Source organism: Pseudocercospora fijiensis, assembly GCF_000340215.1.
Source record: "Pseudocercospora fijiensis CIRAD86 unplaced genomic scaffold MYCFIscaffold_6, whole genome shotgun sequence".
Taxonomy (NCBI): Eukaryota; Fungi; Ascomycota; class Dothideomycetes; order Mycosphaerellales; family Mycosphaerellaceae; genus Pseudocercospora; species Pseudocercospora fijiensis.
In genome coordinates this window covers 1,840,217-1,977,638 of record NW_006921537.1, presented here as the reverse complement: position 1 = coordinate 1,977,638, position 137,422 = coordinate 1,840,217, and the positions used below count along the sequence as shown (strand labels likewise).

Sequence of the window (137,422 nt, the reverse complement as noted above, 5' to 3'; positions counted from 1 at the left end):
ATAATAGTACGACTATCTAGCAAATAAGCCCTAGTAGTAGTATTATTATAGGCGGCACTATACTAGACCGGTCTACTGCTCCTAGTAATACTACTACTTTAGGCAGGAATACGAGTATGTCTAATAATATTCCGTAGCGGGTAGGTAGTACTCCGTAGTAGCTAGTCTTTCTAGGCGCCGATCCTCGTAAGCGGATTCTATTAGAGTAGTAGGCGCAAAACCTACGCGAGGTAGCGTATTATAGTCGAGACCCTACGCGGTAGCTATAAGATAATATCTTTTAATAAGAAGCTATAGAAAAGGCCGTATCTAAGGATAGGGCAAATGCTACCCTAGCTAGGGCGCGTATATAGAAGGAAAAGAATCGGATCGTACTACTAGGTAGTAGCGGTAGTAGTAGCGGGTAGTACGGCGGTAGCAGCGGTAGTATACGGACTCCGTAGGATTAGACTAGGACTCCGTAGCAATCTATACCGTTCTCCGGTAGGTCTAATACGTCTATTATATCGCTACCGATATCGAATATAGCACTCTCCTAACGTACGCTATCGATGCTCCCTCGATTCGAAGGCCGCCTACTACTTATAGGTCTATATAACTATAGTCGCTACTTAAAGGAGATCTGCGACGGCGCTATATAACCGAGACAAGCTAAGACTATATATAGTAAGGACGGTATAGGTACGCGATAGCAGATATATAATCGGTACTATAGCGGGCAAGCGAAGCGGACCTGCGACTAGCTACTACGGTAGTCGACTAGATAGGCTATCTAGGAGCGAATAGGTAGGAGCTTCTAATTTAATAAAGTTATCTTTAATCGTGCCTTTAATATCTTAGAAACGCTACGCAGATTAGCCGAGAAGGACCCGAAGGTATAAGAAAAGAAGTAGCGCAAGTACGTATATAAACTCCGTAGTATTATCGAGAAGTTCCGCCTCGGATCCGGCGACGTCCTTAAGGAGCTCCTTAAGGGCCTAAATAAGGAGCGCGATGCGAATAGCGGGTAGGTATAGGGTACGATATACGCTAACGGCCGCTCGGTCTACTATACTAGTTATAACGGCCTATCTAAGAGCCGCACTCTCTACCTATCGCTCCTACTAGCTAATATCGTTGTCGACGAAGAGGTTAAGGCAGAAGTATGCCGTTACTTACGTACTATTAGTCCTAAGGTAGCTCGCGAGTAGTATTATAGCAAGAATGTAAAGTAGATACAGGCGAGGGCTAGCCCGCTACGGACTTTCTTTGCTTCTATAGGTTGCTTCTTCTCTAATATTTTACCGGCTCTAGTTCTTTTAGCATCGGTACGATAGAATAGATAGTGTTTCTCAAGTAGTATTAGTATTGTTCTTATTATATAATGCGATACGAGGGCCGAGTAGAGCTATTAGATACTATAAATCTAATTATAGAAGGCATTCTACTACTACTCTCTTATCCGCGGCGGCCTAAAGTACTTCTGCAGCTCTTATTCGAATGTCCGTCCTTCTAGTTCGTTCGAGTTTTCGGATATAGGGTACGGATTCGGGAGTATAATAGTAGTATAGTAAAAAAAAACAACCGCTAAAGTCGAAGTAAATATTAGAACTTCGCGTAAAACTTCCTAAAATAGACGTTATATAATTAAACTGTTAGTAGGTCTGATATATCTAGTATTACATCTTCGACATTTTTAAACATTGTATTTTAATCTGTATCTAGTCCTGTATCGTAAGTATCTAAATCCGTATCGGGTACTACGGCTATAGATACGCCTTTACGTAGATATTTTGCATTAAAATCCTGCACTTCCTTATAGATTTTATTAATACTAGCTTAGTACGGGTTAGGTATAATAGGAGGATTATCTACGCTACGGTACCGATCGCCTATACTACGGTATATAGTAAAGAGTCGAGCGGAGAGCCCCTAAATTTCGTAAGTTATATCCTTATAGGAATAATTAGTAGTATTCCGGATCCCGAATTCGTCCTTAAAAGCATTATTTACTTGCATTATAGCGAAAGTAGTATATAAAACACGATCAAATGTTTCTACTATATTATACGTCGAATTCTTGAAATTTCGTATATTATTTTTATACCGCAAATTGATTAGTTCGAGCAATTCGTCTACCGCGATCCCTTTCCCGGGCCTACCTATTATATTTACGACGCCGCCGGCTAGAATCGCGCTACGGAGATATAGAGATACGCCCTTAAGTAGCTAAATTAGATATAGCATCTCGCGCCCGTAGTTATATTATCTAGCCCCGAAAAATACTACTACGAGCTGCGGTAAGAGACGTTTAATATAACTAATATCTATATTCCGAGTCGTATATCGGAGAGTTAACTAGAGCTCGGTTATATAGAGTCGCCGATAAAGTGTAGTCTAGGTAGGATCGCGGATTCTAGGCTATGCCTACGGGATAGGCTCTAACTATAGCGGAGTCCGGCGCATCTACTACGGTAAGAGTAGCTTTGTCCTAGGTGTACTATATACCCGTTCCTATTCTCTTTCTAGCTATACTAAAGGCCGCAAGTAGCTATTATATATAGCTACTAAGAACTAAAGATATTCATCCGTAGTAAGACCTACTATAGTAGGTATAACCGCCCTTAGCTTACTAAAATTAGGAGGTAAATCCGTAGGGAAATATTCGCTATAGTATAGCTACTTAACGAATAAGGCGATAATCCTTACGGAGTACCTATAAAGCGCAACGGGACGTAGTATCTAGTATTTTGGTTTTTTCTTAGTTAATCCTTTCGTACCAAATGCCTATTTGTCCTAGAAAAGGCTATGTTCCGACCTAGTATCCTAACTAATACTCTAGAAAAGGCGAACTAGTATATAATAGAGGTTTATAGCGGTATAGAAGAGTCCCGTAACGGGCATTATCTAATCCCGCCGCTCGAATAGCCTTATACTTTTAGCATTTTTACCTTTGTTGCTCCGTGTACGCTATACCGACTGTTAATCTCTATAGAAAAGCTACAACCGTATAAGGAAGTCTACGACTAGGTTAAGGCGTAGCTTATATAGTATAATGTCCTCTTATACCGCGGCGTTCCTATCGATAGTACTCTCGCTATAGTAAATCGTACTAAGCGGGCAGAATTCGGTTTTAGAGGCCCGTAGCGGATACAGTCCTAGCTACTACGCAATCGACTTAACCCGAGGGTCCTCGACTACGGTTACGAGCTTATTTTCGAAGATGCTTATAATCGCCGTATATATATAATATATCGACAATTTCCGAGACTATTTATCTTCTCTAAGCGTAGGGGCATTACAGATATCCGTAGCGTCTAGTCGCGTATCCGCCTTAAAATCGTTAATACGTAGGCTAGTATCGGGATAGCGAATATACGGAGTAAAGCGCACTAGCAGCGCCGTAGTAAGATTGCGTATAACCGACTAATTAGATATAGTCTAATCCCGAACCGTATCCTAGAAATTAATATTATCGTAGACTACGTACTATATAACATTATACGCTAACCGGACGAGTCTTTCCTATATAGAATAAGCACGAGTTAACTATAATGCGATTAAATAACTACCTTCTACTCGCTCCTAGAAAGCTTCTCCTTACGGTATAGTGCTATATACGTAGCGATTAAACCAATTCCCGATAGGACATCTAATACCCTCTGCTTTACGCTATTTAATAGGAGGTACCGACCGAATACTTTTACAAACTAATTAGATTTGTTCTGAGAGCGAGTATAGAGGATAAAGGTAGTAAGGGTAAATATTCGTATATCGAGATTATCCGGCTCTTTATTGCGCTGCCTAACTAATACGCTACGGGTAAATTAATGCTACGCTAGAGCAATATCCCGGATAATCTTATATGTATCCTTAAACTACTAGACGGAGAATTGATTATTAAATCTATTAACAGGTTCGAGTAGCGTAGCGGCCTAGTCGCCCGCTACGGCCTTAAATACCTCTATAGCGGATCGAAGAGTCCTCCGCTATTTCCTATATAAGCTCTTTCTAATTAGGTAATCGAGTTTACGAATAATATTACTATTCTTACTACTAGACAACTTAACCTACTTCGATTTACGTAGCTCCGCATTTAATATAATAGAGAGCTAGCCGACGCGATACGTATAGGACTTACTCCGTAGTTTACTAGTCTAGTACTATACGACCTTCCCTATAGTAAGGTTGTTTTCCCGTATCTTGCGTATTACTTCTTTATAGCGCTGTCTTTTATCGCGACAAGCGCGGGGCTAGCGAGTTGCGTAGCAGGTCGACTCGTTATCGCTACTACTAACGCTACTACCGTCTATAATGCTATCTACTTCTAGTTATAGGCGATCCGCTAGGTCCTCCTCTTCGGTAGACCTATTACCCGGATACTTATAAGATAGAATACTAGAAAGATCGGAGGAGGTAGATAGACTAGAAGGAGAGCGACTAGATATATATCTATCTATAGCGGAGGATAGAGATAGTCCTATAGAAGTAGGCTAGAAAGCCGCGGAGGGTATAGTCGTAATAGAAATATACGATAATATAGTCGTATCTGCCTAGCGTATATCGCGACGTAGGCGCTACGACGACGACGACATGTTTGTACCTAATTTCGTACCTAAGAAACTTCGGGAAAAAGATAGTAATACGGAGAGAGGTATTCCCGCTATAGAGAGAAATTTTTACTATAGGAAATAGTCGTTCTAGTATTAAAACTAGGGTTTTGCGATTCTCCTATATAAATGTTTAATATAGGAAGTCGAAATCCCGATAGAAACGGCCTAGACGAGAATAGCGATTCCTATATTCCCTGCCCTAATTAGTAGAAAAATTTGCTTAGCTCCGTATAGTTTTTATCTAAGCCCGCTACGGAGTAGTCTATATACGGGACGCGGACCGCTATATTCCGCAAAGGCAAATTGTCTAATAATAAAACGCAGGTAAGAATATAAAAATAGGAATCGCTAATATTCTCGTCTAGTCTTAAGATAGACTTAAACTATAGCTAACGCCTAGGATATTTATTACAATCCCCTATAACGCGTAGGTCTGTAAGCATTCGATAGCTAAGCATTCGTCTAAAAGGTCTTTCGGATACTTAGGCAATCTTAGTAGCAGGGCCGACGTCTGCGCTTTACTTTTTAGTACTATATTAAATACTATATATACGGTCTTTTTACTCCTACGCTCGTTATAAAGGATAACCTACTATAGAATACGGAGGAAGAAAGAAATTAGACGAGAAATTAGACGAGAAATTAGACGAGAAATTAGACGAGAAATTAGACGAGAAATTAGACGAGAAATTAGACGAGAAATTAGACGAGAATTTATTAGACAACCTTTATTCGCGACGTTTTTAAAAAAATAAAGATACTAATAGCCTCTAGCAGAAGGGATAGTATCTCGCGTAGAATAGTACCCCTACGCCTCGAGCATACCTTACGGACGGGTCCCCCCTTCCTATAGTCGTACCTCCCTATAGAGGGACCCCGCCGTCCGATAGTCTCGGCTAGCGGGGGCCCCTACTATTCTTTACCCCGAGGTAGAGTAGGATTCTAAAAAGGGGGGGGGGAGGCGACAGCGAGGTTAGATTTGCCGGAAAGGGACCCCTACGCGAAATATATATACTGCGTCTATGCGATATATATCCCCTATCCTCCTATATATTAAAATTAGCGGTAAATAGCGGGAGGGATAGAACTTATAGCGATAGCGAGGTTATTATAAGAAAGAGGAAGAACGCGATAGGAAGATATATATATATATACCGAGAAGTAAACAAACATCCTGTTTAGGACGTGGGGGCATGCGGTGTTGGATCTGGGGCCCACTTTTCGACAGGTGAATGGTCCTAGGTCGCTGTAGCAACACAGCGCCACTCTGACAAGGATGAGGGCAATCAACACTGTAAATAAGCTTCGTTCACCCTTGAATACAGTTCTGGTAACAAGCGTGGCCTTCCTTCGAGCATGCGAATGGACTTGGCTTATATAGCTTTAACGCTGATGTGCGCGCACTTCATCTTCATGATTTGCACCTATATTGCACCTAAGCCAGACATTCGCTTCAAATACCAGAGAGTACTCAAACGGCCCCTTTAGCAACCGACACCCGATTAAAGAGAGTCTGCCGTCTGTCTCGTTAAGAAAGAAGACACGACACAGCCAGCTGAACTTTTGAGACCGCTGAAGAGGTAGTAATGGATATCCCAGGCCCCGAAAGCGATGGCCTTGATCCAGATTATGACATCTTGGTTGGTATATAATGATTCCATGCTCGTTGAGAGCAGCATCTTCCGAGGTCATGTGGTTGATCCGAAGCTCATTTGATGCGGCAAATTGATGGATTTGCATGTGAACGCCATCTGTGCACCAATCAACTTCAACGACCTTGCGACTGCATTCCTTACAACTGACACGACACAATCAGAATATGACTGTGTATCGACAGGACGATTCCTCCTACCAACCACTAATCCAACCACCGACAATGTCTGGATGGCATCCTGACCTCGCTGGCTTGCGAGAGCAGATTCTATGCAAGTACCCGCTTCGCGAAACGCGCTTCTGAACAAAAGCTGACAACGCACAGCTAACGCCGTCTACCTCTTCACCAGAGTAGTTGATGAGCACCTCCGAACGTATCGGACTAACATCGTCAAGCCCAACGAGATCTTCGACATCGTCATCCAGAAAGACGGGTGGACATCGTACAAGGCGATACTCATCTGCGGCGACCCAACTAAGCGCACTCTAGCAGCATCCGGAGGGTCGCAATGGACCACGAGCGCTGCACTCGAGGCGCTTTTGAAGCTATTGAGCAAAGTGATCGCTAAGGAGGGTCGATCTTTGAGGTTCGATGAGAGACATCTGCAGCGGACTTCCGACGGCGTCGTGAATGAGAATTTGATGTGATATGGGACGGTTGCAATCAGGCTGAACGTGCGTCGCTGTGAGACGACGGTCTGGAGAACGGCTTACACTTGAGCTGGCTTGAGGAATGAAGCGACGGAGCCTGCTGGATGGGTGGCGTTGCGTCATTCGAGATTAGCTTAATGCTCACTTTCATGTGACATGTGAAAGCAGTCCGAGCTTTGAGCCCGAGACTCCAAGACTCCCTCCCATTCACTTTTCACCATCAAATTTCCAACAGCCAAAAAATTCCTCACTACGATTCCATGATGACTTCTGACACCACAAACGACATCCAAGGCCTTCGAGAGCAGATACTGGGTAAGTCGAACGAAATCAGGGTATAATCGTCACTTGCTTGACAATTCCACAGCGAACGCCGCCTTCTACTTCACCAAAGCTCGCAACGAGCACTACTACAAGAATTGCCGAGTTCCGTGCCTCCGAATACCACACCAGCCCCAGAATTTCGACATAATCATACAGAAAACCGATGGCTCCTACAGTGCAGTCCTCATTTGTGGCAACCCAGACAAACGCGCCATGGCCGCTGCTGGTGGCTGGACGCATGACGCGAGCTCGGCGCTGGAGTCACTTCTTGATGTGATGAGTAAAGCTGTTGCTAGGAAAGTCGATCTCCTGGGCGGGCGTGAGAAGGATATGAGGGTCACTGGTAATGGGATTGTGAACGAGGCTAAGAGGTATTGAGTGAGAATTTGAGAAGAGACGAGATCATGCGGATGGAGGTCATGATAACTACGAGATCGAGCTGTAGTTTTTCTTTTTTTTTTCAAATGAGTATGGAAGTGACTCACTCTCTTCTCGCATATGAAGCTGTCTGTGCGTCGTGCGCTGACTTCTTGCAATCATTACCGCGAGACTCAAAAGATCTATCCAGGAAACAACATTTTCGTCTCCAAAACTAGATATCGCTGGCCTTCGCGAGTAGAGCTTGGGGATTCAGACATATCTCATTGCCAAGGATCACCAGCTGACAGGAATCAGCGAACGCAGCCTTCGTCTTCACCAAAGTTGTTCTGCGACGCCATGCTTATTTGTGGTGATCTGAGAGAACGGATCTTGCTAGCAGAGGGAAGCGAGAAACGAACGAGACAGGACGCACTTGCATCGCTGTCTCGGGTTATCTGCAAGGCATGCGGCAAGAAGGAACAATCGCTAGTCGTTGATCGAAGGGACATGAGAGATATGGGCGCGCGAGGGAATGGTGAACGATTGATTATTTGATGCGATGATTAATTACGGCTGGGTGGCTGGGAGTGCGCCATATCCTCCACACAGCAGCCGGACTCCCTCTCATAACACTCCGATGATCACTCACGACTGTACCATGAACCGTCGTCTTTGCTTACTTCACGAAGTCTTAATCTCAGCCAACATCTCCTTCCTAGCCCTACTCTCCTCATCTCTCCTCTGCTGTCGACTGGTCGGAACATGAGGTCTACGATATCGTGAATCCGGATCCATCGCTGTCTGAAATTTTTGCGAAAACGGTAGGACGATTAATGTAGCTCCGCCGACGGAAAGTGGTAATGTGGCTTGAAGGTGATTTTCGGGTTCGAAGGCTGTGACCACCGCAAGGAGGAGGGCGAAAACCCCTACCAATGAGACAAGTTTGGCCGTAGCTTTTGGTTGTTTGGAGCGGACGTGGCAAGGCATTTTTGGTTGTCGTTGCGAGATTTTGTTGATGTGGTTCTGGTGTGGAGGCGAGTCTCGTCGTTTGTTGGAGACGGAGTTGTAGCTCTTGTATCTGATGATGATGCTCTTTGAGTCCTTGTGTAAAAGTCGTGGTGGTATGGCGTTGTGTGATACACACGAGTTGAAGCCACGTTGGCTTCGCGGTAGGAGTCACAACCCGAGGACAAGAGGATTCTGGCTGATTCGGTAGTCCTTCGCTACTACCTCGACAGATTTTGACTATGAAATTCCTCGTTAAAACCCTTGAGGACAGCGCAAGTTCAATCTGCATCTTCCAATATGTGGTTGTTGCCATCGTTTGCACATGCACGGCTTGGCTGATCTGGACCCACTTTTTTCGCGATTCACTTGTCGGGTCCCGAACTTGAGACTTGCGCGGCATTTCTAGACATGATAATCGGGCGGTAGCATCCTGGCTTTCGAGCAGGAAGTATGGGAGCGCGTGCGGTCGACGGCGCCCTCTCCGCCACCCTCTCCGTCACCTTCAGACACCTGTGCCGTCGAATTCGCAGAGAGTGGCTCCGTTTGAAGCAGTCTGTCAGAAGCGGCTGCCTGAGATTCCGTCGGTGGTTGACATGGACCGCTTGACAAGACCAATTGCACTCTCATATTTTGCCGCCGAGCGTACCCAGACGGCTGTGTGGTAAGTCTGCAAGATGCATGAAGTATTTGGACATGCGTGGTGTCATAGCTTTCCTTGGGGATAGCCGAATCTCACAAATTGTTCCTGCTCATGCACCATGATTGCTTCTCATTATAACCACGGGCACAGCACTCCTACAGGATTTGGCTATGGTTTCGTCCCTTTTTTCGCGTCGCGGCTTCGCTTTGTTTTTGTACGGCAAATCGACAGGCGTTTGCGAGCTGTAGTTTCTGATCTTGATGAAAGTAGTGCGTCCTGAGGTGTTTGCGGCGCAGGTCATATTATTACGAGATGGACGATGGACGACGGACGCACAATGAACGAGAGCACCAGATTCGGCCCCCACAACTGCCAAGGCTGAGAAACCTCCGCTGCCGCCTCCGCTCCGCTCCGCTCCGCTCCGCTCCCCGCGTACGTTGGCTGTATGATTTATTTTGGAAAATGCTCACCAACCCATGTCAGAGCTGGACCACCCACGAACGAACACCAGCGGAGGTACCTGGGAAGCAGAAGGATACAGCGATACCTCCGTCATGTACTGTAGACGTTGGTGACCACCGGTGTCAATCCGTACTGGTGTTCCGGTGGTGATGGGAACAGGTTACTACAGAATCCTGCACACTCGTCCCGGAAACTCGGGCATCGCTGGGCGCCGCGACACTTTATATACAGGACCATGACAACTTTAAAGCAATTCCGTGTAGACTTGCACCTTGGAACTGCTCTTATTTCCTCAAAACAACCTCAGCAGTTCCGGTAATCCGAAGCCGGTGCAACATGGAAGCTAGAATACCTATCCGGGCACACACCACACACCCGATGAACTTCCTGATTGATAATTCCAGACGGCATAACAATTCTTCCGCACCTGCATCGCAATCGTATACATCACGCACATGAGATGCATGTCAGCTGTCGGCGCGAACACGTGCACAGCACACGCCAGCACGAATAGCTCGTCGTATAACATGCAAACAAGGGTGTCTCGCTCCAACGATTGGTCAAATCGCTCCTTTGTGCACGCGAAGCTCTGCAAGGGACCGTGGAAGCCGCGGCCGAGGGGCAGCTTCATGTGCTAAAGAGAGGAGCTAGACACACTTGCAACCCTACTACTACGCCACCATCATCCACCATATCGAAACTCGCATATACGCGAACGACGTGGACATTGCTAGTCAGTTGAAGATCATATATCAACATGGACGAAGTCGCGTTTCGAGGCATCCACTTCTCCGTCACCGACCACTACGATCCCAAACGTCCCCCTCCCGAACCCGACGCCATGATCCTCCACATCTTGGACCGATTGGGCTGGCTCACCCTCCTCTACTCATCAATCACATACTGCACATACCAACTACGAAATCTCATCCCAGAGAAGCTATGCTACGCCTTGCTGCTGCTCCTCACAATTGTCTACCTCAAAAAAGTCATCCACCATCTCGACCAAGAGTCGCGGATCCGAAGGCTCGGAAAGCGCGCTCCCAGCGTCCGCACGCCGTATCCATTTAATTTGGGGGTCATGTTTCAAGCGCTGTATTACTTCTCTCAACATCGCAATCATGAGTTCTGGTGGAACCTTTTCAAGAAGGGAAACCCGAACCGGCCGTATACGGTTGAAGCTCTAACGCTGGGAGGGAGGTTAGTGTTTACGGCTGACGAGGAGAATATTAAGGCGATTTTGGCGACGCAGTTTAGTGATTATGGCAAGGGGCCGCAGTTTCGGAAGGAGTGGAAGGATTTCTTGGGGTTGAGTATGTGATATCAATCGTTGTCGTCGTTGAATTTGTGATACTGATGATTTGGCAGGCATTTTCACGACGGATAAAGAGTTATGGCATAACTCGCGACAGCTGCTTCGGCCGCAGTTTATCAAGGATCGGGTGTCGGATTTGCAGAAGTTTGAGCATCATGTGCAGATTCTATTGCCACTGATGGCGGGAAGCCATAACGGTGCGACAGTCAGGCTCGACGACTTCATGTATCGTTTCACACTGGATGCCGCCACGGATTTCTTGTTTGGCACCAGCGTCGGGAGCCTGCTGAACGGAGAAGCCGAGTTCGCCCAGGCGTTTGCGGAGGTGCAAGGAGTCCAGGCCATTATCGCTCGATCGGGTCCACTAGCCTCGCTTTATCCGAAGAAGAAGTTTCACGAGGCGTTGAGTGTGATGAATAAATTCACTGATCGATACATTGACCAAGCTCTGCAGCTGCCGAAAGAGGAGCTGGAGAAGAAGACCAAGTCGGATGAAGGTTACACGTTCCTGCACGCTATCGCCACGTATACGAGAGACCGTCAGGTGCTGCGAGATCAGCTCGTGGCGGTGCTTTTGGCTGGCCGTGACACCACCGCGGTGACACTTTCGTGGCTGTTCTATGAACTGTCGCTCAAACCAGAGATTGTGAAAAAGCTACGCCAAGAGATTGTCAGCCATGTCGGTTTGCATCGGGAGCCTACGTATGACGACTTGAAGTCCATGCGTTACCTGCAACACACACTGAACGAGACACTCCGCCTCTATCCGGTCGTACCATACAACGTGCGAGTTGCACTCGAGGATACGACGCTGCCGCACGGTGGAGGTCCAGATGGTATGGAGCCTGTGGGCATAGCAAAGGATACCCCGATCGGATACAGCACTTTCGTGATGCAGCGCCGAGCAGACATTTACCCTCCAGAATCGGACAAGTTCCCGCACTATTTGAAGTTTGCGCCCGAGAGATGGGACCACTGGACTCCGAAGTCGTGGACTCATATTCCATTCAATGGAGGACCAAGAATATGCATCGGCCAGCAGTTTGCCCTTACCGAATTGGCGTATACGGTGACCAGAATTCTTCAAACGTTTGAGAGAGTGGAGTGCAGAATGGACGAGTACCCAGGAACCAAGACCGATATCGTAAGTTACTCTGACAACAGAGGACCCGATTCAAGGCAGTGGCTGACATCCAGTTCTTTCTTTCCAGGTATTGCAACCTGCCAAGGGTGTGTATGTAGCGTTTGTGAAGGCAGGGAGCGTTTGAAGCAATTGCAACCTCTGCAATCTCTGTTCGAGCTGCACCAAGATCTGCGGGAGACTTGTCTCATCTTTCCTCCGGACCTCTACTCGAGGTAGCGTCTTCCAACTGCAAAGCTTGCGCTGTGAATGAAGCTGGAGATCCACCAACGTGAGCAGACACGTTGGTCACAGGCGATGGACGAGAAGCACACGCTATAAGGTATTTTTATGTTGAGTGGCACTTCCATCACATTGAAGATCTTGTCGGCTTTTAGGAAGGTGTTCATCCAGCATTCCGGGCCGGGGAGCCAAGGGATGCGGAACCTGCGAGCTGGTAGGCCGCAGATCTCGTTTGTAGCTTCCCACAGACCGGGTCTCTCAATCACATGCGAGAAGGCTCCTTGTAGGATCTTTTCTGAGAAGCAGTAGGAACAGCCGATGGGCTGCCAAATTTGCTTACCCAGTTGTTGGGCGTGTAAAACAGGTTTCATCCTGTTTTTGCCGAGTACTGGATGCTGTCAATCATCATCATGCCGTTCGCAGTTGTTATTTTGGGGTGGGCGGCGGGAGGACGCGATGAACGAAAGTGGCAAGTGGGCTGGTGGGCTTCAGGAAGAGGCCCAGCCAACGGCGAAACACGCGAGCAATAGGAGTGCAGAGAGGGCAGAGAGGCTCAGAGTAGGCTCAGACATATGATATGACGGAGCGTCGGACAGCCGACTCGACGACGCTCTGCCTTTCGTCGGCAGGCATCACAATTGTGACAATGGCAACTCTTGTTCGCACTACCTCGGTCACATGGTAGGCAGGACGGGCTGTGATGTCGTGCTGGCAAGTAGTCCCAAGGCTAGCTGTTGTAGTGTCTCGTTTGAGTGTAACGCGTTTCCTCCACCAGTAGTTTCCCGTGTCTGGCGCGTATGATCGAACGCTGTCGGGCCTGAGTCTTGTCTGTCGGATCGGGTGTACATAGAAAGCTCGCACGGACTAGGTCTAGAGGGGTCGAAGGCTAGGTAGCTGTCATTGACATTTGATTATTATTGATGGCACGCGCAATCCGGGAAGCTCGAGGCGTTCATTATCGGGCACTGTCGGCAGAAATGCCATGGATGTCAGGTTGAGAAGGATTGGCGATGCGGAGATTATTGGGGAGGTCTCCTTCTGGGTTGTTGGTGTGAAAGGTCGAGGTGTCCAGGTTGACCAGGCCCGCTGCGATTGCTGTTGTCCAGCTTTTCGGCATCGTCACTCGATGAGGCGCACTGCTGGAAGGCAAACGTGCTGCAAACTCTGCAAGCGAAGCATTCGATCGGGCTTCGTCAACGTGCAGCCGATGGGCCTACTGCAGCAGCTGCATGGCGGAAGGCCGTTCTGAGCGACGGCTTGCAGCAGGAGACGGGCAGGACGGAGGCGGGACAGGAAGCGCGGGCGCGGGCGCGAGGCGGGCGAATACGGCTGGGCTGGTCAGGGCCAGAATTCTCCAACAAGTAGCGTAGCTTCGGCCCAGCAACATGGGTATAGGCCGCGGTGCTGCATATGCCGGCGGAAGCGCGCGTTAGTCAGAAGTGAGATGGTGCATGAAGACGGTGATGGAGATGTCGCGCGGCGGCGCGGAGGCAGCGAGCGAGCTTTGCCGACGGAGGATGTGTGCATGTTGCCGGCGGGGCCCTGGCGGAGTGTTCGTCGCCATCTATCCTGCCACCATACCGCGCTGTTGGGGACGCTGAAGAATTATTCTGCCGAAACCTGGACGGTGTGGTGTGTGTGGTGTGGAGCAACGCGCTAAGCAGGCGCGGGCGGCGCGGGCGTTGGCACTGGCACTGGCACTGGCAGGCACAGGCCGTCTGGCAAGGCCAAGGCGCGTCTCGAAAGTTCACGGTTCTCCAGGGCAAACACAACACACAGCAACCCAACGTCCCAGACAGGATCTCATAGACAGAACACTCCCGCACCCCAAGCCTCGCCCTCGTCCTCGCCCTCGCCCTCGCCCTCGCCCTGACTTCTTCACCAACGCACGCGTCCTCCGGATCAGCAATCTCGCAGCCACGGATCGTCTCAGCGATTGCAGCGGCCCTGCATCACCTGCATACCCACACACCCTACCCACAGCCGCGTCGAGTGCTGACAGCGGGACGTGGGGCTCCGCGAAAAACATTGATCAATTGCCTCCTCCTGCCATCGTCAATCTTCGCAACACTGGCCTCGCCACTCTCGACGCATATTGCCCTCTGCTATTGCATGACACGTCGCCGCCGCTCGCTCGGAACTTCCATTATGCCTGCCCATCATCAACACTCTCGCTCATCCGGCTCCGTCGTCTCCTCCAACGCCTCTTCCTCCTCCTACCACATGATACTGGACCACATTCTCACCTATCCCGGCAGCTATGAAATCCCGCTACGCACCATGTACACTCTCAACTGCGGCCCTCGAAATTCGAACGCATTTGCCACTCCCACCTCGAGCAATGCCAGCTCACCACACCTACCCCAAGCTTCTTTCCAGGACACCCCTTCCCGCCAGACATTGACAGAGAACCTCATGACTCAGTTGTCACAACTTCCCAACCAACCTTCAACCCTACCACCCTCCTTCATCACCTCGTTTCTTCAGAATTGCTTTCCTCCCCATCTCACCGATGTCGACTTTCCGCAGGCCCTCACTGGATTGGACTACCTCAAGGACCTGGAAACTCGGCGCCGGAAGGAAGTTGCAGCGGCCTTCAGCCGGCTGGACATCAACCGCGACGCCCTCGACCAGGATGCCTTGGCGTTGTCGGAACGATATCCTGGCGTGCTTCAGTGGGTGAAGACGATTGAAGAAAAGGAGCGCAAGATCGATGCCCTCTACACGCAAATCTACGTGGGCCTACGACGCTGGATCCTGGTCAACGAGCTCTCCTTACTCCCCTTCCACAAGCACAACTGTGTCGCCATGCTCAACACTCTTTATCCACCAGCCGGCATCACCGAGCAAGCGCAACCGACAAGCCGACTCACGCCTACCGTGCTTAAGGAGCAACGCGATGGCTTCTTCAAATACATCCAAGCTGTTGAGAAGAATGGCCCGCGCATCCTGAACAACCTCATGCAACAGGGCAAGGCACCAACCGACGTCAATGGCTGGTCAGCAGTTGTGCGAAATCTTACCATGTACCTACAAGCCGCCAACAGCATGTTGAAGGAATGCGAGCACATCTTTGACATCGAAGACGTGTTGTCGCCTCGCAAGAACGGCAACTCTGGGTCATCGCGTCACACACGCAAAGCCGATTCGGGAATCAGCTTCAATAGTAATGCCAGTTCCGAACGACGCCCATCGACTGGTAGATCCGAGAAGGAGCCTGCATCACCCATCGAGTGGAACCGACCTAAGACACCCAGCGGTGCACGACACGGCACTGCACTGGAGAAGCTTGCGAGAGGCCTCAAGACCATCGGCCGTAGCAGAACCGACGTCACCGAGATCATTGACCATGACGATGACTTCCCTCAAAGTCTGCCTGCCGACAAGCCCAAGATCCTGCGGAAGATGCGCAGTCTGGGCTCTCTTGGTGACCGCAAGGCATCCTCATCCAGCCTCGCCAGCCGTCAAGGCTCGGATGCGCCGGCATACGATGTTAACCAGATGCGACAACTGCGGGCAGATTACGAAGCTCGCCAGAAGAATGGAAAGCGAGCGAGCAACGAAGTATAGTGTTTCGGCAACACAACCTCTACCACATGTTTCCTTTGTTTGATGACTGGCAACGATACCACGAATAGCATGGACAGAGCCGGGTTCGCTCTGGGGGTTACACTTGCATGGCATACGGAGCAACGGTAACACATTCAACTGTACAGACTGCCACTGTCGAACGAATGTTTTACTTGACGAAATGAAAGAGACACGGCGTTGTCAAAAGACTCTTAGGTCCTCACGGGCGGAATGTTAATGGCACTACGAAAAGGATTGGAGGGGGTTTGAGGATTGGGGCATATTGTGAGCTTGGCAAGGTGTTGTTGGCGCGCGAGCGACAGAAGGAAGTCAGGAAAAACGGGGTGTCATGATCAGTGACGGTGGAAGACGGAATGCAGGAAGAATGTTTTGTTTTGTGTTGTTTGTGCATTGAAAGATATGTCTTTATGGCGACACGAATTTTGTGTGCAGTCTGTTTTGTAGCTTCGACAATGAAACGAGTCAAGCTCGCTCATCACCAGAACTGTTGTTGATCATTATTCCCTTGCCGGCTCGAGTCAATGCGATAGTTCGGATGACAGGTCTGATCCGCACCAGGGTACGTACGCTCGAGGGTAATTCCATGCCAACGCGGCAACGCCTTCGTGCCACGGTGCAAGTTGACGATACTTAATATCTCAAAATGCCAAGAAACCAATCTTTGAACTCCAGTCGCCGGCTCGACCACTGCTGTGCACATGTCTCGTGGTTCAGGCCGTTAGTTATTAGCCAGCTCCAAAACGTACCGTGCAGGCATAACCTGGAGATTGGTGTGGCATTTCTGTCGATCATGCAGCGTTCTCCTGTCACCCTTGCCGGTCCTTCTTTCACAAAATTTCCCAAAAGAAAATCATACACGCTCATAAACATCTTCGCGGCAATTCCATCGTACCGGCAAAATGACTCCACCTCGACAATCTTCCTTCACGCCTCCCTCGATCCCATCATCAAATCCTTCTTCCTGCATACCGTGATTCTTTGTATCCTTTGCCGTTGTATCTCGCGTGCGGCATTGCGGAAATCTTGACTCGGCAGGTTCGCGGGCGATTCCCAAACGAGAAGGACCTGCTTTCACCCTGCATTCAGAGATGTAAAAACCTTAGTAATTGTAATAGTAATAGTAAATAGTAAATAGTAAAGTCAAATTGGCAATAGTAATAGTAATAGTAATAGTAATCCTACAGAGAATTCTATAGTAATCGTAATAGTAATAGTAATAGTAATTACTATAGTAATATTACTATTACTATAGTAATTACTATTACACTATTTAGTATAGTAAATTGTATTCTATACGAGTCCTAGTATTGATTTTTCTAGAATATATTAATATATTTACTATAGATATATCTAGTAAAACTATAGAGATATTAATTTTTAAAATTCTAATAGTAGGTTCTTATAGAAGTTAATATCTTTATAACTTTAATAGATAAACTATTAAAAAAATTATATATAGTTAAAAAAAGCGAAGCTATAGATATATATTACGCTCTTTTTATTAGTTAAGAATTATATATAATATTATAACTATACAGATAGTAGTAAAAGTATAACATTATATATTAATAATAAATATATTAATTTATAATAGTATCTTAGAGCAATATAATGATATGTTATTTTAGAATAAATATATTTATTTATTCTAGAATAAAATTATTATATTATTGTGCTATTTCTTAATAATATAATTAGTATATTATAATATACTTTCTTTCTAAAAAAGCTTAAGGCCGAATTCTTAACTTTTTAGAAGAATTTAATTATTTACTAAAGTATATTATATAATCTATAGATTAGTAGTCGAACTGTTTATTTTTATTTTGACTTTTTTTCCGTAAGGTACTCTAACTTCTTTAGAGTAGAACATATATTTTAAAAGCTAAGATAGTATACACAATATACTAGGGAACTATAGAGAAAGAAATTAAACTTAGGGAGAGCGAAGCCGTATATATATATATATTGCTCTCTCTACTTGAATTAAGGTTTATATACAATAGTATAACTATATATAGTAATAATGATATAATAGTATATTTGAATTTATTTACTTGTTTATAATAGTATCTTAGAATAATAGAATAATATATTATCTAATTTATCTTAGAATAAATACATTAATTCATAATATTATCTTAATATACTATTATAAATAAATAAATTTATTTAAATATATTATTATAATTTAGTAACTAAATATAGTTAAACTATTGTATATAAACCTTAGTAAAAAGGAGAGAGTAATATATATACTTCGTCCTTTCCTTTCTAAAGATCTTTCTTCTTTCTATACTGCTTTAGTATACGAGACTATAACTAACTACGCTACTCTCTACTATGCTATACTCTTATAAGACGTCTATTCAATAGTAGACTACTACTATAATACGAAGTAAGTCTACTAATATAAAAGAAACTTCTTACTTAGTAATATACTAATTTTATTATTATTAGAATATATACCTTCGACGATACCTTATTAACCTCTATTACTTTTATTAATGGGTTTATTAATAAGAGTTCTGTGGTAGCGTCTGGCCGCATAGACAAAACTATTAAGGCTGTTATTAATAGCTTGCTAAGTAATAGAGCTAAAGGAAATAAAGAAATCGTCCGAGTCGAATATCTAAATCGACTTCGTATTACCTACTTTATTAACCGGATTAAGCAGTACTATATTAAGGAATATAAGAGGATTAAAGGTATTATATCCTAATATATTAACCTGACGTATTATACTAATAGTTTTTAGCTTTTGTATTCTCTATCGATAATTTAGACGAGTTTAATTCTCGGCTAGATATTCGAGCTTATATCGACTCTTTAAACGATAATAATATCGTTTCTAGAATTGAATACCTTACGCTCTATATTCTAAGATACTTGCTATACTTTCAAGACTATAGTAAGTATTATATACTAGCCTTAAGATCTAGTAATATCTCTATACTAATAGATATTATAGCTTTTATTCGACTATTTCCAGATAGTAGTGTAGTATCCCCCGAGGGCTACACTACTATTAGTACTAGTATCGAGTCGGCTAGAGATACCTATCTCTATACGGATATCTACGACGATATCTACTTTCTTAGTAGGCTTAACTTCTTTAATTTAGAGTATAAAGAGGAGGAAAAGATTCTTATAGAGGCCTATTCAAGTACGGCGGCCTTAAAGGAGGAGATTAAATCTCTAAGCTATAGTACTACAGAAGAGATTCTTAGTACTAGAAATAGTATCGAGATAGATAGTAGTAAGGAAGATAATAAGGACTTAGAGGAGATAGCCGATAGAGAGATAGACTTAGACTAGACTAACTAGCCTAGTCTTAGCTATCTAGGTACAACAGTATTATATATAGTAGTAGGAGTAAAGGGTATTAAAGGGTTTTCTTTATATAAATCGCTTTGAATTCTATTATAATCTAGACTTTGATTATAGTACTAGTATAACTATATTAGAAAGAAACCTTAAGTAATTATAGTCTATTAGATACTTTCTATAAGAATACCGGTATTATATTATTTTTAACACAGCAGTTTCTTTATTTGGGTAGATACTATTAATCTTTTATACCTATATTATACTGTAAATATCTATATAGTCTAGAGTACTATATAAGTAATCCTATAGCTAGTGTAAATATAGAAAACACATATTAAGTATACGGCTATAATATAATAGAATTGTAACGATTATATAGTATAAAATAGATAACGGCTCTATCTAGCTATTAGAAAGACTGTCTATATAAGTATACCTACCCTTACTAGATAATAGCAACTATAGCGGCTAATAGTAGCGGCTACTATACTATTATATATATATTACCGACTGTAGCGACTAGTAGTAGCCGCTACTGTACTATATATATATACTATAGTAATATATGTTTCTACTATTAATATTAGACTATCCTTAATTATATTATAGCATATTATAGTATATTATAGTATACTATACTTATTAAGTAGTTCTATAGCTTAGAATAGGTAGAAAAACTACTATAATAGTAGAATAGTAATTACTATTTTACTATTACTATTACTATTACTATTTCTCGAAGGTCCCTAGTAATAGTAATAGTAATAGTAATAGTAATTACTATAGTAATTTTACTATTACTATAGTAATTACTATTTACTAGTTTACTAAGGTTTTTACATCTCTGCCTACATTCTCGAGAACGTAGCATTAGACGAGCTTGTTGCTACAAACTATACGCGTTGCCTATAATAGGACAGCTCTCGTTCGTAACACTCGACGTCTTTACCTACACGCGATACGCCGGGAATCCTCTCGCGGTCGTGCGCGTTCCTAATAGGGTAGATCTGCCTACTAAGCAAATGCTCGCTATCGCGAAGGAGTTTAATCTAGGTAAGACGGTTTTCGTGCATAATGCGAAGAACGGCGCAGATAGCATAGATAAGTAGAGGGTTAGGATTTTTGTTACGAAGGGGGAGATCCCTTTTGCTAGTAGGTTGCTTCTATAATAAACGAGGCAGGTATATGTATATAGAGCTCTGCCTACAGTGCTAATTACTATCTTCTACATCTTAGGCTATCCCACTATCGGCGTAGCGGTCTACGCCCTATCTCTACTTAGACTAGTAACAAAGGGTGTTCGTATATGTAACATAGAATTACGTGTTCCGTAGCAGACTTTTCTAAACCCGTAAGTAAACTTTCTAACCCCTACACTAATTAAATAACCTCCCGTATAGACTATATAACACCCTTTGTTACTAGTCTAATCCGTTTCTATCGGGTTTTGGTACGCGTATATAGATAATTATAGTAGTAGGTAGATACTATTAGCTATAATACTATTATATATCGGAAATCGCAAAATCCGCTACGGTAAAGCCCTACGCAGTTACGAAAACTATCTACCCCGAAAATCTAAAGAACTTAGATCTACTACTCGCCGGGGAAAATCTATATATACGCGAAAATCGAATATCGCTTGCTATATTAAAGCTAGACGCGTCTACCCTACTACGACCGCAGATCGATAAACTAACTCCGTAACGATCGAAATAATATCCGCGGCGGGTAAATACAATACCGCGAAGAAGCTCCCGTAACTCTTATCTACCCCCGATACTATCCCGTCTAGCGCTCGCAGTCCTCCCGCCTAATATTATCGGCTAGGTATCGTAGCTCCGAGTTAGTAAGAGATGCGTTTAGAATACCGTAATGCTCGAGCCGGTTTTAACGCCGCGAGTAGGGCAGGCTCTACGCGTTACGGGTTAGAGAAGGGCCGCGACTAGAGGGCAATTTATAAGAGCTAAATCGGGAAAATTAGCTCGGAGAATCTAGAATAGTTTCTAGCTAGGCAAGCTCTAGAAGTCCGCTACGCTATAGAGTATTCCTATAGAGCTTTCTACGAGGGTCGTATATACCGATCTATAGGAGATTATTCGATTTATAGTTAATCGAATCTATAACTATACTCTTGAATCTATTCGCGCGATAGTTTATACCGTCGACTATACCGATTTAGTCGACCTCTAATTCGATATTATCGAAGCTAGAATAAGGTAGATATTGAATCGATTATATAAACCATCTAAACAGCGGCCTAAGAAAAAGCCGTATCGGATCTAGGTTACTATGCTACGGGCCTTAATTTACTAGCGATAGGATGTCCTATTTATCGCAAAGACTAGTTTAGGTAAGAGCCTAATCTTCTAGGCTTTTACTATACTTACTAGATAGACTGCTATCTAGTTAGTACCTCTTACTTAGCTCGGGGCGGAGCAAGAAGCGGACTTAAAGAAGATCGTAGGGGAATACGTTAATCCCGTACTAGTTACAAGTAAGGCTAAGCGGCGGGATCTAGATTTGTTTACTAAAATCAGGGCGGGCTAGTACGATTATATTATTCTAGGCCCGGAGTAGGCTATATCCGACGACTTTAAGGATACCCTAAAGGATCCGAATCTTTCCTTACGTATCGGGCTAGTCGCATTCGATAAAATTTGTCTCCTCTCGAAATAGGCTAGCTTCCGCGAGGAATTCCTTATAGTCGCGTAGCTTAGGCAGCTTCTCCGCTAGGACTGTATATAGTTTAGCTATACTAGAACCCTAGATGCTATAACCTAAGCCTATATATTGAATTATAGCGGGTTTAGACCGGTCGGGTACGAGCTATATTATTCTATAGTACTACGGACTAGCATCGATCGCGTTAACTATACGTATATCTTTAAAGAGTTAGATAAAAATACAAAGTCGGTCTATAGCTAGTTATATTTTATAATCGAAAAGGCCGTAAGCCCCGCGGGCTCGCCTCTACCCGCTACGGGCTCGAATTTGTCTACTGCTACGCTAGCTAATACGGGCGAAGCCTAGTCCGTAGCGGAGTAACGGGCTACGCTAGCGGAGATACTAAAGACTATTATCTTTATCGATAGTCGCCCGGACGTAATCGCGCTTATAAATCGCGTTCGAGCCTAGCTAGTACTTCGGACTAAGGACCTATATCGAGAAAACTAGTATTATTAGGGAAATAGGTCTAATCTTGCACTAAACGTTCTTAGAATTGTCTAATTCTATACATCCGCTATGCCTATATACGATTAGGACCTACGGTTTTGTAAGTTTAGCGTAGCGGATAGCACTATCCGTATTATAATTGCTACTACCGCCCTTAGCGTAGGCATTAACATCCGCATAGTGCAAATCGTTATCTAGTAGGGTCTTATATTAGAGTATAACTACCTAAATCTTCGCTAGCGTCTTAGGTATACCGGTCGGAATATAGTTCCGAGTAATCTTCGTAGCGAGGTATTCGTATTCTAGCTAGCGTAGATAAGGAATACAAAAAAACGGCTTAGGGATTAGCCGGTAGAGGGTAGCAAGGTCCGTAGCGGACCTCGCGTCGCCTATAAGGGCAAGTTCTAGACGCAGCGGGAAGGATTATACTTAATACTTAACGTCGATGTCTCGCTTAATAATAATCGAGAAGATAAGAATACCAATACTAAGGACAGCAATTCCGCTGCGCCTATAGCTTTACGCGCGCCTCGTATACGCGGTGCCTACTAGTTAAATGCTAAAGCGAGCCGCCGCGTAGCAGTCCCGGGGGATCTACTTAATATATAGAATACGCCGTATATTTACAAAGTATAGGACGATAAGCTTAGCGAGGATAAGTACTTAGACCCGAAGGTATCCGTATTAAGCGAAGTCTGCTACAATCGGTATAACTATAATATACGGAGTAAACTGCCTATACCGCCGGATAGGTAGAATAGCCTTCCCCGACTAGTACCTAATTCGAGGCCCGGTTTCGCATTTGCGCGGTTAACGGAGTAGTATATTACAGTTCTCGAGGATCGCGTAGCGGGGGAATACAGATTCAGAATGCTATAGAATACACTAATAGATAAGTAGCTTATATATAGCCTTTATCGGATCTACTAGGATTATTCGAGTATAGACTAGGATGCCTTCGATAGCAATATACTTAGAAGTAAGTTAGATTAGCTAGTAGTTAGGAGAAGGACAAAACATCGGATTAGGTATATACTCGACGTATAGGAGTACCGCGATAAGACGATTACTTTCGGGAGTAGCGGAGCAGTCGATTCTAGCGGCGGAGATAGTAACGAATCTAGCGGTATCGAAACCGTTACTCTTCTCGATCTCCTCGTCTAGTTTATACGATATATTAAAGAAGATATAGTCTTAAAATAGACAGAGTATAAGGCGGCGTAGGTAGCGAAGGCCGCTACGGCTAAGGTAGCGAGCGCCGCGAAGGAAGCCGAAGATGCGTTACTTATAGAGATACTAGACGACTAGCGCCGAGCGTATCTACGGTCTACGTAGGAGAATAATATAAATGTAGCGGCGTTAGCTATCGCTAGTTAAGGACGCCGAATTTAGTAGAGGAGAGCACCGGAAACCGGTAGTATAACTAATTTGCGGAAAATGGCGCTAATAAAGAGTGCACTCGAGGTTAGAGAACAGGCTAGTAGCGGCTCTAATTAATCCTACGGCGGAGATAGTAGCGTACCTACTAGATCTATAGTAATTAATAGGTATCGATCTTTATAAGGGAGTCCTTCGAGTATATAGGATGCTACTATATATCTAGTATTAGGCCTAACGGGGCAGTAGCGACTAGAAGTAGCGAGCTTCGACTCTAGGTACGTATTAGAGTTCCTACTAGATACGGACCTAGCCCTCTCTGCTACGGAAGAGCTATTACCTACTAGGGCCGCTAGATCGAAGCGTAGGCGACCTAATATACCTAAATCTGCTTCCGATATAGGAACACTATCGAAAAAACGTCGTCGTAAGGAGCCTCCTAAGCTAAAGATACTAATCTATAAACAGTCCTATTTTAGTAGGGTATACTAATATACTACGTCGCTATCTAGTCGCCCGCTATAGAATACGAATATCCCGTAACGGGCAAGATAGTATTTTAGGGTATTAGATCTAGCTCTAGCTCTAGTTTTAGAGTAGACCTTTATTTGCTCCGGTATAGAAGACTTAGATCGCGCCTTCTTTAGTCGTCTTATTTCTAGTTATATATAGCTTTATTTCCGCTACGTATAGCCTAACTTCCGCCGCATATGCCTTATTCTACTATTATACGTATAACGTATATAACGCGTTTATTCCGAACTTTACTTTATACGCTATCCGTACGCGTAGTAGCTACATTTAAAAGGACGCTTCTTCGACTTCTTCTCCTTCTCTTTCTTCTATATATATATAGCGATTACTACCTTCTACTACTTTCGACTACTTCTAATTAAGACTTTCTAAACAAGACTATTAAGTCTTACTTGTAGCGGTGCCCTCTTTGTCCGCGTCGATAGATCCGCCTCCCTCTACTACCTCTAAATAAGACCTCTAAGCTTCCTATTAACGAATCTCTAATTATATTTAAGACCTCTAAGTCGTACGATATATTAGGTAGCAATAGCGGCGGCGGTGCTCCTCGCGGCGGTAGTACTTCTCGCGGCGGCGGTACTCCTCGCGGCGGCGGTACTTCTCGCGGTAGCAGTACTCCTCGCGGTAGTAGTACTCCCCGCGGCGGTAGTACTCCTCGCGGCGGTAGTGCTCTAAGCCGCGGCGGCAATACTCCCTATCTCCTAACTTATAGCCGCAGTAGTAGTCGCTGTCTTTAATTTCGAGGACCTACTCCTAGTAGCGATACCTTATCTAAGTTCTCGAATCTAGGAGGCTACGCGGAGTATACGCGTCGCCTTACGGCGTTATCTACTCTACTAGAGCCGAGTTAGATCTTTCTACTATAGTATAAGATTAACGATATAAAGGCAAGTATACGCTAGCTAGACGAGACGGACTAGGACCTGCGCGCGCGCGTAAACGAGAATTTCGAGGCGGGCTATATCGATCTCCGCGGCGCTCTATATAAAGAAGACAACCGGCGCGTCCCTTTCGAAACATAGAATAACTAGTATAATAGAGGCCGCCTCGTCGATCGTGCTACGCGCGATCGAATGCTAATCTTTAGCCTACGCTTAGGCCTAGCACTAACACTAGGCTTAGTACTAATATTAGGCCCGGTACTACCGCCTCGATTCGGCGTAGGTCTAACCCGCGGCGGAACCTATTAACTCCGCTACGAGGCTATTATAAGAGGGGCTCGCTATACTTCTAGCGAATCTAGTTCTAGCGCTAATGTCTTCGATAATATATAAGAATCTATAACGTAAGCAATAAGAAGCGCCTCGATCTCGCCTTCGGACAATAGTACAACTGTCTAGCAAATAAGCCCTAGTAGTAGTATTATTATAGGCGGCACTATACCGGACCGGTCTACTGCTCCTAGTAATGCTACTACTCTAGGCGGGAATACGAGTATATCTAATAACACTCCGTAGCGGGCAGGTAGCACTCCGTAGCGGCTAGTCTTTCTAGTAAAGGACGGAAACTAACACTACTACTACTACTTGTAGCAATAGTATAGGCTACCGAGGGTAATATAACCTATAGTAATACGGGCAGCTATGTTTAGCAAGATAGGATAACGAGACTGTCGTTTAGGCTAATAACTAGAGCCCTGCAATATAGGCATTATAGAAGTGTAATATAAACAATATACTATACGAGGTTGATAATCTGTCTACTCTATAGAAGGAGGCCTCTTATATAGGCTTAAAACTAGCCTATAGGTATAGGGCCGGTTACTAGCTAATATCCCTCCCTTTCTTCGTATCTAACTAGATACGCTTCACATTGCGCGCTTAAAACAAACATATATGCATCCTTAGCGTTCTTAGCTAAGGCCGTTTTTAGAACTCCGCAATAATACCCCCGGGGTAGCATTAATCCTAGATACTATAATTATACAAAAACAACTTCCTAAGCAATACTATATAGACCTACTGTTGCTTTAACGCGCCGTAATCCTTACTAGTAATAACCTCATCTGCTAGTCGGCTCTCGAAATCTCCTCCGTATACGTTAAAGCTATTAGCACCGAAGTACTATCCCTCGTAGAAAGCTTAATTAACGAGGAGGTTAGCAGCCTTTTCTATCGTAGCATTCTCTTAATTGTATAGATATTCCTTAAGTCCCTCGTTATTAAGCTAGAGGATCTGTTTAACTTCGTTCTAAACAACGTAACTTAACTAAGGAATCCTACTAACTAGAGCGTCGGAGATATAGCCGAGGCCTTCGACTAAGATCGCCGTAGGGAAAGCGAATAGCACGAAGGAGTTAGAGGCCGGGAGGGCGGTTAGATTGCGGTGCGCTTTAGTAACCTAAGAGACTATTAAGTTCTCGTAACCCTTAACCTTAGTACTATTAATAACGCGAGAGTAGCCTAGGTTAATTAATATATAGTTGCTCTCGGTCTTTAGATTACTATATAGTAGGTATAGCATCTAAATAGAGACCTCGCACTCCTTTAGAGGGTTAAGGATCTACTCCGCCTTACGCCCCTTACTATTAGGCTAACTATCGAATATATAGTCGAGGTCGTCGTCGGTAAGGTCCTTATTAGTAAGCTTACCGATCTTGCTTAGTAGGACTAGGCTACGAGCCTTAAGCTTCTTAACCTAGTTCGTAAAGACCTCGGGCTAATATATACCTTCGACAATAGTAGAGTAGCTAGTCTTATCCTTAGATATAAGGCAGACCTTAATACGTAGGTAACTAGCACCCTCGCTAGCTACGAGCTTAACTATATCTTATCCGAGACGAGTAGACTCCTTAGAAGGACAGTTTTTATAAGTACCGCTAACCTTAAAGAACTTAGTAGGCTTAGGGATAGAGATAAGCTCGTATACGTAATTAGGTCGAAGGGCGACAGCTAAGAGCTATAGGGCAGGGTGCTAGCGGACGATTTAGTTGCTTACACTATAAGTTTAAAGGGTATTACGGCCTTCTTGCTTAGACTTAGGCATCGTACGTATATACTAAAGGTACATTTTAAACTCCTCCTATATTAGGTTAATAAGGAAAGGAAGATGTACTCTACGAGGCTCTTACAACTAACTAAAGACTTAAAGGAAGATAGTATTGCTAGTCTAGCGAAAGCGGTTAAAGGAGGTGCCTTAGCTAAGGATGCCGGTAACGAACTTGCTCTAGCGATCTGTTAGCGTAAGGGCGCGAGTAATAGTACTAGTAGGGTTAAACGCGTAGAGTCCTAGAGATATCGGGGCGGCAATAGGGCGTCTAGGAAACTAGTTAGTATAGGCCTAATTAGCCTTAAGGGCAGCGAAGGCATCTTAATTAGCGATATTACGTCTAATCTTTAATAGGCGGCTAATAAGGACACTCGTCTTAGCACTAGTATAGAGACTATAGACCTTAGTAGCCTTCTTAATATAGTTAGCATATATAGTAAACCGCTCTTTACCTAGCTTACTAAGGTCGTCGAGCTATTAATAGATAGACAGGGCGGTAGGAGCTTTGCCTATATCGGCTTTAGGAACTATATCGATATTAGTAATAAGGTGCGCAATAGAGTCGCCCTTATAAGAACTATAGATGTTCTTAGTTAATAGGATCGGCGAGAGGCCTCTATCTCTACGCTCGCTAAAGGAGCCTTCGGAGGAGACATCTTCTAGTAGTATATCTAGTATATTAACATCCGAATTACTATAGTTAGTACTATAGTTAGTACTATAGTCGGTACTAGAAGGAGTGCTATACTTCTTGCTAGCCTTACGGAGGGCCTAGCGAGTATATAATGCCTTCTTACGCGCTACTTCGGCCTTAGCGCGCTCGTCTTAAACTTCTTAAGGGACCTTACGGTTACGGATCGAGCGACGATCTTTAGCCTGCATTTCTATAGCGAGCGCAAGACTAGTAGCCGTATCGGCCTCGGTCTCTAGGCAAAGAGCCTTACGTTTAAGAATATTAACGATAGGAGCCTCTTAACCTTTAATAATAAAGCCTATACTATTAATACGATAGCCCTTCTCCTTTAGTAGATCCTTAGTTATCTATACGTTAAGATCGACCTAGACAATCGTATCGTAGTGCTTCTTCTAGTAGGCTGTCGTAAAGTCGTTAAGCGTAAAGGATAAGTTAAGTAACTACTTGCCTACCTTCTTACTAGCGGCAGATATACGATAGATTATAGTGCGGGAAAGATACTCGGCGCCTTAACGACGGACCTTATACTTGTTAACGAACGAAGAGACCTACTTAGTACGCTCTTATCTACCGTAGGCGAAGTTAATAAGGCTCTTAGGAAGACTGCTTAGTCCCCCCTAATATTCGAAGGCCTAGTCGAGGGTCTTAAAGCGCAAGCGAATCTAGGTACCGGCCGTCTCGAGGCTATAGATAATAGGAAAGGCTTGTTCGATATCTATATCGTTAAGGACCTCGCGCTTAAAGATACGCTTACCGATAGACTAACGCAAGTTGTTTATATCGTACGTAACTAAGATAGTAGCCTTCTTAATATTCCTATTAATAACGCGTAGTAGGGTACGAGCGTTCTAGATCTTCTCTTAAGGGTCTTTAAGGGCGGTAACGATCTAGAAGCAGTGCTCGAGGCTGGTTGTAGTAGCTAAGGCGCTATCGGAGGGGGCTTCGATCGGGACTAGTATACCTAGGTTTAGGGCTAGTAGGTTGCTACTACTGCTAGCGCCTAGCGGATTTAGGGCGCCGGAAGATATCTTAGTCGACCGGAGCGGAAAGGAGTTAGTAACGAGCTTGCAAAAACGTTCGTAGCTTATTAATAATAATTAAAGGGTTTAGATAGAAGAAGGGGGAGGGGGTAGGCGGTAGTAAGTTAGTTAGTATTCGAGTAGAAGAAAGAGCTTAGAAAGCTCGCCTTAAATAGGGTACAAAGGTAGCGTAGTCCGTATGTTCCGGTAAAGCAAACGGATAACGACTATATATAGACCCTAAAAAGTAAAGCTATATACGAGACTCCTTTATTAGTAGGGCGGCTAAAGTTTAATAATCGATCTAGCTAATTACTAGTAGCGACTACGCGCTTTTATTAACCTCTAGCTTTCGTAGATTCCCGCGTACTCGAAATGTAACTAGTTAGTTCGAGTACCTAGTAGTAATCTATAGTAGTAAGGCTAGCGGGACTAATAACACCCCTAGGGTAGTATTAGCTTTTCTCTAGAGATACTCGGCAACTAGGAGCAAATCGCCTAGGCCTAGCGCAGCTTATATTAGCCTATAGTACTATCGTTTATAGATGTAGCATTACCTTTTATAGTAGCAGGCATATAAACGTAGCCCGTGCGTTCTTCTTTCTTCTAGATACTAAGCTTAGCGGCCTAAGGTCCCTATTCTTAGAGGCTATAGGCCTAGGTTGCTGCGTCTATCTAAGAGCTAGGAAGAGAGAGGGATCCTCCCTTTCTTAGTGTCCTACGTAACTAATACTAATTAGGGCAGGAACAATCTTCTCTAGCGGAGTATTTTGTTATCGTTGCTACCTAAGGGCGGTTGCTAGAGACTAGGAAACTAGAGGGAAGTAGTCCTAGAAGGGCGGGAGGTTAGGTTCGGCTAGCTTCCGAATGCTACCCCCGGGGTATTATTTAGAAGTCATTCCTCGTATAGTTCTTTCTAAGGAAAAACAAAAAGAGTAAAGCTATAGCAACATCTATCGAAGGCAAAAGAGTAAAACAACCGACAAAGTAAAAGTAAAAGAGGGTAACAACCGAGAGCATTAACACTAGTAGGAATAGGCAGTAAGGACTAAAGCTATAGGGCGGTACTATATTAACAGCGCGGAGAATAGTTAACAGAGGCAAGGAAAGTAACGTAGTAGAGGTAGGAAAGGATATACGATTATTTAGTCTCGGGGTCGTCTAGCTATAATTCTAGGCGGTCTTTATCGCTAGACTAGTTAGGTTCCTCGGAGTTAGAGTTAGATAGCTAGAAGTCTAGTTTACTATTAGAATCGGAATTAATATCGGAAACGCTCTATATATAGTTAATCTATATATAACCCTCCCTTTATTCTTAAGTTATTCCTAATAGCTTACTAAGACGAATCTAGGGATAGGTATAGTTCTTAGGTAGAACAGGATCTAGAATAGCGGTAGGATCCTCCTCCCGATAGGCATCTAAGGACAGTAGAGGGTCTATAGAGGCACTAACTTCCTCCTCGGTCGGCGGAGGGCGGGTAGGTTCGCGTAACTTAACGATCTTCTTTAGATTAGCCCGAGGGTAAGAGTGCTTCAAGGTAGCACTATCTAGCTCCTAAAGAAGGTATACGGAACCCGAGTAAAGGACCTCCTTTACTCTATAAGGACCCTTCTACTTAAAGGCTAGCTTATAGGAGTAACTATACTCTAGTTCGGACCGGTATAGAAGGACTATATCGCTAACCTTTAGAGGTTCCTAATTAATAGCATTATAGTTATTAAAATACTACTTAGCTTCCTCCCGAAGGCGACGTTGTCGAGCAAGACCCTCTTAAGAAGTCGTAGTTATATCCTTAAGAGCCTTAGCCCGTAGGGTAAGAAGGTCTACCCTAGTACGAATAGACCCCTAATCGTAAACGCCGTATATACGATAGGACAATTTAATAGGAAGAACGGCGTCCCTCCTAATTATAAGTTCCGCTAGTATAAGTCTAGTTATATCGACAATAGTAGTTCGGTCCGCCTAGAGAAGGGCTAGGACGCGGGTAGAAATAGGAACTAATCTGTCGCTACTATTAGTTATCTTAGACAAGGCATCAATTAACGACCGATAGCCGCGCTTAATAATAGCGTTCGACTAGGGATAGTATAGGGAGATGCGAACGTTCCTCGCCCTATACGAAACAAGTAGCGCTTAAACCTCCTTAGCTATATTGTTCGTAGCGTTGTCTAAGATAACCTCGTAAGGTGTTCCCTAGCGGCAAAATAGATCCTTAAATAGGAAGGTAGCTATATTACGGGCATTAATAGCACCGCAACCCTTATAGAAATAATAGGCCTCCGGCTATCGAGAAAGACCCTCTCGAATAATATATAGGCTATTATTGCGGCTAAGATAGACCCTATCGCTATACTACCGCTCCCTAACTAACTAGGTAGTAGGGATACGTAGCTCCCCTAGACGTCGGTAGCTATTCCTAAAGTTGCACTTAGGATAGCTCTTATAGTAGCGGGAGACGTTAGCCTATACGCCGTCCTACTAGTAGCGTCGACGAAGGATATCGAAGGTGCCCTCCGCCGCCCGGTAGCCGAGCTTATCGTAAACAGAACGAAGGATTTCTTGTCGGGCTACTAGATCGTTAATAATACGCTAGAGCGGTACATTAACTATAGCCTATTGCTAAAGGATACGATCCTTAACAAGGAACCTCCGAGAATAGCGAATAATACGACGGTATTAACTCTTTAATAGACTAGGAGCTCTCTTCGTATAGGTAAGGAAGTAAGCGATATTATAGGAGTCGTCGGAGTAGACCCTATTAAGGATATTATCCCTGCCTAGTTCGCCCGCCTTAGTATCGTCCTAGTCCTCGCCGTTAGTAGTAGGGTCTTCGTTAGGCTAGTTACTAGGTTAGTCGTCGGTAGTAGACCTAGTAATTACCGGTATAGCGTTAATATAGAAGGTAGTAAAGAAGGTGCGGTTAATAACCGCGTCGATATCCTCTTCTTCTATTATCTCGGCGATGTCTTCTTTTATAGCAGGCCTTCTAGAAAGGCTATCCGGTCTAGTATGCTTCTTACTAGGAACATAGAAGACGTCGAAATCAAACAAATAGATCTAGGCAACCTACCGAGCTATCGTAGAGTTAGGCAGGTCGGAGGCTATATAGTTAAGTTAATAGACTAGCGTCTAAGCGTCGACTTCTAGGCGAAAGAATACTCTAAAGAGCTAAGGTCGGAACTTCTTAAGAGCCTTATAGACACTAAGGCACTCTCGCTTGCTAGTATCGTATCGGGCCTCGATAGGTTTCTATAGACCGGACTCGTACTAGATAGGGTAACGTAAGGAGGGCTCCTTACGATTATACTGTATTAGTATCTCGCCGTAGCCTTCCCCGCTCGAGTCGATAGCAACAATTAGTAGACCTGCGCCTTCCGAGTAGTTAATAGAGGTAAGCGTAGGCGCGCTAATAAATGCCTTAGTAACCTTGTCCTTAGCGGCTTAGTAAACGGAGGTCTATTCAAACTCTATATCCTTCTTAAGTAAGGCGTATAGAGGCTTATATACTAACGCAAAGTTTTCGACCTAGATACGGAAGTAGGAGACTACTCTAAGCTAGATCCGGACATCTTTCTAATAGGTAGGGTCGGGCTAGGACACAATCTTTAGGACCCGTGTATTGTTAGGATAGCGGCCGTTCTTATTAGTTACAAACCCGACAATGTTTATTCGTTTATATAGGAGCTAAAGCTTCTCCCTATACACCGTTAGGTTAGCTCGCTCTAGGTCGTAGAGGACACTATCGAGGTTCTAAATATATTCGAGAAAGAACCTACGGATGCTAGGCTCTACTTCTTTATTATCGTACCTAGTTTTAGGGCCCTTAATGCCGATGTCGTTAAGGAAAGGCATCGCTATATAGGAGATATAGGCCGCGAGGACTTAGTTTATAATACGAACGAACTAGGCTACGGAGTTAGTTGCCCCTTATAGGAGGGTAGTTTATCTATATAGCCTAAGAGGTATCTCGAAACTAGTAAGGTCGCGGCTATTAGGATAGAGAGGGATCTAGTCGTAGCCTAAGAAAACATTAACTAGTAAGGCTACAATACAGTTAGCAAAAGCTTCCGAGAACCTATTAGTCTCCGGAGGGAGGTTAGCATCTCTAATTGTAACTACGTTAAACTTTTGTATAGCGTTAATTAGACGGTACTTCTTTAGTTCCCTAGGAGCTGTCTTCTTCTAAACTAGGAAGTATAGGTTGCGATACGAGGCATAGGAAGGCTCTAAGGTACTAGCCTTTATACGCTACCGTATTATATCCTCAACTATACCTCTTAGGCTTAGGTTTAGCTTAAACCCTAGGTAAGCCTAAGGCTTATACTCGATCGTTCGGATCCTCTATAGAGGGGCAACCTCCGGGTTAATCCTGCCTAGATACGTAAAGTTATATGCTAATACAGCTTCGCGGTTATATAGAAGCTCGTATAGCAAATCTAGTTTAAGATCCGAAAGCTCGATACTAGGTTTAATGTTCGCTAGTCTCTCCGGCGTTAGCCTCGATCCCCTAGGAATAGCGGAGAACTTTTTAGTAATATACCTCTAGTCGTATAGACTATCTCTAGGTATTAACATCGCTTCGCGGTTAAGGCACTTTTGTCGCTAGTTAGGATTTCCGCTAGGATTAGACCTATCGGTTATATACACGCTACCCTTTACGGGCTTAATCTTATTAGCTACCCTCTTATATAGGGTATATATACTAACCGCTCGTAATACCCGAGCCCTCTCTCTTTAACGTTAGGCCCGGAGATTAGCGTAATAGAATAGCGCGTAAACTTTATTAGAAGTCTCCTTAAGTCGGTAGGTATATAGCTAGTAATCCTAATTTATAATTCCGGCGAAAACGTTAGATTCCTAATAATACCCCCGGGGTAGCATTAGCTCGGCGCTCTAATTAGTTAGTTCGGATTCGGGCTCGGGTAGATCCGCTTCCGGCGGCGATGCCTGCGATAGCATTATTACCGAGATTCGTATACTAGGTTATCGTTGCCGGGTTATTATACTCGCTATCGCTTCGAGCATTCGCCTCCTTAGTATAGAGCCTAGAAACTTGCCTTAACGTACAGAGCGGCGTACCTCTAAATATAACCTATTTAAGCTATACTAACTTATAGCGCAGATTGCCGGTCTTATAACCGCGCTATAGCGTTTCCCGAAGAGCGCTTAGAGGCAGCAAGGATATCCTCGTAGGATTTATAGCTAGTGTTTCCGATATAACTAGTAAATACGACTCGGTTACCCTTCTAGTTAGCGATAGTTCCTTCCTAGGAGCTATCGTCGCAGTTACGCTAGATACCCTAGGTTATACGAGACTATAGACGACCTAGAATAATTAGCGTATTCGGGTTAGCGGCAATCTAGAAGGTAAAGGAAAAGCATATACCGAAAGCGTCTACTATAACATTATAGTAGGCACCTACTAGCGCAACCTCCCTATTTACTCTCTATATACTAAGGGAAATATCTCTGTTTATTAGCAGTCGGAGCTGTTTAGCCTAGCGCTTACTTATAATAAGTAACTCTAAACTATTATTAAGCATTGCTAGCAACTACTAACTATAGCTTCCGATAGTAACTTAAATATAGATAGCGGGAACGACGGCGAAGGAACGGGTAACTATAGAAAGGTCTATATTATTAGGGATAGAGTAAAGTTCCTTAGGTCGAGGAGGTCCTACTCGACCGATTTATTAGCTAGTAAATCGGACAGCCTTAATAGAAACTAAAACCGAAGCAGGGTCGGTATTATTTAGACCCCGCAGTAGTTCGGTTTCCGAACCACCAAACGTATATAGTTTGGTTTCTTAGCGGCGAACTAGCTCCCTAGTTCCGGTTTGGTTTTTTCGAACTATATAGATTCCTAGTTTGAACTAGAGACTGTATTAGTTTTACTATAAGGACACTCTTATTCGACTGCCGGCTACGATTGCCGGCTATAATAGTAACTCTGTTACATTTACTACGCTCTTTTACCGTTGCTAGGGCGTGGTTGCCGTTGCTAGGGCGTGGTTTTGCTATAAGGACACTCTTATTCGACTGCCGGCTACGATTGCCGGCTATAATAGTTACTAGGTTGTATTTACTACGCTTTATTACCGTTGCTAGGGCGTGGTTGCCGTTGCTAGGGCGTAGTTGCCGTTGCTAGGGCGTAGTTGCTGTTGCCGGGGCGTAGTTGCCGTAGTTGCGAAAGCTTACCTATATAACGTTACGTAGGCGGTAACAATTAGGGCTTCGCGATATTCTTACACTTTCAACTTCTTCCTCTATACCTATACCGATAACAACTACTATACGCTACGCCCCCGCCCCTTTCCCTTATAATAGCAAGAGAGAAGCGCGCCGCGCGCTAAACAGAAGATAGAACTAAAGACCGCGAGTTTGTTTTGCCTAAGCGTCTAACTAAAAAGCGTAAGACTAAAGAGGAGTACTCTACGAAGAAGAATTCCGTACGAGACCGCGAGAGAAAGGACAAGATAGATAAGGATAAAAGAGCTAAGGATAAGAGAAGAAAGGCGCGGAATAAGGCATTCTATCGATAGCTAGCGCCTATAGAAAAAAGTAAAGGTTAGAATAAGAAGACAACCTAAGAGAAGGCTAAGAGGAGGAAAGAATTGCGGCCAGTTTTCGAGCGTAAAGTTCTAGTAGCGTAAGTCAATCTAGCTAGCGGCCGTAGCTAGCAGCTGTAGCCGGCAGCCGTAGCCGGTAGCTATAGCCGGTATATTTTTCTTTAACACGTTAACTAATAGCATTTAGACCTATAGTCGCTACCTCTATCGATACGACCGATAGTAACGGAGATGTTTAGATAGCCGAGAATAACAATGCTAGAGTTTAGGATGCCGCGATAGAGCTTAATACTACGAATGAAGGAACTAAAAAAAGCGAGGAGATACTATACGTCGATCTAGTAATAGGTGTAGTCTTAGGGCCTAACGCTATAGACGATAAGCGCTAGGAGTAGATCGAGCATAGTTAAAGAGACGAGATACTAGTAAAGGGCTAAGGTATAAGTCCTATCAATCTAGAAAATTATAGTTAAAGCTACTACGAAAAGCTAGCAAGGATTAGAATCGAGACTAGTCGTCTTTATATCCTCGATATAGAGTGGAAGTTTCTTTATCAGTATTAGAGCGAAGCCTTTGCGTCTATAAAGGCAAAGTAGCTTGCGATTAATGCGATCGGGGCTAGGTATCTAGGGACGGCAGAAGTGTTACTATAGGAGGAAGGGGTACAGGTAATTATTCTATGCTCGGCATATGTAGCCGGCGTTCGTAGCTAGTAGATACTAACAGTTAAACAGAAAGCGTTTCTCGAAGGCAGAGTGCTACTGCTATATGAAATCTTTACTAAGGTAGAGAGGGCTTATATCCGGAATCTAAGCTACTAGTAGGATAGGTTAGCGTTGGAATTCTCTAAATCTCTATATAAGCCTCCGAAGGATTACCTATTTCAGCGATACGGCTTTATCTCAACTACTCCGTAGGCACCCGAAGAAGCTCGAGCGCTCTTTAAGATCTTTACTAAGAAGCGGAAGGAGTTCGAGGATCAGGATTAGTTAATAGAGCTGTTAGTTAGTCTTAGGTTTCGTGGTCAGACTCGGCCTAAGCATTTGCTTATCGAGTGTCTTATACCGAAAGAGGATAGATTGAGACTAAAAACGAGCTTAGATTCGTTAGGTATAGTAGCTCGGTTCCGTTAGTAGGAGAGAGCCGCCGTATAGAAGGCAAAATTCAGGTAGTTAGGGTAGCTAGGAAAGAAATTCTAGTAGTTAGGCTAGCTAGGGTAGCTAGGAAAAAAAATCTAGTAGTTAGGTAGCTGGGAAACAAAAAAAAAAGGTAGCTAGCTATTTACTACCTAGCTGTTCCTAACGATACGATGCTATAAAAGAAAGGGTGTTTCTCTACAGCTACTAGTATATATCTACTACTCCTAAGTCCTTACCTTACCGTACGAAACCTTAAAATATGCCGACCGACATTGTATATATACTAGGCGCTATACTAGGAAGGGTAATAACGAGACGATAGTCGAAACAGTCTAGTATACGAGCGAGATTGCGACAACGTCGAGAGGAGGTCGTATACTTACCTTCGAGCCTATCGAGTCCTAGACGACGATTAGGGCTAGATTCATCCTCTCCGAATCCTAGTAGTAGGAATTCATTATAGGGTACTACTACCTAGTCCTTACCTTTACGGAGTCTAAGTAGAAGGTTGTTCGGAGATATAAGAACATCGAGTATTAACCCGGAAATCTTCGAAAAGGCTAGCTAGGCGTATCTTTAGAAACCCGAGTATATAGAGCAGTTCAATTAATAGGTCTATAAGATATAGTTCCCTTTATACTTACGTTCGAAGGAGTGTAAACTCCGGAAGTACTCGATGCGATAGGGGAGTAAGGAGCGAACGGATACATTCTAGAAGTTCTTTATAGAGGGGGCATTGCACCGTTATACGACTTCTCGACTCAAAGGTTAACTAGTAATTGTCTACAACTTCTGCGGTTCAATCTTAAAATACCCGAAACTAGGGGATAGGAACTTATCGCCTACGAACTATCTCTATTCTAAACGGTATCGGGAATCTTAAGGAGAGAGGAGAGTTAATATAGATATAGCGTTCTAGAAAGAGGTATGTCTTCTAAAATGCCGGCTATAGCTGCCGGCTACAGCTACCGGCTATAGATTCCGGCTACCTAAATCAACCGTAGAGATCTAGCTAATTATTATAGGCTACGCTTAAGGAAGCTCTAGGATTGAAGGCTACCGATTTCTCCCCCGAAGACTTTAAGCAACTAGCAAACGAAATGCTAGCTACAAACGGTCTTCCGGAAGACTTCTACGAAAGGGAGTCTATATAGAAGATATACCTATGTCTTACAAACTACCCTCCCCTATTTCTCGGCGCGACAACCTAGCGTGTTATGTTCGAAAAGAACAAAGAGGCTACGTTAGACGACATTCGGGAGATCCTCCGTAATACTCGCCGAGTAGCTATTACTGTCGATAGCTAGTTAAGCCGGACTATAAGAGCCTCCTTCCTCTCGATTATACTATACTTTATCAATTCGGATTAGAAACTCTAGGAACTTATAATCGGATTCCCTAAAATTCTAGGTTCCTATACTAGTAAGGACATAGCGAAGCTTGTCTATACGGCAATAGATAGGGTTAGCGTAATAACGAAACTAATCTCGATTACTGCGGACAACGCTAGTAATAATCGAACATTATATAAGGCGTTGTATATACAATTCACTCGCATATGTCTTTGAAATCACTAATTATATCGATAGGGTCGAGTGCGTAGAGGAGATTACAAGGTCTACAATCTAGCTTAATCTTCCGAATGTTAAGCTCGCTACGATTCCGGATACGCACGACAATACGTACGATAATAACGATAAAGAGGAGCCTATTAATAGCCCTAGCCCTATTAAATCGGAGCCGACGTCGTTGCTAGTTACATCCCTATAGAAGTTTCCCTACCTCGCTTATATAGTTCAAATCGCGATCCGAGCCCTCTTTAAGACGCTTAAAATTGTACTATTAAACGACGACTAACAGAAGATCCTAGATAAGGATAAAGCAAAGTCGAAAGTCGAGAAACTTATTGTAGCAATAAGACGGGATAAGGCAGAGAGCCTCGCTCTCGTTTTGTATAAGGTATAACTTTTGTCCGTAGCCGGCACCTATAGCCGGCAACCTAGTATAGTTCTAACTCTTTTTCTCTAGCTTCGTCGTCTAGCAATATATACGAACTCGAGCTTATAGAGATATAACCGATTCGAGGCTATTCAAAAGAACCTAATCGAGCGCCCTAAAACCGATGCCTAGAATATCGTATAGAATAAGCGATAGCAAAAGCGGCCTCCTTAGCGCCTACTCCGTTTTACCTAAGACGTTAAGACCCGGTTCGATTCGACTTTCTATATAGTTACGAGGGGATATACTTTACGTACCGCTCTCGAGATCTATTAGAGTTCCGAGGGTATTAAGTAGCTTAGCCTTACCGCCGCCGAATAGCGCTAAGTAGAGTATCTCGTCGATATTAGTAAGTATTACGCGAAGGTTACTGCTACGATTAGAAGAACCCGAGGACCGACGATCCACCTTGTCTTTACGTACTATAACTAGCTCTTTAACGAGCTCGAGGAAACCGCAGCTAAGCTAGCTAAGAAGAGCGTTCCCTAGAAAGTAGCTATAACGAAAGCTATAGACACCTCCTATACTAAGTTGCATAAATATTATAGTGCTACCTTTGACTCGTTCGGGGATATCTATAGCGTTACGTACTTGCTTAACCCGGTAGAAAAGGATATATACTAGCAGAGGCCGGAATAGAAGGCGGACGAGGTATAGCCGAAGCATTACTAGACTATTCTAGAAAAGATGTTCTACGAGCGTCGGAAAGAAACTAGTCTAAATGCAGCTCCTATAAAGAAAAAGAAGGTTTAGAAGGCTCCGACATTATACCTGTTTCGTAGGTAGGAAGTAGAGGCAGAAGAGGAAGCAACTACTAAAGTGAATAAGGAAGAGTTCGATCTCTATCGGCACGCGAGTAAGTACAAACCCGTAGGCTCGGAAAGAGGGCTAATAATCTCTAGATCTTACCGGTCTTCTAGACGAATTCGGAGACGATATTCTCGCTATATAGCAGCGGTTAGAGCCTAAGTTTCTAACGATAGCGTCGGTCGCTCGGGACGTCCTCGCTATCCCGAGCGTAGGCATAGGCTATAAGAGGTCTTTTAGTATCGCTCGTTACTAGGGCCGCTTTAATCGAATATACTCGCCTACTACCTTCGAATCTATTATAGTATTCCGATACTATCTCCTCTACTAGAATCGCTAAGGTAGGTTACTAAAGATTATACTAAAGGAGTTAATCGAGGAATTAGAAAACCTTAAGATCGAAGAAACCTAGGAGCGCGAAGAGAATGCGAAATTTAGTCTAAGCGAAACCCTAATTAGCGATAACGAAGAGGAGGAGGGCGGAGGTAGAAGGCGATACCGGGTCGAGAAGCGGAAACGTATATAGGCTTAGAGCAGCTTTAAGGAGACGAAGCGTTTACATATAAGGTAATATAGCCGGCGTATATAGCCGGCATATGTCCGAAATGTGTTTCGAATTCCTAGGACCCAAACAGACTAGTTACTATAGCAACCGACCCCGCTTACCTACGGACTATTTCTAATTCTCTATTCGCTCTTCCTCTCCTTCTTCCCTTTCCCTATATTCTTAAAGACAAATATGCCTTAAGGATTCGGCTCTTCGGGCCTTCCTAAGCCGGCTGCCTCCCCTTCCTTAAGCTACTATCCTTTATTCGAATCTGACGATGACCTAATAAGGCGGTTTAATAGAAGACTATTTGTTCTAGAAGGCAAGAAGCATTAATGTCTCCCTACGATTATATACTTATTAATTTTCTAGGTCCTACCGATATGCCCTCGTCGCCTAAACGCGTAGATAAATATCTTTAGAGGCTAAAGGGTAAGGGTAAAGCAAGCTAAGCATAGGGAGACCGCAGCGAGAACGAGATATCGGAAGAGTAAGGCTCTCCGTAGTATATACGAAAGAAGGGGGTTCCTCGGAAAATAGTACCGAAAAACAAGAAGGCTATAGGTAGATAGGAGAAGGCTAAAAAGAGTAGGCGGACGAAGACTGTCGCGAAGAAAAGTTATCTTTCTATTAAAAGAAAGGGAATAAGGCAGGACTCGACGACAAAGAAGCGGCGCTTTAAACTAGGTACTATTGCCCTTCGCTAGATCCGGCTTTTCTAAAACAAAAGAGGGACCGAGCTTTTAATCCCTAAGACTCCCTTCTAGCGACTCGTCCGAGAAATTACATTAGATTTTCGGTCTAGTATACGATTTACGGCTAAGGCGATTAGTACTCTTTAGGAAGCTACGGAGGCATTTCTCGTAACCGAGCTTAAGCTTTTAAACCTCCTTGCTATCTATACGAAGCGGGTTACTCTTCAAAATAAAGATATACAGCTTCTAGCTAAAATTCGGCGTCGGTTTATAGCGGATTAGTTGGAAATTGTATTTAGTCGTTAGATTAACCTAGGAGGAGGCCCATTTTCGCATCCTTTTACCGGCTATAGGTGCCGGCTACATTTCTAATTTTATCTCCGCGCCGTCCCTAAATCTAAGGTACGAAGTAGAAACCTAGCGCTCTATATTCACCTAGCTCTTATAGAGACGAGCTATATTCAGATTAGTTTCTTCGTATATCGCGACCTAGCGGGTAGTAAGCGAAAGGGCGATAGAACGTTTATAATACGTCTCTATTTAGACCCAAAATACAAAGGTCCTAAGGAGCCCTAGCATCCTAACTATAAGGAGATTCTTTAGCATTAGCACTTTAATCCTCTATACTACGAGGTAGATAGCAAGCCTGCGAGAGAGAAACTTTAACGAGAAATTCTCTATAATGCGTAGCGCTATTGCATAGCTATAGATGCGCACTAAGTCCGGCAACTCGAAGAAGAATTGAGACAGCGTATTAGCGACCGAGGAGGAGATCGATAGTATACTAGTAGAGTCGAGGTCTTATAAGCGAAGCACAAGATAATATAGGCTCTTAGTCGTATAGAGTAACGTACTATATAAATAACTAGGCGTGCTACTCTTATTCACTTACGACCTATATCCTAGGATGCTCTTGTCGTACTTTTTATACTCTTTTCTAATACCTTACCTATAATCGCTCCGCGATAACCGAGTGAATATAAGCTATAGGATTTCCGCTCGGTACCTTAGCCTTCGAGATACGGCGGAGTTGATTCTCTATAATACGTAGCGCTATTACATAGCTATAGATGCGCACTAAGTCCGGCAACTCGAAGAAGATTTGAGATAGCGACCGAGCAGGAGAATAATAGTATATTAGTAGAGTCGAGGTCTTACAAGCGAAGCACGAGATAATATAGGCTCTTAGTCGTATAGAGTAACGTACTATATAAATAACTAGGCGTGCTACTCTTATTCACTTACGACCTATATCCTAGGATACTCTTCTCGTACTTTTTATACTCTTTTCTAATACCTTACCTGTAAGCGCTCCGCGACAACCGAGTGAATATAAGCTATAGGGTTTCCGCTCGGTACCTTAGCCTCCGAGATAGGGCGGAGTTGAATTTAGAGCGATAGCCGGCACTCGTAGCCGGCTATCGTAGCCGGCATATAGAGACGGTAGTAGGCCTTTTCCTGCTAAATAACTAGCTTGTTTAGTATAGCCTACCTGATATTTCTTATATTTACTAGCAATAGGCCTAGGTTACTTATAAGATTACTATAGCTAGTAAAGGCATTACTAAAGAATATCTATACTATAGTAGGATACTATTATCACGCCGGCTATTCATTAAAAGGAGGCTTTCGCCTATTACTATGCCGGCTATATATGCCGGCTATATTTCAAAGTCTGCCGTACCTGCCTTTTTTAGCCGTACCTGCCTTTTTCAGCCGTACCTGCCTTCTTTCCTTGCTCTAACGTTACTATAATATAGGCTTGCGCGAAGCTTACTCTATTGCCTAGCGATACCGCGATACTACCGCTATATTCAACCTTCGTATCGATACCTATACCTCTACGCTCTATATCTACTACCTCCGCAATACCCTCGCTCCGCGCGCGCCTTCGTACACCTTCGTAACGCACTTTTTTCCTCAATTCGACGACTTTTATAATAGCGAGTCTACTTAACTAAGTTACGACGCCTTACAAGAAGGGACCTACTACTTCTACGGGTCGCAACAAGATCGGAAATAGTAGAACGAGTATAGTACATTAACGTAAGATAGCTACTACTACTGCCGCTAGCTCCGGTGCTAGAAAGGGCGTCGCGAGCAAGGCTCCGCGTAAGACAACGGCGGGCAAGGCTCCGCGTAAGACAACGGCGGGCAAGGCTCTATATAAGACGACAACTAGCGCTTCTGCTACTAGTAGCAATCGTACGAAGCGTCGATAGCGCCTAGGAAGTAAGTCCTATTTATAGCCGGTAGCGTAGCCGGCAGCGTAGCCGGCAGCGTAGCCGGCATTCTTACTATCTTTTTACTAATCCTTCTTTAGCCGTAGCCCTCCGTAAGATTCGGCAGTATTAGAAGAGTTCTTAGCTCCTAATCCGCAAAACTCCTTTCTAACGACTTGTTCGCGAAATTGCCTAGGATTATAGAACGGACCTTCGCTTCTAAGCCTCCGCGATAGGCGCCCTTTAAGAGGCTATAGAAGCCTACCTAGTTCGTATCTTCGAATGTATATTTCTCTTCTACCTCTTTTCGGACTATGCTAATACTATTTTAGCGGTCAACCTTATAGCTATCTACGCGAAGCGTATAACGATTATAGATAAGGATTTCAAAGCACTCGATTAGATTCTAAAAGGCTAGAATGTCTATATTCGAGACGGTGCTAAGTAGGATAGATGTTCTAGTAGAAAGGATGTTCGTAGTGTTATCTACAAGCTTTTCTATATACGAAATGAGCCGCTGTTATACGGCGCTATATACCGCGCTCTAAATACTCTCTAAGCATATATACATAGTATAGTATGCTTTATTGGCCGTACGGAATAGAAGTCTCCCAAAATCCCGTTAGTACTAAGGAGTAAAAAGGCCGGCTACGCTGCCGGCTACGCTGCCGGCTACGCTACTAGCTACGCTGCTAGGTTTTTCAAAGAACTAAAAGAAGATAGACATTCCGGTTGATTTGTATTAGTTTAGATTTTTATAAAAAGAAAACAGGGAAAAATAAGGAAGGTTGAAGAGCCTAATAGTTATAGTTATAGGCACTATCCCTGTTTTCTAGAGCATATTATACACCTGCCTTCGCAACTCTACCTAATACTCCCTCTAAATATCCTTATACTCTACCTACTAAAAATTCAACTGGGTACCTAGACCTGTAGCTGCCTCTATATCTTTCACTATCTTCTACAGGTTGAAGGCCTCTTCTATAGCAGCCTCTACCTCCTTATATAATACGAAGTTACTACCTACCCTACCCTTTATATCTCCTAAATAACTAAGAGTTCTAAGGAACGAACTAGCATTCGGCCTTAGTATAGCGAGTGACTAGTAGAACGTTCTACAGAGCTGCCTTATAGCTCTTTTATATACTATACCGATACCGAGGGAGGAGCTATCCTAGTACTTAATGTTATCGAATAGTTCGGTAGGAAAGTGCATAAACTTCTTAAGGAGGAGGACTTCTAGGGAAATCGATGAGTTCTGCCTAGATCTAGATAAAGACATTCTACTAAGCAGTTAGGGAATTGAACCGTAAACGAAAGGATGAAATTCATACCTAAGGAGTGCAGTTTCCGAACTAAACTATAATGCCTTGTGTATGTATATGTATACTTTTAATTGGTTAGTGCCCTTAGCTAATTGTCTATAGATTTGAGGTTATATAAGTACCTTTATACAACTACGTAGCCTAAGTAGGATTCGAAAATTCTATAAGTACTAAGGACTAAAAATGCCGGCTACGCTGCCGGCTACACTGCTAAGTCTTACAAAGGGCTTGCTTGAAGCTACGTATACATTCGTACACTTCTTAAAAACCGATAAATTATATAGTTCGAACCAGCTACTTATATAGTTGCTTAGCAAACCAACCTAAACCAAACTAGAGTTTCGGCTTAGCAAACCAAACCAAACCAACCCGAACCACTGCGGGGTCTAGTATTATTATTATCCCCTCGGCCTATCTCCTTAATCCCCTCTTCGTTAGCATTATTAATGGTCTCCTAGCTCTCGTAGGTTACTAATTCGCCTTCTACTAACTCCTAGGCCCCTAAAAATTTAGGAAGGAACTATAGGGAAGAGACGTCGATATAGTCCTCTCGCCCCTATTTACGTCGGAGGGCTATAAGGTCTTTTATAAAGGTAGCATCGTTAGGAATCCGGCTCTAGGGTAGGTTAGTAGGCAAACCGTATACTAGAAGCTCCCCTATAGACACGTTAGACTTAAGGTCTAGGAACTATAAAGCCTAGAAGAGAGCATTTACCTTTGTATCGTAAGAGTTAGTAGGCCTAGCACTATACTTCTTTATATACCTATTAAAGCGAAAGCTCTTTAGGTCGGCTAGCTTTCGTTTATAGGCCGGCGGGTTAGCTAGGCCTAGGGTACTACTAAGGTCGGTAGTATTATCCTCTATATCGATATCAGGAGTCTCTAGTACCTCCGGAGTAGCTATACTAGCTCGGGTTATACGGTCTTTAGCTGTCTAGAGTGTCTTAGTCTTAGCGACTGATTCTCGCTGTTTCTTAGCCTTATTAGCTACCTGCTTCTTAAGTATCCTAGTAGGGGCTGCCGTACTAGGGCGGGTAGGGTTCTACGGGCTCTTGCCCTTACCCTAGGACTAGGTTTAGGACGACTAAGTTTAGGACCTTATAGTAGCGTAGACATCTATACTATTCTTAGTAACTGCGTGAACATTAGTAACTGCGTCCGGGTCCTAAGACACAAAGTTGACTTTAATAGGCTTAGTAGTACTATTACTACTCCGCTCCTTAACCTGTTTTGCCCTAACCTTCTAAGTTTCTCGTTTAGCAATAGCGGCGAGGGTACTGTTCCTAGTATCCTTAAACTCGATCTTGCTACTATACTTCTTCTCTAGAAGACTCCTAAGTTAAGGCAGCTTCGGAGCTCTACGATCCTACTCGAAGTTAATCTTATCGCCGGTATCGGTATAGTAGAACCGACTATTTACTTATATAACGAGCTTCCTCTTAAGAAGCTCTTTCTAGATAGGGCAGTCTAATTAAATATATTTAAAACCGCCGTACATCTAGCACTTACTATCTAAGTTAGAATAGATCTTTCGTATAGCGTAGACGTTAACTAAAGGGGCCTTAGAGTAGTTAGGATCGGAAATCTAGTAGACCGGTAGTATATCCTTTAGTATACTAGTATTAATAACCTCCCTAACTCGCTATAGTACTTTCGTATTAAGGTTGAGCTAGGCTAGGGACTTAGCTAAGTCCGTAACGTCCTAAGAGTACTTAGTAATAGTAGGAGTTACGGTCTTAGGACCGCTCTACGACTTAGGAAGGAACTTAGGTCCTCTGCTTCCCGAGGCGTCGCTCTTTACCTAAGCTAGGTTATTCCTATCCTCGCCGTAAATGAACTTCTTCGCATCGGCGGAGCTGTTAATGTCGTCCTTAACAGCCTCTAGGACCTCTTTGTACTTCCTAAAGGTCTCGGGATTAGCTTCGCTAAGCTTATAGCGACGGAAGACACGCTTAGCCGTAGACTACGGCAACCCTTTAAGGAGCAACCTCGTTCTCTAAGAATTCTCGAGGTCCTACTAGTTAATGCCGTCCGCTAACTTAACAAACTCGCGGATATACTCCTTTAGGTCGTTATCTTCGGTACGCCTCTCTATATAGAGGTTCTTAAGCTACGTACGACTGCCTTTAATACGACAGCTATCGCGATCCCAATACTCCCTTATAAAGGCCTGTTTAAAGACCTCCTAGTCGGTATTAGACTTGTCGTCCTTTTCTAGGTAGCTAACTAGGGTTCTAAGGGTTCGGTAAAGCTTAGTAATAGTAGTCCTCGTAAGGGACCGGACCTTATACTAGTCCGACTCCTCTTCGAGTCCGTACTCGGTTAAGTTGTTCTTAAAGCGTTCTACGTACGCCGTAGCGTTCTACCCTTCGAATAAAGGGTTCCTACTACTTCCCGGCTCTAGCGGGCGACGCCTATTCTAACGGAGAAGGTTAGTTTGCCCTTAAATCATCTTTATAACGACATTATAGAGGGCCTCGGGCGTAGAAGGCTCGATAGCCCCTAGTTCGATAGCGCTTATAACAACTAGTCGTCGCCTAATTTCTTCGTTAATAGGGTCCGGTAGGTTATTAGATTCCGAAGATTCCGCTAATTCGTAATACTCGCTTTCGCTAGAGCTTATTCGATTGTTATAAAGTAGTTAAAATAAAATGCTATAGGAAAGTGTTTTTAGTATATATTATAGGTTTGGTTTGTTTCGATATTACTATGCGAGAAAATAGTGTACTAGGCTGTTTTCCTCTAATATTACCCCCGGGGTAGCATTAGAGTTTAGCCTCCTAGGGGTCGCCTAGATACCCCTAGGAGCTTTAATTTAATAAATTTAGATAAAAGCCGCTCGGAGGAAGGAACTGCAATCTCTATTCACACCTAGATCCTAGAAACCAGCTACTTTACTAACTATCGTTATCTCCTTTAGCTAGGCGGGGGGGCAGGGACCTTCTTTTTCTAGTAGAAGGCTAAGCACTATCCGAACGAGGTAGCAAATCCCGAAACAATCTACCCGATTAATAGGGGAACTGTCTAGGTATCTAACCTGTAATCTAGAAATTGCTATCGTATAGATAGTCTTAGCAAACTAAGCAAGGCTAATAGGTAATTAATCTATCTCTTCCTTAGGCGGGCGGTAGCTTATCTCGAGCAAGCGGTACTAAATAGGTCTTCGACCCGGAGCCGAGTCCTTAGAAGCTAGCTATAGTTATAGACTAGGCCCTAAGCTATAACAGTCCTAAGGGTTTGTAGCTTTTCGGGGTTAAAGCGATGCCCTCGTTAAGAGGTTTCTCTACTTGTCGTAACGGCCTTTTAAGATACTTCGGTATCGTCCGTATCGTAGGCTCTTATCGTACCCTCGCTTCGGTTATAGCTATTCGTGCCTAGAGACTACCTTCAATATACCCGAACCTATTAGATATAAAGAGATAGCCCTACCTTCGGCTCTAATAAAGGACGGAAACTAATACTACTACTACTACTTATAGCAATAGTATAGGCTACTAAGGGTAATATAACCTATAGCAATACGGGCAGCTATGTTTAGCAAGATAGGATAACGAGACTATCGTTTAGGCTAATAACTAGAGCCCTGCAATATAGGCATTATAGAAGTGTAACATAAATAATATACTATACGAGGTTAATAATCTGTCTACTCTATAGAAGGAGGCCTCTTATATAGGCTTAAAACTAGCCTATAGGTATAGAGCCGGTTACTAGCTAATACTAGGCGCCGATCCTCGTAAGCGGATTCTATTAGAGTAGTAGGCGCAAAACCTACGCGAGGTAGCGTATCGTAGTCGAGACCCTACGCGGTAGCTATAAGATAATATCTTCCGATAAGAAGCTATAGAAAAGGCCGTATCTAAGGACAGGGCAAATACTGCCCTAGCTAGGGCGCGTATATAGAAGGAAAAGAATCGGATCGCACTACTAGGTAGTAGCGGTAGTAGTAGCGAGTAGCACGGCGGTAGTAGCGGTAGTATACGAACTCCGTAGGATTAGACTAGGACTCCGTAGCAATCTATACCGTTCTCCGGTAGGTCTAATACGTCTATTATATCGCTACTAACATCGAATATAGCACTCTCCTAACGTACGCTATCGATACCCCCTCGATTCGAAGGCCGCCTACTACTTATAGGTCTATATAACTATAGTCGCTGCTTAAAGGAGATCTACGACGGCGCTATATAACCGAGACAAGCTAAGACTATATATAGTAAGGACGGTATAGGTACGCGATAGTAGACATATAATCGGTACTATAGCGGGTAAGCGAAGCAGACCTATAACTAGCTACTACGGTAGTCGACTAGATAGGCTATCTAGGAGCGAATAGGTAGGAGCTTCTAATTTAATAAAGTTATCTTTAATTATACCTTCAATATCTTAGAAACGCTACGTAGATTAGCCGAGAAGGACCCGAAGGTATAGGAAAAGAAGTAGCGCGAGTACGTATACAAACTCTATAGCATTATCGAGAAGTTCCGCCTCGGATCCGGCGACGTCCTTAAGGAGCTCCTTAAGGGCCTAAATAAGGAGCGCGATGCGAATAGCGGGTAGGTATAGGGCACGATATACGCTAACGGCCGCTCGGTCTACTACGCTAGTTATAACGGCCTATCTAAGAGCCGCACTCTCTACCTATCGCTCCTACTAGCTAATATCGTTGTCGACGAAGAGGTTAAGGCAGAAGTGCGCCGTTACTTGCGCACTATTAGTCCTAAGGTAGCTCGCGAGTAGTATTATAGCAAGAATGTAGAGTAGATACGGGCGAGGGCTAGCCCGCTATAGACTTTCTTTGCTTCTATAGGTTGCTTCTTCTCTAATATTTTACCGGCTCTAGTTCTTTTAGTATCGGTACGATAGAATAGATAGTGTTTCTCGAGTAGTATTAGTATTGTTCTTATTATATAATGCGATACGAGGGCCGAGTAGAGCTATTAGATACTATAAATCTAATTATGGAAGGTATTCTGCTACTACTCTCTTATCCGCGGCGGCCTAAAGTACTTCCGCAGCTCTTGTTCGAATATCCGTCCTTCTAGTTCGTTCGAGTTTTCGGATATAGGGTGCGGATTCGGGAGTATAATAGTAGTATAGTAAAAAAAAACAACCGCTAAAGTCGAAGTAAATATTAGAACTTCGCGTAAAACTTCCTAAAATAGACGTTATATAATTAAACTGTTAGTAGGTCTAATATATCTAGTATTATATCTTCGACATTTTTAAATATTGTATTTTAATCCGTATCTAGTCCCGCATCGTAAGTATCTAAATCCGTATCGGGTGCTACGGCTATAGATACGCCTTTACGTAGATATTTTGCATTAAAATCCTATACTTCCTTATAGATTTTATTAATACTAGCTTAGTACGGGTTAGGTATAATAGGAGGATTATCTGCGCTACGGTACCGATCGCCTACGCTACGGTATATAGTAAAGAGTCGAGCGGAGAGCCTCTAAATTTCGTAAGTTGTATCCTTATAGGAATGATTAGTAGTATTCCGGATCCCGAATTCGTCCTCGAAAGCATTATTTACTCGCATTGTAGCGAAAGTAGTATACAAAACACGATCAAATGTTTCTACTATATTATACGTCGAATTCTTAAAATTTCGTATATTATCCCTATACCGCAAACTAACTAGTTCGAGCAATTCGTCTACCGCGATCCCTTTCCCGGGCCTACCTATTATATTTACGACGCCGCCGGCTAGAATCGCGCTACGGAGATATAGAGATACGCCCTTAAGTAGCTAAATTAGATATAGTATCTCGCGCCCGTAGTTATATTATCTAGCTCCGAAAAATACTACTACGAGCTGCGGTAAGAGACGTTTAATATAACTAATATCTGTATTCCGAGTCGTATATCGGAGAGTTAACTAGAGCTCGGTTATATAGAGTCGCCGATAAAGCACAGTCTAGGTAGGATCGCGGATTCTAGGCTATGCCTACGGGATAGGCTCTAACCGTAGCGGAGTCCGGCGCATCTACTACGGTAAGAGTAGCTTTGTCCTAGGTATACAATATACCCGTTCCTATTGTCTTTCTAGCTATACTAAAGGCCGCAAGTAGCTACTACACACAGCTGCTAAGAACTAGAGATATTTATCCGTAGCAAGACCTACTATAGCAGGTATAACCGCCCTTAGCTTACTAAAATTAGGAGGTAAATCCGTAGGGAAATATTCGCTATAGTATAGCTGCTTAACGAATAAGGCGATAATCCTTACGGAGTACCTATAAAGCGCAACGGGACGTAGTATCTAGTATTTTGGTTTTTTCTCGGTTAATCCTTTCGTACTAAATACCTACTTATCCTAGAAAAGGCTATATTCCGACCTAGCATCCTAACTAACACTCTAGAAAAGGCGAACTAGTGTATAATAGAGGTTTATAGCGGTATAGAAGAGTCCCGCAACGGGCATTATCTAATCCCGCCGCTCGAATAGCCTTATACTTTTAGTATTTTTACCTTTATTGCTCCGTATACGCTATACCGACTATTAATCTCCGTAGAAAAGCTACAACTGTATAAGGAAGTCTATAACTAGGTTAAGGCGCAGCTTGTATAGTATAATGTCCTCTTATACCGCGGCGTTTCTATCGATAGTACTCTCGCTATAGTAAATCGTACTAAGCGGGTAGAATTCGGTTTTAGAGGCCCGTAGCGGATATAGTCCTAGCTACTGCGTAATCGACTTAACCCGAGGGTCCTCGACTACGGTTGCGAGCTTATTTTCGAAGATGCTTATAATCGCCGCGTATATATAATATATCGACAATTTCCGAGACTATTTATCTTCTCTAAGCGTAGAGGCATTATAGATATCCGTAGCGTCTAGTCGCGTATCCGCCTTGAAATCGTTAATGCGTAGGCTAGTATCGGGATAGCGAATATACGGAGTAAAGCGTACTAGTAGCGCCGTAGTAAGATTGCGTATAACTAACTAATTAGATACAGTCTAATCCCGAACCGTATCCTAGAAATTGATATTATCGTAGACTACGTACTATATAATATTATACGCTAACCGGACGAGTCTTTCCTATATAGAATAAGTACGAGTTAACTACAATGCGATTAAATAACTACCTTCTACTCGCTCCTAGAAAGCTTCTCCTTACGGTATAGTACTATATACGTAGCGATTAAACTAATCCCCGATAGGATATCTAATGCCCTCCGCTTTACGCTATTTAATAGGAGGTACCGACCGAATGCCTTTGCAAACTAATTAGATTTTTTCCGAGAGCGAGTATAGAGGATAAAGGTAGTAAGGGTAAATATTCGTATATCGAGATTATCCGGCTCTTTATTACGCTACCTAACTAATACGCTACGGGCAAATTAATGCTACGCTAGAGCAATATCCCGGATAACCTTATATATATCCTTAAACTGCTAGACGGAGAATTGATTATCGAATCTATTAATAGGTTCGAGTAGCGTAGCGGCCTAGTCGCCCGCTACGGCCTCGGATACCTCCGTAGCGGATCGAAGAGTCCTCCGCTATTTCCTATACAAGCTCTTTCTAATTAGGTAATCGAGTTTACGAATAATATTACTATTCTTACTACTAGACAACTTAACCTGCTTCGATTTGCGTAGCTCCGTATTTAATATAATAGAGAGCTAGCCGACGCGATACGTATAGGACTTACTCCGTAGTTTACTAGCCTAGTACCGTACGACCTTCCCTATAGTAAGGTTGTTTTCCCGTATCTTGCGTATTACTTCTTTATAGCGCTATCTTTTATCGCGACGAGCGCGGGGCTAGCGAGTTATATAGCGGGTCGACTCGTTATCGCTACTACTAACGCTATTACCGTCTATAATGCTATCTGCTTCTAGTTATAGGCGATCCGCTAGGTCCTCCTTTTCGGTAGACCCGTTACCCGGATACTTATAAGATAGAATACTAGAAAGATCGGAGGAGGTAGATAGACTAGAAGGAGAGCGACTAGATATATATCTATCCGTAGTAGAGGATAGAGATAGTCCTACAGAAGTAGGCTAGAAAGCCGCGGAGGGTATAGTTATAATAGAAATACGCGATAATATAGTCGTATCTACCTAGCGTATATCGCGACGCGGGCGCTACGACGACGACGATATATTTATACCCGATTTCGTATCCGGGAAACTTCGGGAAAAAGATAGTAATACGGAGAGAGGTATTCCCGCTATAGAGAGAAATTTTTACTATAGGAAATAGTCGTTCTAGTATTAAAACTAGGGTTTTGCGATTCTCTTATATAAATATTTAATATAGGAAGTCGAAATCCTAATAGAAACGGCCTAGACGAGAATAGCGATTCCTATATTCCCCGCCCTAATTAGTAGAAAAATTTGCTTAGCTCCGTATAGTTTTTATCTAAGCCCGCTACGGAGTAGTCTATATACGGGACGCGGACCGCTATGTTCCGTAAAGGCAAATTGTCTAATAATAAAACGCAGGTAAGAATATAAAGGTAGGAATCGCTAACATTCTCGTCTAGTCTCGAGATAGGTCTACGCCTTAGGCACCTTATCTCCCACGAGTTATCAGGCACGGCTCATCGCAAATGCAGGTCCCATACAGCTAATCTACGATCGCGCTTCTAAAGTAGCGAAAGCCAGCATCCCTCACAATTTCCACCTTCACGTACAGCATGCCTGTTCGCTGGAAGAGCTCTATGACCTGCAACCTGCTCTGCGAGGTGTGGTCACCTCAACCGACGTGGTGCAGGTCACTAGCCCCGTAAAAGGCATGAATTTTCTTCAGGCAGAACTGCCTGATCTAGGCACGTTGAGCAAGATCTCGACCGGGAAGAAACCTGAGCCGAGACTCGACGACGAGTGGAACGAAGGCTTCTCGGGTTCGCACTTCTATGTCATCACCTCCACTACACCTGCTCGCGGGCATAACGATACGGCTATGTATCAGCTGCGCACTCGCATGATCGAAGGCTCTTTCGAAGATCCGGCTACAGGTTCCGCAGCCTGCGCTTTGACGAGCTATCTTGCGCTCAAAAACGCGTCAAGTAGAATCTCGCATTTCGAGCTTACACAAGGCGTCGAGATGGGCCGGGAATCGCGCATCGAGGTAACAATTACCCTGAACGCTAACCTGAAGTCGATTGAACACGTTGAGCTGGCTGGCACGGCTGTGCAAGTTATGGAAGGGATTTTGGAGCACCAGATATTCGGTGCCAAAAGCCCTGCATTAGGGACCTTCAGAAATGGTCAATTTGGCTACCGGCTTCCAAATAAGCGCTAGCTCCTAACCGTTATGTGAAGGATCAATGTGGCGCTTTTTACGGACCTTTAGAAGAGGCCAATTTGCATGTAATCGAAAGCGGTTTAGTGCAGTAAGGAGCCCCTATTCTAGACCCCCTAGGGGCACAGACCTCAGCTATAGACCTTAGCTATAGACCTTAGCTATAGACCTTAGCTATAGACTAAACTATAGAAACTAGAGCTATTACAGTTACTATAGCTACTATAACGGTTGTTGCTATTACTAGTAAATACCTTAAGGAAGATAGTAGTAATAAGAACTAGTAGGCGTAGAGGGAAGGCAAATCCGCATGTAAATAGCAGCACCGCTAGTTAAGGCGTAACCGACTATTTAAACTAGCGAGAGTCTATAAGAAACAGCGCTTCGACCTCCCTAGCTACCTAGAGGCTAATATCTAGGGTAACTTCCGCTTTATAAGGCCCAAATTGGCAGAGCTAGCAGACCTGCTAGATATCGGTTTAATCGTGTTACTAGTCGGCCTTAAATTGCTACCTACGACGGTGCTTTATATAGTCTATAAGCGGCTATCTAGTCTAGGCTTCTAGAAGGACCTAGACGAGAAGTTTAGCTATTTAGCTACTATATTGAGTTACGTATTTAACGCGGCTATATATAGTCTAGTAATAAGGTAGAAGTCGTTCTTATTCTTTAATAGGAGGCGGCTTACTAAGCAATATCTCCGGAGCCTAGCAGAGTCGCTATATCTATCGGTCGGACTGTCTAGTGTCTTTAGATATATTAACGGCACTATAAGGAAGATTGCGAGGCCTAGTCGCAACTAGAGGGTGTTCTATAATAGCTATAAGCACTTCTATAGTATTAAATTCTAGGGTATATAGCTACCGGATAGAATACTACTTATCGATAGCCCTTATCCTAGCTCTTATAGGGACGGCCGAATAGTGCGCGAGTCGGGGATTAACTAGGTGTAGCATTACCTATTTAATAATAACAATATAGATAACAAGCTCTTTATATTCGGCGACTCTACGTACAAACAAGTAGACGGTATTATTAGGTCGTAGAAATCGAAGAGGGGCGGTTATCGTAACGCTATAATAGCACAGGTCTCGAAGGAATAGTTAGTACTACGCTAGTTAGTCGAATAGGGGTTCGGTAAGGTAACTAATAGCTAGCTATTCTTCGAATATAAGAAGGGGTTACGTACTAGTCTAATGCCGATAGGGTCCTATTATCTAGTCGCTGTATTGCTTACTAACTGCCTATCTTGTTATCGTAGAAACAAGGTCGCCGCGTACTATAGCTTAAAGTGTCCGGATATTAGGGATTACTTAGGTGCTAAGCTGCTACCTATGCCGCCGGTAGACGCTAAGGTGCTAGATCTAATGCGTATAAACCCTTCTAGTAATAGACTAGAAGTCGGAAGTAATATAGAAGATATAGGCGATGTAGTTGTTAACGATAGCGAGGAAGAATAGTAATAGATTAAGGATTACATAATATTACACTATTTCGCGTTCTTCCTATTAATTATCGGAGTAGATATAGAAGAGCGTCGGAGGGCCGTTTTACTATACTATAGCTATATAAATTGCTTAAGGTTATTTTCCTATATCTTACGTAAGAGGAGGCCGAGAGATAGTAGCGAACAATTAGAGACGAAGGGAAGACAGTTAAGAAGGAAGGGAGGACGAATAGAAAGCACTATATACTAGGGTAGAGGAGGTGCTAAAGGCGGAAGATAGAAGAACCCCTAAGAGGGCATATAGGATAATAATTTTAGAACTCCTTAGAGGACTGAAAGCAATCTATAACTAGGCAAGCTACGTAATTATAAAGGTAGCTAATATAGTCGCAGCAAAGATTACGAAGAAACAATTAGAAATAAGCCTAAACTACCGTACCTAGGCAGTAGTAGCTAGTTAGGAGGCGCTAAAACCCCCGAGGACAGTAGTTAGAGTCTATATTACGGACCTATAGGAGCAAAAGGAAATCTAAGGACTTATAGGGAAAGAGATTCTAGAAAGAATTACGGTTAAAGAGGTAATTAGGGCTAGGAACGAAGGTAAAGGGGTAATCAAGCTATTTATAGTATAAGAGTAGGACAAAAAGAAGCTAGAAACACAAAAAGAATAGACAACTAAGATAGGGAAAACAGCAAAGGTCTCCTAACAGCAATTCATAATTATAGCCTATAGCATAATAAGAAGCTTTAAGGAAGAATAGGATATTAAGAGCCTATAGAGACAAAACTAAGCTATATGCCTAGGCCTAAAGATTACAAAAGTGGTATAGATTAAAAGGAAAATCGAAGAGACTAAGAAGCAGTCTTCCCTAATTATTTAGGTAGGGAGTATAGAGCAAGCAAACATAGTACTAGACTAGGGGTTATTCTAGGACTTTAAAAGATTGGAAACAGAGATATATAGAAGCAACTATAGGATAATATAGTACTTCAAATATCAACACTATAGACACTTAGCAGCAAAGTACACAAAGACAACCAATACCTACTCCTATTATATAGGGGATTACTAGGTTAAAGAATGTAAAGCACACAAGGGAGAAGCAAGATATATATACTATACTAAAAGACACCCCTCTTAGGCGAAGGAATACCTAGTAAGAATACAGGCAGCTAGGAAGGTAAAGGAAGCTAGAATCAATACACTAAAAAGATATATAACAAGCTAGGGTAGCTAGGTATAGAAGCAACCTAGCTAAGTGCCACAAAAGAGGTCTAGACAAGATAATAGGTTCATATTTAGGGCCTCACTAGTACAAGAGAGTTACTAGCAACTAGGGAGACTAAGATACCTTAATATTGCAGGAAAGGAAGTAGGGCAGATAAAGCTTAGTTAAATATTGGTCTAAAGTAAGGGAAGACTAAAGGAAAACTTATAGGGAAATAATATAGATAAAACCTAATAAATATTGCAACATCACTAAACATTATATAGTATAATATCAATAAGAGCAAAGACAAGGTATAGAGGAGCTTCCTTTAAGCACTAAACCTAAAAGAACATTACATTATTGCAATCTAAGAGCCCTAGCTCAACCTATATATAAAGAAACTAGCAATAGTTAAAGACCTAAGATACTACCTAATTATCTACAACTAGGGAGCCCTAAGGATATATATCTATATTAGTAGGGAGATAGATATAGAAACCTAGTAGGCTATACTATAGGAGGATAGGGACCTAATATTAGTTTAAGTAGAGATATCCTAAGGTACACTCTAAGTCTACTATATATACAACCTACTACTAGACTTAAGAAGCAGTACCTAACTGAAAACCCTAGAAAGACTACCTAGAGTTATCTAGAGGAACACCTACCAAATCCTACTAGGGGATTTCAACCTCTACTACCCCCTCTAGGGCTTAGACTTTACCCTAGCTTACTACTTCCTAGTAGGAAGACTAATTAATATATTAGAGAGGGAAGGAATAGAAATTGTTACCCTAAAGGGACTAATTACTTAGGAGGCAAGAGGAAGCAGCAGTACACTAGACCTATACTTTGTATTACATTAGATTAGGAATAGGATTACAAGATATAGGGTTAACTAGGAACTAGAAGAATCATTAGACCACTTCCTAGTATAGATTAAGCTAAATGTCTAAGCTAATTAGGAAAGGGAACCAGAGGAGAAGCTTAACTAGAAAGGTGCCTAATAGGGTAGGATTAGGGAGGAACTAGAAAGGGACCTAAAACTAGAGGAACTCTTAATAAAGTACCTACTAAGGCTAGAGGACATTGATAAGGCAGTAGAAGAACTAATAGGAATCCTAAAACAGGTAGCTAGAAAGCATACCCTAGCAAAGAAACATTTACTATACTAGCAGCTATACTAAACTAGTAAGTGTATAAGGAAGGTTAAAGCAGTAAGGAAGGCTAGGAGGCAGTAGATACAAACCTATACCTAGGAAGCATAGGACAACTATAATAAAGCCTACTAAGAAAAGAAGATCTAGATTAAGAAAGACAAGATATAAGAATAGAGATCTATAATAGGAATAATTACAAAGAAACTAGAGGAGATATAGAGGATAGCTAAATAGGTAAGGAGACCTAAACAGGATAAGGATATACTACTACAATTCCCGGACATTATAGACTAACAAGGACAAATATAGACTATAATAGAAGGGAAAGCAAGAGCCCTAGGCTAACACTTCTTCTATAGAAAAGTACAAGTAGACCTATTAGATATAAAGGAGGAAGAATAAGGGACTCTACTACTAGGCACACTAAGAGACACCTAGGTTAAACCCGAAACTATTAAAAGGATCCTAAAGAAAATTCTAGGCAATAAGGCACTAGGAGAAGACAAGATCTACAACAAACTTCTAAAAGCATGTAGGAAGGGGCTAGCCCTAGTACTAGCTAATATCTTTTTACAAAGCCTAGTACTAGGACACTACCTAAGACCATTTAGGAAGTCCCTAATAGTAGTGCTAAGGAAGCCCTAGAAGGAAGACTATATATAGCTTAAGGCCTATAGGCCGATAGCCCTACTTAATATAATAGGTAAGGTACTAGAGAAAATTGTCGCTAAAAGGCTAACAACCTTTGCCGAAGAAAGGAACATCCTTCCTAAAGGCTAGATAGGAGGAAGAAAGAAGAGGTTAATACTAATAGCTATAGAACTAATTATAGAATAGATCAAGTATATCTAGCACTATAGTTAAAACTAGGTAGCAACCCTCCTCTCCCTTAATATCTTAGGAGCCTTTAACAATGTCTCCTATAAAAGGCTCCTATATATACTTAAACAGAAAGCTATACCAAACTGGATAGTCCAATTTATCTAGTCCTTCCTATAGGAAAGATTAACACAGCTCATTCTTAGCAAATTCAAATCAGACCTAATACTAACTAAAAAGGGAATCCCCTAAGAATTAATACTCTCCCTAATCCTCTTCCTTATCTTTATAGCAGATCTACTCCTACTCCTAGAATTAAAGAATATATTAGCATTAGGGTTTGTAGATAATACAAACATCCTAGCCTAGTCTAAGACAATAGAAACCAACTATAAGATCCTAGAAGAGAAGCACTAGGAGTGTAAAAAATAGGCAAGGAGGTATAGAGCAAAATTCGCCCTAGAAAAGTACTAGCTTATCTACTTTAGTAAGGCTAAATCAACCTACAATATAAAGCAATTAATTACTATCTAAGGCTTTAAAACCTAACTATTAGCAGAGCTTAGGGTACTAGGGATCTAGCTAGATCTAAAACTAAATTAGGGACTATAAGTAAAGAAGGTAAAGTAGAGGGCAGATGCTAATATACAATCCATTAATAGGCTTATAGCCTCTATATAGGGGGCTACATTCGAGAAAGCCAAAGTCATATACAAAGCAATTATCAAGCTAGCAATGCTATATAGAGCATAGATATAGATAGCCTAGGAGAAAACACTAAAGAGGATTAAGCAACTAGTTAGCAGATCCCAAACCTAAAGCCTAAAGAAAATCCTAGAAGTATATAAAACTATACTAACAAGGGTAGTGGAAATAGAATTAGGGATCCTACTAGTTAAATAATACTTTAAGGGACTAAGACACTAATATGCAGCAAAGATAATAGAATACCTAGCCTAACAGACTATCTAAAAGGCACTAGACAAGATAAAAGCCTAGTATATTAGGACTAGGAGGCGAGACAGGCTACAAATAACTCCCTAGAAAGTTAAAGACCTAGAGCAATATAGAGTCTTAATAAGAGAAATGCTAGAGAAAGAGCTTTAGGGACTAAATATAAGGCTAAAGGAAGACAAGCTAAAGGGAGAGAAATAAAGCCTAGCAGAATCAATTGCTAGATACCTATAGGAGCAGGAATAGAACAAAACACAAGTTAGACTAGGAACCCTAAAGGCACTAATCAAATTTGGTTAATACAACTACTAGCTCTATAAGGACCTAAACAGGGCCGAGGCAAGCCTAGCTATTTAAATCAGATCTAAATATATTAGACTTAGATCTTACCTATTTAGAAGAAACGTCCTAGGAATTAAAAGCAGAGCTTGCTAATATAGCTACCAATCTCAGAACCCTAAGTATATACTGCTAGTCTGCCCTTAATAGTTAGAAGGCAGAAGTAATTAGAGACTAAAAGCAATAGAAAGGGAATACGATAAGCTAATCTAGAGTAAAGAAGACCTAAAGAGGATAGTAAAGTAGATTATTAAACAGGGATTTATATAATAATTCGCACTAGTAAGGGAAACTAAGGAGTAGATAAGAAGGAGGGAAGAAGAGGGGGAAAGAAGGGCAAGGTAGCAGGCAAGGTAGTTAGAGGGTAATAACTATAACACTAGTATATCCTAGAGGAAGGAAAATAAGGAAACGAGAAAGATCAACACTTATAAATAGGACAGGAGGGAGGTTTTTACCAACTAAGTTAGTTTCCTACCTAAAAACAATATATAGAAACAGACCTACATAGGCCGAAAGGCACTACAATAGGCAAATGAAATATCTATCTATCTATATAAATTGCTCCTACGTATCTTAGTAATAGATAAAGGCGGAGAATAGCGGGGGTTGTACAAATTTCTAGAATTAGTCGAAATTCAGTCCTAGTACTTAGTATTATAACTAATAGTATCGAAGGCAGCAATAACTATACTAAAGAATTCGTATTTCTACTACGTTTCTTACTAACTCCGGAACTGACGGGCACTTAGAATACTATATATAGTACGCTTTATTTAGTTATCTTTAGTTAGGTCTAACACCTCGATTATACGAACATCTACGCACTAACGACTATTAATATCCAATATCTAACGCTTCTAACACCTATAAAACAGTTCTATCGCTATCGTAGCCCTCGTTACTATCTCCTATCGGCGCAATAACGTTAGCAACGAGGTTGTCGTCTAAGCTAAAGTCGGTAACCTGCGACAACTGTAAAGGAACGAGAGGAATATGTCTAACATAGCCGATAAGAAGGGCTCTTAGCTTATTGAATTGACGTATCGTAGACGCGTATATTAGCTTTATACGCTTCTTAGAGCGGTTATCTAAATCGTCTATTCGGCGGATTAAATAGTAGTTGTTTGTTGCCTCGGAATAATAGTTAGCTCTTAGCTAGTTTGCTAACGCAGTAATTGCCTCTCGAAATAGCTCTAACACTCGGCTTAACGACCTCTCCTTATTTAGCTATTTCTTACTATCGATATGTAACCGACGGCGCGCTGTATACAGTATTCTAACTAGAGTATTAGATGCCTTAGAAAGAGCCGGATTTAGTAATAGAGTTAAAGGTAACAGAATAACTAGACTCGGTATCGATAGATCCTATAGCCGCTAAGATATAATACGGAGTATATTATCTTGTATCTGCTAAGCCGGAGTCTCGTACGTACGGAGCTCGTTAGCAGTTAGTAGCTTCTCGCGGAGCTTCTTATTGTTATATAATACAGTGTCCTTAAAGCGATTAAGTGTCTGTTTGAACTCGGAGTCGTCAACTACAACTATACCGGAAGCAGTAAGAAGGGCTCTATACTCGAGAACACGCTTTGCAATCCACCTACGAACAAGGCCGTCTATGCCTCTAATTATACGTTGTCTAGCAGGTCGGTTGTCGTTACACTATTTCTAACAGCGCTTTACTATGTCCCTTATTCGACCTTCTATATAATAGCTAGAATTGGCCTCGAAGTGCCTAATAATTAGTAAGGCAAAGTCGTTAGAGATCTTGCTATCGCTATTAACTCGATTGTAGTCGTCTTCTATACTACCTTCTTCTACCCCTTTAGTAGTAGAAGGCTAAGAGTCGACTGAATCCAGTGCAGGTTATTAAACTATAACCTGTTATTGCCGCTAAGTATAAGCCGTTAAAGAGGTGTCTATACCTCTCGTAATAACTAGTCTTAGTAGAGTTGAATTTAGCGTCTGTTTAGTCGCTATACTGCTGTCGCTGTCGCTATTAGTGTCGCTTAAATTAGTTAACAAGCTCGCTACGGATATAGAGCGACTATGTAGCCGCTTAATAACCGACTAAATTGCAGGCAATAGACTTCTAACTAGGTATAGCTATATTAAAGACATATCTATATAAAGAGGGTTACCTTAGAGAGCTACTCGGACAGGTGTAGGCGGTGCCTATAGTAGTAGGTAGACTAGTATAGCGAATGCTAGAGTTAAAGAGCCGGAGCCTAGGTCGATAATACGAGAGGGATAAGAGGGGGTGTCTATAGTAGCTATAATCGAGAACAATAGTAGTTATACTAACAAACTAAGACTTCTACTACTTCCGTAGACGCCTCTTATCCTACGGACGACATACTACAATCAATCCTCGAATTTAGGTTCTATTTAGTAGCCCCCTATTGCTAATTACACTAACGGCTACACATCTAGACCTTTATATATATAAGCTAGTGCCCTCTCGTACTATCTCGAAGACCTAATAGCTACTTTCTACCTTACTGTCGCCGGTTATAGTATATAGCTTATTATTCGGTAGTACTAAGTCTGCTAAGAAGCTAGTTTAATAAGCTAAGCCGGACAGGGTTTAAGCCCCCTTCTACCTCCTTCTACTTCTAGTTAAGGTAGGATTACTACCTATGCGAGTTGTAAATATAGCGTGTTATATGCTTTTAAACGACTCCGTTTAAAAGCACGGTCTAGGCCTACGAGTTAATAACTCGCAGGGGTAGAAAACTAGCCTTCGAAGGATGCGGTAGTAACCCTCGTATCTACCTTATTCGCCGACCTCGAAAGACCCCTATAATTTAGTAGCTTCTAAAGGTCCCTATTTGTTATATGCGAGACAGTGTAGTCTAGAACTACGTAGCAGCCTTCGTATATCGGCAGGGCTTACTTGTTTTGCTTTGCCTTATATAAAAGATATAGCGCAAGATTTAAGAAAATCGAGGGTCGGTCTATAGCTTATAGGCGGGCTTCTTAACTACTAGATAGCGGCCGCGAGCTTCTATAATAGCTATACGAGGGTAACTCGAAACGTAGGGTCTATTCTAGTCTCTTTTTCTTCCTCTCCTATTATTATTATTATTATTATCACTAGAAGCTACCTCTATTTAGGCGCTTTGTATAGAATTCGTTGTATGTATATAACTTCCGCTTTGAGACTATTCTTAATTAGGATTAGCGCCATTCGAGATCTTATTCTTACGAAGCGCCTAACGACAAACTGTTCTAGGCGGGTGCAGGCTCGCCTATCTACCTACTAGTATATACATATTAGCTCGAATACCGTAACAACTATTACCCGTAGTATAGCACTTTATAGAGACGGTTCCTAGATAATTTAGTAATTAAGGATATCCGCTATTTTAATAATACTATTGCTTTACAAATTCGAGAATTATTATTAGGAAACATAAATTGCTAGTCTCGCCTAACTCTAGATAGGCGGATAGCTATAGAAGTAGGCTCGGCTGAATTAGTATAACTTAGCGCGCATACGTCGCATATACGAGATTTTTAGATCGTTAGACTCGCAATTAGTAGGGCTACAACCTCCTTGTATTAGATTTGCTAGTTATCGTTAGTATAGCGAGATCGTATTTTAATAGCGGAATCTACGATAAAAATTAGCGGTTTAGCTTTAGGCCTTTAGGCAAAGGATTAGGTAGAGTAGTATATAATTGGTTGTTCGGAAAGACGGAAGCTAGCCCTAATTTAAATCTATCACGTGCAATCTGACCAATTCACCACCGCGCAACGTAATCCTTAATGCACAAAGGCCTGAACGGAGGTAGACCAGAAGCAAAAGGATGCGAGCTTTGATGTTGAGCGGTCTTGCCAACATTTCTGCTGCGAGAATTTCATACTCGCAGTGACGCGGCTAAGCAAAAGACATTCATGCTTCGATCCAGCTATCTGGCTACTTCTGCCATTTGAGAAAATCTGCGCTCCTCTCGGGCCTGCCTTTCGCTTGATTCGCCACAGCTCAAACATGAAGAGTGATGCGACCAAGTATGCGACACCTGCGAAAAGCTGTGCATACAGATAAGCCCATCGACCTTGGCTTGGTCGTCTGAGGTATAGAGCAACGACCTCTGCGAAAGTGCAAGGCAGCACTGTAGTCACCCACTGAAGGGACAAGAACGATGAAACTTCTGCGAGTCCTGCTACTTCGGCACAGAGAGGGCCGATAGTCTGCAACACTGTTGTCAGTCCTCGAAGCATACCTAGCTTTCATGGATTACGACTTACTGCCCAGAATGTGCCGATTGTCGCGCCAATGAACAACGCAAAGAAGACAAGCACTCCATACGAAGTCCTAGGAATCCACAACACAACATTAAACAGCGTCGCCATCGTCGCCACCGGGATCCTTCCAAATCGATCACTGATCAACCCAATCGCCGGCCTCCCAAATGCAGTCCCAAGATTCAACACAGCCGTCAACACACTCGCCTGACTCTGCGTCAACTCGGCCACCTGCACCGCATATTATGATTCGACAAACTATACAAAACACACATATACCCCAACAATCCCACAAAATTCCACCCCAGCAGCAACAAACAATCATACCTCTTCAACAAATGCCTCGCAAACCCCAATTGCGGCGGTCTTTTTGTACGAAAAAGTTATATAAGCTACTTCTAACTTGGGGTTAGAAGCGGCGTCGCCTTTTACAACAACAACAACAACAAGGATCTTTTCTCGTCGAATGCCAGTCGGACCATGAACTGAGAAGAAATCGTGAATCATCGAGCCTCAGTCGGCAGCGGCGGATCACTGTAAATGGGTGAAGGGCTCATTCCTACGCATCGCTTCTCTATGAAGTCCTGCTTGCATACCATAGTCGGCGTGGCGCTTCGAGATCCGATATTCTGACACTGCATTCGCGGCAGATAATCGATCATCTGTTCCTAATCCTCTTTTGTAGCGGTGTGCTGGCATACACGAGTGCATTGAAGCTGCGAGCGCCTACTTCGGCCACTTCTTGTAGCCGGCGAAGAATGGTAGGTCGAATCGTCCTGCGTCGAATATTGGAGTGGATGCAACCACTGATGATCTCTCTCCGGACCTTCGGACTTCGTTGATGCACAAGTGTAGTCGCAGTGGTGTGGTCGTGAATGCAGCAAATGTCATCGACGTGATTGCTCGATCTCGTGCCAAGCCTGAACTTTATTGTCCTGGTCGACAAGGACAGCCTGGCGAACCTTGGGTATACACTCATCCGCGTGCTCGTATGCGATCTTACCTTGCGGATATGCGTGGGCTCGCTGCAAATGTGGATTGTGCGAAACGAGCGGTTGCAGATCGATTAATACTCGCCGAGTAGAAGATGATACGTTGGACGGAGCATACAGAGAAAGATCTGTTAGGCTTATTAGTATTGCCTGTTATGCCTGTGATGGAAGCGTCAGATGCTGCGTAAGAGAGTTAAGGCGCTTCAATTATTATCGTAGCTTCTACGCTCAGATGTCTTCCTCAAATCTGCGAATGACCAGACCAGTCTTTTGCAGCTCTTCTTTGACTTGCTTCACAGTCCACTCGTTACGGTGGAACATTCCTGCACCAAGTGCTGCATCAACTGGCGTCTTCTCGAAAACTTCCTGAAAGTGAGCCGCATTGCCTGCACCACTCGATGCAATGACAGGAATCCTCACGGCGGCTTTGATGCTTCGGATCAGTTCGAGGTCAAAACCAGAGTTGGTGCCGTCTTTGTCGATACAGTTGAGCAGGATCTCTCCTGCTCCCATGGCCTCCACGGCCTGTACCAGCTGGACCGCGTCGAGGTCGCGAGTCTCTCGACCACCCTTGATTGTGCATGCATACCAGCAGTACTTCTCGCCGTTCGGTCCGGCATATGGAGTTTCCACGGTATTGTGTGCAGTGTCATTTGGCGACGCAATGTAGACTCTTTTGGGATCAACGGAGACCACAACTGCTTGAGCTCCGTAAGCTTCACTTATGGTTTCGATAGCAGTTTTGCCAGAAAGCTTCTTGCCGGATGCATAGTATTCTTCCGCAGCGGTCACAGCATCCGATCCAATCGAGACCTTGTCTGCGCCAGATTTGAAGTAGAGAGTTGCGACCTCGAGCGCTGGTGCTGTACGCCCTGTCTCGGGATCTTTCGTATCTCTGATGCCACCTCCGATCGTTAATGGTACAAAGCATGTCGCTGAAGCTTGGCGAAGGACTTCGAGCATTGGCAAGTCTTTCAGAGGAGTGTCACGAAAAGAGGTGATGTTCAGGAAGGTCACCTCATCGGCGCCTTGTTCATAGTACTGTTGCGCTTTTGAGACTGGCTTTCCAAGGTTGCGAACAGCGTTCTCGCCACTCTTTTCGCGCACATCATATTGATCACCCTTGGTGACCACAAGATCGCCTTGGTCATTGGTACGGACATCGAGGCATGCAATGATCCTGCGGGTCAGGCCTTCCTGGGGATCGTGAACGCTTGCCGGTAGCGGAGCAGATTTTTGGCCCTCCAAGAAAGCTCTCAGTACTCTCAGGCCAGCAGCGCCAGATTTCTCGGGGTGGAACTGGGTGGCAAGCACATTGTCTCGAGAAATGGCACCAACAAATTCTTCGTTTCCGTAGCGAGCCTTCGCCACTGTCCAGCCGTCTGCTTCAAACTGGCCTTCCCGATACGGCACAGCATACGAGTGCACGTAATAGTACTTGCTATCGGGACGTAGGCCGTATATGCTTTGATTGCTGTCCGAGGTATTGGCAGAATTCCAGCCTATCTGCGGAACACTTTTGTCGTCACTGCTGAATCGCTCAAGTCGGCCTTTGACGATACCAAGACCAGGGACTTTTGGATTTTCTGCTGAGCCTTCGAATAGTGCTTGTAGACCAACACAAATGCCCATGAAAGGCTTTCCAGAGTGAATGTATGATCGCACAGGCTCTACATAACCGGCATTTGTGAATTGCGTAATACAATGACCAAAATGGCCTACGCCAGGCAAGATGAGTTTCTACATCAACAGAAGACCTGTCAGCCATCAGCATATGTCACTGAAGGGCCAATCATCCAAGACATACCTCAGCCTTCTCAACATCCTTCGGATCTTTCACCCACGCGACTTCCCAGCCAAGCTTTTCTATGGCGTTGACCAAGGAGCGAATATTGCCTGCCGCATAGTCGAGCAGATGGACTGTAGGCATGTTTTCGCCTTTTAATAGAGCCACGAAATGTGCGAGAGGAGTGGAGCAAGCGAATGTGACTGTCGAGAAAAGGCAGACTTTGACTCAGTGCTCGGCGCCCAAAGCAGCAAGCTTTTCGGTATCGGGAAGCTTATCTTGCTGACTACTCGATCTTGAATTCCCAGGACTCGACTTCAGCATTTGCAGCGACAATTTCAAAGATCAACAACCACACACCACGGCCCCGCGAAAATGGTGCGCAAACTCAAGCACCATGAGCAGAAGCTTTTGCGCAAAGTTGACTTCATCAACTACCCCAAAGACGACCAACATCGACAAGCAGCCGTGGTCAGGCGATACTCCATCTCCAACCCAGCCGACTACTCCTCCTACAACCGCCTCGCTGGCAAACTGCGACATCTCGCACATCGCATCGCGCTTCTACCACCAGAATCGTCATTTCGTGCGAAGCAGGAAGATGTCCTGCTCGAAAAATTACATGCAATGGGCCTGCTAGGCATCGGCGGTGGAGGAAAGGGCAAGCTGAGCGACGTCGAGCACAAGGTGACAGTCTCTGCCTTCTGTCGGCGACGACTTGGTGTCGTCATGACGCGGCTCCGCATGGCAGAGACTGTCAGTGGCGCCAACAAGTTCATCGAGCAGGGACACGTGAGGGTTGGCACAGAAGTCGTGACAGACCCAGCATTCTTGGTGACCAGGTACGCATTCACGCGATAGACTACTTGGTGAAAGTATCGGGACTGATATCAAGTAGGAATATGGAAGATTTCGTCACATGGGTCGATTCCTCCAAGATCAAGAGGACCATCATGAAGTACCGGGACCAGCTGGACGATTTTGACCTTCTTTGAGCTCAGAGCCCTCGACATCTCGACATTCAGCACTTATACAAATTACTCCACCATTCCTGACACCCAGAGCCTTGTATGGAGACGATAAATCTTCGACTGGGACTACTGTGCACTGGAGCTACGAGGTTGGCTGGCTGCCTGAGTGTGCAAAAGTCACGTGCCAATCCTGCGCACATGCATTCAGTCCCTCATCAGTCCCGCACTCCCCACGATCCTGCCTCTTCCTCTTCCCAACCTTTTCACCACTATACAAGCTGGTCCACTCTTGCCAGGCACACAAAATTTATCATCGCTTGGGGTCTTATTCATACGAATCCTGGCCGTGCAGACTGCTACAGACCTGTTCACGTCTTTTGCGGCCTCCTATCTGGCGTACCGGCTGAGTTCATTGCTGTCATCATCACCCCACCGGATGATATGTCTGTGGAAACTTCAAAGACTGGCCTTGATCGTGGTGTGCCAACAGATGACGCATGGAAGATGGCGCTGCCTGCTACACCAGCACCGCCACCGCTGTACCACACCCAGTGGCTACCAAGCCCTCCCGACAGCCCTCTGGAATTCTACGACGATCATCATCAGAATCTTTGCGAGAGCTCGCCTCATAGCTCTGGGCATCGGGGCTCTTCGGCTGCGATGGAAGGTGAATTTGGAGCGAAACTGCTCGAAGTAAGTGCGCTGTGCCCCACACTCGCACCTGTCTCACCAAGTCTGCACAGCATGCCTTTTCTCAATTGCAGCCAGACCAGGCAGCATTCGATATTCAGGAAACACAGTCATATCACAATAGGAGTCCCATCTCAACAATAGCATCTTCCAAGGCATCCAAAAACCAACATCGATCACGTGCAGCAACCATGCGGCCTCCGGCTCTTGTCGCTACACATCCGGCGCTCTATAGGCGGACAGTATCTAAGCCACCAGCTGTTATGGACTCGAAACAGCCCACGGCTGAAGTCGGACCTATTGTATGTCTTTCTCATGATACTAACATTCTCAATTTCGACTCACAACCCGATGACAGATCAAGGTCGAGAAGCAGTCAAGGCCGCAGAAGATCGTGTCCCTGCCGGTCCCTTGCCAAGGAATCAAACAAGAACTCAAGACACGGCCAGCACCATCACGTCAGCCATTTACAGACCCCAGGCGACTATTGTCGCATGATACAAGATTCGACGATCCGAGGCCTCGGTATCTCAAGATCGATTTAGCTTCAACACGACCAGTAGTCATCAGCCCGGTACCGATGATTGCCATGCCTTTCGGAGACATCGTGGAAGCGGCGTATGTGTACTCGAAAGATGCGACCGAATATCGATAGAGGCGAACAGCACTACTTGAAGGACCATAACGCAGAACAGCATGCCCTGTAGATACCAGGACATAGTCCGGACGAGCTCATGGTCTAGGCGCCTACAAGACGTGAGGGTCACTAAGAATTCGAAGAATGCGATGACCAGAGCCTCAATTGTTCCGAGTGGCGTTTAACGGCGGTGTTTCTGTTGCTTCTGCCTTGTGCGATTACCAGAATCAAAACACGAAGCGAGGATGTTTTGAAACTATGCGAAATTCGGACTGAAGTGTTAGAGTCGCGTCTTAATGCGATATCAAGTCGGAGACAATCACGCACGGTCTCAAATCAGGCCACATCATGCTGTTGATGTCTACATAGACCATATTTATCATACCAAATTGTCGCCAGCATTTATGGAACCCTTTGACCAGCGGTATACCCTGTCTCGTCAAAATGCGACTTCAATCAGTCGCAATGAGCTCCACTAATCACTGCAGCCATAGGACATCGGCTCCCAGAGAACAAATTCTATGAAAGCTCATACATCCTCTCCAAGGCCTCCTCTCCAACATACTCTAATGGGCCAATGTTCGCTTGCTCTGCATCAATCCTCAGATGGCAGGTCTTGAGAAGGCTCAAGTGGTTGTAGTGAAGACCGAAAGCGAAAGGTACCAGTCCGAGCCGACCCTGACAGAGGGGCTGACGTCGCTTTGTTACTCGGTCGGCTGGGGAGGTGTTGATGAGGTATCGCTTGGCAGAAGGAAAACTGTAGCCAGTTTGTGAATTGGTTCGTTGTCAGGACCGCTCAATGTCTCGCTAAAACAATTGCTCAGGAATCGTCGACCACTTCATCTCCAGATCAGCGCCAAAGATTTTCATTTTAGACTGCGCATGTCCCCGGCCGCCTCATCTGAGAACTCAGCCTGTTGCATCTCCGTCCCCTGTTCGCTCGCCCGTAGCTTTCATGTCCTTCGATTGATTGATAACGGATCTTTTTTTCTTCGCATCGCGAGACTTAAATCGCATACCAATCGCAATCAGTGTCCGCATAGTGAAGATATGTAAAATGTCTTCTTTCCAGTGAGAAACGAGCAGCAAAGACGCGTCCCCACTGCGTATAGCTGGACATGTTTTGGCAAGAGACCGTCTGCCCTGCACCCTCAGGTCTGAGTGTTTTCCTTGTGATGTATGTCTGAGATGTTAGCAAACTTTGGTTGTGTTGTCGCAGTTGACAAGCAAAAGAGATGCATGCATTGCATGAATGTTCGTGCCCGTGCTGCCGTGCCGTGCTAGCGCGGGACCCTTGAACGCGTTTGCAGGGATTGCAACTCTCTAGCAGCGCCACCATTCCAGCTTCACACTCGGCGATCCGTTCGCATACCTCGACCACCTTTACCTTCACCTACGCTTCATTGTCGCTTGCCTCTCTCCGTTCCCTCCTGTGCATTCCCACTCCGTCGCACTCTCCTCTCCTACGCATCGCCACACCCCCTTCGACACTCGCGCACTGTTCATTGGCAGCCTTGCCCCTCCACCTTACACACCGAGGACCGACACATTTGGCGACGCTGAGAGACAAAGAAAGAAGGACGGCGATATGGCCTCGCTCGCAGGCAGAGGTCGTACCAAGATACGCCCGCCGCGTAGAGTACGTAAACTGTCAATCATCACAATCAATTCACTTCACTCTTCACTGTGCTTTCCGCGCGCTTGTGCATGGCCATGGGGCTTGCGACAATCAGAAACGCCCCACCTTAAACTTGTCCAAACTGTGACAAATACTCGCACTTCCTGCCTAAGCACCTACTGACCATGGCGGATTCACAGGGCCTTAACGGCGCCGACGTCGATTTCGAGGTGACGTGGCAGACACTGGAGAAGGCCTTCACCGAAATCCATACCAAGAACGCATCTGCGCTCTCATTCGAGGAGCTGTATCGCGCGGCATACAAGATCGTGTTGAAGAAGAAGGGCCAGGAGCTTTATCACAAGGTCGCGGGCTTTGAAGAGAAGTGGCTAGGAGACACAGTGCGGCCGAATATCACACAATACCTTACAACACCGCTACAGCTTTCCGACCATCTCGGTGCCCGCTCACTGGCTACCATTTCAGAGCGGCTCGCGGCGGGCGAGAGGTTTCTCCACGAGCTGAAGACAGCGTGGCAGGATCACCAGGTCTGCATGGGCATGCTGACGGATGTCTTGATGTACATGGACCGCGTCTACTGCACCGACCACCGTCAGCCTCCCATTTTTACCAAGTCCATGGGGCTTTTTCGCGATCAGATTTTACGAACTCCACCAAGACCGAATAGCGATGACCTCCTCGAGCACCTCACCAATCTAATACTCGACCAAATCCAGATGGACCGAGATGGCGAGGCTATCCAGCCATATCTAATCAAGTCAGTCGTGTACATGCTGGAAGGACTGTACGACTCAGATCAAGAGATTGAGGATGAAAAGCTGTATCTTCGCGATTTTGAGCCGCGATTCTTGGAGAGCAGCGCTCGCTTCTATCGACAAGAAGGTGAGCGGCTGCTGAAAGAGTCTGATGCTGGCACATATTGTAAGCATGCGAAGCGGCGGATAGACGAGGAGGGCGACCGGTGCAGATCGACGTTGCTGGAAACAACGGCGTTAAAGATCCAAAGAGTCGTGGAGGATGAGCTCATCCGGAATAAGATGAAGGGACTTATCGAAATGGAAAGCGGAGTACGGTATATGGTCGACAATGACAAGTTTGACGAACTTCATCTAGTATTTGACCTGGAAGCGCGCGTTGATCCCAAAAAGCCGGAGCTTACGAAGGCTCTGCAACTGATCGTGGCCGAGATGGGCGCCAAGATCAATGAGGGAGCAAACACTGCCTCTCAACCGCCTCCTGCACCCCCGCCTGCTGCTGAGGAGGGCGAAGGCGAGAAGACTAAGAGCAACACGAAGCAGATCAATCAGCAGACTGCTGCGGCCCTCAAGTGGGTGGAAGAGGTTCTGGAGCTCAAGGACCGATTCGATAAAATCTGGAAGACTTCCTTCAACGAAGACCAAAGCATTTCGACTGCTCTCACTCGTAGTATGGGCGAAAACATCAATGCCTTCAGTCGAGCACCCGAATACATCTCGCTCTTCATCGATGACAACATGAAGAAGGGCATCAAAGACAGGACCGACCAGGAAGTAGACCAAACACTTGAGAAGGCGATCATTCTACTTCGATACCTTCAGGACAAGGACATCTTCGAGACCTATTACAAGAAGCATCTCTGCAAGCGTCTATTGCTCAAGAAGAGCCAGAGTACCGAAGTCGAGAAGCAAATGATCGCTCGCATGAAGATGGAGCTTGGCAACAGCTTTACGCTGAAGCTTGAAGCTATGTTCAAGGACATGACTATTAGCGAGGAGCTCACTGCGGACTATCGCAAGCGAGTTGCTGGTCTCGGCGATGTGGATCGCACACGTGTCGACCTGACAGTCAACATCCTGACATCAATGACTTGGCCACTCGAAGCCTTCAAGATCTCGTCTGAAGATGATCCGGAGAACAAGGCGCAGCTCATCTACCCAGCGGAACTCGACAGGGTTCGCCAAGGATTTGAGAGATTCTACTCTGAGAAGCACTCTGGCCGAAAGCTGACTTGGCAGACCAGCATGGGCGACGTCGATGTCAAGGCTAGATTCCCACGGTCACAGCGGGTGCACGAGGTCAACTGCTCCACCTATGCTGCCCTTGTCCTTCTCCTCTTCAACAAGCTTCCACCAGGCACAACGCTCACGCTGGAAGAGATTCAGGCGCGAACCAATGTGCCGCTCAACGCGTTGAAGCGGAACCTGCAATCCCTTGCCGTAGCGCCCAAGACTCGCTTCCTCACCAAAGAGCCCATGTCCCGCGAAATCAATGCGAAGGACAATTTCAAGCTCAATGATGAGTACAAGCCGGCCAGCGTCAAGATCAAGGTTGGCGTGGTGTCTGCTGGTAATAAGGTAGAAGGCGACAAGGAGCGGAAGGAAACGGAGAAGAAGAACAACGACTCCCGTGGTTTCCAGATCGAGGCTGCCGTGGTGCGTATCATGAAGCAGCGAAAGATGCTCGCGCACGCGCAGCTGCTCACTGAGACGCTCAACGTGCTGTCATCGCAGTTCAAGCCGGACGTCAACATGATCAAGAAACGCATCGAGAGCTTGATCGAGCGTGAGTATCTTGAGCGAATGGAAGACGCACCTGTAGCTTCGTACAAATACCTGGCATGAGTGGTTTTTTGGATGCATTGGGAATGGCGTTTGAGGAAGACGAAGTGGAGATGTGTTACGATACTCGACGCACAGCATTTACGGCACGAGCGAAAAGCATGGCCATGGGAGGAGCACGGCAGCGAAGGCGCTTTGGGAATGTGATGTACCTGTAGCATCAGGAACGTAGCTGGTTGAGGAAGGCACTACATCAGCTAGATACCCCAGGGAAGATGAATGAATTCATTGTTAACAAGTGCTGCGCTGGCACGAGCACGGAAGTTCTTGTTGAGTGTGCTTGACGAATCGAGATGGTTCGAGCGAGTGTGTTGGAACCTCGAAAGCGCTGTGATGAAATATTTGACGCTGGACATGTGTGTCTCAGCACCCGCTGCGCACACCAATATATATTGGCTTATCACTTTTCTCTCAGCAGTTGGCCTTTGCACTGATCTGGGCGCACGATGATGTCTTTCGGATTTTTGTGTTCCTGGTTCCCGAGTCTCGCTCTCGTTATGCATGCATGCATGTTCGACTTCAAAGCAGGTTTGCGATAATGTTGCTTTTTGGTTACACGTGGGTGTTTCAGTCGTAGCGAGTCAAATGTCAAGGCGGTCAAGAAGAAGAAAGGCTGGAGTGGTGTTCTTATCACAGGTTACCTCTAGCTCGCTTGGATGACTTCTGCTGATCAGCTGAATTTGCAATAATAGGTGCATTGGAATTGACCAACGTGGCTGTCATCATGGAGAGGCATGTGATGGTGTTCACAAGTGTCTCGGATGGGTTGCACACTTGTTCTGCAAGAGGCGAACGCCTTGCATCAAGATGTCTCGGAGCACTACTGTCTGGCGAAGCAGACTTCTTTTCGGTACACTGTACAGTCGTAGATGTTGCCGCAGGAAGGAAGAAAGCGGCGGCAAGCGCAAGATGCTGAGTGTTCATGCGCTTGGCTCAGGATGCCGAGGCGACTCCAGAAGGTGCGGAGTTGTTCATGGCACACTGTACCGTTCGGCGGCAGTCTCAGAGATGGAGCATGCAGTAGTCTGCGCGAGTCTGAGTTCGTCTCGTAGGGCAGGCAGGGCAGGCTGTGCTTTCACACCGCGAACCGAAGCGCATCTTCATCACACCGCATCGCAACGACCTCGTGCATTCCGATGCACACTTGTTCTGCAAAAGGCGTTTGGCTTGCACGCGAAACCGCGCCGGGTGATGGGCGAGGAGGCTGACTTGACTGAGCGTTTCATCTCGTTCATTTCCCCGGGGAGACCAATCACATCGCGCGACATCAACGTCAACGGAGGTCCACATCGGTGCGAGGCTCTTCTTGATAGCGTCGAGTCGCCAGCGGAAAAAATGGAGCAGTCTGCCAGGAACAGCCTAACAGGAGAGATGGTCGGGCGATCTCACAGGCACACAGCAGACGCCGGCGAGAGGTGGGTCTGTCGCCCTTCAATCATTCGACGTTTTGCTGACGCTGCTGCTGCGTCGCTCCGTTCATCTTCGCTTCGGTGGCAATCGCTTGCGTGGCCAACGACACACGGACAGCATGAAACGCAACGACGCACGCACTGCTGAAGGCCCACAGCGGCCACGTCTCTGCCAGCGCCAGAAAGGCATCATCTCCTGAGGCCCTGTCTACTTGCAACAGGTTATGGCGTAAACCGAGAGATTATAATAACCTCATAAGCGGCTCAGATTATGGCGACTTATAATCGGTTATCTATGAGACAGTGCCAGGTGTTAAGACCCACATAATAAGCCTCCGGCTCAGCAGCTACACTCTACCTCTTTATAGTAGGCTATATAGCTTCTAGTAGTATTTATTATAATAATATCGATAACAGCGTAGTAGGTAGTAAATCGACAGGCAAAGGGCAGGGAGGACGAGTGCTTCGGCGAGTGTAGTTTGTAGTATAGTTACTATATAAATATACGGTTAGTCGAGCAGCTAGTCTCTTAGTTTAAAGCTATTCGAATACTAGCAAATATAGTCTCTTAATCGACGGATTCTTAGCCCTCTTAGGCTTTATTAAAGATACCTTCTTTATTAAAGGCAAAGGCGACTCGGAAGCGTGCGGCGACTACAACACCTATTAATAAAGATAGGCAGCGTAAAGCGCTACAATAGTAGACTTAAGAGTAGACCGAGTACTTCCTCGACTAGTTAAACGAGTTTAAGAAGATTAGCCGTAGCACCGATACTAATAACTTCTAGTTAGGTAATCTCCGAGACCTAGCTACGTTAATAAATAAGAAATATAGTACCGAGCGCACTACGGACTACCTAAAGAATAAGTAGTCGTCAATTAAGAAGGACTAGAGTATATAGATTACTTACCTAAAGCATATAAGTAGCTAGAATAGTATGCCTCTAACCGCCGAGTCGGACGTAGAAGACGCCTATTTCGACGAGAATCTAAGGTATACTCCCTTCTGTAATAAATTGCTAGAGCACTTCGATATTATAGACGAATTAATCGGCTTAGAGGTAGCTATAGGCGATTATATAGCGACTAACGAGGCCCTCGGTAAAGAAAGCGAGGATAAGGGTAGTAAGGGTAAGGAATCGGAGGTTAAGGTTACGGCGGAAGGCGCGGCTTCCGCGCCCTTTACAGAAGAGCAATTAATAGTATTGCGCGCTACTAAAGCGGCGGAAAAGCATTAAAAGAAGATGCAGAAGGAGGCCGATCGGGTTTATAAGAAGGCGGAGGATATAAACGAGAAGAATCTAACTATTGTAAAGTCGTTATAGAAGGTCTTCGAGCCGATAGTATTAATAGTCGCGGAGGTAGTAAAGGATAGCAAGGAAGAACGTACTTTAGCGAAGAAACTAGCGGACGAGCAACGCGCTAATGCGCTAGCCGCTACTAAGGCTAGTTTAGTCGTTAGTAACGTTACAAAGCGGCTGCTAGATAAGAAGACGTTCAAGAATATAGACATACCGATAGCTAATCGTATATTATTAGTACGCGAGGTCGCAAAGAAGAACGGGGAATTTAACTATTATAAGGTCGCTTCGAGTATAAACTAGGAGCAGTTTAAGGAGTACTTCCTATCTGTATTAACGGACATTAAGTCTAATATCCGTTAGAATATATATCTGCAACAGATAGAAGGTAGATACGTACTATTAGGATATAGGCAATAGGTTGTTGTTAATAACAATAATTAGAAATAGCAGAAGAAGTATATATTTAGTGCTATTCGATGCGAGAATTCGTAGATTAGGATAGAATTTCAGTGTAAATGCACGCTAACGGCTATACTATTGATTTGTGTAGAGGTGTTATTAATTTTTACTAGCAAAATGTAGTTACGTGCGGGGTGCTATTATATAAAAAAAAGCTATGCCCTATTAACCTAAACTCTAGTATCGTAGAAGTTTACTAAGAACCTACGAATTCAACCCTACTATAATTTCGACTAGAGAAGAGCCTATCCGCGGAAGAGGCGATAGTAATGTTCCTTAAATGCACGATTTAAGCCTAGAATTCGAATCTACACTAAGTTTCTTACTAAAAGCTAAACCCCGGCTATAGCCTTTGTATTCTATAACTATCTACTAAACCCTATTACATCCTTCGCCGTACTCTAAGTAGCACCTCCTGCTTTTAAGCCCTTATATTAAGTCCAGTTCTTAACTAATTACCGTTATATTTAGTATACATCTACCTCGCTATTCTATTACGATAATTAGCGTAACTTTTATCCTTAACCTCTTCGGCGTAGCGCCTATTATCGACGTAAACCTTAGCCGTCGTATCGGCCTCTCGAGCGGCATTTAATTTAGCGTTAGTTAGAAGGAGACCTAGCTCTAAAGACAGCGGTTATCGACTATTAGATAGGATAAAGTTATAAATAATATAACAGGCGACGATAAAGCGACTTTGTTAGGTAATCGACTAGCTATTTAGTCCCTCTTTAATAAGCCTAAACCGCCTGTTTATAATACTAAACACCCTCTCGATATAGTTACGAAGCTAAGCATAGCGGAGGTTATAAATCTCTCGATAATTAGTCGGTCGTTCTTCCGCCTCGCTTTACTTACAAAGGTAATATCGTGTCTTCTAATATAGCACTAAGAGCCGTAGATCTTTAAAGGAATATCTACCGTCCGTAAGATAGAAGTAGCTATCTAGTACGTCGAAGCCTAACTAATAGGCCTTCCTTAATATAGTGCTATCCGTTACTAACCCTTCGTATCTAGGTATTATATATAAGAAGCGCAAAGACGAGTCGTAGGCGGCTATTACATTCTATATAATATAGCCCTTCCGACAACGCTATAGATTGCTGTTAATCTTCGGTAGACTAGCTATTAACAAGGTGCCGTCGATAGCGCCGATAACGCCCTTAAAATATAGCTAGAACTTGCCTCTATCGGCACTCTTAGACTATAGCGGTTTATCGTCCTTTCGTAGCAATTTAATCTATTCCTTCGCTATACGATACAAACAGCGCGACACGGTATAGATTATCCTTCGTAGTGTCTCTCTTGCTATACTAAAGTCGTTAGCAAGGTTGCTAAGGCTCCTATTATATCCGACTATAATAAGGAAAAGGATAACTCGTAACTTAATAGAGTATTTGTTCCTATTCTTGCCTTCTAAACTATTCTTCCGCAGCTCTTCTACTAACGCGCGCAATACCGGTTGCTTTAACCTCGTACGCTTGTAATAGTACTTCGGCAGACTATATAGCACTCGAAATGCCTCGCTTTCTATCTTATTACGGTCTATTTGAACCGACCTTCGTCCTAGTAGTCGATATATCGTACGGCGGCGCAATTTAGGTAGTTCTTCGAGTAATAACGGTATCGTGCTAGCAATAGCGCTTACCGATAACACGACCGCTAATAATCGCTCTATTGTACCTTATTCTTTACCTCCGCCGCCTTATACCTTATCGACCGCTATATAGCTCCTTTTACAAGACGTAGAAAGAGGTAGATACTGCGGCGCTATGCCGGAAGTCTATAGAGCGCACGGATAGGCTTAAAAGCTCCTTAAGAGTTAGTTATACTAATTATACTATATATAGCATAATCTCAGCGAGTTTACGAGCACAGCGATAACCAACGATTCAATAATCGTTGTTATATAAGACAGGTTGGTTATTGGAAGAGTTGTTATAATCTACGGCCAGGTTATGCTATAACCTGTTGCAAGTAGACAGGGCCTGAACGCTGATGCATCCTTGCGCCTAGCCGACTGCGCTTGTGCATGCACATGGCCATGGCACACTACCACTACTCTGCGCTGCTTCTTTTCTTCCTCTCCATCTCGGTGCTTCGATTCTCCTTCCTTACAACACTTGCTGCCACACTGCAAGAGCATTCGCTCGTACCCTCTCTCACCCTCCAACCTCGGGCATCACATTCATTTCTACCAGACAAAAATTCGCACTTGCCCTGGTCGGCAGTCACAACACTCGCCGCTCTAGTAGCAGCTCCTTCTTTGCGTTCGCGCACGCGATAGAACAGCACCAATCGACATCGACAGCATTTGCATATCCACATCCCAATACGACGACACCACGCTTCACCACACTTCACCATGTCGCCTGTTACTCGCCTCTCACTCTTGGCGCTTGCCTCGACCGCTCTGGCTTCTCGTCATGGCCACATGGCTCATAAGTATCTCCACTCGAGCAACGACGGCGCTGCCCATGCGACTGGCACCGGCGCACCATACGCATACCCAACCGCCAATGCCACTGCACCTTGGGCTTCGACTGGACTCCCATCTGCCGCTTCATCTTCCGCGGCATCTTCATCTGCCATTGGCTACAACACCGCGACTGAGCATGTGATTCACACTGAGACTGTCTACCAGACCGTTCACGTCGCCCACCAATCCGCAGCAAGCAGCGTCGCTGCAGCAGCCTCCGATTCTTGCCGTGTTGTGACTGTCACAAGCACTGAGAAGGTGACCCAATATGTGACCGAAGCCTCCGCACCTTCCTCATCTGAGGCATCACCCGTCGAGACTTCCTCGCCGTCCGCTCCTGCTTATTCCGCTCCATCTAGCAGCGAGCCCGCTCCAGTCCCGGCCTCCTCTGCACCAGCCTACCCGGCACCAGCGTCTTCCAGCACGGAAGTTGCACCAACTTCTGCTGCACCCATTTCAACCTCGTCCTCCGCTGCATTGGCAGATTACTCTGTGGTGAACAAGGGCGTTGACAACTACGGAGGTGCTTCCTCAACTGCATCTGCCGCTCCAAGCTACAGCTCTGCCGCCTCATCTGCTGGAGGAAAGCGTGGTCTCGCTTACAACGACGCCAGCCTCACTTCCTGCTTCACAGGTGCTCGCGAGATCTCCTGGGCTTACAACTGGGGTTCCTCCAGCGATGGTCTCGACGATGGCTTCACTTTCATTCCAACTCTGTGGGGTACTGCCTCTGAGTTCACTGGTTCCTGGAGCGAGAACGCCAAGTCTGCCATCAGCGCCGGCTCCACTCACCTCTTCTCTTTCAACGAGCCCGATCACTCCGCTCAGGCTAATCTTGGTGCCGCTGCCGCTGCCATTGCATACGTCACATACATGAACCCCTTCAAGGGTCAGGCCCAGCTCTGCGCTCCAGCCGTCACCAACGGTGGTGGTGAGATGGGTCTTACTTGGCTCCAGAACTTCTTGGACGCTTGCACAGACTGCCAGATCGACTGCTTTAACATCCACTGGTACGACTCTGCCGAGAACGCCGATGACTTCAAGTCGCACCTCGAGCAGGCCATCAAAATCGCCAACGGAAAGCCAATCTACGTCTCTGAGTTCGGTGCCACTGGTTCTGATGACCAGATTGCATCATTTCTCGAGGAAGTTATGCCATGGATGGACAGCAACTCGAACATTGCTGGCTACGCCTACTTCATGGTCAAGGACGGACTTCTGGTTAGCGGCTCTGAGCCATCGTCCTACGGCTCCACATACAAGACCTACACCTCGTGAAGGAGCTAAGCCCTGTTTGATGCGTTGCTTTCAGAGCAGGCAAACCTGGACACGGCGTTACGACAATTTTACCTTCTTGTACATGGTGGCTTTTGGGAAATGGATATTGAGTGCACTCGCGTACGCGCAGAGTTTGGATTGGCATTGCGAGGCGCGGGATGGAAAAGGACTGGAGTATATAGAGCATCAGCATCAGCACACCCAGATACGAAGCTATGCCACGTTCTTGGCTTCAATGAGAGACGGTTTGTTATGACGCGAATATTTTGCTTGTTTGTCATGAATATCTCTTGAGGACTGTAGGAATCACAACGTAGCAGTCACCCTGCACAGGTCGCTCTCTTGTGATATTATCTCGCACAAAGTCCATGCGTCCCGATCTGCCACGGGCAGGGGTTGAAAAGTGAAGAGTGGCTGTGTTGTCGGTCAGCCAGCCACGCCACAGATAGAAAATGGCATCGTAGAAATCGTAGACCTGAACATCGCACTCACGCAGCGTCCACACTATTTCGCATGGCATGTTATTGTAATTCTACAAGCATCCATCCCCTAACTGAGAATTGAGCATAAATTGATCCGCAAGCGCCATCTCATCGAACAAAGGAGATTGTCAGCATACGAAGCGTACGAAGCCCAACGCCAAGCCGCGCGTCACAGGAGCTCTGGAGCGTAGAATAGAGCTTACCTAGCAGCTTGACACCTGGGCAACTTCGAGTCGCATTTGAGCAATATCTCCCTCCTCTCTGCCACGCAGTCGCACACGATGAGGCTTCAACAGCTGCCGGCGCCGTTGCTCGCGCTCATATCGGCGAGCTGTGTGTCCGGCTTCTATCTCCCCGGTAAGCCTTTTCCATACCAGACCACGCTCTACACACCCAGGCAGATAGTTGTATGCTGACTATGCTCGTTCCCAGGAATCACGCCGACAAATTACAAGCATGGCGACCTCGTCCCATTGAACGTGAACCACCTAACACCTGGACAATCCGCCCGCGATACCCAGATTCGATCAGCCTTCTCGTTCGATTACTACCACCCAGCCTTCCACTTTTGCCAGCCAAAAGATGGACTGCAACATATATCAGAGTCGCTGGGCAGCATACTGTTCGGGGACCGAATCTTGACATCACCATATAATTTGCGCATGGAGGTCAACGAGACATGCAGGGCGGTATGCGACGAGGTATGGTTCGAGCCACGGGATAGCAAGTTCGTGAACAGGAGGATCTGGCAAAACTACATCGTGAATTGGCTCATCGACGGACTACCTGCCGCGCAGAATTATCTGGATCAGGACACGAACACGGAATTCTACCAGCCTGGATTCACCCTGGGAAAGGTGGAGAATGAGCAGCCGCATCTGAACAATCACTATGACATTTACGTGGATTATCATCAGGTTAGGAAGAACGAGTTCCGCGTGGTGGGCATATTGGTGGAGCCGTCTTCGCGCAGAGATTCGAAGAGGACGGGGACTGGTGATGATATGGCTGCGGATTGTGGTGCGGGAGGAGCCCCGCTTACTCTTTCGGAGCAGGATAGGACGAGAGTGCTCTGGACTTACAGCATTCATTGGATCAAATCACCGACGACTTTTGCGACGAGGTGGGACAAATACTTGCATGTGTTCGACCCGAAGATACACTGGTTCTCGTTGATCAACAGCGCTGTCATTGTCATGTTTTTGATTGGCATGGTCAGTACGATTTTGGTCAGGACGCTTAGGAAGGACATTGCACGATATAACAGGCTGGATCAATTGGGACTGGACGATTTCAACGGAAACAGTGTTGTCGATGATATTCAGGAAGACAGTGGGTGGAAGCTGGTCCATGGCGACGTGTTCCGTCCTCCAAAGCACTCTCTCGCATTGTCGATCCTGGTTGGCAACGGAGCACAGCTTTTCATGATGGCTGGATTCACGATCGCGTTTGCGGTTGTGGGATTCCTCTCGCCAAGCAATCGCGGTAGCCTCGCGACCGTCATGATCCTCCTCTACACTTTCCTCGGCTTCGTTGGAGGATACGTCAGCTCTCGAGTCTACAAAGGCTTTCAAGGCACCAAGTGGAAGCAGCTCTTCGTCCTGACTCCCTCGGCGGTACCGGTGTTCGTCTTCTCGATCTTCTTCCTGCTAAACTTGTTCGTCTGGGCTCGTCAATCATCCGGCGCGGTCCCATTCACGACCATGCTCGTTATCATCGGTATCTGGTTCGTGATATCACTTCCATTATCCATGGCAGGCTCCTGGGTAGGATTTCGTCAACCCATGCCCGATCCACCAGTCCGCACGAACCAGATCCCACGACAGATCCCACCTTCAAGAGGCTATCTCCGTCTGGTCCCAAGCATGCTCCTGGTTGGGGTCCTTCCTTTTGGCGCAATCTTTGTCGAGCTGTACTTCATCATGAACTCACTCTGGAGCAATCGGATCTACTACATGTTCGGCTTCCTCTTTCTCAGCTTCGGCCTGCTCATCGTCACGTCCGCAGCTGTTACGATCTTGATGATTTATTTCCTGCTCTGCTCCGAGAATTACCACTGGCAATGGAGAGCCTTCGCAAGCAGTGGATCTAGTGCCGGATACGTATTCGCCTACAGCCTTCTGTACTGGGCCAGGATGCTCAGCTTCAGCAGCTTCACCGGAGGACTACTATTTCTGGGGTACTCAATATTGCTGAGTTTCCTGTGGTTCCTGCTTAGTGGTGAGTACAGCTTTCGATGCTCTTTGTCAATTTGACTCGTACTAACGCATTGCGCAGGCTCCATCGGCTTCTTCGCCTGCTGGGTGTTTGTACATAGGATATACGGGTCGCTCAAAATCGACTAGCGGGTCTCAATGCGCCCAACAATCGATGAACAGCAATTCTCGAGCAGTACGCGGAGTCACAGAAACGCCTTCAACAAGCTTGCGTTGCCCGGCCCGAAGTGGAGCACAGATGCAAGACATTTCAGGTAAATGGCGCGATCTTCCACGACGCGGATCAGTTCAATGTGTCGACGCATTTCTTTGCCAAACGAGAGGAAGGCCGAGCGATTCCCGCAAAAGCTGGAGACCGGCATTCGTGGCCGTGGACATAGGAGGTAATTGTCACTGCCGTCTTTTGGGCGTCGCTGCCAATGGTAGGCACCGGAGTTCAGTCCAGCATCTCAGATGCGGCTCCTGCCTCAGCCTCCCGATCTGATCTGCTGCAGCTCCCATGTGCGACGGTGCGGTGGTCTGTTTTCGTTCCGTCTGAGCGGGGAGATGATCAGCAAGCACGATGGATACCTTTGGCGTCAACTATACGTCAGCGTCATAGAGGGGCATTCATTCCACCAACGCCAAAAAGTGACTGCTTCTCTCCTTTCCTGTCTGATCCTTTCATGACAACTTGACTGTTCGACTGCAACTAACACTAAAATTACTTTGGTACGTGGGTCTCGAAAAGTTCGACAATACCTCAAACACAACATCGCTTCATCCTCACTTCACAATGTCCCTTGTCCGCAGTGCTACTCGCGTTGCTAGAGTGAAGTGCATATCAGCGACGTTTCCATCCACTTGTGTTCAGCTCTCAAAGCAGACCTCAAACCTGACACAATACTCCAGACCACTTTCTGCACCCTTTCAAACCGCTACCGCCAAGATGTCTTTCAGCAACACCAAGACCGGCTCCGAGACCGCCGACCCATATGTCGCAAAGAATGAGCAAGACCCGTCACTGAAGGAGAAGGTTGACGATCTCGTACACTTCGTCGACAAGGCCAAGTTTTGCATGATGACTACCAAGAACGCTCAAGGCCGTCTTGCAAGCAGATGCATGGCATTGGCAGCAAAGGTAGGCGTGGCCCATGCAAAGATAGCGACTGAAGCATCACGATACTGATATTGGACCAGGAGGGCAACGGCGTTGATTTCATCTTCCACACCAACACCGAGTCTGGCAAGACCGACGATCTCGATGCAAACCCAGACATTAATCTCGGTTTTCTCAATTCTGCTGGCGAGTGGGCATCCATCTCCGGCAAAGCCACTGTCGAGACCGATCGTGCGAAGGTCCGAGAGTACTACTCTCCAGCGCTCAAGGCTTGGTTGGGTGATCTCGGTGACGGAAAGCACGACGGTGGTCCGGAGGATCCAAGGATCGGTCTCATCAAGATCAAGTCTGAGACCATTCAATACGCTGTCAGCAGGAAGAACATCATCACTGGCACTGTCGAGGTGGCTAAGGGCATTGTCACGGGAGAGGCACCAGCTATCAACAAGCTTAGACGTCTTTCTGAGCAGGAGATTCAGCAATGTGAGTTTCGTGCACAAGACGTTGATCAAGCTGTTTGCTAATGATGATCTTGGTAGGGCGCTCGTCGTAGGACATGAGCACAAGTAGCCAGAGTGGAGCTGAAAGAACGATGGAGCACCTGGCGCTCATTGTTGCAGGTCTGAATTATGCACTCATTAGACGTGACTGCTAGAATTGTCGGTCACAGCTTCATGAAATGATCGACGACTTCACTCTCCATGTTTCTACCCCAATTATCGCAGAATTCGACGCAGCGAGAAGCAACGTGGAGAATCGCACGAGGTACTTCGCTTCGAAGCTTGCATTCCACACAATTGACGCAGCATGCCGTCCCTTGACGTACGCTGTGCGCTGTCATTTGAGTTTTCCTAGCATTAGCACCAGTACCTGACTAGCTCGTAGGTAGTTTTGTACATCTCGTCGCCGCAGGTCCCGAGGCCATGATATTCGTTGGTTCGACGCTCAGCAGAGAGCCTCTTGATGTGAGCCTTCTCTTGCCATACAAATGACAATCCATGCGGCTGGCCGCTTCTTGACGCATGCAGTGCTGCTTTGAGTCACGGCGGCTGGGTTCTGAGGTCGTGTCGCAGAGTTGGATGTCTCCCGGCCATGATCGGCTCGGATGCTTGCGGCTCTGTCTGCAGGCCTCGACCGGAACGATCTACCCATTTCGCGATGATAGACCGAACGAAGAAGGGATGGCGTGTTAGTTCAATGCAAGGCGATTGTTCTCTGAAATGTCTTAGACCGTGTCTGAGATGAGCCTCAATCTGACACGCTGGTGGAAAGAATGCAAGTGATGAGGCCTCGAGCCTCGACAGCGCATCCTTGCGTTAAAACCCGCAATCGTGATATGCGGATGTAGCGAACCGGTTGCACAAAAGGTGAGATCCTAGAGTCGTGCGACGATTGACGGCGATTCCTTCTGATCCCGGCACAAACCTCACTTCCCTTCCCATCGCAGACACAGACGCAGACGCACGCCTGTGGAAGCGGCAGCACTTCATGAACATGATACACCTCCAAAAGCCGCGTGAGAACAGGCATAATACGATCGATAAGTCTCATGGGTTTGACTTCAGGTACGGTGTCGCTCGGCTCCCCATGATTGGTGGTTATGCATAGAACTAGTAACCGGAGCGGTTGGGCGGTTGTGGCGTAGAATATGCGCCGGCCGACGGGGAGTCACCGAGTGCATGTACCTGTGATGGAGCGGATGGCACTCTTCACCTCGTCTCGTCTCGTCTCGTTGCATCAACGTCACCAGAGCGTCCTCTTCGTTTTCTAGAAGAAATCTACAGATAAGGCATCATTGCTGCACAGAACGAGACCGGCATCTTGGAAGGCAGTCCCACATACCAGGCGAGGCTTTCCTGTCTTGAACACACCCCTCGAGCTTTTCCCTTGCAAGACTCGATTCTTCTGCGCTACCACTGGACCACTGGCGAATGAGGCTTGCAGAGGCTCTCAGGTGCCCAGAGCTTGAGGGTCCAAACATAAGGTTGCAAGCTGCCCTCCGACCACCCATCCATACAACCCCCGCCTACGTTCCCTCGACATCGCAAATTCGCAATGTACAGGTAATCCCACGCGAGACACAGCCTATTCATACGACTACACTACATCTATTATTGCTGCTCTCGCCCTCTCGCCTCTCGCCCTCTTGACCTCTTGACTCTCTGCATCGTTACGTCCGCATACTTACAATATTTCTTCGCCCCGTGTTCCAAAATGCGGAGTCTACCATTTATCGGCCTCTTGGTCGCCAGCGCACAAGCAATCTGGCCAATTCCCACAGAATACAAGCATGGCAATGGCGTTCTTTGGATCTCCAAGGATAAGGTCAATATTACCTACAACGGTCCTGGATCTGTGAGCTGCATACTTCCCTCTGATGATGCAGAGTTCTTGACTTACTTGGAACAGAAGCCCAGTGGAGGCCATGGCTATGGCAACAAGATTGTCGAAAATGCTATACACAGGACTTGGGACACTTTGGAAAGCAGGAATTTTGTGCCTTGGAAATTGCGACCACGATTGTCGGATTTTGAACCAGATGCCAGTAACGGGAAATACATAACTTCCATCACTCTGCAGCAGGATGGCGCTGATCCCGCTGATATCGGGAGACCGGCTGGCAAGATCGACGAGTCTTACAAGCTAGAGGTATCCGAAGATGGCAAGGTCACAGTGTCCGCGAAGACGTCAATTGGCATACTCTACGGACTTACCACATTCACACAACTGTTTTTCAAGTCCTCAAAAGGCGGTGTATATACGACTCTCGCACCTGTGTCTATCACTGATGCACCGAAATTCTGGTGGCGTGGACTCAACGTCGATACTTCGCGCACTTTCAAGCCACTGTCCGACATGTACGCCATGATCGATGGACTTTCATACAACAAGATGAATCGCCTCCATTGGCATATTACTGATGCTCAATCATGGCCACTCGTCAACCCGGCCCTACCAGAAGTGGCAGAGAAGGGTGTCTACGAAGCATCTCAGAAATACTCTCCTGAAGACGTCAAAGCGGTGCTGGAATATGGTTCCCTCCTCGGCGTAGAAGTAGCCATGGAGATTGACATGCCAGGCCACACTTCCTCCATCTGGTACTCTCACCCAGACCTGATCGCAGCATTCAACAAACAACCCGACTGGACAACATACTGCGCAGAACCCCCGTGCGGATCTCTAAAACTAAACTCCACCAAAGTCTACGACTTCCTCAACAAACTTCTCGATGACCTCCTCCCAAGAATCAAGCCTTCAACCAGCTTCTTCCACCTCGGCGGCGACGAAGTCAACAAAAACACCTACCTCCTCGACGACACCGTAAAATCCAACGAATCCTCCGTCCTTCAACCCCTCATGCAAAAATTCATGGATCGAAACATGAAACAAGTCCAATCCTACAACATGACACCTTTAGTCTGGGAAGAAATGCTTCTCGACTGGAACTTGACCTTGCCCAAAAATACCATCGTCCAAACCTGGCAGTCCGACGCAGCCGTTGCCAAAGTGACGAAAGCAGGATACCAAGCCATCGCGGGAAATTATAATTACTGGTATCTGGACTGTGGAAAAGGTCAATGGCTAGATTTCTACCCCAAGAATGCAGCGGGTTTCTGGCCTTTCCAGGATTATTGTGCTCCGTATCACAATTGGAGGGCAGTGTATAGTTATGATCCGCTCAATGGTGTGCCACAGGAACAACAGCATTTGGTTATTGGTGGGGAAACGCATATTTGGAGCGAGCAGACTGATACGGTGAATTTTCATCAAATGGTAAGTCGAGAAACTTTTCAATCATATCTTTTCCGAGTCTGTACAGATGCTGACTGGATGGCTTTTCTTTTAGGTCTGGCCTCGTACTGCAGCTGCAGCAGAGATTTTGTGGGCTGGTGGTAGGGATGCACAGGGACAGAATCGGTCTCAGATCGAGGCTTCGCCTCGATTGGCGGAAATGAGGGAACGACTTGTTGCGAGGGGAATTAAGGCTGAGCCTTTCCAGATGCCGTTTTGTACTCAGAATGGAACGCAGTGTGCGTTTCCCAGTTCGTAGGAGAGGGAGGAAGAGATGTGCCGGGTGTATACATGAGCAGCAATGGAGACTCTGTCGATATGATCCATGTCCGATTCTAGAACTTTGCAATGAGCGAGGATGAGCGAGCGGAGATGGTATTAAGGATTTTAATGTCTATACGATTTTACGATGTACGCAACGTGAGGCCAGAAAGCACGGCGAAGATTTCCACTTGCATAGAAGGCCTCTCCGGCCAAAGACGCTGACTAACAACCCTTGCACCTCCATCAAGAAGCCATACTTTCACGATGTTTTCGCCTCTGCATCTCCAACAACACAACCCAACATGAACACACCCAGAATCCTCCGCGCGTTCCAGCGCACTCTCGAACAAACCTTCCGCACATACAATCCCCCAGCACGACTAACCCATCACCCCCAAATCCGCATCTTCCCAACACCACAGCGCATCCAGCCCGCGCAACAACGACGATACCAGTCCACAACAGAAGAACCACCCCACCACCAACCCTCTCCCCTCACAGACCGCCCGGAAACCTCTCCATCCGACGCCGAAGCCATCGCGACCCGAAAAGCCCTCTCGCCCGCCTACCAGCTCCACTTCACCTGCAAAAAATGTCTGGAACGCTCCTCCCACACGGTCTCCAAACAAGCCTACCATTTCGGCACCACCGTCATCCACTGCCCCCAATGCAAAACGCAACATTTGATTTCCGACCATTTGAAAATTTTCTCCGACAAAGCGAAAACTTTGGAAGAGATTGCGGGGGAGTTTGGAGAGGTTTTGCGGAAGGGGAGATTGGGGGTTGGGGGGGATGTGGAGTTTTATGAGGAGGGGGCGGATGAGGTTGTGGAGGGGGAGTTTAGGAGGTTGGAGGAGGGGAGGGCGAGGGAGGCTACGCTGAGGGAGCAGCAGGCGCGAGAGGGAGGGGATCAGGTTGATTTGGAGAATTTGGAGGCTGCGAGTGGGAAGGTGCGGGGTTTGAGTGCAGAGGAGAGGAGGGAGCAGCAGGCTATGGATGAGAGGATAAGAGATGCGTTGAGGGAGACGAGTAGGAGACAAGGTGGTTGAAGGATGAGGGGTGGGTTTGGATATATTTCTACACTCTGTTTTCTACATTGATGGCGCGCATGTTGCGTTTATCGCCGCTCCAAGAATGATCTTGAGTTTGGCTTGTTCTGGACGGTCTCCCATGCGAGGATGATCGTTCAATGGCGTGACATGCCAGCGGTGCCCGTCCAATGTCGAGCCCTCTGCATTGCAGCGCCCACCCTACAGCTCCCAATCGCAAATTGTGTCGCTGGTCGCCGCGTCCATGGAGCCGTCGTCTTTCAGAGCCATCGTGTTCACGGGGCCGGGGCAAGGGCAAGCACACCCTTTGGAGGGCGACTCTAATGAGAAGTCCTCGCCAGGGTAGCATGGACAGCTGTCCGGGATACAGTGGCAAGATGGAGACAGTAAGAGATAGATCTCAGCGGAAGCTAGTTATCTCACTTCATCTTCATCGCCTCCAGGAACATATCTTTCCTCCCATCATCTCCTACGTCAATCTCCGTCACTACCTCGCCCATACTCTCAACTTCGACCACTCCTTCGCCGTGCTTGAACTTCCACTCATGATCCTGCTCGAGTCGAACTTGGAAGGCAGCCCAATTCAACGCTTTAAGCTCGTTGACATGCTCGCGCACCGCGGTAGATGGACCAGAGTACACCAACACGCCCGGATACCTGTTGTGTCATTAGACTCACTTCTTATTTCACACACAGTCTTTACAATACCCGGGCTTTGTTACTCCCGAGATACCGGCTGAAGGGGGATGAAGACATTGTTTGCGCTTGCTGGTGTTGAGCAAATGATGTAGCCAGACCACAATGGTGGCTTTCGAGGTGTTGTCAGGCTGAGTGATCTTTTGGTCGGTGATGATGTTTTCAGTGGCCGTAACATGATCGATGAGCTCGTTGAAGGCCATGATGATGGAGTCCAAAATTCCATCTCCAGGCCCAAAGCCAGCAATGCGCTGTTTCATCTTGTCTCGAATATCAGTCTTGCCTATGCTTGCTGAAACGACGTCTGGGAGAGCATCTTGGAGATATCCATCTGGAAGTCGGACGCGAAGCGCCCCAGAATCTGTGCCGTAGACAACTTCGCGTCCTTTGGTATCGTAATCGACTTGGTCAGCAAACATAGATTTGAGGAGTTCCAGTTCCGTAGCTAGTCTTGTTTCTTCGGCCATACTGCCACAGGAAATATGGCCTGTCTTGTCTTGGCATTGGAAGATGGCAATGCGTGTTCAGGTCTGCTTCCCCCAGCAGATGAGAATATTCAAGTGACGTAATGCCAAGCTAAGAAAGATGGTGTCGGCAGCTCTCATCGCGGTCTCTGCATTAGAACTTGTCTCCTGTCTTCAGCTTCTTTGACAATGTCAGCACATAGCCTGATGCTTGGCGCTAGATGACCGAGCTTGTCTAGTTCGGCGACCACGTCGTCGATGACCACATCTATCTGTGCTCTCGATGGCAGAAGGCTAGACAGGACGCTCGAGAGAGTTGCACCCATGAGCAAAAGCGTCTGACTGGTGATTGATAGAGCTCCTTGCCAAAGATATGGCAGGTGTCCATCATGATGTGCGGATATATTCTCAAGTTGTCGGACGCATGCTTCAAGACACTCTCGGCACGCCATCTGCACCGCTGGTTCTTGGGCAAGAGTCTCGTCTTGCAGCACAGCTTGTATATACGGTCGGAAGATAATGGTGCGGCATGCAAAGTAGCGTAGACGGAGGACCGTTTGAACTTGGTCGCGGGCCGGCAATCGCTCACGAGGAAAACGTATCGATGGGGGGAGTCCTTCGTACCATTGATTGAGCTGAAAATCCAATTCAACCACCACTGGTTCAAGTGACGAAATGGAAGTGCGTTTCTGGCTGTAGATCATGTGAGAGACGCGGTTGAGCAGGCGTCTCAGCGCAATTTCTGCCAAGAAATACCACAGGTCGTCATTCCCAGGTAGCTCGTCCGCTCTGGCAATGGTCGCATCGTATGGAAAGCTTCGAGGTAGACGCATGCTATCCTCAAATTGCACAATTCCTGAATGCGGTAGATCCAACTCAGTGAGAAGATCGGACTCGATCATGAGTGCGTTCCAAAATACTCTCTCGCTGAGCTCTTTGACTTGAGGTTGTATAGCACTCTGGTTGGCAAGCAGCAGCTGAAGCTTGATCGAAGCATTACTAAGAAGGTTCCACGCCTCAAGTGGTCGGACGACGTAGAAGAGATAAGCTGCCGCCAGGATATGGCACTGAGCACTTAGCGCATCGTTCCTGATCATTAGGCTTGGCAGTACCAGCCAGGCTGCATTGAAGATTCAAGACCTGGTATACTCTGACCTTCTGGTAGACGAGAAATGCTGTGGCCAGAATGCGCCGCTTGGCCCAGGGCCAACACCAGCAGTACAACACAGGTCTCTGCGCCTGAACGGAAGCCCACTGCTGAAGCTGTCCGGAAGTGCGCGTGCCATGAGTAAGGATCGACCACGGCATACCACACGTTGACCTTCTCAAAGAACGCTCGGGTATATGACGATGGCTTGCCAGCAAGATCTAGATCTAGTGAATAAGGCGGCTGGAGGTCGAGCGGCGGACGTGCCAATTTAGTCTGCATCAGTGCTTGCGGGTCGCACGCCTGCGATACTAGGTCCCTGATGACGGGCCACTGTAGAAGGTGCACAGCATAATTTGTATGTGCCTTTGGCATCGTAGAAATGTTGGTAGCCGGATTGATGCCCATCCCACTGAGAGGGACGGTTCCATATCCTGGAGCACCTGAAGCGCTCAAACGTTTCGACTGCAAGTCCTCTGAGGCTGTCTTGCTCGTGGCTGGAGATATTGGTGCACCTCCAGATTAGATTGCGTGGTCTGCTCCGCGCTCAATCGAGGATCCAGAGAATCTGTGCTACCCATCATTTCCATCGCAGCGTTCCTTGGGGCGTCATGTACAATCGAGCTCCATTCCAGGTCCAGGATATGAAGGTCCAGACAAGGTCTCCACTTCCTCACGAACCATACCTCCGTCAGCCTATATAAGCGTCCCCGGAAAATCACGTCTGCGAGCACACCAAGCCACGAGGTACGTAGTTATATACAGAAGAGATGTGTGGACCTGCCGCGGAAGAAGTGCAAGACTCGGTTCAATATTCCGAGAAGGTTTTTTCCGGCGCCAAGCATTCTCCAGGACCCTTCCTCGAAAAGGCAGTTGCGACCAAAAAAGTTTCGCATTTTTGTATCTGATCCCAACCCGCACAGTCATGTCAAAGCGATCCAGAGAAGAGGCTGCGGCTGCGGCCGAAGTTGACGAGATCATCGCTAAGAAGCAGAAGGTGAAGAAGGATAAGAAAGAGAAGAAGGACAAGAGGTCGAAGGTTGAGAAGAATGGCATCCAAGCACCGAGGGACAGTGTCATACCAGCAGACGATGCCATGGCCAAAGAAAAGGGGAGTCTTTCCAAAGAGGAGCGCAAGGCTCTGAAGCGCGCCAAGAAGGAGACTGCGAAGGCTGCGGCTGCACAAGAAGCAGTGGATGAGGCGACCGAGGCGAATGAAGACGATGAGGCTGTCGCGAAAGCAGAGAAGAAGGCACGCAAGAAGGCAGAGAAGGCAGCCAAGCTCGCAGCCAACGTCCCAGAAGCTAATGGAGTTGACGAGAGCGAAGCCGTGATCACCAAAAAAGTATCTGGTGTAGGCAAGGAAGAAGCAAGGAAGTATTACAAAGAGGAGCAGATCGCCGTCGAAGACTCGCAAAAAGATGATGTTGGCCCAGTCCTGTCCTTCGACGACCTCGCGTTCGACGAGAAAGTGAAGAAAGCATATTTCAAAGGTTTCAGCGCGCCGACTCCGATCCAAGCAGTATCGTGGCCGTACTTGATCAATGGAAGAGATGTGATTGGGGTGGCAGAGACCGGATCTGGCAAAACGTACGCTTTTGGTGTTCCTTGCATCAATCGCATCAAGAAGGAGCAGAAGAGGATACAGGTATGCATCGTCAGCCCGACAAGAGAGCTGGCTTTGCAGATTCAGGAGCAAATGATTAAGCTAGCTGAGCCGAAAGGACTGAAAGCGACCTGTGTGTACGGAGGTGTCAACAAGGACGAACAAAGAAAACTTCTCAAGGGCACACATATCTTGGTTGCGACACCAGGAAGGTTGAACGACTTCGTTGGAGATGGGTCGATTGATCTGTCAGGCGCTCACTACCTGGTACTGGACGAAGCCGATCGCATGCTTGATAAAGGATTCGAGCAGGATATTCGAAAGATCATCACTTCCTGTGCTCCCAGTGCCGAGCGGCAGACTGTGATGTTCACCGCGACTTGGCCACCTTCTGTACGGGATCTCGCTGCTGAATTCCTCCGCGATCCAGTAAGGATCACGATCGGCGATAATGCTTCTGGAGAGCTACGTGCCAATCAGAGAATCGTTCAAGAGGTGGAAGTTGTCGAAGAAATGGCCAAGCAACGCCGACTTCTTGACCTTCTTAACCAATACGGAACGGGCAAGAACAAGAATGACCGCATCTTGGTATTTGCCCTGTACAAGAAAGAGGCGACTCGAATTGAAGAATTCATTCGACGCAACCGCTTTAACGTTGCTGGAATCCACGGTGATCTGAGCCAACAGAAACGTATGGAGAGCTTGGCAGCATTCAAGTCTGGAGAAGTGCCCATCCTGGTTGCTACCGATGTTGCAGCTCGAGGACTCGACATCCCGGCAGTCAAGCTGGTGGTGAACGTCACATTCCCACTCACAGTAGAGGACTACGTTCACCGCATTGGCAGGTAAGTGATATTGAATACGACACCGCAGAGTGATGGATTGCTGACGCTACTGCAGAACCGGCCGAGCTGGTCAAGATGGTCGAGCGATCACTCTTTTCACACAGAACGAGAAAGGTCTTGCTGGTGCGCTTATCAACGTGCTCAAAGGTGCAGGTCAGCCTGTGCCTGAAGAACTCTTGAAATTCGGAACAACAGTCAAGAAGAAGAGTCACGATGCATACGGTGCTTTCTATAAGGATACATCAGATATGAAGGCGGCGACGAAAATTACCTTCGATTAGAGCATAGATTGCATTTGCTAGAATCTGTGGAGATAGATGTGTCACTTCAGGATCTCGTGTTCTCCATTTCGAGTCGCATTTGTTCCGCCCCAAATAGCATTTGAGAGTCGGCGTCTGATCGGCGACCACGGAGTTCTGTGGAGCGGCGGCAGCGGCAGCATCGAGCTCAAATACCATCACTCTTGCCTTTCATCATCACCCTCAACCCGACCGACTCAATCCTCATTCAACCCACCGTCTTAGAACTCAGAACACCTTGACGAAAATGTGCAAACAAGCAGTCTGCGGCACTTGCTCCAAGAGCACTTGGTGGGGCTGCGGCCAACACGTCCCGATGGTATACAGACCGCACCAGCGTTTTTCTTCACATGTACTGACCTCCGCGATACCAGGTCATGGACTTGATCCCAGAATCGTCTCGGTGCACTTGTGAACCCAAAATCGAAAGAGAGGGCAAACAGTACCCACCAATGGGCAAGCAACCTGGATCTTAAGACGAGGAACTGGATGAGCTGATGAGAACGATGAAGGTCCGGCGTTTGGAGTGTTCAAGGCAGCTTTTGGATTCGGAGGTGGGAGTGCAGATGCGAAAGGGAATGAGGAGCTGTGATCTGATGTTTCTTTGGTGGCCATTACGGTGCTTCGGCGATGCGCATTGCTTGCACGTGATCGTATACAACAAGCCCGCGAAGTTAGCCCGCATCTTGGGGATATCATAGATTGGAATTGTTGCACATCTATGTATATCCCGGATCTCACGGTCAGAACGGGAGGGACGGAAATTTCATGTTCCCGCTCCATTGGGAACGTGCTGGGGGGCGAGAAAACGACTAGGCATGTGAACTTTATGCAATGCATGTATCCTTGTACCTGCCTCTTTCCCAAGCTCTGTTTGCTACCGCTGTTTCCTATGGCTGTGATATTGGCATTGTAGTGCAGGCTACCGACTGTCAAGCCAGCCCGCGTTCGTGCTATCCTTAACGATATTTCGCTCGATTTCTCCAACTGGCGATATTGGCCATTCCTCGATGGGTTCTCGAGCGCTCGCAACGGGCGTTGGCCCAGGTCTCCGGCCCTTCAATGCGTCTTTCGTCATCTGTATTTCCTCCATCTCCGCATCGACGTCTTCTGGGACTCCCACCTGAGCCTGTTGTCTGGGACCTAGCCAGGAGCTCTTAGAGCCCTTTCGTTGAGAGAGTCTCGACTCACTGCCCACTAAGACGCGTTCTTCCGAGATCATGGATTTCTGGGTGAGATCGTAATGGCCGTAAGGATCGAGTTCCAACTTCCAATGTACGAGTTCCACATCATCATCATTAGGTGCACTATTGGTCCTTTGCGTACTTCGGCCATGAGTCGAGCTCTCGACCGAGCGCCTCAGCTTGAATAATGGCTCTGTGACCATTCTGCGGAAGAATACTCGTAGTGCTGGAGCGGAAGCACAGAGGTGACCAAGTGCCAACTCGAGCTGAGCCCACACGAAGACATTGAAGATATATGTGCTCACGTCGCTCTGACGGCCAACGTCTAAGAAGGTCGTTAGCTTCTGTGCCGCTTGAGGCGTTGTGATACTCACTCCAGAGATAAAAGGTTCTTACTGCGGACCCCATGACCACAACCAGACCCAGAGAGAAAATAGCATACAGGGCCAACTTCTGGCCCACTGGTAACTGCAATCTTCGCATCATGATGCACGGCAAAGCGACGGCGTAGAAGTCTGAGACCACAGCCATGATACCTAGATCAACACAGTGATCAGCAAACGCTAAAGGGAAAGGGCGAAGGACTCCCTTACCAGCAAGAAGATTGTTGATTGTGGTCTCACTACAATGGTACTTCTTAGTATAGGCGAAATCGAAAGACTTCCAATAAGCTTCTGTGGGTGTGCAATTGAAGATCAAAGCCAAAATGAAGGCCAACGTCCAGGCATAATTAAAAGCGATCGCAACCCAGACAGCCCATTTCCACGGTTTGGGGCAAGCTCCTTCTACTAGGCGTCGATAGAACAGCAGCACGGAGGTTCTGACGCAGCATCCGGTCAGCAGAAATGCCCACTCTGCCATCCATACCATCTTTGCAATTCTCTGGTAAACATAGATTGGGATGTCCCACATGTGTCTCTTCGTCATGTATTTCTCCGATCCAAGTATGGCCAGAACTGTGAACCAGGAAAAGAAGAGCCAGCCAGCTATAAGAAATGCATCGTCCCAACCGAATTCCTCCGCTCTGTTTTTCAGGCGCGACAGAACTCTCATAGCGACACATGCGGTTGCAAATGCGTACAATGTCCCGGTGTATGAGGGCATCCAGTCCCGCGTCTCTGGGTTCGTGAAGTTTGCTGGCGGCCATTGCTCGATATCGGCAGCCGAGAGAGTGATGATGTTCCCAGGCATGCCTCCAATGGAGCCACAAAGACTGGCGTGTCGTGTGCTATATGAGCGGCAACATGAGCAGGTGGGAATAATGTGGAGAATGGTCGCGGTGACGAGAAATGCCCTTTGCCAGGCACGCAAGGCCACACATCTCACCAAGGCGCACGTCCGCAAGACATTCTGTCCTTCCATGACCCTGCTGCAGGGAGGTTATCCTGGGGAACCTGGGCTCCGCCGTGAGCCTAATAAAGCGTAATTGGCCATACATACATCCTGACTCTTGTACTGTTCCATTGCACAGTGTTGCAGACTGACAGCACGGTCTCTTGCGAAACGTGATGATAGCAGCAGCTTAAGTGGTGATTTGTCGAGAGTTATGGAAAGCTGAATAGGGTCGCTGCCTGAACTTCGGCGCAACGATTGCGTTCTTGATATCTTTCGATGACGCCATGTATAAAGCAATAGCGAACGATACGGAGGGTGTACAGGAGGTTGATGAAACACACTCACGTGTCCAACTAGCTTTTGAACCCCTGCACACTTTTTGAACAGAAATTAGGAATTCCCGCGGCTTATAATTGGTCTAAATTCGTGCCTGGCTCCGCTGAGTTTGGATCTATACCCGCTGCGGCTTAGTCCCGATGCGCAAAGCGGACGGTTGTCTTCCGTATAAAAGCAAAAAGAATAGAATTTACGCCAAGCCACTAGATTGCCGGAGTCGCGACTCCGTCGGCCGACCAGGAATCAGATATACGCATGTCGTGCTCGGCGTGCTTGCCGAGATCGCTGCGTCCAACATCGTAGCAGATGCATTCAAGAAGATATATAAAGGCATTCTAGGCCGTCGCATCATGAGCTGAGCGCTTGCCGAGAGTACGGCTCATCATGGACTTCTTCACACCATGATTCGTCAACTGCAGCGTGCCCATGGTGCACTTCCTCGGCCAGTTGCCGCTCACGGATCGGGAACATCTCTCCACCAGCAACGATCATTATACAGAGGCTCGACGGCATATGCTAACAAAACCTCATTCAGAACTCCAGGAATGACTATTAAGAGCTTTCCAGCGTGCTTCGTGCGAGGCGGAACATCGAATGGCCTGATCATTCATCGGAAAGACCTCCCCAAGGATGTCAAAGAGTGGCAGCCGATCCTTTCAGCAGCCATGGGCTCTCCAGACGGCTACGGCAGACAGCTTGATGGAATTGGCTCGGGTGTCTCATCCACGAGCAAAGTGTGCGTGGTCGAGAAGTCGAGTCGTGAGGATGCCGACCTGGACTATACTTTTGTGCAAGTTGGCATTAAAGATGGCTCTCTGGACTTGGCTGGTAATTGCGGCAATATGTCTTCGGCCATAGGGCCCTTTGGCTTCAATGAAGGCTTGCTTCACCATGTCCACGTGAATGGAGACGCTGAAGAGCACAAAAAAGTCAGCACTCGGATCTTCAACACGAACACGGGAAAGCTGATCAATGCGACCTTCAGCGTGACCAAGGATGGCGTCTACGATCCCTTTGGTGACTACTCAATTGGTGGTGTGCCAGGAACTGGTTCACGCATCACGCTTTCTTTTCTAGATCCCTCTGGTGCAAAGACAGGCAAAGCCTTACCGACAGGAAATGCTGTCGATAACGTGAAGTTGCCTGACGGGACATCGATTCGAGCCAGCCTGGTTGATGTCGCAAATCCTGGCGTTTTCATCCTCGCAGAGGACATCGGTGTTCCAGGGGACGTGAAGCCGGCGACTCTGGAGGAGCATCCTGAAATTTTGTCAAAGCTTGAGCTCATTCGGCAAGAAGGTGCTCGAATGATGGGCGTCGAACCTGCGCAAACCGTTCCCAAGATTGTCCTTGTTAGCAGGCCAACATCGGCGGATATTGAGAAGGGCGTGCACATAGTGTGCAGAGCACTGTCCATGCAGCAACCACATAAGGCGGTGCCTTTAACTCTGGCGCTGAATATCGGAGCAGCATGCCGGATGCCAGGCACACTACCGGCTGATCTGGCAGTGGGCGATCCGAGCGAACGAGAATCTCTGACCATCGCTCACGCCAGTGGTAAAATTGAGGTAGGGAGCGTCTTGGAAAACGGTAAGATCAAGAGCGCCCAGCTTCATCGAACAGCAAGGATGATGATGAAAGGCGATGTTTTCTATACGTCCAAGACGTGAATTTAGTATTGTTGTGATCCGTCAACAGCATGCGTCTCGGACGGAGAGGGGCTAAGAAATGTGCTTAAGGCTTGTCGTGTGGACCTGCTGTGACTTCCCTCAAATAAAATAGCGATAGAAGGACTGTCGCTCCGATGATGAGCCTTTGGACCAGTGTAACGCGGTTCGTTGAGCCATACCATCCAATTCAAGGCTGGATATCTACAGAACAGCTGCAGCAGAGCTGCCGTACGCTTCTGAATCGATGGGCGTCCCAAGTGGACCTTGCGAGCATCGTGAGCAGTGGTCGGAATGGGCTTTGCAGTCAACGGCACTGATCCCGAACGGGCTCGGCGCTCTATCGTCCATAGCGCTGCCAGCGAGTGTCAGCAGGGTATTGCCGTGAGCGGTCTCTCTTTTCGTGTCTTGACTTTGCTAACAGGAGGATGAACCAGTGAGCTTGCTACACGAGCAACAGAACCCAACGAAGGTCTGGTGCTGCTTGGGCAGGTCTGTGGGAGGGATGAGATGATAGCTTCGGGTTTCATGGCCGCTGCTCGTATTCTCAATGCTGACCTCCAGTCGCTCTGAGCTGGGAAACTACAAGATCATCGCCAATCGCGGGATGCGATGTGCTAGACCTGGTGTGGTGAAACATTTGCTTGCTCTACAAGAAGACAATTTTGCGCTGAGAAGGTCGACGGACTGCATTCTAGTGAGCGACATGCTACGACTTGTAACTAGTAGATCCGTATGCTTGTGATGATGTTGTCTGCAAGATCCCACATGATGCATCTCTGCGATTGTGTTGTTACATCAAGCTGTTGGCAGGGCAGGCCATCGAAAGAAGGAGTAGCTCGGCGCGAGATCTCCGAATGAGGCAGGCACGTCACCCAACAAGCGCGCGGAGACTCACATGCTCAGCGTCGCCTGACGTTCCTCCAAGTCAAACACATACTGTACCTTATCCGTCTGCAATCTCCCATAGAGCTAAGCGGGCAGATCTGGTTTGCTTCTATCTGCTTGCTTGCCTGAGAATGGGTAGCTCACTCGCAGCAATAAACCCACGGACGTCCGCCCGATCACAAAGCCACGCATAGCTACACGTTTGCCCGCTACCTGCCTGATTAATGCCCCACAACCAGCGAATACCTGCCCTTCAGTAGGCGAGAGCTTCCTTCTGAGATTCTCTCAACATGGACAATACGAACATGATGGCGTCGCGTGTGCTCTCGCGCTTTCTGCCTGTGGCCGAAGGCGATGTCTCCTTCTACGATGGCGCAAGGAGAGAGAGTGCCCGACGCGGAGATGTAGAGGCGCAGCGACATCCCTACGACGACCACGATCGCTTTCATGAAGACGAGGATGATCCCGAGGCGTTCTTGCTAGATGGCGAGCAGCCCACGCCTACAGATCCTGGACAGAGTCCCGAGGCGCAGTCACCGCTGGCGATGCACTCCAGACCGAAAGGCCAGGCTACATCAGGGAGGCGAAGAGCAGTGGAAGATGAGGATGTGCCAGAATCGTTATTACTTGAGCCAAGAGGGAAAGCGGGACCCAGTGAGATGGTCGCCACCAGACAAATGAATAGGAAATATGCCAAGGCCAATGAGCAGTGGAAGACAGCCCAGGAAGGTCTGTATGCGTCAAGAGCGCCGCGCTCGTCGAGGCAGCCTTCAAGACCTTCACGGACCCCAGTCCAAGGTGCACCAGCGCCCAAAGCTAATCCCGAGGCCGATGCCATGTGGTTGTTTACTAATGCTCCCAGCTTGGACTCGTTCCTCCTGGAAGTATACCATTACTATGTCGAACATGGCGTGTGGTCAATCCTGTTGTCCAGAGCACTAGAGTCATTGACACAACTATTTGTGTTCAGCTTTGCCATCTTCCTCACCACGTGCGTCGACTATTCATCAATACCGGGCAGCAAATCGTCAAAAGACGTTGTCATCCCGAAATGCATGTCGAAGGCGTCGTGGTTCAAAAATGCTTCACTCTTCTTCTTCGTACTCTATTGGCTGTACAAGCAGATTACGTATGCACGCGACATCCGAAGGCTATTCAGAATGCACGACTTCTACCTCCACGTTCTCGGTATTAGCGACCAGGATATTCAGACCGTCTCTTGGAAGCGAGTTGTCGATGGCCTCGTGAAAGTCCAGAACGCTCATGTGTCCACTGCCACCAACAACCTCTCGGAGCAAGCACGGAAATATGTCGACTATGGCAAACCGCAGCAGCGACTCAATGCCGAGAGCATTGCCAATCGACTTATGCGACAAGACAATTACTACGTCGCCATGTACAACAAAGACCTACTAGACTTTACCTTACCAATTCCGTTCCTCGGTACCCGGCAATTCTACTCGAAGAGTTTGGAATGGTGCTTCAACACTGTCCTGACCAACTTCATTTTCACTGAGACAGGCAACATTCGAGCTTCCTGCCTGGATGTTAAGAATCGCAGTGCTCTTGTGGGCGCGCTCAGGGCTCGCTTGCGGGCGGCAGCTGTATTCAGCATTGCCTTGGCGCCTTTCAATGTTGGCTACAATTGCCTCATCTACTTCTTCAAGTATTACACAGAGTTCACGAGGAGTCCTGCTCGAGCAAGCACGAGATCTTTCACGCCGTATGCAGAGTGGAAGATACGAGAGTTCAATGAGCTGAGACATCTATTTGAGAGGAGGCTGCGGCAAGCTGGACCTTTTGCATCGGAGTACCTCAAACAATTCCCAAAAGACAAGATGGATCAGCTGTGCCGTTTTGTTGCCTTCGTATCTGGTGCTGTAGCGGCTGTGCTCACACTTTGCACGCTATTCGACCCGGAGCTGTTCCTTGGCTTTGAAATCACCCCAGGGAGGACGGCTGTGTTCTATCTCGGACTCATGGCCACGATCTGGGGTGTAGCGCACGGCATGTTACCTGAAGAACATGATGTGCATGATCCAGTCCTTCACCTTAAAGAGGTGTTGCTGTACACGCACTACATGCCTGCACACTGGAAGGAGCGCTTGCACAGCGACGAAGTGCGCGCCGAATTTTCCTCCATGTACAAGCTCAAAATCATGATCTTCACTGAAGAGGTTCTGAGCTTGATCGTCGCGCCCTGGATCATGTGGCGTAATTCAGGCAGAAACTGCGAGCGCATCATCGATTTCTTTCGCGAGCAGACTGTGCATATTGAGGGCATCGGCTTCCAGTGCAATTTTGCTTACTTCAATTTCAAGAAGGATCCAAATGCAGAGGACCCAACCGCGCTGCTCCAGGAGCCCGACGGCCTACGCGACGACTACTACGGGCTGAAAGATGACAAAATGGCAGCATCGTTGCAAAACTTCATGCAGTACTATAGTCATCACAATCATCGACCTGGAGTTCGCCGACCACAGAGCTGGCAGCCACCGCCGACTTGGCCAGGAGGCATTCCTGGCATTGTAGAGGAGCCGGACACCTTCGTAACACCAGCTCAGGCCCGCGCGAGGCCAGGCTCGATAAAGCGATCAGAATATCTTGACCGCCATGCAAGTCCATCTATGATTCGCTCTCCCAGGCAAGCGCCCATCACGTCTCGACTCAGACCTCCCAAAGAGCTCGCTGAAGAAGGCAACAAGGGGACGACCGAGAAATCGCCATTGCCTGCCGTCAGTGACAGCCGTCTCATGGCGCAGGACAGCGACCTCCAGGAGTTTGCTGATGCACCTGGTGCTGCACCTCTGGAAAGCGACTCGGATGGCGACGAGGCTGATGCGCAAGGCGGTGGCGGATATGCTGGAGTCTTGGGCATGGCTGCTCAATTTGCTCGGGCACAGACCGAGAAGGTGACCGGCGCTGCGCATTTGTGATTATGGTTGTTATGATTCACGAGCTCTAGGATTGCATGATGTCCACTTTGATGAGCATAGCGCGGAGTTGGCGATATTTCTTCCGAACAGGAAGTGTTGTAGATTCACATCCATGGCACAGAAGTGCTTAGTGGAGGCGCATTAAATTAATAGAAGTGTCACCAAATGCGACTTTCAGACATCCTTTCCACCAGCCATGGCAACGACGCGTATGCTCGAGGAGGCGTGTGCTAGAACTTAGGTCTGGAGCGAATGGCGTCTGTTGTGCATCTTTGTGTCGTCAGGTGAGCATGAAGTGGAAAGACGATGCGGAACCAATGCCAAGACCACTTTACGCGCTGATACGGGAACATCCGTCACGCGTCGAAGCGCGAAACGCGTCGTGGAGCAGCGTTTTGTCTCCAGCACTTCCATCACTCTGCCAACACACTACTACAATACAGACATGAGGTAAAACAGTCCAATTTGCTTGCAATTCTCTCCTCTGACCATCTGCAGCTCACCACCTCTCCGCCCAAACATGTCAGCAGCAAATCGCGGTCGACCCACTGCGGGCGGCAGAAAGCGTGGAAGGGATCAGGAGGATGATATGCCGTCGTCCTCGGGAGCACCACCGTCGAGCCGTGAGTATGGTATGCAAGGTTTGGAGTCGTCATCATGCTGATCTTGGATAGCACCGGCATCCTCTCCACCCGTCTTCCCGAATAACGACGATATCGAGGAAGATGACAACCTTGACCCTGAGGAAGATCTCATTCAGGACATTGACGATGCCGACGAGATGGCAGAGGACGATGCAGGAATTGACTTGTTCGGCGACAACTTCGACCGTGATTACGACAGAACAGATGATGCAGCATACCAAGGCGCAGACCTCGACGATGAAGGCGAGTACGATCAGATGGATGCGGCAGCCAGGAGACAGCTCGAAGCACGCTTGAACCGACGCGATCGCGAATTGGCACGAGAGCGCAGAGTCCCTGGCGCTTTCCTGCCGGACGAAGAAGAGGATGTCACAGATCTAACTCGCCAGCCACGAAGGCGGCGACACAGATTCGACGAAGAGCCGGACGACATCGACATGCACGAGGATATCATGGCTGAGGAGTTGTCCCTCGAAGCGCTTCAAGATGTCAAGGCTGCCAGTTTGACCGATTGGGTCACTCTGCCCGCCGTGCATAAGACAATCGCACGCGAATTCAAAGCCTTCCTCACAGAATATACCGATTCTGCAGGGACTTCGGTTTATGGTGTGCGCATCCGAACGCTTGGAGAGGTCAATGCCGAATCACTGGAAGTCGACTGGGACCATCTTTCGCAATCCAAGCCAACTCTGGCGTACTTCCTGGTCAACGTGCCTTCCTCAATCCTACCCATCTTTGACGCGGTAGCGCTGGAAGTTGCACTCTATCACTACCCAGATTATGAGCGCATTCACTCCGAGCTGCACGTCCGGATCACAAATCTACCAATTTCTTATACTTTGCGTCAACTTCGTCAGAGCCACTTGAATTGCCTGCTTAGAGTCAGCGGAGTAGTCACCAGGAGAACAGGCGTCTTCCCACAGCTCAAGTACGTCAAGTTTGACTGCATGAAATGTGGCATCACCCTTGGCCCATATCCACAGGACAGTAATGCAGAAGTCAAGCTTTCGTTCTGCCAGAACTGCCAGTCTCGTGGTCCTTTCGCATTAAACAGTGAAAAGACTGTGTATCGAAACTACCAGAAGCTTACTCTCCAAGAGTCGCCTGGTACAGTCCCGGCTGGTCGGTTGCCCAGACATCGAGAAGTGATCCTGCTCTGGGATCTCATTGACTCGGCTAAGCCTGGAGAGGAAGTCGAAATCACGGGAGTTTACCGCAACAACTACGATGCCCAGCTGAACAACAAGAATGGCTTTCCTGTCTTTGCCACCATTCTGGAAGCTAACTACGTTGTGAAGACGCACGACCAGCTCGCAGGCTTCCGGCTGACAGACGAAGACGAAGCTGAGATTCGTCGATTGAGCAAGGACCCGAAGATCGTCGACAAGGTCATCAGCTCTATCGCGCCTTCCATCTATGGCCATACAGACATCAAGACTGCTGTTGCTTTGTCCCTGTTTGGCGGCGTTGCCAAAGAGGCTCAAGGTCGACACTCGATCCGTGGAGACATCAACATTCTGCTGCTTGGTGATCCAGGAACAGCCAAGTCACAAGTCCTGAAGTATATCGAGAACACTGCCCATCGAGCTGTCTTCGCAACTGGGCAAGGCGCCTCTGCTGTCGGTCTTACGGCTTCTGTACGACGTGACCCACTCACCGCAGAATGGACTCTGGAAGGTGGTGCGCTTGTACTTGCCGACAAGGGCACTTGTCTCATTGACGAATTCGACAAGATGAATGACCAGGATCGAACTTCGATTCACGAGGCTATGGAGCAGCAGACCATTTCTATTTCAAAGGCCGGTATTGTCACAACCCTGCAGGCTCGCTGTGCAGTCATCGCAGCTGCAAATCCGATCGGTGGCCGCTACAATGGCACTGTACCCTTCAGCCAGAACGTTGAACTTACTGAGCCTATCTTGTCCCGTTTCGACATTCTCTGCGTTGTTCGAGATACTGTCGATCCAGCCGAGGATGAGCGACTGGCTTCTTTCGTTGTCAACTCACATGGACGGGCACATCCAGTCATGAACTCCTCCTTGGGTGCCGAAGCTGAAACACAGGAGGGCATGGACCTCGATGGAGAAGCGCCAGGCACGCGACCCAAGACAGAAATACCGCAAGAGCTTCTAAGGAAGTACATTCTTTACGCCCGTGAACACTGTCGACCCAAGCTTTATCAAATCGACCAGGACAAGATTGCGCGCCTGTTCGCTGACATGCGACGAGAATCGCTTGCCACTGGAGCATACCCGATTACAGTAAGTTCACGTTCACGAGGCAGCACGCTGCATCCCACTGACCCCAACGACAGGTCCGTCATCTTGAAAGCATTCTCCGTATCTCTGAGTCTTTCGCAAAGATGCGCCTCTCGGAATACTGCAACTCTACCGACATCGATCGAGCGATAGCAGTAGCTGTTGACTCCTTTGTCGGTTCTCAGAAGGTGTCTTGCAAAAAGGCCCTAGCACGTGCGTTCGCCAAATACACGCTGAACCGTCCGGGTGCCGTTTCGAATAGCCATCGGAGAGGTAACAGGCGTGGCGAGGTTGAAGTAGGCGCTTAAGAGATGGTGGAAGACACTGATACCACTTGTCTTGGAAATTGTGGTTGATCTACACTTGGCGCAGGGGTTGCGGAGTTCTGCATGGCGATACCACTTTGAAAGCACTGATGTAGAGGGTTGCAGATCATGATTGATTCAAATGGTTATGCCACATGTGGGTAAGCTAGTCATGGTTCTGTGCGTATACCTCCCTTGAAATTCAAATACCTCAGATGATCGTTTTCCAAGAGTCACTGTTCCCCGTCTCGCAAGTACAAGAACCTTTGATATCCCTTGTACGTCCAACGCCTGCAAGCCTTCCCCCAAACCATCATAGGGATGGTCAGCAGATGAAAGAAGAACGACAAGACTCCAATTGCGATGAAGGTGTTGCTGAGACCGGAAGCATCGATCCAGTAGCTGCACGTGAATGTGAAGATACAGGCGAGAGTGTTGTTGATCACGGCAACGCCAACCATACCCTCCAGAACCATGTCAGGATATGCGTCCATGAGATAGGCCATAGACAGGTCGCCAGCACAACCAAAGCCGAAGCCAGTCATAGCGAGACCAACATACGGAGCGGGCCAGCTCCAGCCCTTCCCCGAGCCAACTCCAAACAGTATCAGACCAGCAGGGTTGATGATGGCGGAGAGGAACATCAACCACAAGCGGTCCTCGGCTTCGGAGATGCCACCTCGTCTTTTGGCCATCCACCCAACGAAAATGTCAGAAAAGTAGCCACCATAGATACAGCCCATTGTTGCGCCGATGAGGGTTGGGATATTCATGATGGCGACGGCCTGGTTGGAGTAGTTCCAGGGGGGATCGTAGTAATTGTCTTCTTCTACAGTGAGATAGAACGACAGCCAGGCATCCTGAGCTCCCCACTGAAGTCCAGAATACAGGACTGCCGGGAAGAGGAAGACTCGGAGGGTGTGGTAAAGACGATAAAAATACTGCTTGAGTCCGGTGCCAAGCATATTCGGCGCGGGGGTAATCAGAGCAATGCGTTGCCAGTACGTCTTCTTCTTGTCCGTAAACCGCATTGCCTCGCTATCGGTCGATTCTCTGGCGTCAGTATCGTTCTGGTCCTGTGACCCGGTTGTCTTTTCGTCATTGTCAAGGGTCTGAGAGGCCGACGGATTGCCAGCATGCTGTCCAAGAATTGCTTCGCGATGAAAGGACGTTTCTTCGAGTCCGAAATAGAAGACGATCATTGTTCCACCACAAATTAGGGCGCCCGTCCAACCAATCCATCTCCAGCTATCAATGGCAATGTAGCCAGCTACAAGTGGACCAAGAAATGTTCCAATGGATGTCGCAAGGATGTAAATGCCCAAGACAGTACCACGTTGATGCTGGAAGAACAAGTCGGACAGCGAAAGCTGAACCAGCGCTTCTGCACAACTCTCGGAGGCGCCGACAAACATTTGGTTCCAAATGGAATCCTGTCTGTTCTGAATTCTCGCGAACCAGATCGATCCCACCACGCCCCATAACAAACAGACTAGATACTGGATGCGTCGGCCATAGAGCCAAGGCATAGGGCTCGCCAACAGCGTCCAGAAGCCGATGGCCAGAAACAGAACACCGGCGGCTGTGTTGGCGACAGAGTATGGGATGCCGAGTTCGTACAACATGCCATCGCCACCAGCTCCAGCATCGTTGGCGGTGGCGGCTGTCAAGGCCGTCACAAACAGCACGAGCGTTGAATGCCAGTACTTGCGCCACAAGCTCCAGTTCAGCGGATCATTTGGGCTGTCCGTTGGCGGAGGCGTGAGGGTGAGTTCCTGGTCGCGCAGATCACCGCTCTCGCCTTGCACGAACATCTGTATGGTTCCTGGCAGGAACTCTCCCGTCGGCTCCGCCATAACGATGCCAAGAGGCCAAGTCGTGCGAGAAGATAAGTTTCAGCGAAGCTCACTCCGCACGTCTCGGCGCAAGTCATGCGAAGGCCAGATTAATGTAGACAGACGCGGGCACCGACCAGCCTCGAGGCGCCACGGGTCAGCCAGTGCCGCGCTGTGCCAGTGTCAGTGTCGCGCATCGACCCATAACCGTCGGCCAGTCAGCGAGCGTGCATGGTCACTCGATGGCGTCGACTGTAACCCCATCCAGATGCCTGAGGCTCTGCTCTTTCACGTATGTATGTATGTCTGTAGCCGAAACGGGGAGGAAGATTGGCAGAGCAGAGACAGAGTGTGTATGCGGTGCGCATTGCAGCGCTCGGCACTAATAATAAACACGGACCGTCGCTTCTGAGCCCGCCATTCGTTCAAGCCCATGGCGTCGGGTCTTATCAGTCCCGCATGCACCTTCCCCAACAGGCCTAAGACCTGCCAGGCATTTCTCCTCTTCCCAGCACAGCACGTGGACTCCTGTCATTGCCGAATTTATCTATGCGATGCGATGCGATGCGATACGCTCGCTCTCAACGACAGCCTCCAGGTGAATTATTAATGATGAGTGAGCCGGAAACGGGCATGAACTGGGCACGCGACCGCTGCACGCATGGGACACATGCCGGGCCCAACGTTCAATCACGTGCACTATCTACATACTATCGGAGGGCCGGTATGTTTGGCGCCGTGCAGTAGTAGATGAATGGAAGAAGGCAGCTTCTCGGGCCAAACGAGGGCCGCTTTCGACCACCGTATAGACCCTGTCCTCTATGCGACTCGCTCGCAACGACAGGTGAATGAATGAGCCGGAAAGGGGCATAAAATGGGCATGCGAAGGCCGCCGCACGCTTGGTACTTATACAAAGCGCATCTAACCAACCAGGCCGCTTCGATCTTATGTGGCAGTTCTTCGGACTTGACGAAGGAGACGCTTAGCCGCTTCGATGTTATATAGCAGTTCTTCGGACTTGACGAAGTAGACGCTTAAGACGATGTAATCCATATAGGGCCGTAGAGCTTAGGGTTGCTCAAGAAGGTGGGCTATACGTTAAATAAGTATCGTTATCGAGAATACTTTGGATATCAGTTTGCCGCCGTTGCAGTGGGAGGTGACATAGACCCCTGAGCCCTGTCACGATGCATGCCATCGCCCCTCGGTCCATCCCGCGCAGTCCGTCACTCCATAAGAACATGCCCTGGCATCCCGTCGTTTTGCTTCTCTTCCCTTCCCAAACCTCGCTCTGCAGTACCACCGGCGTATCGCACAACAGCCCTACGCACCAGCGTACCCAACACTCTTCCGTGCACGTCCATAGCTGAATGTCAGCTTGCCAGCACAATATGGCCCATCTATACCACGTCACGTCCACTATACCGGACAGTCCGCAAAAAAAGCCGTCTAATTGTGGCTCCGCCCTGGGTGAGAACGCATTCTCAGTCTCGTCCAGCGGTTCGACCTCCATGGACGCGGCGCTAGCTGTGACGGCTAGCAACCCAGGAGCGGAGCAAAAGAACAAGGTCAGCGTAGTCGTAGTGGGAGCGGGCATTTCTGGACTGCGAGCCGCGTCTGTCCTCCAACGCCATGGAGTCCAAGTCACCATCCTGGAAGGCCGCGACCGCATCGGCGGGCGAATCCACACAACGAGGAACGACCACGGCATCACACGCGACTTCGGTTAGTGATCATGAGCAAACTTGCCGCTGCTACTGAGCTGCAGACCTGCGCGGGTCCGTTGGGCCGATAAAAAGGCTTCTTCACCTCCAGGGAACCCTGTTTCCTCTTTGCTAACTTGTAGATAAATCAAGGAGCGGCGTGGCTTCACGAGACCTCCCAGAACAAACTTGTCAGACTCATTTCCAAACTACAACTTGACTATTATTACGATGACGGTATGCCACTGTACTATACCGAGCAAGGCCGTGCCGGCGCTCAGTTCAAGGCCAAGAAGGTAGCCGATGAGTTTGCCGACCACTGCGCGTGGTTTTATGAGACATATCCCAATGCGCCAGACAAATCTGTGAGCGACTTCGTCCATGAATTCGTGCTCCAGCACGAGCTCATCTCCGACGATGAGCGTTTGTGGGCCCCGCAGGCTGTCAAAGAGGTAGAGCTGTGGACTGGAACATCCTGTGAGCTTGCCAGCTCCAAGCATCTTTCATACTTCATCACCGAGCGCAACCTATGTGCGTATCAGTTGTGTTGCCGACGCTCAACGACGTACTAACGCTTCAACAGACATGAAGGGCGGTTACGACCATATTGTCAAGTGGGTTGCTGACTCCCTGAAACCCGACACAATTCGTCTCAACAGTATTGTCGACCGTATTGAATGGTCCGACGATGGCTCCACTGCTTGTGCACTGGAGTATCACGACGGCAACGGCGGCTCCTCACGCATCGAAGCAGACGCCGTCATTTCGACCCTGCCGCTTGGCGTGCTTCGCAACGAACTCGTGGAGTTCAGTCCTTCTCTTCCGGATGATACCAAGCTTGCGTTGTCGAAGTACGGCTATGCCGCGCTCGGAAAAGTCTTTTTCGAGTTCACCGATGTCTTCTGGTCCAAAGATCATGACCAGTAAGTTTGACGACATTGAACCATGGGTTCGGTCACAGCTTTTGCTAATGAGTCCTCAGATTCATATACTATCCATCGCCACCGGCTCTCGATGAAGAGCTTTATTCGACGTCTGCCAGCTCCAGCAGCAGTACCGAAGAGGACAACATCCTCAATTACGCCACTATCACAATCAATATCTGGATCATGACCACCGCCAACGAGTTGTGCGTGCAAATTGCCGAGCCACTCACGCAACGCATCGAGGCTATGACAGACAAAGGAGCCATCTACAAATTCTTTGAGCCTCTTTTCAAGCTGCTTCGCACAGAGCCATACAAGACTTTGCCACGCCTGATCAATGTAGAGACCACGCATTGGACGCAGGACCCCTTCGCTGGCTTTGGGACTTACTCTGCCGATAAGGTCGGTGACGAGCCTGGACTGCTCATGGATGCACTTGAGAAGCATAAGGGTTCTCGACTGCAGTTCGCTGGCGAGCATTGCACACTGGTCGCCAACGGCTGTGTTCACGGTGCTTTTGCCACCGGTGAGAAAGCCGCAAAGAACTTGCTGAACACGTTCGGCATTGAATACGATGGCGGCGATCTCGTCAGCTGAACTGAGGAAGAGATGCGAAATTGCGTGGTACAGGCCAGCTACGGCATAGCCAATGTTATGAGGAGGCAATACGCAAATTTGATTGAAGGCGCTGACATTGACTGATTTGTTGTTTGATTTCGAAGAATCATCTAGTGACTGATACATAGCATGACATAACATACTCTGAGCGAGCGCACTGCATGTATCGAATCTGCGAATTTTTTTCATTCCGCAGCGGGTGGACATGCAGATTTTTGACGGAGTGAATTATTGAAACATCTGGCTCCTTCCGAATCACAGTCTTCCGAATGCCCACGCCTCAACTTGCTCTTTTGCCACTTGCCCTCCTGTCATCACACTCACATTCAGGCTCGAGCTCTTCGCTTCAGAGGGCTACCCAATAGCGAGACTCATCGCTCGGAACATATCCGCCGCCATCACCATCAGCCATCTCTGGTCCACATCTGCTTGCCACAACGCGACCGAAAGGCCATCACGAGAAACATAACCATCGACTTCGGCTTCACGAGATGGCCTCACCATCAGAGCCGCCAGAGTGTTACTTGACCAAATTAGCGCCCGAAATCCGAAATCTCATTTATGAGTACTCCCTTTGCAACTCCGAGAGCATTGAAATCACTAGGGACAACTGGATGCAGCCTGCGCTACTCCGGACATGCAAGACCATCCGAAGAGAAGCCACGGGAATCTACTATTGCAAAAACACCTTCGAGTTCGAATGTGAGAACTTCGACTCCTCAATCCCACTGAATTTTTGGCGCTACACCAGCAAGTTCTACGACCAATCCAAGCTTCGCGCCAACATCTCATGCAGAGACTGTGAAGCATGGCCAAACTTTTTGAACTGGCTAAAGGCCTACTTCGAGGACAGACTCCCTTTTCACCTCACATACAACGTGGAAGTAAATGATAGGGAGTTCAACACGGCTGCCAAGGCGTTTGATATTGTCTATGACCTGCGAAACGCAGGTAACGATTGGAACGCGATTGAGAAGGTTCTGGAGAGCTATAAGGTCCTCACGGCTGATGTCTTGATGTGGGATGGCAACTGAGAATATGAAATCGAGACTGTGTTCTCCGTGATACGAGGGACCCGATCAAAGAAAGATGGTCCAAGATTCAGCAGAGTGAAGCAGTGGCACTGCGAGCTCATCAGCCGGCCCATATGTGCGTCCCGGGTGCGGAGGACTGTGAGACATCGGAGCTTAAAGGTAGATATGAAGCAAAGGAGATATTGTCTTCGTCGAAGGGCTTAGAATGACTTACTTTGGAAGCTTCCATCTAACTAGCCGAGATGGAGTATGAATGGTGCTCGTTCTTCAACTTCATCCGACATTCAGAATCCGTTGGCTGGAACCAGCGCGCTCTACGATTCACCACCCGAGTGTCTTACAACATCAAGAGACAAATCCAAAACCCGTCTCGAAAGTACTGGAGTATATTCTCAAGTCATCCCAAGCAGCTGCTCCGGTTTCAGTGTGGCAGAGCAAGACTGTCTTGGTCAAACTCCTTCCGGTGCTTGAACTCGGTCTTACTCTATTGCTGCCAGCTTATGGAATAAAAAGCCCTTCTACCCCAACCTGCCATCCACGTTCATCACTTACACAAGTTCCATCGATTCCAACAAACCTCAGCTTTCGCCCCAGTTTTTCAGCCATGGGCTCACGTACCGAAGCAGCCGTAGTCATGGTGCAGAGGTGAGTATTTGCGAGTGAGGTCTCACGGCCTTCGCTAATGCATCTCAGACTCTATCACACGGGCGAACTCGCGGATCTTGTGATACAGACCGAGACGCGTGCGTTCAGAGCTCATCGAGATATCGTTTTTGAGGTGGTGCCTTTCTTTGAAGATGTGTGCATCGTGACGCCAGAGGTACGAAGGGTCCTTTCACAACATAATCTTAAGACTGACATTATACCATGTAGGGAAGGCTCCCATTCCTTGTTGGTACCGATACGCCAGAAGAAGTTATGGAGAACATTCTTCGACATCTTTACCAGCTCGACGTGCGACTACCATTCGAAGGCATTGAAGACGTAGGCGACGTGGCCGAAGAAGGTCGCCTTGCTTCGAGATTAGCAAACAGACACAACTTCAAGAACGCCTTGCATGGATTGATCGCATGCAGAAAGGTAGCTCACAATACATCATTCCTTTGAGCATTATGAGCTCGTGCTGACGTGTGATAGTACGGCCTTCATCAGCTCTCCGACAGGTACCAGCGCACAGTCCTGAGCTGTATCTTCTTCGCTCAGCACTACCGTGATCTGATTTTCATGGTGGAAATAGCTTTCAATTTACACCGCACCGTTGCTCGAGGACTTGGTATTAATGGAAGGCTTCGGTACATTGCTCTGATCAATTTGGTCTTCGAGTTGGACAACGTGCTGGAGCAGCTACCCTGGCGGGGCTTGCCAGGCTTACAGCGGAAGGCAGCAGAGTGTGCCAATATCTGTGCTCGCCACAGCCTCCAGCGCGGAGCATTAGGACCAGAGGTCGACTCTAGAGAGATGAGGCAGTTCTTGATGTTTTGCGCTGACATTTTGGACTATGAGGTGACCGCGAATGAGGTGGATGACATCATTACATTCGAGATGACACGCCGTGCCTTCGAGGCCACGCATCAGTATCGACGTTAGGCGGCTTGATGTCGCTGACCAGCGTATACGTGCGAGGCTGTCGAGTGTCTTCGGATGAACGGGCCCGGCGTACTGACGCGACAAAAAGGCATGTTATCGTGTCAGGCGTGGAGGGTATCATGTGAGTTCAAAGCCCGGCTTCCCCAGCTCTTCAAAGACTCATTCGCTCATGACCTCACTGAGCTCGCTCTCATCCTCGATGAAAGCATCCACGTCCACGGCCGGATCCAATTTCACCTTGCTTCTTTCCACCCAATTCCGAATCTTGCCCTTGTTAAGCACAACACTGCCACTAGCAGTCTTTCTCTTCTCAAGCACATCCATCTCTTTCAGCGCAACGACAACATCCTCAGGCATAATCCAGGTCAATTCGCTAATCTCCTTGACCCCCAGCGTCTTCTTATTCGGCTGGCTGAGGAGACATCGCGCGATCTCAGCACTCCAGTAGGTGACATAGCCTTTCTTGCCGGGCACGCTCAGCGGCCGCTCCGGCCCACCAAACCGACCTTCTTTCCGACCCAGCACATATGATGCGCCGATCAACACTTGGCCTAGGCCCCGGCGTTGGTAAGGCGGAAACACCAGGATGCATGCGAGGTTGTTGTTGTCCCACGACATCTTCTCTTTGCTGAAGAAGCCTGCTACTGTGCCGTGTGGGTGATCTGGCGAGCGAAAAATAAGTGTGTAGTAGAGGAAGGTCGAGGCATCGAAGAAGACGGACTTTGTCTCGAGAAAGAGCTTGGCGAAGAGGGAGAGGTTCTGGCAATAGAGCTGAATATGCTGTCAGGCAAACAGCTGCAATCATCTGCTCCGTATAGTTTGATATGATACCTTCTGCTCCTCTCCGTCAATCTTGTGGATGACATAGTCGTCCTTTTCGTAGATGATCTCGCCTGGTGGTGCCTCGGACTTCAACGGGCAGACTTTCTTACTTGTATCAGCTCTTTCCCGCCCAGCATGCCATTATACTCCCTCGTAGACTCACACAATGCGCACTAAACTTCATGATTTCGCTCGTGTATTTGAAGCACCACTGGCAGACGTAGAGCCATTCTGTCTTGCGGCCGCCTACGAGATCTTCTGGATAGAATGAGGGATACCAGGGCTTGATATGGAGGGTGCCCAGCACCACATTGGCCACGTTTGGCGTCATCAGTTGCTTGTTGGGTGTTTTGTGAGGCGATTGCGCGCCCAGAGCTGGCCCTGCTGCCGCTTCTGTGACGGCCATGGCGGTTGTTTGCGCCCAGCGGCGCGTTGCATGTTTACAGTAAGTGCTTGCAGGAGACGCGACGGGCTGAAGTCCTTCGCCGATGCTTGGCGTGGCATCGACTTACACATCACATCCTATGCTGTTTCGCGGACACAGCACATGTCATGTATGGAGCAGGTCGATTAAGAGCCATTGCGCATTGCCTTTCGCTGGACACTCACACTTGATCATGCCTGCTCCCGTACAGCTCGAACATCTGCCATGCCCAGGACAAGCGCCTGTGGCCTTGTCACAGGGACCCACACTCCTCCAGCACCACTGATAAGTAGAGATGTAGACTCACAGTGTATTTAATTTCCGGGTCTATGAACACAGTGTTCACGATATGAACATGCACGAGACACACTGACACAGATTAGTTACCTAGGGATCTACACCGAGAACGATCCATTACGAAGGATATCCACCGCACCGAGCAGTTATCCGCTGTGTCCGGCTATATGAACTGCTGTGTTCATAAGGCAGGCACCAAAGGGGTCTGTGTTCACCGTATAATAACGGTGATGTTCACGGCTGTGCCATTGTGTACAGCATCTCTGCTGATAAGACAACACTGATGGTGCTATGTATCATCTCTGAGATCACCCACGTCAGACATACCGACTAAACCACCATCCCCGAACGGCTTCATCGTGCTCCATCACTCTCAAACTAAACTCCGCGCAATCCCTATGATTGCCAATGCTAAACTTCTCCTTGCTCCTCTCCAACCTTCCTTTCGTCGCTCCATCTCCACCAATACCCGCCAAATGCACCATCCACTCCAAATCCCCACACTCTTTATGCAAAAACTCCATAACAGCTTCATTATCCTCATGCTGACCGATAAAACCTCTGGCGATAGTGTTGCGGATTGTCCAAAGCGTCCAACTCAGACTCTCCCCGGGAGGACAAGTCAGGCCACCAGCTTGGTAGAGGAATCTGCCTTTGAAGCCACTGGGGAGATGATTCTTGTCAGCGAATTGATATCTCCAATAAAGAAATGGAATTGGGATCGACTCACCACCTCCTCATACTTGGCACAAGTCGGTCTTTGACAAACTCCACACATATCTTCCTCGTCTTCTGCACCTCCTTCTCGCCAAGCATACAAACGACGAAATCACTGCCTAGGACGCCGTAATGTCAGCAAAGTCCCCCTCATCTCATCTTATTTCCGCCTTCAATTAGGCATTCCTATATCGTCTTACCTCTCACCAACCCATCCATTTCTTCAGGCTTCACATCCCCAATACTCCCCTCGAACACCTGCAGATCTCGTCGAAGCCTTCGCCGACCCTATGAGGCCCTCCAACTTCGAAGAGCTACGAACAAGCGCTCTAACATGATGTCCAGCATTCAAAGCTTGAGTAACGAAATGTTTACCTGTACCACCTGTTGCGCCGAAGACGAGGTAGGTTGAAGGCATTTCGAGTTGATGCTGGGTATTGATTCTGATATGCTGCGAGAGAAGCTGTAATTCTTGACTGTTGTACAAGCCATACCTACGTAGTTTATGCTCAGGATGATGGCGATATATACCATCTATTGTTACTTATGGCACAGCGCAGCATCGTGGACGTACTTTCCAGGTATGCAGATCATCTCCTCGTGTCGTACATTAATGGCTTCAGTCGGAAATATCGTCTTCCGTAGAACAGCCTGAGAACCGGGAGGATTCAGACCGCCCCGGCGATGACTGCTTCGATATGGCCGGACTTGAATAAAGACAGGCCGATGCATCTACTGTTGAGATCGAGAAGGTGATTGAGTGCGGAACCGAATAGGCACGCATTGAGAAATTCTCTCTCTCATCTCCCCGTTATTCAGTCTAGCTTCTATGTATGTCATGGGCTGCGCTATCCTTGTCCGTTAAGCACAACAGAGGTCGTTATCCGTTCGTCGTAGGAAGAAGAACGAGGAATTAGGGTAGAGGTACGCTCGTCGGCAATCAAGAATTTTGCTGCCTTCGCACAAACTGCTTACGTCGGGAGCGGTACCTAGAGTTGCACTAAATTAATCTACGACTTACCGACTTACTAACACCTTCAAATACTAAATCTATAGTATTATTCTTATAGATTTATACTATAGATAACTAGCGTTATATAATCCTATTAACTCGAATATAAGACAATATAGTATACTATAAAGTATATCCGGCCGGGATTGCAATCTAGATTGGCTTATCAATTCAATCTAATCTAATCTAGCTTATTCCTACTAACTAAGCAATCTAATTCAATTTAATCTAGCCCCTTTCTAAAGCAATCTAATTCAATCTAGCCCTTTTTAAAGCAATTCAATTTAATCTAGGGGCTAAACTTCGCTAAAGGGCTAAATTAGATAGACTTAGCAATTTAATCTAATTTAATTTAGCTTATTCTTGCTAATTTAGCAATCTAATCTAATCTAATCTAGCCTCTATTAAAGCAATCTAATTTAATCTAATCTAGGGGTTCTAGTAATCTAATTTAATTTAGGGGGGTCTAGATTAATTAGATTAATTGTAGACTATACTAGATTTAAAGAGGTATAACTAAAGTCTAAAAATATTCGAGCGAGAATAGATCGTTAGTAGATTACGCCTAGAGCTAGCTAGCTAGCTAGCCCTCTCCTCGTATAAAATATACTTAGAGGTTAGAGAGTAGCTAATTCTAAGGGTTAGCGTATAGTTCTACCTATAGCAAACGGTAGTAGTAGTATCGTTATAGAGGCAATCTAGACGCTATTCGTATAGCGTTTATCCTAAAGTAGTATTTTATAATTTTTGTTCCTATATCTTTAGAAATATATAGATTATTATATAGATAATAATTTTTGTTATATTAATACCTAGGTACGATTCTAGTATAGCTTTTGCTTAGGGTATATAGTTATTAAACTATTCTACCTGTTTTGTATATATATAGGATTAGTACTATAGATTTAGTATATTTGTCCTTAGGCTCTTCGATAAAGACTTCTTCTATATACTAGACTATATATAGAAGAGCTAAGAACCGATCGACGCTAATTGTATATAAATTAGTTAAAGGAAGGTAGAAGGTAGAAGGTAGAAGTCTATATACGAAGAGCCTAAGAAGGAGGTAGCGTGCTGGGCCTGCCTGCTGCCCTGGATGCCTCTCTAGCGCTTGGAAAGTGTGTGACGGTTTGCTCTGTAGGTCCTGGTAGTGGTAGCGATATTGGGACTGTCCTGGCTGTTTGGATTGTTGGTCGCCCTACCAATCGGGTCTATACAGTCACAGAGCTATTTGCATACAAAAATAGTCTACGGAAGCAGCTGAACACTGTGCGCCAAGGCTAGCCGTGCGCTAGGGCAAGAAGTCTTCTAACATCTGCTTTGCTGATTAAAGTGGAACTGATGTTCCACCAACACTCCTCACCGGTCCAGCGAGAAGAACGGATGAATGCTAAGCCCGTCGCTGTGTAACAGTAGCGTGAAGGAAGCACAAATCCTGCCTACAGATCACTCTTCATGCTTGATTGCGTGAAACTACCGCTGTGGTTGATCATCGGTGAAGGGCGATTTGCTTCGCTAGACCATTTCTGATTACAAATCACACATCGGTGAGAGTCTCAGGTGGAGGCCTCGAACCCAGTTTGGCATGCACGATCGAAATCCATCGAGTACGAACGGGAAGCTTCGAACGCGAACAGCCGGGGAAAGAATCAAATGGCTTGGATGCTACAGTATGGGGTAGAAGATCTGAGAAGTATATATTCACTTGACCTGGTCCGCCAAATGCTGCCACTGTCACGCCATTGTCAGCTGCGAAGTTCATAAACCGACGACATCCCCCACACATCTCAGGAAGCAAACTCAAAGACCTCCCACCATTATGTCGCTCACACTCTACGACCTCAGTGTCCCAATCCTGGTTCGCAGCCTCGAGAATCTCAAGGGAGTTCTCCAGAAGGGCGAGCAGTGGGCCAAGGACAATGGAAAGTCCGAGAGTGAGCTTCTCGAAGCCAGAATCGTCGACGACATGAAGGTACGATCAACTTAGCATCTCACTCCGACTCTGCTAACGAGGAATCCAAGCCTTTGACCTTCCAAATTCAAACCTGCAGCGACACAGCCAAGGGCATCCTTTTCCGCATTGGAGGCGAAGAGAACACTCCAATGGAGGACAACGAGAAGTCGTTGGCTGATCTATACGCCAGAATTGACGCAACCGTGAAGATTCTCAGAGCTGCGAAGAAGGAGAAGTTTTCGGCACCTGTACGTCAAAGGTTCTCCCATGGGCATCAATGAATTTTTATCTTGCTAATGCATTCTTGAAAGGATACGAAGTGCGTGGTCAAGATGGGCCCACACGAAGCTGAGTTCACCGGAATTGGCTACCTCCAGAAATTCGTGATCCCGAACTTCTTTTTCCATTATGCCACGGCTTACGACATCTTGAGATCCAAGGGTGTGCCGGTCGGCAAGAGCGACTACTTGGGAGGAAAAGATCTTACCACCTGGGAACTTTAAGACGAAGTAGTTCCAGGACAACGAGGAGTACTCTTAAGGAGGAATCTCTGAACAGACCTGCTTTCATGTATTCGTACCATCGGATGCTAGCTCGCTCCAGCCCGGTTTCTAAAAAAGAAAGCTTAGTACTGGTACCTGAAATTCTTATTCTGCTTATCGGTCAAGCCATCGAAGCCTTTGCTCAAGGCAAGCAAATCATCCTCAATGCTCCCACTTCCTATTCCGGCTTTTGTTTACGATGAGATAATCCGTTGCAAGAGTAACAGCCAATGCTACAGAACCGACCCAGCAGCAAACAAGTAACACCTTTGCGGGCCTGGACAGCGGTGCGTCGGCCGCCTTGAACGTTTGCGGCCGAATGATGTTCCCGACACCACAAAACAGCGCAGAAGCGATATTGACCAATCCAGCAGGCATGTTCGACTATGCGGCCTTCTTCTCCAAATCTTCGAATCAACATTGCCGAATACGTCGTCATCACACCTCCCACAGACTGCAGCAACGCTGATTAGGACAGAAGAAGTCAAATGTGCTGTTGAGACCCAGTGTCTACTTGCTTTGGGACAAACTGTTGTTGACAGGAGGAAAAAGGTTTGCGCGGACACATTTGCCACTGATCAAAGCTGCGTGCCATATTGACTCCTTGTGATTTCTCGATTTACTCGTAAAAACAGTATGCCAAGTTCGACAGAATCTGACGAGCTGGACCGAACAAGCAGAATTCTCCGCTTGATTGTAGGAGGCATGTCCGTCGAAGATCGAACATGCTGCCACTCATGGGAGTCTGTAAAAGAGATCAAACGGCACGGTGCCGCCATCCTACGGCTGGGCAGGCGTGTTCCCCTCCCCAGAATCTCCCACGCTGTCCATGCCATGCAACGCATCGCCAAAAGCACTATCGTCCATACCACCGGCAAAGTCGATGAGGCCATCATCTCCATTGCTGTCATTGTTTAGGATGTCTCCGAAAGTGTCGTTAAAATCACCTTCCATGCCGCCCATGCCGCTTTCCACAGGTCGATCTTCCGCAGGAGGTTGCTGAACCGGTGCTGTACTCGGCCCGGCTTGAGCTGCGGTAGCAGCAGCAGCAGCAGCAGCCGCCGTGTTCGAAGTTTCAGCTCCTGTGAGATCCAGCCCCGAAGCACCACCATCGTTAGCAGCGAGGTCCTGACTGGGAGTATCACCAAAATCAATATTTGATTGGTCCACATCCATGTCCATGCCGTCTATGACCATGTCATTCATGTCCATTCCGGGTATATCCTCCAACGCTTCTCCCGCGGTGTTATTATCGCTGTCGTTTTGAGGCGTAGCGGAGTGACTGGGCGTTTGCAGTGTGGCACCATGCTGGTAAGATGTCTGTGCTGCCGGTGCAGCTTTGATATCCTGGTCGGCAGGTGTTTGAGCGTTTGAGGTTGGATCTTCATGGTATGTGGCAGTCTCGCCACCTACCGTCCCGTTTGCGCCTGGCGTCGACGTAGATTGTTGTTGCTGCACATCGGCCATGGCCTCGGAAGTCGTGTCTTGCTGATCTGCTTGCTGGTCGTAGTTGAAGACAAGCGGCTTCCTATCCTTTAGTCCACCTTTGCAGATGCGAGTCGCATCTGGATGGCCTTTGATATTCACCTTGAGAAGACTCTCCACATCCTTGATCACATCTTCCACATTCTCCTTGCCAAGTCCTTCATCAGTATTCCCGTTCACAGCAGGATCGGCCTCGAGACGGAAGACAGTAATCGGCTGGTCTTCGTGCACCTCCCAACTGGCAAATCTCAATCTCTTTTCCGCCCGAGTCAGTGCTTTCACCTTTTTCCAATCTTGCATCTTTGCTGCATGTTCCGCCTTCATCCGCTCAATTTCAGCTTGACCTTCCTCGAGATGTTTCGCTACTCGCTTGCTAAACTCGTCCACCTGCTCCTTCTTCAAATTCGTGAAAGGAGCTGGTTCTTTCGCCTTGGCAGGCCTTTCGGCAACATCTCTCACTTCCATATTGGGTGGCTGAAGAATGCCATCCGTCAGGCCCTTCAGCTCGCCCATCAGCCCGAGGCCAAGATCAGGAGGAACGATGTTGCTCGAGGCGTACGGCGAAGAGAAGACCTCTTCCATCCATCTGTGGTGTTGGGTGTATCTCGCAAGGCTGATATCGCGCTGTGTGAGGTGATCGAAGTAATCGCCAAGTGCAGTATCTTCTTCGGCCTCTATGCTCGTATCTGGCATGCCGTCACTCGATCCTGGCAACGCGCCCGGCCCCTGCGTTCGCGGTCTCTTCGAAGGAGGCTGACCAGCTTGCTGGGGGTATGCTCCGTATGGCCTGTTCTGTGCTGCTTGTTGCGCTGCGTATTGTCCCTGTTGCTGCGATGGGCCGTGTCCTGGGATATTGATGATCGGCCAGTGTTCGCGATCGTGCAGCATAAAGTCCCTGCGATCAAGGCGACCTTGGCTTTCCAACCATCTTCGCTGGGAAATGATTTGCTGCATCTGCGGGCTGACTGGCACCTGAGCAGCCGGCATGATCTGATGTTGTGCGGCCTGGTGATAGTGCACGAGCCATAAGGTGTCATCTGGCATCGGCGCATTCACTGACGGATTCTTGCCGACGAAGTGATATCGCGTGCGCGCATGTGTGGCCATCTGGTCGTGACCGGGGCGGTATCCGATGCCTTGCACTTTCAACTCAAGAGTATAGCCATTGAAGTCTTGTCGGTATGACTGCTCCATGTCTCCCCAAACGTAGCCATCTGAAGGATAGGGATAGTCGTTCTTCTCGCGCGGGATCCATTCCAGCCACACTCGTCCATCGTTCGGCGCAGACAGATACTCCCATGCCATGGACGCATGATGCTTGACGATCGCCGGCGCATCAATGAGGTATCGGAAGGCTTGCTGAAGGTCGAGCGACTGCACGACGGGGAAACGGTGCTGCGAACATAAGTGGAGGTGCGGTTGGAGCTGCGGCGCGACTCCTTGTGAGCTGCGAGGATGCGTTAGTGTCGCGGTGGCGGTGGAGGCATGCGATACGAGTCGCTTACGGGTTGTTCATCTTGGCAGCGATGCGACTCAAAGTCGCCCGGAAGGCCTTCAAGAATTGGCTTGCTGTGCTGTGCTGTGCTGTGCTTGACATCAACGCTCTACCGCTGTCGTTGGTGAGACTTTCGCGACGCGGGTGTCCCCGAAGAGCCTCAGGTGTCAATCACATGGGCTTGGCATTTCTCCAGTGCATCTACGCGGGCACATACGAGGCAGTTTTCTGAGGCTCCACTACATGAGAAATGATAATGTAAGCTATCTGATATGGGTGTTGACGAAGCAAGACCTGGTGCAGAGACAGTCGACGCTGCGACGTGCACAGCTCATCACTCACTGCTGCGGGCCATCAAATCTGAACTGACTCAAGTGACAGCCACCAGCACGCGGGACAGAGCGTATCACGCGCTAGTGAGCAGTATAAGAATCTCGGCGCGCGCGACTCCTTCTCTTCTCCTCTTCTTCTCCATCCGAGTGCACGGTAAGCAAAGCCACCCTCACACTTCCACAACATCGACCATCGTGCTGACATTTGCGTAGGGCATTACGCATATCAGTGAGGATTCGTCCGAGATTGCGTTTTTGCTAGTTGAAAACTATCAACTGACCGCTCTCGTTGGTCTTCGGATCGGCGAGGAATTTTTGACAACCTGCGTGATCTTTCACCCTTTTTCATCACGTTGCTTGCCATCTGCAAGAGCTTGGAGAAGAAGAGTGGCTCGTTGACATCAATACAACACGTTCGATGGAGACGTGTAGCAGCTGCACGCTGTCGCCAGCAACAATCCTTCGCGGAGCAGGATACGGAATGAGGACAGTGAAGAGGGTCTGGCGGGCAGCCGCAGCCTTTGGCATCTTGCAAGCAAAGACATGGTAGCGAAAAGGTGCATCACATTAGCCCGTTGTCTGCGGCTGGACAGATGGAGTGGCAGCGTGGTAGAAGCACGATAGCAGGAAGGAGCTGCACGTGGGCATGGCTTCATAGACAACAACATCGGGAGCACGGAACGGACTAGACTTGACGACTTGCGCCCTTTCATATCGCCGCAAACCCATAGTGCCAAACAGAATCTACGCTTCACGTGCGGATCGCTGCATCTGCATCTGCGGGAACAAAGCTGCCGCCAGCAATCGCTGCTGCGTCTCAAAAGCTCCGCAATAGCTTCGATGCTTCCGTCTGAGACACCGCCAACCACGCACCACGGCAGTCACAGCATGCGCATAAAACGGGGACTTCCTGCGAGCGAAGCTGAGGGCCCGCCTCTCAAGCGACAGTCCTCGTCGCCGGCATACTCACCTCGAAGCCCGCGCAACATGCCAGTGCCCCTCCAAGACTCACTTGATATCTTGCAGCATCACACGAGCTTCGACCTCCCCGAATCGCCGACATCACGTACATCGCAGGAATCACCGCTCACATCCGCAATGGACGTAGATGCGCCTTCTGTTCCTGACGCCGACGACTATTTGCCGTCATCGCCAACACCACGTGCAGCCACCGATGCCAATCCCGAGGCCACACCACCTGCGCGTGACAGGGAAGACAGCGGCGTTGATCGCAGCTTCGACCTGGCCGCATTGAGCCCCATCATACGAGAGAAGCACTATCGAACAGCGTTTGAGACCCTGGTCATTCCACTCAAAGATCTCAACCCTCCGCCACCATGTCACCAGTATCCTCCCATTGCCGAAGAGATATTCGAGGGCTATCTGCGCCACGCCACTTTCGTGGCCAGAGTATGGATCAACTACGATGCAGTCACTCAAAAATTCTTCCTCGAACCTGACCGCCTCGCGGGATGCGGAGAAATGCGTCTCAGCGGCGAGAAACGTCGCTATCTTGAGTCATATGGCGACGCACTCGAGTTCGGTTCGGTATGTTTCGAGATTGGTACCCCATTCCGTGTGCTTGCAAGGATGTGCATCGATGTGATCCGTCAAGAAATGGAAGACTCGGATGGCGAAAGTGTTGAAGGACCCATGGAGCGCCTCGATGTTGGTGCATCGCTGCTTGATCCGATCACGGGAAAGAACACAATTTTGAACGGTGGTCTGCTTAAGCTGTGGGTTGTGAAGATTCGGGATATGCTTCGAAGGATGCAACCAGGTGCACAACAAGGCCAATCCGGTTTGCGTCTCCAAGATTTGGACAATATCGCGAGGTGGCTGATGTACCATCCACACACTCAAGATGAAGTGGACAAATCGTTTGACGGGTGACGAGTGATGAGAAGTTACGGTGGGAGCTCAATTCGCTTCTCGGGGAGCAAGAACAAGCACGGACTCTCCGAGAGCAGGCATAGAAGCAACAGCATCAAAATATGTAACGCTCTCGGTATCACGTCTGCCATATTGGAAGTAATAGCCTGAGCCTCGGAAGGTTGACCTACTTTGGTATGCGGCAGCTCCGGATAGCAATCTGTGCATTCAATTATTGAAACCACAAGATCAAAAGTGCGAAGTGAGTTCAAGCCATATTTTCTTGTTCCGAAATTGCAAGTCGTGACTGGACTTGCCATCTCGAGCCAAACTTCACCTTCTTACGCGAAACCTTTCGCCTTGTACATGGCAACTTGCAGGCATTAGAGGCAGCTTCGTGTGCACGGCACGGAAGGAGGAAGTACTGAGCCCATGGACCACTTACTTCGCTCATCTTCATTTCTTCTGTCGAGAAACTACATACACACAATATCGACAACATCCGAGAGTCAGTAACATCGCAGAGCAATATCCCATAGCAGCGATATCGACCCTCGCATAAGCGCTTCTTTCGACATCATTACACATTCTCGTCAAGAGCAACTTCACCACTTCGCTCGGCCTCGCAGAAAGCGACATGCAACGATTCAAAAATGCTCCGCCAGCTCCCTCGGCTGAGCTATTCCAATACGAAAAATTGCCGCCTGAACTCGTATCAGAAATTCTCAATATCAACAAGAACCGCTCTCGATCAGACAACATCAAAGGACAGCCCGGCTTTCTCCTGGTGTGCAAGAAATGGTATGATCTGCGTATCAACAGATCCAACCGCAAATCTCAAGCCTACATAAAAATAACGGTCAAAGCCCATCGTCGAAACGACGAATTGATCTTGAATTTTTCCAGACTCAAAGGCGACACCAAGCTAGAGAACTCGAGACCATCGTCAGAAGACATCCACCACGCCGTCAAGAGACTCTCGAATGCCGGCATACTCTCCATCAGCATGACAGTCGACTGCTGTGAGCACTAGGTGTCGAACGCGGACTGCCAATGCGAGATTCCTCGAAATATACTAGATTCCATTAGGGGGCCTCTTGAAATTTATCGGATGATACTTCAATCTTTGCCCAAGGTTGTGGAGATCAAAACGCACTGGGCTGTGGGCTTCGACTACATCCACTACGACTATCGTCGGAACAACCCGGAGGACGGATTCGAGGATTACCAGCCCGTCATCACACATGGCCGACAGGAGGACACTTGTAGTTCCTGCAAGTACACGCGACATTAAAGCCAATGCCGGCGAATCTGGGTCATCTGAATCCTCCCGCTCCCACTAAGGATCGGTCTCTCTTTGAACGACGCTGGTGGTCGAAAACATAAGTTCAGGACCAGGGAGCCGTAGTCTCGCTGGACGGAATGAAAGCAGGACGATGAATTCAAAAGGATATGGATATGGATATGGGAACGGAGATGGAGTCACTCGTTGTACCATAATCACTGCCTGCATCCCAGATCCAATAGATTGAGATGAGTCAAGGGAAGCAGAACCGTTCACTGTACCACAAGCATTCGCTCACATCCCACACCTCTGTATGTACATACCGTATCACTCTCACTCAAACTTAAACCCACCCGTCCTCTTCGCAAAAAATCCATCCGGATCCCTCTGACTCTGAATCTGCTTCAGTCTCGCATAAACATCATCCGGGTAACTCTTGAGCGGATCCTGATTAAACATGGCATCATTCATGAAAAGCGGTCGACTCGCGGCAAATTCCAAGTCCCCACTCTGATAATTCGTCGGCTTGACACCTGCATATTTCTCTTTTCGATAATCCTGTACCGGCTGTGTCTGCGCGGTAATGGCCGCCGCAGCCTTCTCATCCGTGCCAGAAGAAAGCCAGGCGACATTGTATTCCATGAAAACTTTATCTCCCAATTTCGGATCAAGGCCCAACAAGTTGACGGAGTAGGGGCTTGAAATCGAAGCTTGAGCGAGTTGATGGGGCACGGGTTGGAAAGCTAGGGAAAAGACGTAGTTGTCCAGTTCTCCCAATTGGGATTTTTTCCCCAGCGAGTACCAGGTGTCGAAACAGTTGTTGTAGAGATCTATGCCTTGGTCACCGGGGAGGTTAGGAAGGGTTCCGGTTCGGATCAAGAAACGCAATCCGTCGACTGAGAATGCCGAGTTGGAGTCTATGAGGTCTTTGTATTTTCTGTTGGGTTTTGTGGCGTCGATTAAGGCTGGGATTGCGTCGAATTCGGCTAGGATGGAACCCATTTCGGGACCGTTGTAGAAGTAGAATACTACGAAGATGTCGACTAAAGTGTCGATTGTGGAGGAGAAGCTCATAATTATGGCGGCTTTGGGGTCGGAGTAGTTGGAAACGAGGTTGTGGGTGGCGTTTAGGAGGGCGGATTTTTTGTCTATTGTGTAAATTTTGTGGCCGCCCCAGACTTGGCCGATTGGATAGGTTTTCATGATGTATTCTGTTACGATGGCGAATTGGTTTCCGCCGCCTTTGAGGGCGTAGAAGAGGTCGGTGTTTTGGGTTTGGGAGGCTGTGGTCATTTCGCCTGCTGCGGTGACGACTTTGTATTCGACGACATTGTCTGCTGTCATGCCCTGTAAGGTCATCAGTCTTTGGTCCTAATGTTTGATAGTAAACAGCCATACATATTCTGTACTGAGAAATGAAAGACCACCTCCAAGCGTCAAGCCTGCAGCTCCGACTACACCTAGTCGTCCCGACACCACGGCTCTATTGTACGGGTCGAGGGCATTGGCAACATCGATCCATCGGTTTCCTGGTCCAACATGGGCAAGCTGAGTGTCTGGATCATATTTGGTATACGCCATATTCTCCTTCGTTGCGATCAGTACACCATCCTGGGTGCTTGAATAGCCGATATTTGCGTTGTGGCCTCCTCCCTTCACTGCCCATGGCGCGTTTGGATAGTTGTTCAGCGTCTTGACGGCAAATGCTATCTCGTCTGCAGCTCCAGGAAAGAATATACATGCCGGCTTGACATCTGCGTTTGCGAGAGACCAATAATCGGTCCGAGTCTGGGTGTAATCGAAGGCGAGCGTAAGATTCAGGTCAAACGCACTGCCGGCGACCTGCTTGGGATACTGTGCTTGAAGCGCTCCGCAGGCGGCTGTTGCATCTGCATTAGGTGCGCCATGTGCTGTGGAGATAATCGAGCTAAGAATGAAGCTGAACGAAACGAGGGAAGAGAATGTCATGCTGGCAGCAATAAGGTGCACAGGCACCTAGAAGCTTAAGATGCTATGGGCGGTATTCACGCATTGGAGGATGAAGGCAAGTCCTTATACTTACACTCTATCCTTGCCGTCCTGACGATTCGACCAGTAGCAGACCGGAAGCAGTCCTCAAACGGCGCCCTCTCCAGTCTGCTCGTTTGACAACATCCTGGCCTAGACCACTAGTAGTCTACCAGCACCCGGTTCCTGCAAGCGCCTGGTGTCTACCTGCATTTGATTGCTATGAGGTGATAGCCTTATACCAGTTCCAGTAGTGTCGCATCTCATGGGCCCTGATTTGTCGCGCGGGAACCTCAAGTTCCGGGATGTGTTGTCGTGAAGTTCAAGTTCCTTTGGCTTCTCAAGTTCACCGGCGGGTTGGGCAGCTCGTGGGCACCTTCCTGTTTCCAGTCCTTGGTGCTCGCGGACTCGTGCCCACCCTCTTTCCGAGGTCCTGTCCCAGGAAGGCCAAGCCAGCCTGTGCTGTATGATGGATGTTCTGCGACGCCAAGACGTGTAGCACAAATACGGACCGGATTCTCTTCGGTCTGCTCTGCAGCAGCAAATGAGGAAATACGTGGCGGTCGCGACGGACGTGCTGTTCCCTGTCACGGCCCCCCTTTGCTATTCTGTTCTCTTGCGTCGATTGGATGATGACTCTGAACTTGTTGGTGAGCGTGTGCTGCAATGCTGAAGGGACTGTCACTTGAAGTGGGTGGTTGTCACCCACCTTTCAGGGTCTCAGGGTCTATCACGTGCATGGTGCCTGAGGCTGCAACTTGCTTCTTTAGGACTTCTCGCCTCGATAGCTAGATAGTCCTTACATTAACATCAGTTTCAGCATTCAAGTAGTTATAAGCCCCTTACGTTTCTAATACGCATTCTATATACTTCTAATAGTTACTCTATCGACTACTACGTAGCTAGTATTATTATTAAAAATCGCGCCGCTACTAATATATCGTTGTCGCCGTCGCTACTACTACTACCTGCTAGCAAATACCCTAGTTTCTAGCAAACAACTAATACCGCGTCGCCTATACGGCTATACTAATATTTAATATTATATCGGCTATCCGCTATATCTAATATATAGTTTGTATCTTGTTTTTACTATCGCTATCGCTGTCCGCAATAGCACTATCTTTAACTAGCGCTGTCGCTAGCACCTATATTAGCAATATTCTAAAGCTAAAGAATAAGGAAAATTACCTATTATAGTCGTATGCCGCTAAAGGCGCTCTTAAAGGTATGTCGGTCTAGCGCTATATATAAGGCACCTGCTAGCGACCCCTTGTTAAGGCTTCTAATAAGACGCCTAAGGAGTTTAAAGACCGCTAAGATAAATAGGACGCTAAAGATTAGTTAGTACGTACCTAGATATTCGCTAACTATATTAGTAATATTTAATAATCGCTACTTAATCTATCTACTTCGAAGGAGGTATAGGACTTCCTTAAAAAGAAATATACTAGTAACGGTAGGTCTACTAAATTTATACAGTTCTAGGAATATATTACCCTCCGGTACGAGAGCAAGGACCTCGAGAAGTTCTATAATAACTATAAGAAGAAGTTAGGTGCGCTAAGTACTACTAAGTTAGCTATTAGCGACTATTAGGCTATCTACTTCTTTATTATACTAATTAGCCTATTCTATAAGGCATTCGCTTAGATACGGCGAGAGCATATCCGTGCTACTAACTTCGCAGTTAATAGTAATACACTAGATAACATAATTAGCGCGTTGCTTAATAAGAACGTTGCTTAAGTTAATTAGGCCTAGTATAATAGATACTATAGCTAACAGCAACTAGCACCTGCTAGTAACAACAATAACGCGCCTCGAGGCAACAAAGGCAACAACCGTAGAGGCCGCGGCAATTCTACTAGTCGAGGCCGCGGTAGAAACAACTAGAATAGTTAATAAGCCTGTCTAAAGTGTACCTATTACGAGGGCACTTATCTATCTAATCGCTACTATACTAAGTACTCTTATCTAAAGGAGGAAGACCGGCTCCGCTAAGAGCGCGAGAAGGCTAAGAAGAAGGGGGTATAGCAATAGCAATAGTAGCACTAATAGCGGCATAGACTAGCTGCTTAGTAATAGCAACTACCTCCGCCGCTAGGCCTACAAGGTACGTAGGGCCTATATATCTATAACAACTCCTATATAAACACGCTATTACTATAATACTCGTTTAACGCAGTTACTGTTAGTAACGCTGCCGCTTCTGCTCTCGTAGCTACTACTCGTACTACCGATTAGGTCGTAGACTTAGGTACTAGCATATATATAGTTAATAACCTAGCACTACTTATTAAATACTATAAGAAGGGTATGTTAGCAGGTAGATAGGGTAGTGGTAGGTACAAGTAGTATTCGATAAGGATCTAAGAGGAGAGGGAGGAAGGTAGGAGAGTTAGCCTAACGCTAAGCGCTAAGCCCTACCTAAGGCACTAAGACCCTAGCTTTACTAGGCCTAATTACATGCTAATCACGTATAACCTCTTTAGCTCTAATACACGCTTCCCTTCTAAAGGCCGCGCCCTCGTAGCCTATCTATATTCTACGACCTCTATTGCCGCTAACTTAGCAAGTCTAATAAGCTGCTTAGCCCGCGCTAAATTGAACACTTAACTACCTAATTATGTAACTATGTTAAACCTTACCTTCTAACACAATGTCTAACTTCTAACTGCGCTATCCCTATATATAATAAACTATAAAGTAATATGTATCTATAAGAATTGAGGGCCTTCGACTAATTACAATACGAGCGCGTCTTCCCTACTATAATAGGTAGACGTACGAGGTATTGCAGCCCTGCCTCCGCTCTAAGTAATATCGTACCGAGTTCTTTGCGTCTACTCTTAAAAGACCTAGCAATGTCCGCTTCCGAGGGTTTGTTCGCTTCCGAGGGTTATTATTCTTATTATTCGTAGTCTCGCTAGCCCTAATTAGCTAGGTTTAGTAGCCTTTAAGTATTAATCTTATCTTATCTTTTTAAAAACACAGCTCGTCTAGTTTCTATAAGTAAAGGCTATTATAAGTATAGTAGTAGAGGTTCGCCTCGCTTAAAGGGTTAGATAGATCGAGGAGTAACCTATTATTTACAAGATCGACCCCGGCTAGCTTAGCTCTATAGTTTTGCCCTTAGTTAGCTAGTCTATTAGTCGCTTAATCTTTTAAGCGGCTTAAAGTTTTAATTAAAGTTTTGATTAAAGTTTGATTAAGGTGCCTTAGGCTCGTAGTGCAGGTAAGGTTGTATCTGTAGGCGTAGCGATAATAGCAAGTAATGTTAATAATAGCGGCGCTAGTCGTCTTAGCGCTAACTTTACTTTGCTTTCGATTTCCTTCTTCGACTAACAATATACTCTATAATACCGTTACTAATATAGCCGCGCTAGCTACGCCGTCCTCGCCGATTGCCTAGGCCTCGAGGCCTCGATAGAATAAGGGAACAAGAGGGGGACCTATAGGGCGCGTTAGTAAAGAGGTAGAGCCCTTAAAAGAGTAGGCAATTAGTTAACGCGTCGTAGCGCGCTTGTTAACACTCGGTGCGCGTTTACTATAGTAGTATAGTCTTATTGTCCTAGTCTGCCGGCCTCTAATTAGTTATCTAATAGCACCCTAGGGATAGTATTGTTCCTAAGCCTTAGTAACATTACGAGCTTTTAGCCTTCTTCTTGTTCTTTACGCTAGTCTAATACTCGTTTAACAACTTAGCTATATCCTTAAAGGAATCTTTAGCTTCCTATAAGTCCTATTCTAGTAAATAGCCTTGCTATCTTAACAGGTATTCCTTCTTACCTTTCCTAGTCCGGTGCTATAGGATACGTTCTATAGACTATAGCTCTTTACTATCCGCTAGTATGTCTTCGTGTTTAGTAGGGGCTTTATCCCCCTCGCGTAGGTAATATAGCTTAAGGAGGGATACATAGAAGGTATTATAGATAGTATAATAAGGAGGAAGCTACAACTAATAGGCCTATACGGAGGAGCCCTTAACTTCTCGAATGCGGAATAGACTAATGTATCTTAGTGCGAGCTTAGGCCTTGTTTTGCCGTTAGGTAATAGGTGCTTACGGATGCGGAGGTTCTTAGTGCTTAGTATAACTATGTCGCCTTGCTTAAAGGTTATCGGTGTGTAGTGTTTGTCGTAATAGGCCTTCTAATAGGCCTAGGCTTTTGCTAGTTTGTTAGCTATCTTAGCGTAAATCTCTCGCATCTTTTGAACTCTCTTAATAGCCGCTAGTGTCTTAGGTGTTAGTACTTAATACGCTTCCCTTTCCTTGCGCTCGGCCTCGAGCGAGGTAAATAGGTCTTATAGTAGCGTAGGGTTGCTTCCTATTATAGCGAAATAAGGTAACACCTTAGTAGATAAGTAGATACTATTATTGTATACGAATTCGGCTAGTTATAGGAGATTGACCTAGTTATTAGGGTTCTTATTAATATAGCTACGCAGGTACTGCTATAGGGTAGTATTCTGCCTCTCTGTTTAACCGTTAGTCTATAGATAGAAGGCTGTTAATAGCCGATGCTTTAGTCTTAGCTATAGGCATATCTCGCTCTAATAATAGGATGTAAATGTCGTGCCCCGGTTAGAGACTATCCCCTTAGGGGTCCCCTAATAGGTATAGAAGATGTTGCTCTATAGAGCCTCTACTATGTCGATAGCAGTCCAATCCTTCCGTACCGGGATGTATCGAGCGCCTTTAGTAAACCGATCTACTACAATAAGGATAGCATCGAAGATGTCCTTACTGCCCCTACGTTTAGCAGGTAGAAGGCCTGTAATAAAGTCTATTATAAGCTCTATAAATAGCTTATAAGGGATTAGTAATAAGGACAACTCGCTAAAAGGCTAATATTTTAGTGCCTTAATACGTTAATATACGGCACACGTATTAACGTATTCCTTTATATCCCGCTTACTATTTAGCTAGTAGTATGTACGCGATAGTAGCTCGTGCGACCTCTCTATACTATAGTAACCGGCAAGCTCGCTATTATAGTATCGCTTAAGAAGTTCTTATCGGATCGAATGTTTAGCGGGGACATAGTATCTACCCTTAAACTTTAAATGACCTTTGTTATCGATCGACTAGTTATTACTCTTACTAGATCGAGTCTTTCGCCTACTTACAAGCTTGTCTATACGTTTAGTAGCAAAGGCGTCCCTCTGCTAAGCCCGTAATAGCTTATCTATAAACGATTAACTATCCCTATTTGTAAGGTTATTTAATAGCACCCTCGCTATTAAACGAGGTACGCATTGTATATATCTAATAGCACTAGTAGCCGGATTAACTGCATTAGTACTATCGCTGTTACTATATATTGCGATATCGACTAGGGAGTTATTATAACTTCTCCTATCTATGTCCTTAGCCCTTACCTTAATATGCACTATTAATATAGCAAGAGCATTAATATGCTTTAAGCCGTCGCGGAGTCTAGTAAGCCGCTTATCCTACGCGTACTTATTAACAATACGGGCTATAGCAATCTTATACTGCAGGGTTAGAAACAATAAATTAATAGATTGCTAAGTCCCGCTATCGTAATTAGGTCGCCTCGATAGGCTATTAGTAGGGTTGCTTACGCCTAGCCGATATAATATATTAAAATCAAACCTAGCGAGATAGACGGCCTATCTAGCCTATCGACCTATAACTCTAGTAACCTTAGTAATACTACGGAGGTTGTTATAGTCTGTGTAGACCTATATCGTATATTAGGCCCTATCGAGGTAATGCCTCTAATACTTAAAGGCCTCGACAATAGCTAAGAGCTCTTGCTCGTAGGTCTCGTAGCGACGCTTAGTATCGATTATCTTCCTCGAGAAGAAGGCAATCGGGTACTAGTAATAGTTATTATCTGATTGCTAGGACATAATAGCCGATATAGCGAACTATAAAGCGTTAGTCTCAATTCGGATCTGCTTGTTTAGTACGAAATAGTATAACAAGGGGACTTTAGTAAAGCGCTGCTTTAAACTGTTAAAAGCGGCTCGCGCTTTGTTAGTCTATTTGAATTCTCTAGTCGGGTTAGCCTTGGTTTTAGTAAGTTCAGTTAGTAGCATTACATGCCTCGAATAGCCCTTAATAAATCGGCGATAGAAGTTAGCAAAACCGAGGAACGACTATAGCTCCTTAATTAACGTAGGAACGGGCTATTTAGTAATAGTTTTAATCCGATTAGGATTAGCCTTAATACCCTCGGTTAATACGAGGAAGCTAAGGAAGGATACCTCTTTAGTAGCAAAGGTGCATTTAGAGGGTTTGTAGTACAAGCTATAGGCCCTTAGGCGATCGAGTACCTTGCGGACTATAGCCTAGTATTCCGCAATATTAGGAGAGTATATATAAACTAGGATGTTATCTAGGTAAACTATATAAAGGTAATCTAATAGGCCCGAAAGGGCCCGATTAATATAGGACTAGAACGTTATAGGGGCATTAGCTAAGCCGAATAGCATAACTAAGTACTCGAAATGCCTATAACGAGTGCGAAAGGCTATCTTCTATTTATCGCCCTTGCGGATACGGATGCGGTAATAGGCGTCCTTAATATCTAATATAGTATAGTAGTAAGTACTAGAAAGGCGATCGAGGGTCTTATTAATAAGAGGAAGTAGGCAGCGGTCTTTAATAGTAACAGCGTTAAGCCTACGATAATTAATATATAGACGTAGGCTACTATCCTTCTTTAGTACGAATAGGATAGGGGCGCTAGCAGGGCTATTACTATACCGAATACGACTATTAGCTAGGTTTTCCTCTAGGTACTTACGTAATATAGCAAGCTCTCGTTTACTAAGGTTATAGAGGGGCCTAAAAGGGACCTCCTTGCCCGCTATAATATTAATCTTATAATCCGTCTCTTTAAACATAGGCAATGCCGATGCTAAGTAGTGTTTAAATATATTAATATAGGTTTCTCGAATAGGCTCCGGTATGCGAGCAAGCTAATTAGGGTCTATACTATTAGGGGGCATAGGCTTATTGTTATCGCCTAATAGGTCGACTATTAGGTTAGCTACGGCAGGTATTAGGTTGCCGATAAAGAGAACCCTAATATCGTTAGGGCACTCGCTAACATCGATGTGTTTAATGTCCTCTTTCCTAGCGATTCCAAATCGCTACTGTTAACTGCCTAAGTCTATAACTATAGCATAGTACTTAAGAATAGGGTTGCTAATAACAATCTTAGATAGGAGGCTGTCTATGTCTACTCCGTAGGCAGTGAAATTTAGTAGGCGCTTATTGCCGAGGTCGTCTCTTAGGGCTATATAGACATAGTAGGCTCCGTAGGTTAAGTGCCGAGCGTTATTAAACTAAGTAAGGGTTAGTAGGTTAGTCCTAGGCAGTTATCGAAGGTCTAATTGCTTAGCTAGGCGATAGCTAATAAGGGCACTAACTAAATTTCCTAGATCTAGTGTAACCTTAGTCTTATAGTTAGTCCTATACGTATCCGATACGAGACAGGTACGTATAATAGCTAGCACAATATCGATAGTCTTACGCCGTATAAGGCTAACAGTTAGTGCGGCGCTTACTCTTTTTTCGAAGGTTAGCCTATAGGGGTAGCGTTAGCTACTAAAAGGTGCTTTTAGTGTTTAGCGGCAGCATAGTCGATTCGGGCCTAGTCCTTAGGTTTGTCGCATTAGCCTAGTTAATAGCTAGTACTATTACAATTGAAGCACTTTAGTCTAGTTAGGGGATTACTATAGCTATTACCGCTATTGTTAGCCGAGCGATTAGTACTATAGGGATACGAGCCCCTTCTACGGCCCCTATTACGGCCTCCTCTATATAGCCGCCGGCTACGGCTTCTTCTACGGTCGTTGTTACTATTCCTATTATTAGCGTTATTGTCTTAGTAGGAACCTTAATTTCCTCCGCGGCTACGGTTGCTACGGTTGCTAGTAGGTCGGATCCTTAATTCTAGTCGTTGCTAGAGCTAGATAGCTCGTTTAGCAGTTTCGACTTCGACTATAAATTAAATGCGTATAAGATTAGCCTGTTTAAACACACGGCGGCGGTCTAATTTAAGGACTAATTCCTATCGCAATTTAGGGCGTATTTCGGAAATCTAGATAGAGTCGGTCTTAGCTAGCAAATCGTCCTCGAGGGTCTTTAAATAGGCCTTAAATAAACGGGCTAATTGATTAGTCTTTTGCTTAGCCCGAAGGTACTAGTCCTAAGCGTGTTGTTGCCTTAGTATAGGGTTTCTAAGGGTGTCTAGTATAATAGTTTTGTAGGTTTGCTACTAAACAGCGGTCTAATTAGTAAGGGAGTTAAAGTAGTTATCCTAGGTACGCTTTAGGTCTCTATTAATATATTGCATAGCATAGACGACTAGCGAATAGTCGTCTAGCAGGGCCCTTAGTGCATTTCGTTAGTTAAGCTTATAGTTACGAATATAGTCGTTATATTACTTTCGACTAGAGCTATTAAACACGGTACAGTCCTTAAGTTTAGCATCCTTCTTCTAGACTAGAACTAATAGTAAGGAAGGCCCTGCTATCGGCTTAGTATTAGTTATTAGGGCCTCCTAAAGGCGGCGTGCTAGGCATACGGTTATAGTACAAAGGTATCGTAACGGTTGTATAGTGCAAAAGTTAATGCATTCTCTAAGGTGCCGCGAGGCAAGCTATCTATATAATAGTCCTACTATTAGTAGTAATAGCGACCGTAGCGGTCGATAGTAACCGCTACCTGCTATCGTATATACAATAGTGTTATATCGTAATAGCCTCCCCCCCTATAAAAAAGGTCGGCACTGTCTATAGTGTCCTAAAACAAAGGTCCTTAGTAGGCCGCACCGTAGGAAGGTTTAAGGCAAAAGAGCGTAATAGCGTCGTATAAAGGCTAAGCCTAAACAGTATACTAGAACGGTAATGCTAGATGCAGAATCGTATCTCTCTAGTAATAACTACGTCGGTTTTATACTTGCTTGTTACGATAGTTACGAAGGGCGTCGCGTAAGCTAGTCGGTATAGTCTAAACCGCCTTTAGCTATAGCTAAGGCGCGACGGTCTTTATAGTCTTATTATCGGACAGCGAGGTATTAACTGCGTCCGCTATAGTAGTAGCGCGGTCTAACTAATCGATAGGGATATTAGGGAAGTCGGCACCTAGTAATAGCAGCGTATCGGCGTCGCGCATAGCACCGTATAGCTTAAAGTAGTCGGCTATCTATGTATTAAGCTTCGCGATCTTATCCTTAGTAGTATTGCCTTATACGCCGCCGAGCAGCTTAAAAGCGTCCTCGTAGATTAGGTATAGTATAGGGATTGCCTATTACGGCGCGACGCGTAAGAAATCGTAGTAAAGATAGGTTAGCGATAGCGTAAGCGACTCCTTTAAGACTATAGCGGAAAAACGATACTACTAGGCTATCTAGCGCTTAGTTACTTCGCGGATCTGTGCCTTAGCTAGTATCTATTGCAGCTAGTGCACCTTAGTTGCTACTAACTCGGACTAGCGCATATAGTAGAGAGCTTGTAAGTTAAGCGTATATATACTAATTGCTGTCGCATTATATTAGTATTGTCCGTAGGCGCCTATAGTGTTTTCCTATAGGGCGGGCAAAGGTAGCAAGCGTATCGGAAGCGCTAGCAGCTTATACTGCAGCTACGTAACCGTATTATTAGGCGGTAGTAGCTAAGCCGCAGCTAGAGCCTTCGTAGGCGTAGAGAATAGGTTAGACGGTAGCGGCATCTTCGACAATAGGCGAGGCGCTAAGAACGGGCTAGCGGTTAGCTTCTAGCGAGTATTTAACTTAGTCGATAGTAATACGCGCGAGGAGTTTAGCTAGATCGCCTTAGTTAGCGGGGCAACGGCCGGAGGTTGCGGCTTAGCCTAAGTCGCGAGCTTAGAAGGGAAGATTTTGCTAAAGA

At 46.6% G+C, this 137,422-nt stretch overlaps 34 protein-coding genes across 34 annotated transcripts; 23 read left to right on the top strand and 11 right to left on the bottom strand.

Annotated features, from left to right (window-relative positions):
* Positions 1–6,754: 6,754 nt before the first annotated feature.
* On the top strand, positions 6,755–8,119 carry MYCFIDRAFT_176399 (uncharacterized protein; the record flags this gene model as incomplete). Its single annotated transcript, XM_007930175.1, has 10 exons — positions 6,755–6,803; positions 6,833–6,872; positions 6,914–6,930; positions 6,967–7,014; positions 7,062–7,211; positions 7,264–7,574; positions 7,612–7,661; positions 7,690–7,696; positions 7,725–8,069; positions 8,093–8,119. The coding sequence occupies 10 exons, from the start codon at positions 6,755–6,757 to the stop codon at positions 8,117–8,119; spliced, it is 1,044 nt and encodes a 347-aa protein (XP_007928366.1).
* MYCFIDRAFT_211745 (uncharacterized protein) lies at positions 8,110–9,486 on the bottom strand. Its single transcript, XM_007930174.1, has one exon. The coding sequence runs from the start codon at positions 8,986–8,988 to the stop codon at positions 8,350–8,352; it is 639 nt and encodes a 212-aa protein (XP_007928365.1). The 5' UTR covers positions 8,989–9,486; the 3' UTR covers positions 8,110–8,349.
* A 1,015-nt stretch (positions 9,487–10,501) lies between these two features.
* Positions 10,502–12,722, top strand: MYCFIDRAFT_49209 (uncharacterized protein). The gene is made up of 3 exons (XM_007929794.1): positions 10,502–11,003; positions 11,059–12,149; positions 12,217–12,722. The coding sequence occupies exons 1-3, from the start codon at positions 10,532–10,534 to the stop codon at positions 12,271–12,273; spliced, it is 1,620 nt and encodes a 539-aa protein (XP_007927985.1). The 5' UTR covers positions 10,502–10,531; the 3' UTR covers positions 12,274–12,722.
* Positions 12,723–12,921: 199 nt separating this feature from the next.
* MYCFIDRAFT_176396 (uncharacterized protein) lies at positions 12,922–13,324 on the bottom strand (the record flags this gene model as incomplete). Its single annotated transcript, XM_007930173.1, has 4 exons — positions 12,922–12,978; positions 13,005–13,191; positions 13,230–13,262; positions 13,296–13,324. 4 exons carry the CDS (start codon positions 13,322–13,324, stop codon positions 12,922–12,924), a joined length of 306 nt encoding a protein of 101 aa, XP_007928364.1.
* A 1,270-nt stretch (positions 13,325–14,594) lies between these two features.
* Positions 14,595–15,680, top strand: MYCFIDRAFT_14186 (uncharacterized protein; the record flags this gene model as incomplete). Its single annotated transcript, XM_007929691.1, has 1 exon — positions 14,595–15,680. A coding segment is annotated over one exon (1,086 nt), but the record flags the coding sequence as incomplete, so codon positions are not given.
* Positions 15,681–44,376: 28,696 nt separating this feature from the next.
* Positions 44,377–53,655, top strand: MYCFIDRAFT_176394 (uncharacterized protein; the record flags this gene model as incomplete). The annotated part of the gene is made up of 3 exons (XM_007930172.1): positions 44,377–44,396; positions 52,931–53,577; positions 53,609–53,655. The coding sequence occupies 3 exons, from the start codon at positions 44,377–44,379 to the stop codon at positions 53,653–53,655; spliced, it is 714 nt and encodes a 237-aa protein (XP_007928363.1).
* A 9,721-nt stretch (positions 53,656–63,376) lies between these two features.
* On the top strand, positions 63,377–64,542 carry MYCFIDRAFT_211743 (uncharacterized protein). The gene has a single exon (XM_007930171.1). It carries the CDS (start codon positions 63,997–63,999, stop codon positions 64,240–64,242), a length of 246 nt encoding a protein of 81 aa, XP_007928362.1. The 5' UTR covers positions 63,377–63,996; the 3' UTR covers positions 64,243–64,542.
* Positions 64,543–65,049: 507 nt separating this feature from the next.
* Positions 65,050–66,751, bottom strand: MYCFIDRAFT_76997 (uncharacterized protein; the record flags this gene model as incomplete). The annotated part of the gene is made up of 2 exons (XM_007929892.1): positions 65,050–66,561; positions 66,629–66,751. The coding sequence occupies 2 exons, from the start codon at positions 66,749–66,751 to the stop codon at positions 65,050–65,052; spliced, it is 1,635 nt and encodes a 544-aa protein (XP_007928083.1).
* Positions 66,752–66,982: 231 nt separating this feature from the next.
* Positions 66,983–67,602, top strand: MYCFIDRAFT_28822 (uncharacterized protein; the record flags this gene model as incomplete). Its single annotated transcript, XM_007929729.1, has 2 exons — positions 66,983–67,449; positions 67,503–67,602. 2 exons carry the CDS (start codon positions 66,983–66,985, stop codon positions 67,600–67,602), a joined length of 567 nt encoding a protein of 188 aa, XP_007927920.1.
* A 417-nt stretch (positions 67,603–68,019) lies between these two features.
* MYCFIDRAFT_76995 (uncharacterized protein) lies at positions 68,020–68,923 on the top strand (the record flags this gene model as incomplete). The annotated part of the gene is made up of 3 exons (XM_007929891.1): positions 68,020–68,271; positions 68,547–68,570; positions 68,627–68,923. The coding sequence occupies 3 exons, from the start codon at positions 68,020–68,022 to the stop codon at positions 68,921–68,923; spliced, it is 573 nt and encodes a 190-aa protein (XP_007928082.1).
* Positions 68,924–70,708: 1,785 nt separating this feature from the next.
* On the top strand, positions 70,709–73,144 carry MYCFIDRAFT_27461 (uncharacterized protein; the record flags this gene model as incomplete). The annotated part of the gene is made up of 1 exon (XM_007929719.1): positions 70,709–73,144. One exon carries the CDS (start codon positions 70,709–70,711, stop codon positions 73,142–73,144), a length of 2,436 nt encoding a protein of 811 aa, XP_007927910.1.
* Positions 73,145–78,445: 5,301 nt separating this feature from the next.
* MYCFIDRAFT_211742 (uncharacterized protein) lies at positions 78,446–80,330 on the top strand. Its single transcript, XM_007930170.1, has one exon. It carries the CDS (start codon positions 78,679–78,681, stop codon positions 80,068–80,070), a length of 1,392 nt encoding a protein of 463 aa, XP_007928361.1. The 5' UTR covers positions 78,446–78,678; the 3' UTR covers positions 80,071–80,330.
* A 503-nt stretch (positions 80,331–80,833) lies between these two features.
* On the top strand, positions 80,834–83,393 carry MYCFIDRAFT_204169 (uncharacterized protein; the record flags this gene model as incomplete). The annotated part of the gene is made up of 3 exons (XM_007930168.1): positions 80,834–80,909; positions 80,985–82,772; positions 82,830–83,393. The coding sequence occupies 3 exons, from the start codon at positions 80,834–80,836 to the stop codon at positions 82,895–82,897; spliced, it is 1,932 nt and encodes a 643-aa protein (XP_007928359.1). The 3' UTR covers positions 82,898–83,393.
* On the bottom strand, positions 82,585–83,393 carry MYCFIDRAFT_183225 (uncharacterized protein). The gene is given in 3 exon segments (XM_007930169.1): positions 82,585–82,772; positions 82,830–83,265; positions 83,279–83,393. 1 exon segment carries the CDS (start codon positions 83,128–83,130, stop codon positions 82,954–82,956), a length of 177 nt encoding a protein of 58 aa, XP_007928360.1. The 5' UTR covers positions 83,131–83,265; positions 83,279–83,393; the 3' UTR covers positions 82,585–82,772; positions 82,830–82,953.
* A 303-nt stretch (positions 83,394–83,696) lies between these two features.
* On the top strand, positions 83,697–84,420 carry MYCFIDRAFT_189335 (uncharacterized protein; the record flags this gene model as incomplete). The annotated part of the gene is made up of 3 exons (XM_007930167.1): positions 83,697–83,888; positions 83,948–84,350; positions 84,407–84,420. The coding sequence occupies 3 exons, from the start codon at positions 83,697–83,699 to the stop codon at positions 84,418–84,420; spliced, it is 609 nt and encodes a 202-aa protein (XP_007928358.1).
* Positions 84,421–85,904: 1,484 nt separating this feature from the next.
* Positions 85,905–87,963, top strand: MYCFIDRAFT_49199 (glycoside hydrolase family 20 protein). The gene is made up of 3 exons (XM_007929793.1): positions 85,905–86,222; positions 86,277–87,641; positions 87,715–87,963. Exons 1-3 carry the CDS (start codon positions 86,082–86,084, stop codon positions 87,916–87,918), a joined length of 1,710 nt encoding a protein of 569 aa, XP_007927984.1. The 5' UTR covers positions 85,905–86,081; the 3' UTR covers positions 87,919–87,963.
* A 451-nt stretch (positions 87,964–88,414) lies between these two features.
* MYCFIDRAFT_18152 (uncharacterized protein) lies at positions 88,415–88,786 on the top strand (the record flags this gene model as incomplete). Its single annotated transcript, XM_007929696.1, has 1 exon — positions 88,415–88,786. A coding segment is annotated over one exon (372 nt), but the record flags the coding sequence as incomplete, so codon positions are not given.
* A 214-nt stretch (positions 88,787–89,000) lies between these two features.
* On the bottom strand, positions 89,001–91,654 carry MYCFIDRAFT_176389 (uncharacterized protein; the record flags this gene model as incomplete). Its single annotated transcript, XM_007930166.1, has 9 exons — positions 89,001–89,154; positions 89,178–89,327; positions 89,396–89,629; positions 89,663–90,118; positions 90,144–90,201; positions 90,234–90,268; positions 90,294–90,349; positions 90,384–91,252; positions 91,288–91,654. 9 exons carry the CDS (start codon positions 91,652–91,654, stop codon positions 89,001–89,003), a joined length of 2,379 nt encoding a protein of 792 aa, XP_007928357.1.
* Positions 91,655–92,264: 610 nt separating this feature from the next.
* MYCFIDRAFT_165866 (uncharacterized protein) lies at positions 92,265–94,202 on the top strand. The gene is made up of 3 exons (XM_007930165.1): positions 92,265–92,471; positions 92,643–93,730; positions 93,786–94,202. Exons 1-3 carry the CDS (start codon positions 92,376–92,378, stop codon positions 94,009–94,011), a joined length of 1,410 nt encoding a protein of 469 aa, XP_007928356.1. The 5' UTR covers positions 92,265–92,375; the 3' UTR covers positions 94,012–94,202.
* Positions 94,203–94,276: 74 nt separating this feature from the next.
* Positions 94,277–94,505, top strand: MYCFIDRAFT_26709 (uncharacterized protein; the record flags this gene model as incomplete). The annotated part of the gene is made up of 2 exons (XM_007929712.1): positions 94,277–94,348; positions 94,404–94,505. 2 exons carry the CDS (start codon positions 94,277–94,279, stop codon positions 94,503–94,505), a joined length of 174 nt encoding a protein of 57 aa, XP_007927903.1.
* Positions 94,506–95,419: 914 nt separating this feature from the next.
* MYCFIDRAFT_121303 (uncharacterized protein) lies at positions 95,420–96,059 on the bottom strand (the record flags this gene model as incomplete). The annotated part of the gene is made up of 3 exons (XM_007930164.1): positions 95,420–95,538; positions 95,588–95,749; positions 95,807–96,059. Coding segments are annotated over 3 exons (534 nt in total), but the record flags the coding sequence as incomplete, so codon positions are not given.
* Positions 96,060–97,429: 1,370 nt separating this feature from the next.
* Positions 97,430–98,729, top strand: MYCFIDRAFT_155279 (uncharacterized protein; the record flags this gene model as incomplete). Its single annotated transcript, XM_007930163.1, has 1 exon — positions 97,430–98,729. One exon carries the CDS (start codon positions 97,430–97,432, stop codon positions 98,552–98,554), a length of 1,125 nt encoding a protein of 374 aa, XP_007928354.1. The 3' UTR covers positions 98,555–98,729.
* A 1,528-nt stretch (positions 98,730–100,257) lies between these two features.
* On the top strand, positions 100,258–101,952 carry MYCFIDRAFT_10877 (uncharacterized protein; the record flags this gene model as incomplete). Its single annotated transcript, XM_007929690.1, has 1 exon — positions 100,258–101,952. A coding segment is annotated over one exon (1,695 nt), but the record flags the coding sequence as incomplete, so codon positions are not given.
* Positions 101,953–102,895: 943 nt separating this feature from the next.
* MYCFIDRAFT_189328 (uncharacterized protein) lies at positions 102,896–105,684 on the top strand (the record flags this gene model as incomplete). Its single annotated transcript, XM_007930162.1, has 4 exons — positions 102,896–102,998; positions 103,125–105,280; positions 105,334–105,550; positions 105,650–105,684. The coding sequence occupies 4 exons, from the start codon at positions 102,896–102,898 to the stop codon at positions 105,682–105,684; spliced, it is 2,511 nt and encodes an 836-aa protein (XP_007928353.1).
* Positions 105,685–105,815: 131 nt separating this feature from the next.
* MYCFIDRAFT_26224 (uncharacterized protein) lies at positions 105,816–107,438 on the bottom strand (the record flags this gene model as incomplete). Its single annotated transcript, XM_007929707.1, has 1 exon — positions 105,816–107,438. The coding sequence occupies one exon, from the start codon at positions 107,436–107,438 to the stop codon at positions 105,816–105,818; it is 1,623 nt and encodes a 540-aa protein (XP_007927898.1).
* Positions 107,439–108,712: 1,274 nt separating this feature from the next.
* MYCFIDRAFT_86444 (uncharacterized protein) lies at positions 108,713–110,644 on the top strand (the record flags this gene model as incomplete). The annotated part of the gene is made up of 4 exons (XM_007930161.1): positions 108,713–109,143; positions 109,275–109,652; positions 109,705–110,044; positions 110,104–110,644. The coding sequence occupies exons 1-4, from the start codon at positions 108,789–108,791 to the stop codon at positions 110,642–110,644; spliced, it is 1,614 nt and encodes a 537-aa protein (XP_007928352.1). The 5' UTR covers positions 108,713–108,788.
* Positions 110,645–111,156: 512 nt separating this feature from the next.
* MYCFIDRAFT_76980 (uncharacterized protein) lies at positions 111,157–111,699 on the top strand (the record flags this gene model as incomplete). The annotated part of the gene is made up of 1 exon (XM_007929890.1): positions 111,157–111,699. The coding sequence occupies one exon, from the start codon at positions 111,157–111,159 to the stop codon at positions 111,697–111,699; it is 543 nt and encodes a 180-aa protein (XP_007928081.1).
* Positions 111,700–112,303: 604 nt separating this feature from the next.
* On the top strand, positions 112,304–113,286 carry MYCFIDRAFT_76979 (uncharacterized protein; the record flags this gene model as incomplete). The annotated part of the gene is made up of 4 exons (XM_007929889.1): positions 112,304–112,344; positions 112,453–112,519; positions 112,573–112,779; positions 112,837–113,286. 4 exons carry the CDS (start codon positions 112,304–112,306, stop codon positions 113,284–113,286), a joined length of 765 nt encoding a protein of 254 aa, XP_007928080.1.
* A 159-nt stretch (positions 113,287–113,445) lies between these two features.
* Positions 113,446–114,514, bottom strand: MYCFIDRAFT_189326 (uncharacterized protein; the record flags this gene model as incomplete). Its single annotated transcript, XM_007930160.1, has 3 exons — positions 113,446–114,057; positions 114,118–114,217; positions 114,318–114,514. 3 exons carry the CDS (start codon positions 114,512–114,514, stop codon positions 113,446–113,448), a joined length of 909 nt encoding a protein of 302 aa, XP_007928351.1.
* A 106-nt stretch (positions 114,515–114,620) lies between these two features.
* MYCFIDRAFT_76977 (uncharacterized protein) lies at positions 114,621–115,964 on the bottom strand (the record flags this gene model as incomplete). Its single annotated transcript, XM_007929888.1, has 5 exons — positions 114,621–114,635; positions 114,718–114,774; positions 115,157–115,492; positions 115,560–115,665; positions 115,922–115,964. Coding segments are annotated over 5 exons (557 nt in total), but the record flags the coding sequence as incomplete, so codon positions are not given.
* Positions 115,965–118,302: 2,338 nt separating this feature from the next.
* On the top strand, positions 118,303–119,178 carry MYCFIDRAFT_86443 (uncharacterized protein). The gene is made up of 3 exons (XM_007930159.1): positions 118,303–118,530; positions 118,581–118,760; positions 118,824–119,178. Exons 1-3 carry the CDS (start codon positions 118,378–118,380, stop codon positions 119,013–119,015), a joined length of 525 nt encoding a protein of 174 aa, XP_007928350.1. The 5' UTR covers positions 118,303–118,377; the 3' UTR covers positions 119,016–119,178.
* A 1,397-nt stretch (positions 119,179–120,575) lies between these two features.
* Positions 120,576–121,985, bottom strand: MYCFIDRAFT_96564 (uncharacterized protein; the record flags this gene model as incomplete). The annotated part of the gene is made up of 1 exon (XM_007930158.1): positions 120,576–121,985. A coding segment is annotated over one exon (1,410 nt), but the record flags the coding sequence as incomplete, so codon positions are not given.
* A 224-nt stretch (positions 121,986–122,209) lies between these two features.
* MYCFIDRAFT_176381 (uncharacterized protein) lies at positions 122,210–125,271 on the top strand (the record flags this gene model as incomplete). Its single annotated transcript, XM_007930157.1, has 13 exons — positions 122,210–122,229; positions 122,259–122,310; positions 122,340–122,561; positions 122,601–122,693; positions 122,740–122,792; positions 122,819–122,912; positions 122,938–122,964; positions 122,991–124,255; positions 124,286–124,381; positions 124,411–124,460; positions 124,495–124,600; positions 124,626–124,750; positions 124,802–125,271. 13 exons carry the CDS (start codon positions 122,210–122,212, stop codon positions 125,269–125,271), a joined length of 2,673 nt encoding a protein of 890 aa, XP_007928348.1.
* Positions 125,272–125,709: 438 nt separating this feature from the next.
* Positions 125,710–128,270, bottom strand: MYCFIDRAFT_215822 (uncharacterized protein; the record flags this gene model as incomplete). Its single annotated transcript, XM_007930156.1, has 4 exons — positions 125,710–126,870; positions 126,922–127,433; positions 127,586–127,678; positions 128,240–128,270. The coding sequence occupies 4 exons, from the start codon at positions 128,268–128,270 to the stop codon at positions 125,857–125,859; spliced, it is 1,650 nt and encodes a 549-aa protein (XP_007928347.1). The 3' UTR covers positions 125,710–125,856.
* Positions 128,271–137,422: the final 9,152 nt, after the last annotated feature.

Excerpts from the sequence above, each read along its gene's own strand:
- MYCFIDRAFT_211745 (XM_007930174.1), bottom strand. The coding sequence starts at position 8,988 with ATGCCGCGCAAGTCTCAAGTTCGGGACCCGACAAGTGAATCGCGAAAA.
- MYCFIDRAFT_49209 (XM_007929794.1), top strand. The coding sequence starts at position 10,532 with ATGATCCTCCACATCTTGGACCGATTGGGCTGGCTCACCCTCCTCTAC. Across the intron at positions 11,004-11,058 it reads GAAGGATTTCTTGGGGTTGA|GCATTTTCACGACGGATAAA; the intron begins GTATGTGATATC and ends ATGATTTGGCAG. Across the intron at positions 12,150-12,216 it reads CAGGAACCAAGACCGATATC|GTATTGCAACCTGCCAAGGG; the intron begins GTAAGTTACTCT and ends CTTTCTTTCCAG.
- MYCFIDRAFT_211743 (XM_007930171.1), top strand. The coding sequence starts at position 63,997 with ATGCAGTCCCAAGATTCAACACAGCCGTCAACACACTCGCCTGACTCT.
- MYCFIDRAFT_211742 (XM_007930170.1), top strand. The coding sequence starts at position 78,679 with ATGTCGCCTGTTACTCGCCTCTCACTCTTGGCGCTTGCCTCGACCGCT.
- MYCFIDRAFT_183225 (XM_007930169.1), bottom strand. The coding sequence starts at position 83,130 with ATGCCGGTCTCCAGCTTTTGCGGGAATCGCTCGGCCTTCCTCTCGTTT.
- MYCFIDRAFT_49199 (XM_007929793.1), top strand. The coding sequence starts at position 86,082 with ATGCGGAGTCTACCATTTATCGGCCTCTTGGTCGCCAGCGCACAAGCA. Across the intron at positions 86,223-86,276 it reads CCTACAACGGTCCTGGATCT|AAGCCCAGTGGAGGCCATGG; the intron begins GTGAGCTGCATA and ends TACTTGGAACAG. Across the intron at positions 87,642-87,714 it reads CGGTGAATTTTCATCAAATG|GTCTGGCCTCGTACTGCAGC; the intron begins GTAAGTCGAGAA and ends CTTTTCTTTTAG.
- MYCFIDRAFT_165866 (XM_007930165.1), top strand. The coding sequence starts at position 92,376 with ATGGCCAAAGAAAAGGGGAGTCTTTCCAAAGAGGAGCGCAAGGCTCTG. Across the intron at positions 92,472-92,642 it reads CTGCGGCTGCACAAGAAGCA|GAAGAAGCAAGGAAGTATTA; the intron begins GTGGATGAGGCG and ends GGTGTAGGCAAG. Across the intron at positions 93,731-93,785 it reads TACGTTCACCGCATTGGCAG|AACCGGCCGAGCTGGTCAAG; the intron begins GTAAGTGATATT and ends ACGCTACTGCAG.
- MYCFIDRAFT_86443 (XM_007930159.1), top strand. The coding sequence starts at position 118,378 with ATGTCGCTCACACTCTACGACCTCAGTGTCCCAATCCTGGTTCGCAGC. Across the intron at positions 118,531-118,580 it reads GAATCGTCGACGACATGAAG|CCTTTGACCTTCCAAATTCA; the intron begins GTACGATCAACT and ends GAGGAATCCAAG. Across the intron at positions 118,761-118,823 it reads AGGAGAAGTTTTCGGCACCT|GATACGAAGTGCGTGGTCAA; the intron begins GTACGTCAAAGG and ends CATTCTTGAAAG.